The sequence below is a fragment of the Hippopotamus amphibius genome, chromosome 9, assembly GCF_030028045.1.
Source record: "Hippopotamus amphibius kiboko isolate mHipAmp2 chromosome 9, mHipAmp2.hap2, whole genome shotgun sequence".
Classification (NCBI taxonomy): Eukaryota; Metazoa; Chordata; class Mammalia; order Artiodactyla; family Hippopotamidae; genus Hippopotamus; species Hippopotamus amphibius.
This window is the reverse complement of record NC_080194.1, coordinates 139,807,664-139,949,956: the sequence shown is the minus strand read 5'-3', so window position 1 is coordinate 139,949,956 and position 142,293 is coordinate 139,807,664. Positions and strand designations below refer to the sequence as shown.

At 46.8% G+C, this 142,293-nt stretch overlaps 6 protein-coding genes, 1 non-coding gene and 2 pseudogenes across 11 annotated transcripts in view; 2 read left to right on the top strand and 7 right to left on the bottom strand.

Annotated features, from left to right (window-relative positions):
* Positions 1-13,466, bottom strand: part of RBAK (RB associated KRAB zinc finger) — an 18,347-nt gene extending 4,881 nt beyond the window's left edge. Inside the window, exons 1-4 of one of the 2 annotated variants that reach the window (XM_057695590.1) lie at positions 13,267-13,466; positions 12,202-12,259; positions 4,169-4,295; positions 3,804-3,899 (exon numbers count right to left, since the gene is read on the bottom strand). In XM_057695590.1, the coding sequence (XP_057551573.1) occupies positions 3,804-3,899; positions 4,169-4,295; positions 12,202-12,216 (238 nt within the window). In that variant the 5' untranslated portion in view covers positions 12,217-12,259; positions 13,267-13,466. Of the gene's footprint in view, positions 1-1,035; positions 1,111-3,803; positions 3,900-4,168; positions 4,296-12,201; positions 12,260-13,266 lie in introns of those variants that run through there. The other variant, XM_057695592.1, reaches the window with a different exon arrangement.
* Positions 13,467-20,520: 7,054 nt separating this feature from the next.
* LOC130861072 (speedy protein E4-like) lies at positions 20,521-23,278 on the bottom strand. Its single transcript, XM_057749561.1, has 5 exons — positions 23,176-23,278; positions 22,461-22,519; positions 21,876-21,961; positions 20,733-20,901; positions 20,521-20,580 (listed from the first exon to the last, which is right to left on the bottom strand). Exons 1-5 carry the CDS (start codon positions 23,243-23,245, stop codon positions 20,521-20,523), a joined length of 444 nt encoding a protein of 147 aa, XP_057605544.1. The 5' UTR covers positions 23,246-23,278.
* Positions 23,279-32,443: 9,165 nt separating this feature from the next.
* ZNF12 (zinc finger protein 12) lies at positions 32,444-44,137 on the top strand. Of its 2 annotated transcripts, XM_057695594.1 has the most exons (6): positions 32,444-32,887; positions 34,029-34,091; positions 38,868-38,994; positions 39,262-39,357; positions 41,928-42,047; positions 42,457-42,603. In XM_057695594.1, the coding sequence occupies exons 2-6, from the start codon at positions 34,077-34,079 to the stop codon at positions 42,483-42,485; spliced, it is 387 nt and encodes a 128-aa protein (XP_057551577.1). In that variant the 5' UTR covers positions 32,444-32,887; positions 34,029-34,076; the 3' UTR covers positions 42,486-42,603. The 2 variants fall into 2 exon arrangements, with proteins under 2 accessions (XP_057551577.1, XP_057551576.1); XM_057695593.1 differs by having other exon boundaries at positions 32,450-32,887; positions 41,928-44,137.
* Positions 44,138-55,338: 11,201 nt separating this feature from the next.
* On the bottom strand, positions 55,339-56,736 carry LOC130861071 (zinc finger protein 717-like; annotated as a pseudogene).
* Positions 56,584-57,617, bottom strand: LOC130829353 (zinc finger protein 852-like; annotated as a pseudogene).
* A 400-nt stretch (positions 57,618-58,017) lies between these two features.
* Positions 58,018-79,846, bottom strand: LOC130861070 (zinc finger protein 33A-like). Its single transcript, XM_057749560.1, has 7 exons — positions 79,552-79,846; positions 78,980-79,172; positions 78,052-78,110; positions 76,658-76,807; positions 67,241-67,382; positions 66,160-66,255; positions 58,018-58,133 (listed from the first exon to the last, which is right to left on the bottom strand). The coding sequence occupies exons 5-7, from the start codon at positions 67,275-67,277 to the stop codon at positions 58,018-58,020; spliced, it is 249 nt and encodes an 82-aa protein (XP_057605543.1). The 5' UTR covers positions 67,278-67,382; positions 76,658-76,807; positions 78,052-78,110; positions 78,980-79,172; positions 79,552-79,846.
* TRNAK-CUU (transfer RNA lysine (anticodon CUU)) lies at positions 62,579-62,650 on the top strand. The gene has a single exon. It is a non-coding gene; the product is annotated as a tRNA-Lys (tRNA).
* Positions 79,847-99,509: 19,663 nt separating the features above from the next.
* On the bottom strand, positions 99,510-118,260 carry ZNF316 (zinc finger protein 316). The gene is made up of 6 exons (XM_057750451.1): positions 118,123-118,260; positions 113,309-113,679; positions 112,959-113,083; positions 112,046-112,172; positions 111,393-111,506; positions 99,510-104,780 (listed from the first exon to the last, which is right to left on the bottom strand). The coding sequence occupies exons 2-6, from the start codon at positions 113,649-113,651 to the stop codon at positions 102,481-102,483; spliced, it is 3,009 nt and encodes a 1,002-aa protein (XP_057606434.1). The 5' UTR covers positions 113,652-113,679; positions 118,123-118,260; the 3' UTR covers positions 99,510-102,480.
* A 17,807-nt stretch (positions 118,261-136,067) lies between these two features.
* The window catches only part of ZNF853 (zinc finger protein 853), a 7,263-nt gene continuing 1,037 nt past the window's right edge, over positions 136,068-142,293 (bottom strand). Inside the window, exons 2-3 of one of the 3 annotated variants that reach the window (XM_057696014.1) lie at positions 141,967-142,089; positions 136,068-139,392 (exon numbers count right to left, since the gene is read on the bottom strand). In XM_057696014.1, coding sequence (XP_057551997.1) covers positions 137,348-139,392; positions 141,967-142,051 — 2,130 coding nt within the window. In that variant the 5' untranslated portion in view covers positions 142,052-142,089 and the 3' untranslated portion in view covers positions 136,068-137,347. Of the gene's footprint in view, positions 139,398-141,966; positions 142,090-142,293 lie in introns of all 3 variants that reach the window. The other 2 variants (XM_057696012.1, XM_057696013.1) reach the window with 2 other exon arrangements.

Below are 142,293 nucleotides of genomic sequence, written 5' to 3'. Positions count from 1 at the left end.
GAGAGTATAGTCCTCTTTCCCCCTTGATTTGTCACACAAGACAGACAGACAGACATAGGGGGTGGGGGAGGGATGAGAGAAGCACTCAGTGGTAGAAAAAAGAGTAAATTCACAATGAACACAAGTCCCTTTGTTACTTTACAAATAGGTTCAAAACTTTCATGGAAAACGTGAAATTAACCTAAGAAATGATTAGCAAAGGACAAAATCATTGAAAGAGCCCTGGATCCAGGTAGAAATGGGAGGATTCAAAGCAAATGGGATTAGTGGGAGAACAAGAACAATTACTAGATGTATAATCAAAGGAAATACTCAAGTGTGGATTATGTTTGGGAAAAACAAATTACAACATATATTAAACTATACGATATCACGACACACCAAGGTTAGCATGGTAACGTCCTCACTGACCTAGACCCTTCCAAAATCTCTGCTTTTCCATTCTGCACATAAATCCAAATAAACATTCTAAATGCTCCAATTTTCTCATGTTGAGAGACAGTCCCACAACCAGGGCTCCAACTCCCTTGCCCTGACTCACACTGACCTGGAAGGAGAGACCCAGGCACATAAATGTCTGAAAGAAACTTAAGTAGACCAATCTCTCCAGTAAGATCAGCTTTCTGGAGAGTCCTGTGGTCTCATTTAACACTAAGTAACTTGTCCGTACAACAGAGCACAGTGGCTACAAGCACTGGGACCCCAACTCTAACATGTCACAGGCTGGGCAAGTTACTTAACTGTGAGGCAGTTTGCTCACCCAAACTGTGGACAACACCTCTTAAAACACAGGGCTGGGCATATTAATGCTTAGAACAGTGACACAAAACAAATGCTCAATAAGTTTTTCCATGAACTTTCTTTCAATCTGCTGACTTAAATTTAGCAAAACCAGTCATGTGCATGACATGATACTATAACTTAAGTCTGAATACAAACAAGAGTTCCCATACTCTCAGGTTTCATTTGGTGTAAAACCTTCAATATTGGGTTCCTAAAATAGCCTCTACAAAATCAACTTTTATTTCCATGTACCTTACATGTTTTTGGATCTTCTGAACTATGTTTAGTTGCTCTCATTAACATTCAGTGCAATACTGACAGTTCTGGGATCAGAAATCTACAACATCCCTGAGCCCAAACCTGAAATACCAAGAGAAAAAAACAGAAAAGTTATCCTTTACCAGTAAAATTTTCATTACCCAGATTCACAATATACATTTCAACCAGCGCTGCACTCATTTTCCAAAAACACCTTCTGCTCCAGGAACCCTGGGCCCTGCCCTGCCCACTCCCAACTACAAGTGTGCACACTCTCTTCTTCACTCAACCTGACTTCCAGTCTGGCGTGTACTCAAAACCTAGCTATGTTTCAGGGGAAGTCTTGAAATACTTACCAAGTTTCTTCCCAGCTTTCTGAAGCTTTCCCATACATTTTAAAACAGCCTCAAAGTTATATACCATGTATCTGAACATGAATACTCCATTCAAAAGCTGATTGCAAACTAGTTCATGCAGCTGTGTTCTCCTTGCCTAACTCAAACTTCTGCTTGTTGAAAGTATGACCACACTTCCTATTTTCTTTGAATTCGTCCAACAGAAATTAAAGTACTAGTTTCTAACCTGAAACAAATGGGATGCTTTCAGGTTCCACTCTAACCCCCAGCTGTTTTATCAGAATCCATAGTGCAGTATAAATTCTCTTGCAATGAAGCTCCTCAGTGAGCCAGTGAAAAATATACGAGTATCTTCTAGAAGTTGCACAGCAAAGCAGAACAGTAAGATCCTTCCTTTTTGCAGGATTATAATTCAGGTAGAGAAAGAAGCTCAAGCAACAAATGCTTGCCGTTACACAGCAGAGTGTGCAATCCTGTCTGACTTCTCTGGTCACAACCACTAGGTGGAAGGGACATGAAGAGAAGTGAGAGGCTAGATGAGAAACAAGAAACAAAAGAAATTTCAAGGAGGAGCTGAACATTTAAGATCAAATTTAAAGGATAAAGTTCTAGAGATTCTGTTGGACAACAATGTGAATACAGTTAACACCACTGAACTGTTCACTTAAAAATGGTTAAAACGGTAAATTTTATTTATTTGTTTATTTTCAAACTACAATTAAAGGAGGAAAGAAGAAACAACGGAGGGAAAGAAGATGTATCATCTGGGCGAGTAGAGTGCACCCAAAAGAGGGACGATAGTTTGAATGGAAGTCATTTAGAAATCTAGACCAAGTGGTATTTAACAAGAGTTGGGGAAACAGGACATTAATTTTGATACGCAACATCACACCACATTGTGGGGGATTGAGGAGAATTTAAATTCCACTTAAGAAGAAACAGAATAGGACTTCCCTGGTGGCACAGCAGTTAAGAATCTGCCTGCCAGTGCAGGGGACATGGGTTTGATCCCTGGGCTGGGAAGATCCCACATGCCACGGGGCAACTAAGCCTGTGCACCACAACTACTGAGCCTGCGAGCCACAACTACTGAAACCTGAGTGCCTAGAGCCTGTGCTCCACAAGAGAAGCCACTGCAATGAGAAGGCGGCGCACAGCAACGAAAACTAGCCCCCGCTCACTGCAACTAGAGAAAGCCTGTGCACAGCAACAAAGACCCAGTGCAGCCAAAAAAATTAAAATTAATTAATTTTTTTAAAAAAGAAGAAACAATAGTTACAGGCTTATCTTCTGAGCCTAAGGATAAGATCAATTGGATGTTTGAAATGAATATACCTTCCAATTTCCAAATAGGAGTCACTGTATGTATTGTAATCCAGATACATATGAGAAAATGATGTTTGCACTGACTTCAGAAGAAACTGAGAATATGCAGGAAAAATGTCAAGGCATTTCACAAAAGACAAGAACAGCCACCAGACAGAGAAGTACAACGTGATAAATTAAGGGGAGTGGGGAAGATGCCCAGAATTTGTGTTTTGGAAAGCTCATAGTTTATCATCAGATGTTCTAAGGAAGAAGGAAGTGTATGAACCCACCTGTGCTGTTGTTCTGTCAGGTAAGAGTCAGCGAGGCTACAGGTTAAGGACAACAGGTATCAATTCGGAAGAGCAATATAAATAAAAAAATCTTCAAAGCTGAGGCTAGATGAACCCTTTTATGGGATACAAAAAAGACTACAAGAAGTGGAAGACAGGTCCTAGGGGCTCCTGAGGCCAGAGAAGAACAGGAATTCAATGATGAAATAAAAACTTCCTGGACAGCTGCTGCCGACACAGGGATGGGCAGAGAGATGGGACAGGAAGAAGCCCTTGGGAAAGAGGACAGCCCGACTCGTGCTGTGTCACCGAGTCACCAAGGATGGGCTTCAGGGATGGTGACCCACGCACCCATGGCGAGGCTGGGCCGACCCCACGAGCATCGGGAGAGGACCAGGCTGGGGGTCTGAGGGGCTAGAGGGGGAAGTGAAAAGGCAAAACATAAGCTGGAGGTGCTTCACAGCAAGGAAGGAGAGAAAATGGAAGATATAGAGAATGACCAGGAAAGTCTCCAGTTAACTTTTCTGTCAGACTTTTGAGTGCCTGAAAACAAAGGAATTCTGTGAAAACAGTGAGAAGGTTCGTCACGGATGGTCGAGAAGAAGAGGGAGTGAATGCACCCTCAGTCCCAGAAGACACGAACATCCCTCGAAATGTAAGCCTAGTGCAAAATCAGAAAGGGAACATGCGTACACGTGCTTGGAGGGCGTGTGCTATTCGGGTGCCAGGAGGCGTGATTTAGGGCATCTGTGGTCACTCCCAAAGGACGGGAGTGACCATTTACTAATGTCACACTCTACCACCTCACCTGGATGCTGCTGCCGTGGGAATTCACCATCTGCTACCCAAGGCTCTTCTCCCTGCTCCAACTTGACGATCACATTGGGTTTAGCGCTGTCGTACCCTGTGAATGACAAAGAGCCAACTTGGACCCACTGCTCTGCTCTGGGTCTCTGAGTAGAAGGTGCTGCCTCACAGGCCGCAAAATAAAGTGTCTATTTTGCATCTAATCAAAATCAGAACCTTTTGATCGAGAAGCAAATAAACAAATACTTTATCTGGTTCCCCAAAGGAATTAAATAGTTTCACCACTGATTTCTTGAAAGTTGAGCAAAATATCCTTAACCTGGAAGCCCCCATAGAGCAGAAACTCAGAAAGCAGACTCTCCTCACCCACAGAGACCAGGTGGCTGTAGTTCTCCAGCATCACGTCCCTGTAGGTTGTCTTCTCGTCAGGGTCCAGCTGCTGCCACTCCTCCTGGGTGAAGTCCACAGCCACATCCTTGAATGACACTGGTCCCTGCAATGGCAGCATGATGAGAACTGGGTGACATGGAGAAGACTTACGGGGACAAGAGCTTACCCAGCTCACCAGGAAAGTCAACTATGGACCCTGAAAACCTCATTTTTGTTGCAGATCATGGAAGGAAAACAAACCATATTAGAAACACACTGCCTTTGGGTTCCTTAATGTGTCAAACAAACAAACCAAAAAATTCTCAAACCTAAAAAAAAAAAAAAAAAGAGTTCTAATTTTGTGTCTGAAGTATCTGAGTTCTGGGGGATGTGAGATAATGATCCACCACTCCTGCTCCCACTCAAAGCGCTCACAGCGAGATGAGGAGACACCAGGTGAGTGAACACGTGCATTTCACTCCTTGTCAGTCTCTTCAGTGGTCTCTGCTGGCTGGGCCTCTGCCTCCAGCTCTTAATGCTGGCACTGCCCAAGGCCCAGGCCATCCCGGTTCAGCACTTTCATCCTCTGCCCCTCCATTCTCACAGCCGGCTACCTGGAGCCATCCGCCTGGCTAAGTTTTCTAGTACTTCCTTCAAGTGACATCTCAGACATCTCATTCTGGCAGCAATGAAAATGTGTTGCTTGAAAGACCGCCCAAAGTATTAACAGAGTTACACTGGTCTAACACGAGAAAAGCACATTATTCTATGTTGGCAGACTAGGCTTCACAGACTCAGCTGGGTGTTCTACAGGATTCAGAGGAAAGAAGAGGACGCACCACGGTGAAAACTGCAGCAGCACCAGTGCTGAAGAGGTTGGCACAGGGCAGACCAAAAAGGCACTTTCTCAAGGACAGCTTTTTGACAGGAAGAGATGGTTTTAATTCAAGGGAGTAAGTGAACATACGCATGTTTTGGGTTGACCAAAATGTTTGTTCAGGAACATTTTGGCCAACCCAATACTTTCCTGCCTCAAAAACAAGACAAAACCCCAAAAAGCCCAATTTAAAGAAACATGAAAGTAGTGCTCTCATAGAGCATTGGAACACAGAAGTTACCAACAGCAGGAACTTTTCTGAGGAAATTCTTGATTTATTTGTGTAGAGCAGATGAGAAATCAGGGCCATGGAACACACTTAACACAGGGGCAGATGCTGGACTGCAGCAAAAGTGACAGCAGACTCGCCACCAGAGCCCTGGAAAATCTCCAGGCCCATCGAGAGGACCTGGGCTCCTGCAGCAGCAGAGTCACTGGTTGACAGAGAAATGACCCATAGGACCCACTGAACAGCTTGAGAGGCTTCCTGTTCTCAGCACACAGAGAGGACAGATGCACATTGACTGTGCCCACAGCCCTCTGGCAGTGGACACTATGGCCAGAGATGGAGCTGATACCATACTCTTCAGACCCCTGAAATGAGGGTGATCACACACTCACTGTCCAAACGGAAAAGTGCTGTCTGGGACAAAGGATAAACCCAATGGGACACCAGGAATGGAGGTGCAACCCAAAACTATGTCTGGCACATCTCCACAAAGAGCCAACTCTCTCCATGTTGGACATGGATGTTTTCTCTAAAGCAACTCTTAGAAGACTACTCTCACCATAAAGCACCTGAGCAACTTAACCTTGTCTACGAACTTGCCGCTGGTTCAAAGTGCAGCTGTGCCCACAGGTTCTGTGCATTAGAAGACATGGTCGATAAGGAAGAAGGGAAACCATGGAATGGGAGAAAATATCTGCAAATCACACATCTGCTAAAGGATCAGTATCTAGGAAATATAAAAGTAAACCATAAACAAGATGAAAAAACAGCCCTCAAAATGGGAGAAAATATTTGCAAACAAAGCAACTGACAAGGGATTAATCTCCAAAATATACAAACAGCTCATGCCACTCAATACCAAAAAAACAAACAACCCAATCAAAAAATGGGCAGAAGAACACATGAAAAAATGCTCAACATCACTAATTATTAGAGAAATGCAAATCAAAACTACAGTGAGGTATCACCTCACACCAGCTGGAATGGCCATCATCAAAAAATCTATAAACAACAAGCGCTAGAGAGGGTGTAGAGAAAAAACCCTCTTACACTGCTGGTGAGGATGTAAACTGGTGCAGCCACTATGGAGAACAGTATGCAGCTTCCTTAAAAAACTAAAAATAAAACAATCATATTACCCAGCATATACCTGGGCATATACCCTGAAAAAAACCATAATTCAAAAAGATACATGCTCCCCAATGTTCACTGCAGCACTATTTACAATAACCAGGACATGGAAGCAACCTAAATGTCCATGAATAGAGGAAGAGATAAAGAAGATGTGGTACATATATACAATGGAATATTACTCAGCCATAAAAAGGTATGAAACTGTGCCATTTGCAGATTTGTGGCTGGACCTAGAGACTGTCATACGCCATCATCATATCATACCAGGAGCTGGGAGGGGAAATGAGGAGTTAGTATTTACTGGGTGCAGAGTGTCAGTTTTGGAAGATGAGAAACACTCTGGAGATGGATGGTGGTAATCATTGCATAACAATATAAATAGCTTTAATACCACTATACTGTACACTTAAAAATGGTTTAAGATACTAAATTTAATGTTATGTGTATTTTGCCACAATAAAAAAAAGTGCAAGAAAAAATGCAGTGATGCCTCTTCAATTACACATCCTTACCCACTCCCTTCCAGAGCTCTGCAGACACCCCCTCCACAAAAGAAAGAGGAATGAAATGGGGTCATGGGTTGAGCATGTTCACATTAATTTTTAGTAATTATTCTCTCAAAAAACGAAATTAAAAAATTAAGAATCATCAGCTAATTGGGAAAACATAAATAAAGGATAAGCACGACTTATGTTATTTTCTACTGACTTACACTTTTTAATAAATTAAGCAGGATATTGCTTCCAGAAAATGAGAACATTCTTCTCAGAAAAAGCCACTGGAGAATACTTAGAAATTAAAGACTGGATTGTTGAGTTTTTAAAAACACCCTCATGTAAGAATAACAAATGGGACACAGAATATACAACTTAGGAAATCTCTCTGAAAACAAGAAATTGAAATGATGAAAGAAATTTTGAGGTATTAAAGCCAGATACATCAGATTCAACATTTTCAGAAAGAGATTATAGAGAATGAACAAAAAAAATCATCAAAGGCAGAACCAAAAATGATTCTTGAGCTGAGGATCATAAAAATAAACAAACAAACAAAACAAAACACCATCAAAAGAGGCCATATAACCTGCAAAGAAAAGTACTGGGGGAAAAAATAGAGCGATCAAGAAATTTCCTGATAAAATATCCAAAATTTAAAAATTAGAGGGAATTCCCTGGTGGTCCAGTGGTTGGAACTTGGCGCTTTCAGTGCCAGGACCTGGGTTCAATCCCTGGTCAGAGAGCTGGGATCCTGAGAGCTGCATGGCCAAAAAAAAAGGAAAAAAAAGTCCTAAAAAGTTATGCAGGAAAAAAATACACTAGTTACCTTGGCAACTGACATTTTAATTCTGAACTGAGAGAAAATAATGGAGAATCACCCACAACTTTTAAAGAAAAAGGATTCTGAACCTAGAACCATACACCAAACCAAACTATCATTTAAGCCTAAGGACACTATAAAGGTATTTTCAGAAAAGCAAGACAATTTTTATTGAAGAAAAGAGTTTCCCTAAAATGGTCAGTGACATCCTCCACTGAAACCCAAGTGCTCCAACAAAGATGAACATGGGGACGTACAAATACCACTCAAAGACCAGTAAAAAGGGTTTCTGGTTGTTGGAAAGAGCAGCTGTTGAGACTGCAAACATTTAACTCGCATTTTGGAAAAGAAGTGCTAGTAAACATGTTCCATTATCCTATTGTTTTAAAGGGCTTCCACCCACTGGAACAGCCACATCTGTGCAGGTCTACAGCTGAGATTCCCCAAGAAAGCCTAAGATTATCCAAAGGCCAGCCAAATGAGCTTTAACATCACCTACAGGAAGGAATAAACTTATGGGTTTAGGTAATCCAGAAGGCAAGAAGTGACAAGAGTTAGAAGACTGACTGATCAGACAAAATAAATTACATTACATACCAATATCGTTAATATCAACACAAGCATCCGAAATAAAATATTAGCAAACCAAATTCAACACCAGATTGAAAAGAAAATACATAATAGCTAAATGGCACTTATTCCAAGCATATCGACCTGTTTAATATTTGGAAATCCATTAACACAATATGCCATGATAATACAGATAAGAAGAAAAACCTTACATTTCCAAAGATGCTGGAAAGACCTCTGACAATACTGAAATGCATACCTGATTAAAAAAGAAACTCAGCTGAAAGTGATGGATACTTCACCAACATGAATATACCTATGTGTACACATGCTCAAACCCTAACATGCATAGTATGTTCGATACATACACACACAGGTACACATATACACTTTGTTAAGTCTAGACACCCCCCCACCCCCCATGCTTCAGTCCTCTCTGTTCTAAGGTCAGGACCCACTTAATGGGGAAACAACACACACATTCCCACTAAGATTAGAAACAAGGCAAAATGCTCATTATCTCCAATGAGAGAAAACAACTAAAGGCCTAATAATAAGAAAAAGTAAAACTATTTCTATTCAGAGGTGATACACTGTACCTAGAAAACTCACAGAATCAGCAATGGAACTAAATCAATAAAAAGAACTCAGGTTACAGAAGATAATAGTTAACACACATAAAAACAACAGCCCTCAATACATAAAAGGGAATAAGATGTAATCCAAGTGTATACACTGTTTACAATAGCCACAGGAAAAACTCTTAGCAGGAAATGTACAAAATCTACACTAGAAAAACTTTAAAACACTCCTAAAAGACAAAATAGACTTGAACAAATGGAATGATTCTCGTTGTTCTTGGACAGACTGTGAAGCACAATAAAAGGAAGCATGCCTTCACCAAGACATATCGCAATCAAATGGCTAAAAACTAGTGATAAAAAGTTTAAAAGCAGCGGGGCGGGGGTGGGGGGGGGACGACGACTACTTACAGAGGAGCAAAGATGAGGATGACATGGATTTCTCCTGGAAACAATGTAAGCAAGAAGCCGCAGAAGAACAAATTTAAAGGACGGGAGGAAAAAAAAAAAATCCAGCAACGATCTCTAAAAGTGAAGGCAAAATAAAGACATTTTCAGACATACAAGAGCTAAAAGAATTATCAACTAGAAGAAATGTTAAAGAAAGCCCTTCAGGCAGAAGGAAAATGACAGCAAATAAAAATGTGGATCTACACAAAGGAATGAAGCACCAGAAATGGTAACTATGTATTTTCTCTCATTATTTAAATCTCTTTAAAAGATAACTTTAATTAAAAATGACAATGTATCAGGAATTCCCTGGTGGTCCAGTGGTTAGGACTCAGTGCTTTCACTGCAAGGGCCCGGGTTCAATCCCTGGTTGGGGAACTGAGAGTCCCCCAAGCCACACAGTGTGACAAAAACAAACAAAAATCCCCCCCAAAACCCAATGTATTGTGGAATTAGTACTACCTGTTAAAATTAAATGCAACAATAGTGTAAAGACCAAGATGGGAGAAACTGTAGCTTCTTATACTCTAAGTAAAATGGTATATTACTTGAAGATAAACTATAATAAATTAAAGTTACAAACTATAAACACTAAAGCACCCACTAAAATAACAAGTGTTACAAGTAATAACCCAACATAGGATATAAAATGGAATCACAGAAAACAGTTAACCAAAAGGAAGGAAGACAAAGAAGATGGGATGAACAGAAAATAAAGACAACAGACTATAACCTAACCAGTTGTATCAATATTCATATTACAAGTAAATGGTCTAAATACCCCAATTAATAGGCAGAAATTGTCTAATTGGATTAAAAAAAACAAGACCCGACCAAATGCTGTGTACAGCATTGTACTTTACACATAAAGATGCAGAGAGGTTGAAAGTAAAAGGACAGAATGAGACACTGCACAGCAACACTACTCAAAAGAAAGTTGGAGTGGCTTTATAAATAACAGAGATTCCCTTTCACAGCACAGACTATTACCAGGATAAAGGAGGCCATTTCACCATGACAAAGTGGTTAATTAATCAAGAGGACTTAATAATTTTAAATGTTTAGGTATCTTTTCATAAAATTCATGAAGTGAAAACTGACAGAATTTTAAGGAGAAGCAGACAAACCACAATTGCAGGAGATTTCAATTCCCTCTCTCACAACCGATGGGACAAGTCGGCAGAAGGTCATCGAGGACACAGTGCACCTGCCACACACTCCCACCCTGCTGTGACTGCCATTTAGAGAACACACCACCTGCCGAGGGCAGAACAGGCACCCTTCCCAAGCACACGTGGAACTTCTCCAAGAGAGACCCTATTCTGGGTCATACATCTTAAAAGTCATTTTTTACGTAATGTGCCTGCTGAAAAATCACAATCTACATCTAATCATGAAGAAACATCAGGGAAACCTAAATTCAAAGAATTCTACAAAATAACTGGCCTGTATTCTTCAATTATAATGGCATTGAGAAATTATTCCATTTTAAACAGACTTAAAAAGCATGGAAACTAAATGCAATTCATAATCCCAGACTGGATCCTCCATCAGAAATTTAAAAATTGCTACACAGGAAATTACTGGGAAAACTGACAAAATTGGAAGCTGGATGACGGGATGGGCTGTAGATTAAAGTATTACATCAATGTAAAATTTCCTGAATTCAGTACCTGTGCCAAGCTTACATAAAAAGATATTCTTGATCTTAGGAGGTACAAGTGAGACATTACAGGGTAAAGGAGAAGGACACACACTCTCAAATGGTTCAGAAAAAAAAATATGTTGAAGTTAAAACAATGGCAATGCAGTCAACACAATCCAAGACCAACCAACTGCAACATACGGGCTCTATTTGTATCTTCGTTAAAAAAAAAAAAACTGAAAACATATAGAAAATTGTGAAACTTCAAACATCGATATTAAGAAAAAGTGGTATTGTGGGAGAGTCCCACTCACTTTTTAAAAGACTCACTATTTAAAGATACATACAAAAATACAAATGAATTTTTCTAAAAGCCAAGAAAAGGGAGACTCCATGAGACTGGCAGTAGCGGAGTCAAAGGCAGACGGATGCTTAGGAGAGGTAAGAACTGGAAAACGCTCACTGGATTTGACTGTAATTAGGTCGCTGCTAATCTTTACCAACAAATTCAGGAGAGAGGTAAGGACAAAACCAAGACCCCAAAGCACTGAAATAGAATGGGAAGTGAAAACATCTTTACTGGAGAATATTTGTCTGTACTGTTTGCTGTACAATCCCCAAAACACACTAACAGAAATATGTGAAGGAAGAGCAGGGTGTTCCATGGTTTAGGTTTTCTTCTCGGGCTGAACAGTACAAATGGAAAGAGGTCTGCTTGGATCTCGGTATTTTGGAGCCTGGAAAAATCACATGCACCAAGTTCCCATCGGGCAGCAGGCCCTCTGCTTAGATAAGCACGAGGTTTAAATTACATCCTGCAATGATTTAATGGCTGTTATTAGGAAAGCTACCCATAATTATTTCAACTTCAACAAATACATTTTTCCAGGTCCTAGGAAATCTTTGAAACCCACAAGTAACAAAAATGGTTTCCTCTTATAGTCAACACAAATCACATAATGGATGCTATTTCCCTTTTCCTATACCTGTCAATAGCATCAGAAATATTTGCAGGTCGATTCCAGTAACCCTAAAGCATCATACTACCTACACATATGAATTTGACAACATCAAGGTGCTGACCTCACCCTGCAACAACTGTATTTTACATGATAATGTCTCTTACCTATTTCTGCCTTCCCATTTAAAAATGTGAATCTTTATACACCTCCTAAAATGCATTACAAAACAAAGTGGGGGAATACAAACATAGGCAGGAAAACTCACCTGGGATTCATTCATTTTCTGCAGCTCTTGGAAAAAGCGTAGACTGTAAACGGCAGACCTAGAAGAAGGGAAGCAAGTAATTGAAGTCGTGAGTGACGTGACCTGCGCAGGCAGAAACCTCCTGCATCAAGACCATCAAAGAAAGCCCAATAAAATGACACTCTATGAACATTCAGAAGAGGCTAAAAGGATCCTACAGGAGGAACACACACCTGAACCCTTCCAACTCCAACATTATCAGGTTACGCTCATTGATGAATATAAACACTGACTCAAGTAAGTTTGCCGCCGTTAAATAAAAACTGTAAAAAAAAAAAAAATTCCCCTGTGACACTGCTTCAGTATTTTCTTATGCCTCTTCAAATTACTTAAAAGGAAAGCTTCCACAAGAACAGAGAATGTGAGCTCTCATAAGTGGGGTAAACGCGCATCAAGGGTCGGCACTGTTTGTAAACCATCTGACTCAACTTGGTTACCACTGCACATAAAGAGTCTTTCATTAAGCAACTGACTTTACGTGGACAGAACACCGCCCTGGGAGTTTGAGTCCTGTCAGCAAGCCCACCTGCAGGCGCGGTGACCTGGCACAAGCCGCCTCCCTTCTCAGACCCCATCTCCTCCTCCCTCAACCCACGCAGCAGCACAGAAGCCTCGCACACTCATCCTGCACTAACTACACTGTGAGATTCCACACGACACAGCCCAGGCGCTAGGCGGACACTTAAACTAAACAGTCAAGCTGCTGATGAGCCTTGAGAGACACGTGCGGGATCCCCAGACAAGGAGGAGCAGGAAGGCTGTCGGGGTTGGAGAGAGGGGTGGACGCGGCACGTCCCGGCCGAACCTGTGCCCCCTCCCCACCTCAGGACACCCGGAACTCAAGTCCCAGGGAAGCCCCATCCGGGGCAGCGCCCCGGCCTTCCAGCCCGGCCCCTCGACCTCCAGGAAACGGTCAAACTTTCCTGGTCGCTCTCCCGTGGGGCCCGCGGCGGGCTCCTCCAAGCCCCGCTATCCAAGGGCCGCAGGATTCACAACCGCCTGGAGGCCCGCAGACGCACCACCTACCCCGGCGGGACTCGCTGACCGGCCCCGGGCTCCCGAGGCTCCGGGCCGGGGGCTGCTCCTCCGGCGCGCTCCTCTCCCGGGTCCCTCCTCGCCGCCTCCCGAGGCCGCTGGGCCCGAGAAGCCGGCCCTGGGCCTACGGGACAAGCTCCCTTCAGGCCGACGTCCCTCGCGGGGCCTCGCCGTCCCGCGCGCTGTAGACGGCCGGGCCCGGGTCCCGCCGCCCCCAGGCCGCCGCCGCCGCCGCCGCCCGGCCCCTCCGGCCCAGCCCGCGGGTTCCGGGGCTCGCGCTCGGGGGTCCCCGCTCTAGCGTCCGTCCAGCCCGAGAGAACCCTCGCTCTCACAGCCGCGCCCCCGGCGTCCAGCCCCGCAGGCCCCGGATTTCTCGCTCGCCCGCCGGAGGCCAGAGCCTGGGAACGAGGGCGAGCGACGACCTGGGCACAGACAGGAAGAGACAGCGGCGCGGCGGCGGTGCGCGTGCGCGAACACGCACACAGGGCCAGGAGCACCAGCGCAGGGGGATGCCGGAAGTCCGCCTACCGGGGCCCGTCCCGGGCAGCCCGACAAATACAGGACTCTGTTTCCCAGAAGTCTTCGCGCCGTCAAGTTAGGGAACGTCTTAAATGTCTCCAACGTCATCTGGCCGTGAAGGGGTGCTGTGCTGAGAGGATGGGCAGCCTGGACCAGGGAATCAATTTCCCATTTGTCTTCACTCCTGTTTGGGATCAAGGAAAGGTATGGCCTCAGGTAGGGGAATCAAATTCTCCTTTAATTTAAGGGAACGTCTGTAATGTCGCTGCTTCTTGGGGCATCTTGCCTGATTGTGTCCTGTTGCCCTAATCTTTTCCTTACCTTGAGTGTTTAAGTCTTATAATCAGTGTCCACAGACAACTATGATAAATAAGGGAAAGGAATTTATCATGTTCACTTATGATCATAAGTGAAGTATTTAATTAAAATATTAGTGAATAGAGCTTAGCAATAACATAATAAGAGTATTATTAGCCTAGGATACCTTCCTCTCCCTTGTAGGGAAAAAGAAACGTAGCTTTTCCAAACCAGTTTTAATTCATGACAACTGTAGAAAAATCACAAAATACAGAATTGAAAGAAGAAAATTACCTGTAACTTTACCCCCTGAAGAGGATTATGTATGTGGAAAAAGAATTGTCTTTCAATAGAAAATTAAGCATTATTTGAAGGACATCACTCCAGCCCTTTCTTGTCTTCCATCTATTTTACACCTCTTTGAAAGTTGTAGGTAACATGCAAATTCCATCCACTTGGTTGGAAGTTCAGTTGACTCCCCAATTTTGTTTTCATTTCTTTATTTACGTATTCATTTCAATAGTCCTGATCTGTAATATACCTGTTTCTCAGATTCTCTTTTGAACCGGTTATAACAGCTCCAGGTTCCCTCTTGAATGAAATAAAACACTTAGCACGTGCTCATTTTTATATCTGTATGAGAGTCATGATCTTACCCTTATGTTTGAACAGTTTTGTAGGTCTTCACAGAGATCCTGGATGAATTCACCTAACAGTGCCAGGTAAACTGTGTCAAGAGTAGCACACCTCATGCCTTAAAATTTTTTAAGTAGAACTATCATAGGATGCAGAAATTCCACTTCTAGATATTTTTTAATGAAGAAAATAAAAATGCTAGTTGAAAAAGATACATGCGGACTTCCCTGGTGGTGCCGTGGTTAAGAATCCACCTGCCAATGCAGGGGACACGGGTTCCATCCCTCTTCCAGGAAGATTCCACATGCCAAGGAGCAACAAAACCCGTGTGCCACAACTACTGAGCCTGTGCTCTAGGGCCTGGGAGCCACAACTGTTGAGCCCACATGCCACAACTACTGAAGCCTGTGTGCTTAGAGCCCATGCTCCTCAACAAGAGAAGCTACCACAATGAGAAGCCCACGTGTTGCAACGAAGAGTAGCCCCTGCTCACCACAACCAGAGAAAGCCCATGTGCAGCAACGAAGACCCAACACTGACTAAATACATACATGCATACATACATACATAAATATGCTTGAAAAGTATTCTTATAGAAATACTCAGGGAATTCCCTGGTAGTCCAATGGTTAGGACTTGGCACTTTCAACTCCAGGGCCTGGGTTCAATCCCTGGTGGGGGAACTAAGATCCCACAAGCCTCTCAATGTGGCCAAAAACAAAACAAAACAAAACAAAACATCAACTCAGAACTTGTAAGAATTCAAGTTTACATAATTCAGGTAAATCTCTGGCAAATGAAACTAGTTTAATATTTTTGATTTAATAAGTTGTTCCTATCTTATTTAGCAGTATTAGGCATGCATTAAAAAAAATTCTACTTGAGTGTATTCTTCCTAAATTTATATAGGTGTACCCATCAAATAAGCTAATGTTACTTCTACTTAATATTTAAGGTTATAAAAAATGTAAATTTGTGTTTAACCAAATTTAATTATTATTCTGACAAACTCTATTTCAGCTGAACCATGTTTTGTAGTGTGTTAGCTTGGTGATAAGTTCCAAGATCTTTAGTTTACTTAAACCCTTGAACTCATATTAAATTGTGTTAATGGATAATCATTGAATACCTAAGTCATTTCTAAGCATGACAAAAACCTGAAACATTGATTACTAATATAATCTCAAGTTTATATGCTTTTGCTGCATATTTTTGTTTGTCACTGAGAGGTAATATCTCTGGGTCTGTTAATGCATGTGTTTGTCTCTGCCATTTGAGAAGTTGTGTAAGAGATGTTTGTGGCTATATGAAGTTGTGTTATGTGTTCATGAGCTCTGCTAGTCTAAAATGCTGATGTGTGATGGGCAGTTCTTGATTACTCGCCCCCTAGTTTTCTCTGTGAAATAGAAGTAACTTAGGTTAAAAGCTATCATTAATATAACAAGAATGAGATGACCGATAGTAATGTTATCGGCTGAAACAGAACTCAGGTTTAGCTCAAAAGCCAATGTTCCAGAGACAAGCGTTGGTGGAAAAAGAAAGATGCTTTATTTAGGAAGCTGGCAACTCTGGGCAGATGGTGGACTAGCATCCCCAAAACCATCTCCCAGTTGCTAATTAGAGGGAAAAGGGGTTTATAGGGAAAAAACGGGAAGTCTCAGGGCTGTGCAGGGGGGCACGACATGCAGAGTTAGCATAGTCAGCTCTGACCATCATCTTGAAATTGGTCATGCAGTGGTCTGACGAGCATCATCTTGATTGTTTCAAGTGCAGTTAATCTTCAGTTCCAGGGTTGGTTTGTTCCCATTTCCTTGAGGCCAGTTCCTGGAATTGTGCGAGCCATAGGTTCAGGTCTGCTCAAGATGGAGCAGCTTGTGTCATGGCTACAGTTTGGTCATCATACAGTTAGCTTTTCCCTCTGGTGATGGTTTTAGTAACTGCAAAACGACTTAGGAATAGGAATATGTCTCCGACACTGTGACTTATGTCCTTCAGGGAGGAACTAAAGATTCTGTGACTGCTATTGTCCTAATCATTAACTGGTTGAACCTGTTCTTTTGTGACTCAGGGGAGGCCTGGGAGCCTACAGCTTTTTTACAAACAAGAATCAGGGGACATGGAAGGGCCCTGCAGCGTCCTGCTTGGTTCCAGCAACAGAGAGGTGAAACTTTGTATGCAAGATAATGAGATGTATTTTTATTTATTAACGGGAAAAAGTAGTTCAGTGTTAAAGTAAAATGACTGATTGTCCTTCACTATCTTCTTTCCCCAGAACGGGAAAGAAGATAGTGAAGGACAAAGCCTGAATGAATATAGAAAGTTGTAGGAGATTGGTGGAAAGGGAATTTTATTTGTTTCAGCCGAAGGTGTCTCAGTTTTGATGTTTATTCATGAGATTTTTAGAAAAGAGCATATGGTTCTGTTAGTATCAAATATTATACTGATGCAAAACTGAGAGTTTGGTTTGTTCTCTGTTAAAATGATACATCTTTTCATGGAGTATTGGTCTCCTCAGTAAGAGGTTGGAAAAGTTGTTCTCTACGTTCATTGTACGCAATCTGCCTAAACAGCAGAGATTCTGTATCTCACTGGAAGAACATTCTGTACCTAGTTTTGACCTCATCCTACCTTATTATTTTCTTGAAAATAAATGCACAACAAAACTTCTGCATTTCTGAGAAATTTAAGTCTCCTTAAAAATTGTATTCCTTTTTGCCTTTTTTTTTTTTAATAGTGTACTGTCAGGAATTCCCTGGCAGTCCAGTGGTTAGAACTCTGCACCTCCACTGCTAGGGGCCCATTTTTGATCCCTGGTCAGGGAACTAAGATCCTGCAAGCTGCGTGGCACAGCCAAAAAAAACTCCAAAAAAACAAAAACAAAAACAAACAAAAATAATAGTTTAGCCATTAAACAAAGTCGAGGATCTCTAGTTCCTCCACACAGGCTATACATAATATTCTGAGCCATATCCTGTGAGCTGTCCCACAGCATGTGGGATCTGAGTTTCCCGATCAGGGATCAAACCTACGTGCCCTGTGTTGGAAGGTGGATTCTTAACCACTGGACCACCGGGGGAGCCCTTTCAGTATGGGATTCTTGAAAAATGTAAGATCTGCCTCATCTTTTATTGCTTTTTCTGTATGAAAAATAATTCAGGATCATTTTTCAGAGGTAAGAAATGTGGTTGGATAATCCCAACGCCATTAAGCAACACCTCCTTTAACAGCAAACAGGCAAACGAGACTGGTGATGACCACACTCATCATGACTGTGAGAAGACTTCCATCTTTATTATATTTCCCTAAAAGTTGCACTGCACTGTCCTCTTTAATAATCCAAAATAACATACAAACATTTTGAGACAAGCTAAACAATTATAACTGAATTGCCACAATTCATTAATGAGAACTAAAAACATAAAAAATTATGTTTACAGGAATTGGGAGGAATCACCCACCTAGCTATAAGCAGAATGGATGCATTAAATAAGTATAATAGATAAAAACACAAAACCTCTCTTGAAATTGTAAACAAAATTGTATTTACACATATACAATGGCTATAATACTCATCACAAAACTCCGTGGGAGCAACATGTTTTCAAAACGAAGACTATTTCAAAACTATTTAAATAAATATATAAATATAAGATATAAAAATAAATACAGTAATTTTATGGGCGACATTTTCAAAATAAGCCAGTGAAAATGATGCCATACATTGTCATCTATCACGGTCCTATGGCTGTAATTTTATGTTGTAAAGTAATTCCCTCCTATTCTGAGCTCCTACACTCTACCTTCAAATGGTTCTAGACTGGGACAAACAGGTGTATGAAAAACGGGACCTGCAAGGTCTATCTCAGGGGAGATTTGAGTTAAACAATCTGAAAATTGGGGTGGTACCTTCGGAAAGGATGGAACCTGAGAAAACCCCGATGTCTTATTGTCCTGCCATGAACTCCTAGAAGTACGCCCTGCTCCTAGGAGTACGACACAAAAACTCTCTTCAGCTCGTTCTAGAAGATGCTGGGTTCTTCTCGATTATCTGCACAAGCAGCTTCTCCTTTCTTGTTTCCTCATGGCTGTCATCAGTGTGGGGACTGACCTCCTCTTGAAAATCTGCATCTCCCCTGGGCTCCTGATCTGGAAGTGAGAGAAAGAGCAAGGGTGTCAGATTTCAAAGAGGCAACTCTTCAGATATAAAGGTTATTCACATTCGCAGTCAATTCTAAATAGAGTTGAGACTAATTTATAATTCCAGTTTTATCTCAAATTCTCCATTCTAAACTCCAATCCTGAACCTTTGTTTTCATATGGGATTCTTGGACTTTGGTGACCCTGACTCCAAAAACTACTGAATACACCTAAGGTCAGGCCCAGTAATCTGCTTTATAGCGAAGACTCTAGACTTATTAGCGAAGACTCTAATCTGCTTAGGGAGTTGGCACTTGGAGAACGCTGCTTTAGTCTTAACTCACCTTGGTCCTTTTGCACCATTTAAATTTTTAACTTGTAACCGCACTACAAACATCACTAACGAGTCAACATCATGAACCAGGAGACCTGATGCCTCATCCCTGATCCTAATCTTGAATTCTAATGTTTATTTTTTTATTTTTTAAAAATATTTTATTTATTTATTTGGTTGCGCTGGGTCTTAGTTGTGGCATGTGGGATCTAGTTCCCTGATCAGGGATTGAACCCAGGCCCCCTGCATTGGGAGCTTGGAGTCTCAACCGCTGCACCACCAGGGAAGTCCCATGGATCTTCATGTTTAAATGATACTTAGTCCTAAACTTGGTTAGTGTTATGGGCTGAATGTTTGTGTCCCCAAAATTTTTATTGAAATCTTAACCCCTAAGGTGATGGTATTAGTAGGTGGGGTCTTTGGGAGGTTATCAGGTTATGGGGTAGAGACCTCATGAGATCATTGCCCTTATAAAAGAGACTGTGGTCTGTTGTTTATAAGCCACCCCATCTGTTGTATTTTGTTAGAGCAGCTGGAATGGACTAAAAAGCTAGTTTGCAAGATTTAAACCAAATCTTTGCTTAATCTTCTGCCCACATCTAGAACTCTAATGTGTCAATCATAATAAGCCAGGCTGAAGACAGCACTTCCTAACCTTCATGCATTCTGATAAACTCCCTTGACCATAAACTTGAGGGGGAAAGGGTGTAATTGTACAAGGGGAGTGATTGGTCCAGAAGTGGCGAGTCAGGGGAAGTAAAGAATCACTGGTGATCTGGCCATAAGCAATTTGAAAGTAAATTTGGGTGAAAATAAAGCTAGTCACAATTTATCTTTTATTATTGAATGTGTAGGCTGTTCTATCTAATACCTTATCTGTAGACGTTCACTTTATTGTAGATAAATCCTTAGAGTCGGTAAACTCTATATAAGGCCACAAATGAATTAAAAAGAGAAACTTGAAACGCAATGTATGGAAAAAATTGGAAACGAATCCACTTTCCACAAAAATCAACATCTCATCAAATCTAGTTTTGGGACCCACTTGCTTTGGGTGAAATGATTTCAGCCAGACCCATGGTTTCCCTGAGGTCCAGCACCCACGGGCCCCCTGTGGTTGCCAGCCTGTGGCCAGGAGCTGAGTCAGTATCTGGCTGTGTGCCCAGCTGGCCTCCTTCACAGTGTGAGAGGTGATGTGGGTCCAGCAGTTGGATTCCTCAGATTTCCTCAATAAACGACACACCATTCTGCCCACACCTTTGAGAACACAGTCCTACCTTTCCTCAGGCCGATGACCTCAGGCTCGTGTGGTCCTGGGGCCTCTAGTGCAGAAGGGCACGATCTCGCCCCCACACCCAGAGCTCCGGATCAAAAGCCTGGATCTGGAAAGTCAAACAGCCCCTTGAAATGAGGGAGCCCCCTCCCTCCCCTTGTCCAGCTTCCAATTCTTTCTCATCCCTAAATCCCAACCCCAATTCCCCATGATCCTCCACCTCCTCTCTGGCCCTCCCCCGAGCCCCCACAGCCCACCCACCTTCTCGCACTCTTCCCGAGTGACCCTAGTCTTCCAGCCCATGGAACGGATGAACTGCAAACGCAGTTTGTGGAACAAGGGACGCTGGGAGCGGTTCTTTCCATAGAGGAATGAAAAGATGGCCTGTTTGGGGGCCTGGTTGTCCTCTTCCATGTCATTGGCCAGGTAGCTGGGGAAAGACATCAGGTTGCTGTCAGGAACAGGACAGCAAGGACCTCCACCTGAGGTCAGCTTCCCAGAAAAGATGCAGGCTGAGCATCCTCACACAACCTACCCAGCCCTGCCCAGCGTCACTTGTAAAACATCACATTATAATAGGATTTTAAATAAAGTGCTTCTTTATTTAAATAGGATGCAGAAGTTAGGGAGATCAGGCATCATGAAGGTTTAGGGGTCTGAACGCACTTAAAGGATAGGGTCATTTTCTTCAGATAAATGTGTGGGAAAGATAACTGTGCAGAAAGCACAATATAAAAATAGAGGGAAGGGATTTGGAAGGAACAGTGAAACAAAGGAATAACATATCAGGACAGTGTGGTGGAGATTGTAGAGAGAGTTGAATTCCAACCCAGAACTCTGGCCTCGATTTGGCATGTAATTAGCCAAAGAAATTGCGTGAAGCAGTCAGACCTGTGTTTTGGAAAAATATTCAGGCAAATAAAGCCGACTGGCTGGGGAGAGACTTGGAAGAAACATCAGTGGGGAGCGTTTTACACCAGACTCGCGTTGTGTAATAAGGGCCCCCGACTGTGGCATTTGTCGTGGGAACGCAGAAATGGAAGAAAATCACACTTGGTACTGAGGCAGGCAGGCGTGAGACAGAAGGATCAGAACTGGGAACGTCTCAAGTCTGTTTGCTTGGGGGCAGGATGGTGTCAATTCTTTCTTCCTCTCCTCTTAGGAAGGTTTTGCGTTTTGTTTTGTTTCGTTCAGTCTTCTAATTGACATCGGGGTTGTTTATGTTGACAATGAACAGTATGAAAAACACACTTCAATTCAAAAAGAAACCACTCCACCATAAAGCTATCATTTCTACATGCAGAGTAAACAGCACAAATGTGTTTAAAAAAATGGATGAAAGGTCAGAGCCTCTACCCTCCCAGGGTGCTGAACATTGATGGAGGGGATGGAGAAGATACTCACAGAGCGATGAAGAAATGGATTCTCTGGTATTGCCAGCAGAAGAGCCCAGCCCGGCTAAAATAAGCTATCACCATCGACAGGAGATACTGATGGAAAGAGGGGGAAAAACATAGGAGAGAGGTCACATCCTGGAACAGGAAAAACAGTGGGATAAGGGAGCGGGAGGCGGGAAGGGGTGGTGCCCCTTGCAGAAGGGCCCCCCCCCCCACCTCCACCCCGCCGTGTTGGGTGAGCCTGATTATTTGGGGAGGAGGAGAGGACGGAAGGTTGGAGTTTGCGATGCTCCCAGAATGGGAGGCTGGGGGTTCAGGGCGTGGACTTAGGACAGCCGGCACTGGACGGCCTTTGATAAGCTGGACAAAGGCAAGTCCCCAGGAGCTGAGAGGAGAGGGGACTTAGGTGGTAACCACCTAAGGGGCACACCTGAGGCTCAGATCCCAGAGGAGACCTTGAGGGCCCTGGAGAGACGTGTTTACAAGGCATCGGGTTGGCAGGGGAGTGGAAATGTGGGTTTAGAGAGCACCCCCACCCCTGCCACCCCTGGACAGGTGCCGGAGCAGGAATCCATCTCACTGGATGACTTACCTTGTCAGATACCTTCAGGTTTTTGTCCCAGGCCAGGAATCTCTGAATGACAGGATCCTCTGTGAAAAGAGGACAGATATTAGGTTGACAATGGGTACAGGGCTGCCGTAGGAGCATTCCAGAGCCAAGAGGGAGAACCGCGCCTCCCCTGGGGAAATGCCGGGATGTGGCCCAGGGTGAGGCTGATGGGAAAAGGGGAGGGAAGACCATTCATTGGTCGAGGAAAGAGGGTGACTCCCCTTCTAGGGGGGCTGAGTGAGTGATGCCCCTTCATCACGCATTCATGTGCCACTGCAGTGGTCAACAAGTTACAGCCAGTTTCTCAATTGACAGTCACGTCAGGGCATGAGGACAGCTTTTCAGCCCCTCCTGCCACAAGCCCCCGCCCCCACCCCGACATGTGGGCATTTAGATTCAGAAGGCCAGTAAGAGCTAAGGAGCCTCAGGGGATAGTTGATACCAAGCTGACCTAATCCTGTATCATTTCTAAATCTAACCTAATCCTGCATCATTTCTAAGTCTAACCTAATCCTGTATCATTTGTAAGTGTCCTGGAGGAGTGATCCGTACCTGTGTACCTCCAGGGACAGAGGGCACACCAACTAGCAGGGAATTCCTTTCCACTGGAAAAGTGTAGTCATTGGAAGGTTTTGTCTTTTTTTTTTTTTAGTGTAGGATTGGAGGGCGATGGGCTGGGGGCGGGGGCGGTCCCTACCAAGCATCCTGTTGAAGACCTCGTGGTGCTCAGGCAGCACTGAAGACACCCGCTGTCTCTTCAACTTCATCTTGAGCCCACTCAGCGACTCCACGACCCAGGTGTCCTGAGCCTCAGCGGCCGGCGCGTCCTCCACCTCCTCTCCGAACGCCACTGACCACTTCCTCTTAAAGCCGAGACCCTGAGGCAGGGAGCTGGAACCGTCCCAGGAGGCTGAGAAAAGAAAAGAGGCTACAATATGAAGCTTTTGTCTTTGGAATGTAGCCACTGGTTACCCAACCCCCATCCCCACTCTGCTCCCCCCCCCACCTCCTCCTCCATCCTTTCCAGTCTCTTAGACTCTGGGCCTTTTCCCAAGTCCATATCCATCTACCCCTCCCCTCACTCATCTTGCCATTCATACAGCTTCCTGTCCTCAAAGCGCTTTCTCATGGTAGATAATTCCTCCCACTAGGGAAAAAAATAAAGGAAACTTCCCCTTGCTTCCTCTCTTCCCTCTCTCACCCTTCACTCTCAGCTCCTAACCCTCTTTCTTGCTTCCCAGGTTTTCCATGTCCCCAGCCCCTGTCCTCTCCTCCCCCAATCCCTGGCTTTCTGAATCTCTCCTTCCCTTCACACACACCTGCGCAGGTGCTCCTTCCTGACCTCAGTACCCTTTCCTACTTACTGGTCAACCCTCTGAAGTCCCTCTAGTGCCAGCTCTCCCACCTGATGGTCCTGGGCTTTCTTCATTGACAATCACCTCCAGGGGGTACCCTGAGCAGCTGGACTGGGGGCAGTGGTCCACAAACTGGGAACTCGGTTGACAATTTGCCATGATTTCAGTCCCAAACTCTTCCCTTCCACGAAACCTAGACTCTGCTCTGTCCCAACTCTTCTTCTGGACTCTGGCTGAACGCAAGCGTGTTGTCTCTTCTTCCAGCTGAGGAGGAACTGGGAGTGGAGAAGAGCTCCAGGGAGATGTTGTTGTCCACCTCCGCTGCCCAGCACCACTGGGTCCTTCCAATCAGGAAGGTCAGAAGCCTCTGATGTCATTGGTCATTCCAACCTGGCAACCAGTTTGAAGGGAAATGCAGGTAACTGTCAGCCTGATGTGTGCACTTGTCCTGGAGATTGGGGATAAATGGTTCTTCCTGCCACTGACCCAACCTCTGACATCCTTCAAAACCACCCTCAAGGTGTCCAGATCCCTCTTTACCCCCTTCCCAGCAGGTGCGCTGTTCTCTCCCTGTTGGACTCTACCCACCTCCCCTGCCCCCCACTTCCTTTTCAGAGCACAGCCTGGTGGGAGACAAGGTAATTTAGGGGAAGCAGAAACAGTTAAGCCTTATAAGAGTGAGATAAGTATGTAAAAAAGATCCCAGGTACACTGACTGGTCAGATTAAAAAGTTACTTTAAAACACTCTCTTCTGCTCAATGTTTTCTGACACTGCGTTCAGGATTCTGTACTGGGGGAACAAACGTCCACTACCCTCAGGCACCTTTGAGTCCAAGAGACTTTTTGAGAACCTAAAGTCTTAAAAACTACAGGTCAACGGGAGTCTACGATTTCACAAAGTCCTTGGATTGTCTAAAGACTGCCCCCTGATTCCAATTAAACTCTAGTCTACTTATCAACATGTTGAGAATGTGTATCACTCTTGACCCAGAAATTTTACTACCACTTGTGTGTCCTATGCATAAAAATGTCACATATACAAAAAGACTAAATGGAAAAATCTCCAATTCAAGACATTATTTTCCTATGAGGGTAGGAAGTGCACAAGAGCCCAGATGCAGAAAAGAAAATAGCCAACTGAGGGTCATGCAGTATCACGGGAAGCTTCTTCTGAACCTCCTAACTCATATATCTGCTTCTCCCCTAGGTGTCTGAGCCTTGCTTTTCCTTTTTTTCTTCCTTCCTTTTCTTTCTTTCTTTTTTTTTATTGTGATAAAATATACATTACATAAAATTTGCCCTTTTTAGGGGTACAATTGAGTGGCATCAGGAATTCACATTGCTGTGTCACCGTCTGCAACGTCCAGCTCCAGAATGTTTTCATCCTCTCAGACTGAAACCCATGAAACCCTGACTCCCCATCCCCCTCCCCCCAGCCCCTGGCACCCACCCTTCTACTTTCTGTCCCTATGAATTTGACCCCTCTAGGGATCTCATAGGAGTGGAATCGTACAACATTCGTCCACTTGTATTTGGCTTATTCACTTAGCATAACGTCTTCAGGGTTCACCCATGTGGTAGCCTGTATCAAAATTTCCTTCCTAGACCCCAAAGCCAGTATGGATGATACACAGCGAGTGAGAAGGAAATAAAATCCTGGGTCTGAAGACATTCAGCTGTATCCCAAGTGCAATGGGAAACCAGTGAATGAGAAGAGCCATGATCCAATTTGCGTTGAAAGGGAAAAATTTTATTTTGGCTGCTGTATCAATGGATGGGGTGAGGGAATTCCCTGGATGTCCAGTGGTTAGGACACTGCGATTTCACTGTATCATGTTCACTTAACTGAAATACTAGAAGTTTCATTAAACTACTTGGATACAATAAATGCCCAGCCATGATATAAAATAGTATTACCCACGGGCATATGTCTTCTCCAAGGAAGGAAAAGAAAATAGAAATTGTAGCTTTCCTAGACTGCAAAACCAATGCATTAAAAACTGTAGAAAAATCAGAAGGTATGCAGGTACCAGGGTTCAATCCCTGGTCGGGGAACTAAGATCCCACAAGCTGCGTGGCACGGCCAATAAAAAAAACAAAAAAACAAAAAAGAGGATGGGGTGGAGATTCATCAACAGTGAAGCTACGGAGACCAGATGTTGTTAGGAGGTTAGGAGTTTGGCGTCGAAGTCCAGAAAGACGATGTCTGAGGTGATGGAGAGAAGTAAACAGGTTCCATACATTTGGAGGGAGAATCAGGTCTCATGGGGGATCAGATTGGGGAGGGGGAGGCAGGGGGACAGTATTTTTGTTTACTGTGTGCACGTGTGTGCTTATGCCTCTACTGCTGAGACAGTTGTTTCTACAAAGAAATACTAATCATTCCTCTTCAAAGTGGAATTGTTAAAATTTCACTGTTTATACAAAGAAATATCAAACATTCATTTTAAAATAAATGCTCTTTGTATCAATTAAAACGTTTCCTTCCTTTTTATGAATGAATCATATCTATTGTATGAACATACACACTACATTTTGTTTATCCACTCATCTGTCAATGAACCTTAGATTGTTTCCACATTTTGGTTCTGAGTCTTGGTTTTGAATTATTGTTTGGACTTTGATGAGAAGTACCTCTGTTGTTCAGGATGTGCCCAAAGTTTTATTTTGTATTTTGATCACTTACATGTTTCCTATTAGCCCAAGCAATGCACACGTAGAGTCAAATCAGTTCATCCAAGGTGCAGGGACTGTGTTTCTGTGGTTTGCACTCGTGGGCTTTCTGAGATGGACTAGGTCTCAGAGGTCGTGCAAACAGCCTTTGAGGTCCTCCAGGGCTGCCACAGCCTGGCCCTCCTCGGGGTCGCACTGCTGGGAGAAGCACTGCTGCTTGAGGACGCCTGTGCCTCTGCTGTAGATGGTCCGTTTTTAGGAGGCAAATGAGTTCAGATTTGCATTCATCATGCTTTCAACCACCACAGCTGGTTGCGTCCTTTCTAACAGAACAGAAGTTCACTTACCGTCTCAGTTAACAGGTCTTCAAAGATTAGAAGATTGGTATTCTGTCCCCCACTCACCCCCCCCACCCCCCACCCCCCCACCCCCCCCCCACCCCCCGCCATTTCTCTTCTGTACTGTGAAAGGCCCTGATGGCTTTATCTAATCTTCAGATCTTCATTTGCATAATCCCATTTTCCCCCTCCCCCCACCCCCCACTCCTGCCACCTAGTCCAAACGTGCTACAGTTGGGTGCGGCCCATCTTGGGATGTGTTGGTATGTTGTCCAAAAAGGCATAAAAAGCCCAGATTGAATCTGATGTTGTAACTGAGCAGGACCTTATGGTGCCTTCCTGGGATGGATTCTCCCCATGTCCTCTGCCTCCCTCCCGTTTTTAGAAAATTTTTACCTCCTAGGTCTTCCCTGAGTTCCAAAGAATAAATTTAAGCAGAGGAGTGAGAAAATGCAGAAAGAAAGGAAAACAAACAAGACATAATAATAATAGTTTAGCCATTATACAAAGTCAAGGACCTTTAGTTCTTCCTCAAGGGCTATAGATAATATTCTGAGCCATGTCCTTTGATCTGTTTTGCAAAGACTGAAACCCCCACCAGGTGGAAGAAGTTAACTGTATGCTGCCCAGAAACATGTAGACCCCAGACCAGTAGGAACCAGAAGGCTGATGATGTTGACCTCAAATTACCTCACAACCAACCAATCAGAAGAATGTGCATGAGCTGATCACATACCCCACACCCCTCTACTTCACCCCATCGTTTTTTTTAATTCACTTAAATTTTTTTAAAGAAATATTTATATATTTATTTGTTTTCCCCGGATCTTACCTGTGGCAGGCAGGCTCCTTAGCTGCAGTATGCAAACTCTTAGTTGCAGCATGTATATGGGATCTAGTTCCCTGACCAGAGATTGAACCTGGGCCCCCTGCATTGGGAGCGTGGAGTCTTATCCACTGCGCCACCAGGGAAGTCCCCAAAATTGGAGTATAGTTGATTTACAATGTTGTGTTAGTTTCAGGTGTACAGCAAAGTGATTCAGTCATACGTATACATGTATCTATTCTTTTTCAGATTCTTTTCTCATTTAGGTTATTACAGACTTTTTTTTCTGGCTGTGATGTGCGGCTTGTGGGATCTCAGTTCCCCAACTAGGGATTGACCTGGGCCATGGCAGTGAAAGCCCGGAATCCTAACCACTAGACCACCAGGGAACTCCCTAGGTTATTACAGAATATTGAGTAGAGTTCCCTGTGCTATACAGTAGGTCCTTGTTGATTGTCTATTTTATACATAGTAGTGTGTATATGTTAATTCTAAACTCCTAATTTATCTCTCGACCCCCCACCTTTCCCCTTTGTTAACCATAAGTTTGTTTTTGAAGTTTGTGAGTCTATTTCTGTTTTGTAAATAAGTTCATTTGTATCCCTTCTTTTTTAGATTCCCCATACAAGCCATATCATATATTTGTCTTTCTCTGTCTGACTTACTTCACTTAGTATGATAATCTCTAGGTCCATCCATTTTGCTGCAAATGGCATTGTTTCATTCTTTTGTATGGCTGAGTAATATTCCATGTGTATGTGTACCACATCTTTACCCATTCATCTGTCGATGGACACTTATGTCACTTTCATGTTTTGGCTATTGTGAATAGTGCTGCAATGAACATTGGGGTGCATATATCTTTTGGAATTAGAGTTTTCTCCAGATAAATGCCCAGGAGTGGGATTGCTGGATCAATGGCAACTCTATTCTTAGTTTTTCAAGGAAACTCCATACTCTTCTCCATAGTGGCTGCACCAATTCACATTCCCACCAATAGCCTCACCCCGTCTTTAAAAACCTTTCCCTGAAAGCCACTGGGGAGTTGGGGTCTTTTGAGCACTAGATACCTGGACTCCTTGCTTGTCACCTTACAATAAATGCTGCGCTTTCCTTCACCATGACCTGGTGTCAGTAGATTGGCTTTACTACATGCAGACAAGTGGACCCAAGTTTGCTTCAGTAACAGTATGTTCGGGGAAAAGCAAAACTATCACCTCTCCTCTTCTCTCTTCCTCCTATGGAAAATGCAGTTTAATATAACAATGGTTGTAGCTATACTGCAGAAATATCAGCAGAGTGAAACAGAGTTGCTTTGTCAATACAGTCTTTCAGCATGAGAATCATAGATGTCCTGACCCAGTCTCACAGATTCTGATTCCACAGCACTGAGCTAGGGCCTAATTTTAACTTTCTCATTACACACTTCTGATTTGGAAATGGTGACACATGTCCTAAAGAAGGTGTGTCACCATCGAATGAAATAAGCAGGAGGGAGATGAACCATGACCTAGGCCTAACACAGCAGGGCTGTGGCCAGGCTGTGGGTCCACGATGAGCAGACATCTGTGTCAACCTCCAATCTTCCTGCCAACAGGTCCATGACAACCTCTCCAACAGTCTGGTGCTTCTGTGGATAAGCAGACCTGGGATTGGAGTTCAGCCCCAGCACCTACATAGTACATACCTGGTACACCCCTGGTGTATGTGCTAGTGAGGAAACTGGAGCAGACCCTCCCCTACAGCCCTCAGAGGGAACCAATCCTGCTGATACCTTGATCTCAGACTTCCAACCTCCGGAACTCTCAGACAATTCATTTCTGTTGTTTAAACCCACCAGTTTGTCGTACTTTGTGATGCAGCCCAAGCAAACTGCTATGACCTGTATTTTGAATAGGAAGGAATTCACATGTGACGGTCACTTTCTTGCTTCCCCTGCCTTTAACTCAAGACGTGTCCCTGGGCTTCAAAGAAGAACCTGTCTTTTCTATTAGATTAGAAACTTGAGTTTTCTTCTTAACCTTTGTGTTTCCTGGTCGTGGTAGATGTGTTTTGAAAAAAATCGTTGAGAGATTTTAAGAGGAGAATGATTTACAAATTCTGAAGATGGGTGCCAGGTATCTCAGTAAAATAGATACGTTAAGAGATAAAAATAAACAGGAGAGAACACAGGCAACTACTTAGGAAATTAAGATGAGAAAGGCTTCTTCAAGTACAATGTCAAAACAGACGAAAACTATGGAGTAAAAGTGAAAGATCTGAACACAAATTTTTTAAAATGTCTATATGACAGAATATAAAAGTAAAAAATTAGGTTAAAAAGATAAATAACAGGGACTAACAGATACACAATTCTACATGTAAAATAGATAAACAGTAAGGACCTGCTGTATAGCACAGGGAACTATATTCAATATCCTGTAATAACTCATAATGGAAAAGAATCTGAAAAAGAATATATATGTGTACATATATACACATATATGTAACTGAATATATGTAACTGAATCACTTTGCCATACACCTGAAACATTGTAAATCAACTATACTTCAATAAAAATAGAAAACTGACAAAATAGGGAAAACATTTGTATTTAATACAAATGCAAATACAAAAAAATAAGGCTTTATATTTTAAATACCCACATATGAAGAGATCTTAATGAAGCAAAGTAAAAGGTGGCCTTTGCTGCTTCTGGTCAAGATGGAATCACGGGGTCCAGGCTTCTCCTCCTAGCTTAAACAAGTTAAAAAAGGGGGAAATATACGAAATGACAGTTTTTAGCCATTTGGAGAGGGGGTGAGTCCTGAGAGTGACCAACTCACTGCTGGACAGCTCATTTATTTGGATGACTCATTTATTATTCCTGTTTTTACAGCATTTCCTTAAGACAGCTTGTAATAGAAATACTTCCAGGGAGTGTCCAGGCCACAGTACAGGGCAGGGGGCTGGGGAGCCCAGCATGTCTCTGGGCTGAAGGGACAGAGGTGGGTTTTGAGGTGGGCATAGTAGCTGGGGATCACAGGGCACCCCAGTCTTCCACTGAGACCCGGTCAGTGCTCATGGGTGAAGTGAGAACTGGAGGTCTGGTTGCAGGCTGATGGGCACACTGCCCATTGCTGGTGCTTCCAAGGTGCTCAGCGCAGCTGACAGCTTTTACCTGGTGAAAATGGAAAATGCCAGAAATGTGCCTTGGAGGTTTGCCAGGCTCAGGCTCAGAGGAGGTGTGGTCTCTGTCATTCCCACACCAGCAGCATTTCGTCAGGGAGAATTCAGGCCGAAGCCGAATTTAGGCCGAGGCCACACTCAACAGCAGCAAGAACCAGGAAAGACCATCCCTGGCATAAGCAGCCACTTCCAAGAGCAATTTTGGAGCAGCACACATTTTGTGCAGGGTTACTTTAATGTAGCAGTTCAGCAGGGAAATCAGGAATGGGTTAGGTGCTCATTCATTTGGATGAATCATCACTTATTTCCATTTTTAGAGCATTTCCTGGAGACACTTGTAATATAAATACTTCCTCAGTCCCTTTCATAGGTATCTAAATCAGTCTCTTGCCAGCATTACAGCCCAGGAATGTTTTTGTTAAGGAACTCGAGAGCTATCTCTTTATCTCTGTCAGCAGGGGAGTTTAGGCTAGGTGCTAGGCACTTTGCTCTGAGCTGTAACTGGCTGCTTGTCAGAGAAATAGAAGTTTTCTTTTTCCTTTGGATAAAGGGTATTGACTAGCACGATTAGCCACCTGGATTAGCGGTTAAATTTAGGATGGGCTCTGAAAGAATGTATGCCATTTTTATGGTGTTGTCAAGTCCTTTCACGTGAGACAAGTTCCTGTTTATCTTGAGAACACGTATGCAACGGTTTTTATCTGCTGAGCTATGTAAAAAGGTAAGGTTCACTTCATTTCCACAAACATTAGTGATTCACCTGTGATGCACAATGCGGTCTCATTTAATGGTTATTCAACAATAAAACTGTTTTCTTTATTTCTACATTTGTGGAGAGGATTTTCTAGGTTGGCTGGAAATTTTATTTTTAATTTTTCCTGTTTTTTTTTTTTTGGGGGGGCCAGGAACACGGTTATATTATTTCACCCCCAAAAAGTAATAAATTATTGTCCTTATGATTCCATTTTTGAAAAATGGTATTTTTACTTAAACAATATCCTCTTTAGGAGGTAAGATCCCAGGTACATGTTTTCTTTTTTCGGTTTGTGCGTACCTTCTGATTTTTCTACAGTTTTTAACACATTGGTTGTGCAACCTAGAAAAGCTACAATTTCTGTTTTCTTTTCCTCCCTTGGAGAAGACATATGCCTGTGGGTGATATTATTTTATATCATGGCTGGACATTTATTGTATCCAAGTATTTTAATGAAATTTCTAGTATTTCAGTTAAGTGAACATGATACACTCCTTCCCCTCTCCTGGTTTTGGGGGGAATCTCAGATCTAACCCGAAATACCTCAGGGCAAGGAAAGGACCAGGGATCCAGGAGGCAATCACACAGCCCCTACTTGAGGCCACATCTTTCCTTGATCCCAAACAGGAGTGAAGACAAATGGGAAATTGATTCCCTGGTCCAGGCGGCCCATCCTCTCAGCACAGCACCTCTTCACCGCCAGATGAGGTTGGAGACATTTAAGACGTTCCCTAACTTGACGGCGCGAAGACTTCTGGGAAACAGAATCCTGGTATTTGTCCGGCTCCCCGGGACGGGCCCTGGCCGGCGGACTTCCGGCGTCCCTCTGCGCTGGTGCGCCTGGCCCTGTGTGCGTGTTCGCGCACGCGCACCGTCGCCGCGCCGCTCTCGCTTCCTGTGCGTGTCCTGGTCATCGCTCGCCTTCGTTCCCAGGCTCTGGCTTCCGGGGCCTGCGAGGCTGGACCCATCGGGCGCGGGCCGTGTGGAGGCTAGAGCGGGGACCCCCGAGCGCGAGCCCCGGAACCCGCGGGCTAGGCCGGAGGGGCAGGGCGGCGGCGGCAGCGGCCTGGGGGCGGCGGGACCCGGGCCCGACCGTCTACAGCGCGCGGGACGGCGAGGCCCCGCGAGGGACGTCGGCCTGAAGGGAGCTTGTCGTGTAGGCCCAGGGCCGGCTTCTCGGGCCCAGCGGCCTCGGGAGGCGGCGAGGAGGGACCCGGGAGAGGAGCGCGCCGGAGGAGCAGCCCCCGGCCCGGAGCCTCGGGAGCCCGGGGCCGGTCAACGAGTCCCGCCGGGGTAGGTGGTGCGTCTGCGGGCCTCCAGGCGGTTGTGAATCCTGCGGCCCTTGGAGAGCGAGGCTTGGAGGAGCCCGCCCCGGGCCCCAGGGGAGAGCGACCGGGAAAGTTTGACCGTTTCCTGGAGGTCGAGGGGCCGGGCTGGAAGGCAGGGCCGCTGCCCCGGATGGGGCTTCCCTGGGACTTGAGTTCCGGGTGTCCTGAGGTGGGGAGGGGGCACAGGTTCGGCCGGGACGTGCCGCGTCCACTCCTCCCTCCAACCCCGACAGCCCTCCTGCTCCTCCTTGTCTGGGGATCCCGCACGTGTCTCTCAGGGCTCATCAGCAGCTTGACTGTTTAGTTTAAGTGTCTGCTGAGCGCCTGGGCTGTGTCGTGTGGAATCTCACAGTGTAGTTAGTGCAGGATGAGTGTGCGAGGCTTCTGTGCTGCTGCGTGGGTTGAGGGAGGAGGAGATGGAGTCTGAGAAGGGAGGCGGCTTGTGCCAGGTCACCGGGCCTGCAGGTGGGCTTGCTTGACCGGACTCAAACTTATTTGTTTATTGTCTGCATTGGGTATTTGTTGCTGTCCGTGGGCTTTCTCTAGTTGTGGTGAGTGGGGCTACTCTTCGTTGTGTTGCTTGGGATTTTCATAGTGGTGGCTTCTCGTAGCGGAGCTCGGGCTCTAGGCGCGAGGGCTTCAGTGGCTGTGGTGTGTGGGCTCAGCAGTTGTGGCTCTCAGGCTCTGGAGCACAGGCTCAGTAGTTGTGGTGCTCGGGCTTAGTTGCTCCGCGGTATGTGGGATCTTCCCGGACCAGGGATGGAACCCGTGCCCCCTGCATTGGCAGGCAGATTCTTAACCTCTGCACCACCAGGAAAGTTCTCTTGTTTTTTTTTTAAAAAATCTTATATTTGATGAGGAGGTTTATTTAAATAGGATTCGATGTTCACTCACTAATGAAAAAAATGTACCCAGGCAATCACCACAGCCATGTGGGAATTACAGACCTGTGGGTGGGTGCTCCCTAATTGTTCTTCCAGGCCCTTCTGAAGGTGAAAGGGCGGGTCTCCCACAGGTGTCTCTGGTGGAGCATGTGGGGCAGGTGCTCCTGCACTCGAGCACTTCCTGGGCCACTTCAGCTTCACTACCCACGTTTCTTCCACCAGGTCCGCCTCTACTTTCACTCCTGCACGTTTTTCCAAGAGCAGTGGAAAATGAACCAATCTCTGGTGAGTTTTGCTGTTTACGTATGTACTCCCTACTCTGTTTTGTAGTATCACCTTAGGAGGCAAATAGTTCAAAATTTAGAATGGAAAAGTAGGAAGAGGTAAAAGATGTGGTTAAACAAAGCCTAGAGGGGCAGGTCAGCACCAGGCGTTTCTGGCAAGTTCTTTATGTAGATCCCACTATCCTCCAGAGCTCTTAAAGCCACAGTACAAGCCTGTGTTCTTGACATTCGTGGCAAAAATAACAACCACTACCCATTGCTTGACTTACATCGCCCTGCTGAAACACTTGTTCTCGGGTGTTAAAGGTTTTCTTGACCATCCCACTGTAACGTTAGCTAGCCTTCCTGAGTGACAACCCCTAAACTATGGCCCTTGGTGTTGTGCTTGTGTCTCTTGTAAGCGGAGGGCATGCTGTCCAGGGAGCCCTCAGGGGTATAAATGTTCTGGTCACTAGAACGTTGTTGTTGCATAGATACATTGTTCTCACTGCTCAATTCAGGGATAAAATGAGGGTCAGCTGGAAGAACAGCCTTCTCTCCCTTCAAGTAAACTTCCCTGTTTCTCTATTATTGTCTGACAGGGTCATGTTTCATACCATGTAGTGATGTGATATCTTGGGCAGAGATTCCTTATTTCCCATCCACATTTCACCCTGCAGCCTACTGTCTTGGCTCCGCCCTTGCCGCTCCCCAGAACCTAATCCAGTAGAGGTGACCTGTCATCCAGTGTGCAGACCTATGAAGATTGGCCGGTCCTCGCCTTGGACCACTCTAGCCTGCCCATCTGCAGGGTCTCCTCAGTGGGTTTCCGTGACAAATCTCTCCTTGCTCTCTTCCTGACTGATTCTTTCTGCTGCCCTCTTTGTGTGTTGTTTTTTCACTCTTGGTTCATGACTCTCACACCTGTCTGATCTCACCCTCTGGTGCTGTTAACCTCCAGCTCTGTGAGGTCTCCCACCTGGACCAGGTGCCTCTGTCCAGCCACTCGCCAGCGTCTCCATGGAGTTTGTCCAAAGGGCACCTCAAGTTAATAGATGCAGTGGACCCAAAAATGATTCTTCACAGCCCCTCCACCCCACTCCATGCCTTCTCTTGTCCCCACTGGCTCATTGTTCTGTCATCCACCCTGTCTCCCTGTTCAGAAAAATGGGTTCATTCTAAACTTCTTCATCCTCTGTTACCATGTTGTATTATTAGGCTTGTTAATGTCATAGTTTAAATGGGTTTTATTCCTTTCTCTTCATCCCATACTTGCTATCATTAAAATAGCTTATTTTTTCATACGTGTAGTTACATAAACTTTTTTTCTGTGCTGCCGTCTCGTTCCTCCATTAGCTCGAGTGTATTTTCCACGTTGAGTATTTCTCCTAAAATGTTAGTCACAGCATCTTACCTCCATGTGGAAAGCACTGTAGAGGTTTCCTGACTGAGTGGAAAAATGAGGTTGCTATTACACGGAAGTGTTAACCATTGAGCCCAGCACTGGGGGCAGGTCATAACTCCCTGATGATGCATTTGGATGGATTTGTGGGGTGAAATCCTGATTGGAGAGGGTTAGGAGAGAGGGGTGGGAGAACTGGATTTGGTCTGTTCCTAACTTCTTCAAGATGTTTTGCTCTGCTGGGGAAAAGAGAAATTGGACAGTAGCTGGAATAGGAGCCCAGGTCAAGGGAGGATGTTTTGTTGCTTTAATGGGAGAAATAACAGTGCAAGTGACCCAGTATATGCGTGTGGGGGAGGGGAGAGCGGCTGCAGGGGGTCCTGGAGTGGAGAGGGGACTGACGCATGGCAGTCCCTCCAGTGGTTTCTCTTTTCTCAGGGAAGCAGCTCCTCAGCTGAGGGTGAGGTTGGGTGTTTGAGGAAAGAGCAAAGCTCTGGGGCCCAGGTCCATCCTGACCATCAGCACACATGCCTCCGAAGACTGGCATTTCCCTTCTGTCTGAAATGCCACCTCTTTTCTTAAATGTGGGTGTAATTACTCTTTGGGGAGCTTATGTAACTACACAGGTGCTAGTTCAGCCCATGGACACTTTCCGATCTGCTGATGGAAGGATGCCCAGCAGAAGGGCCCTGGTTTGCCTGGCTCTTGGCTTTAGTGACCCTTCACCCCATCTAGTATTGTGTCTTTTTTCTTAGACGTAAACATCATATGTCTTCAGGTTTTGGGTGTGATCTTAAGAAGCTAATTCTTTGCCTCTAGAAGCTTCTGTTCTCCTCAGGGGAGGTAATTCATAGAATTAATTACAGGAGATGATGGGATTTCTCCCCACGTAGGCTCTAGAGCACTGACAAAGCAGAGCCTGGTTTTAAAAGCATTGTCAGAGTAGCAACAGTTGTTAAAGTCCTCTTGGGTCGTTGTTATTTACATTCCTTTGAGGAATACTCCTTTCTCCAATGGCATTCCAGTGCTTAACCTTCCTAGCCACTCATGAAAGGAATCTCAGAAAGGAAAGGAGACCATCTTCCCGTACCCCCACCCCTGCAGGGGAGTGAGCCCACACTGTCCGCATCTAGTGTGACGTTCTGTCCTGTGAAAAATGTGTAACCAGTTCTTAGTTCTGTGATTACAAGGCTGTTCTCCGGAATCTTACTGTACCAAGTGGTCTTTTAAGACACATACATCCTGGATTGTTCCTTTGTCTTTTGAAACTAACCTAAAACCCCTAAATATTTGCAATTCTGATCACTTTCTTAATTTGTTATCCAGATTTTCTGAGATGCATTTTCTTAAAGTTTAAAATGCTTGTAAATTTTGTTTTAAGCCAGAAGAACGATGCAGTTTTCTTCTCTTCCCTTTGCATAAAAATGAATGTAGTCAAGCCACTTAACCCATCATCAAATAGAAAATCAGTTGGAATATTCACAGTAATGCTGTTTTCAAGCAGCAACAGTGCGTGTATTTTATGTACATTACAAAAAACTATAGTTTTCTCTCATTGTGCTGTTTTTTCCTCAAAAGGCAAAATTACAAGCAATTAGAAAACCCCCACAAATTGCACATTTTGTGAAATTACAAATGCAAACCAGAAGTTAGAATAAGGTGTGCATGATTCTGTTTATGCATTAAAATTCGACTAGTTCATGCTCTGATCCCTCACTCTCTTGCATTTGGTAATGACTTTGAACGTGTGGACCCCCAATCTTCATCCGGGCAGCCACAGGTGTGGTTGGTGATGCCTGAATGGGGTGTGGGAAACTTGTTGTTGCTCTCTGAGACAGGCTTCTCGAGGCTGAGCCGGGGGCAGTTTTCACAGACATTTGCCTGCCTTGGGTGGCGACCACTTCCACCAGTGTGTCCCACTAGTAGCTGGGCACCCTCAGCCTTCCCAGGCCAGCAAAGCCTGGGTCCCCGACGTCTCTGCACCTGGAGCTGGAGGCCAGGTGACTCAGCATCTCAGGGGACCTTGCTAACAGGACCCATTCCTGCCTTTTCGATTGTTCCACATAAAGAGCTTTGATTTTCAGTCAACGTCAAGAGTTTGTCATAGTCTCAAACGGATCCTGAGCTTGACGTGGTCTTTTCTTTAACCTCCTCCACACCACTCCTCCCTCCACATTCTGTTGAAATCACCTAAACCTTTTTGTTTTTAACATGCTGTTCCTGTGTTGTAATCCTTTCTTAGCAGTTGCATAAACAGCCACATTACATTTAGTTATTTAAATTTACTTCTTTGTTTTCTGGTTCATTTCTGTCCTAATTTAAAGAATGATGAGATACACATTAGATTATCAACAATAATAGTAGGTGTCATCGAGAAGCATGTTATGTCCAAAGAACTGTTAAATGCTTTCCATAGATGAGCCCATTTGATTCTGGTCTGTATTGTTATGTGATAGGTACTATTATTATCTTTATTTTAGAGGTGGTTGTACAGAAGGAAACAGTTTACAATGACTGGTGTGAGTGTTCGTGAATTTATTCAAAAGATCCACGTTAAAAGATCTGGGGGTGGCAGTTTCCAGTTCTGTTGTGAGCTCCCTGCCCCTCATCAGGCGTGTGCTCCTCCCCTGGAAGGTATTGGTGGGAAAAGGGGATTCTGAGTTCTCAGGAGGGAATTAGGGGCAGCCAAACTAAGCTGTCCCCAACAGCTCATGTGGCAGGCCAGGGTCAGACCGCTGCAGGCTTAGCTTTGTAGTAAATTATGGAACTGGATGTGTGGCGAATGCTGTAGCTCAGCTCCTTCTGTAAGCTGTGGGAGGAGCTTAGGGCAGGAACAGGACACACGTGTCTGGAGTTTAGGAGCGAAGCCTGGGCTGGTGATGTAAATTTGGGAAATGTTGGCATGTAGACAGTGATTAAAGTAATGAGGCCAGATGGGATCACCATCAAAGCAAAGGGTAAAAGAAAGTAACTGAGCCCCAGGGCCCTCTAACTTGATGACTCAGAGGAGAGGAGGAGCCAGCAAAGGAGGCAGAGAAAGAGTGGCTGGGGAGGTTAATGGAGCACCAATGCTGTGAACATTCTGGGAGCAAAATGAAGGAGCATGGTGCATCACGGGTTTGCATGCATGCCCTCAGGCCTGTGTTTCTTGGGACAGGGCTTTGTGTGGTCTAGGTCCCCAGCAGCCAGGATTGTTCCTGGCTCGCAGTGTTAGATGGTATTTTCTTTTTTTGCTCTACACTGAACAAACTCACGGCAGTGTATTATACTTATTTTCCTCCCACAAGATCCACAACATAAAAAAGATATACAGTGTAAACTTCACCAGTGTGCTGGGTAAGCTCTTGTTCCCGTAAATCTTCATGTCACCCAATTCCCATCACGGTGCCATTACAGGGGTCAGTGTCATTCAAGGACGTGGCTGTGGACTTCACCCAGGAGGAGTGGCAGCAGCTGGACCCTGAGCAGAAGACAACCTACAGGGACGTGATGCTGGAGAACTACAGCCACCTGGTCTCCGTGGGTGAGGAGAGCCTGCTTTCTGAGTTGCTGAGATAAACGGGATTTCCCTCTAACTTACTGATTTTAACTTTGAATTTGATGGGACAAATGTGAGTATTCTGGGGTGTCAGGCAGGAGGGCATTTGGTCTTTGCCTCCAGATAGGTTCTAATTTTAGTATAGCACAGATGGCCACTTCTGCTCTGTAGCTCGTAAGGCAGCCCTTTGCTTAGACAGCAGACCTGGAAGCCCAGCAGCCAGGCTCAAGTTCTCTCTCGTTTCTGTCACAGGGTGTCACATTATCAAACCGGAAGTTATCACCAAGTTGGAGCAAGGAGAAGAGCCATGGATAGTGGGAGGGGAGCTCCTGCTTCAGAGTTACCCAGGTGCGTGAGTGAGGCGGTGAGGAGGTTGGTAACTCAGAAGCATTTTTCCCTGGAAGTTTTTAATGATGCCAAGCCTCTGAAGTGACTAAAGAGAGTTGCTTGGGTGCTTTAGCACACGAATCTCACTTCCAAAGACTTCCTCCTTCCCCACAAAAGCCTAGGTTGGTACAGCTTTCCACGCTTGCTTCTGCCCAGAACGAAACCCACTCGCTTCCTTCTTCCTCATAAACTTCAGATCTTCTCATTCTTACAGCATTTCAGTAATGTGTTATCATAGATTCTTTTTGTTTTCATGCATTCGTGGTTTGTTACTAGAGAATAACTCATGTGACTATCCATGTTCTTATCACTTTCCTTTTTTCTTCTTTCCTGTGAAATGCCTCAGACTTGTTTCTGTCCCAGGTTTCACTTCTCACTTTTTTCCTTAAGGTCAGAGGTCAAACCCCCATCCTGTGCATAAACCAGTAAACTCAGTTCGCCTATGCTGTTGTGCACACAGGTGCTGGTCATTCCTGAGACCAGTGCTGCTGGAGTTTGGTGACAGCATAACAGGGTCTCCCTCTTCCCCCAAATGCTCATTTTCATCTTCTCTCTTATTTACTGTTGTGTTGCCAGGGCCTTGCATAATGTCCTGTCAGGGAAGATGCTTGGTAAGTAGGAGACACAGAAAGAAGTCGTGACTTATGTATCCTCCTGCCTCCCCCCCCCCCGCCGCCAAAGGTCTCTGAAGGGTCTGCTTCATGCTTTGGTGGTTGTTTCCCTGAGTTCTTCACAGTGTTCCTCCTGTCTCAGGTCTTCAGGGGTTTTGTCTGTTTAGTGATACAATGTCCACCCTGCTCTCTGGTTCAATGTTTCCCATGAGAGCAGTAGGTGCCCCTTCATTCTGATTGGATTTGCAAGATGCGTTCATCTGCTTTCTAATCCATCTTATCACTAGTCTTAAAGGATAAGCCTACAGTGATTCCTGTTGATTCCTAAAGGGAATTCAAATTCCTCCTCCTTTAAAAATCACACAATATTGGCCCTATGTTGCCTGGAAGTTTTAATTTTATGTTGTTTCCCAAAACTCTGGATAAACTCCATTTGGTCCACACACCTAAATGTCTTCTGTTTCATTGAGGTGTGGGTTAATTGTCCAGATTACACATTCCTTAAGTCTGAACTCAAATATTCAACCCCTCCTTGAAGTTTTTCCTTTCAGCTGTCATCATCACTCCAGTCTCTTCCTTCTCTTGGTTTTGACTCCACCTCAGGTGATGCCTTAAAAGAAAGCTGGGTCTCATCAAGGAGTCTATTTGATTATGTATTTTTTGCTTGAGCTTGTCCACCCCCTCCACCCCCCCATAATCCAGTAAAGGAAAGGGCATGTTCTCCCCACTCATCATTATGTGTAACATATACTGCACATTTACTTTTTTGATTATCTGAGGAGCCAGGTATGTGAAAGAACCTTTTTGTCTATTCATTCAGAAATAATTTATAGGCAGGTACTTCTTTTTGTTTTATTTTTATTTTTTTATTGAAGTATAGTTGATTTACAGTGTTGTGTTAGTTTCAGATGTACAGCAAAGTGATTCAGATACAGACATTTGTTTCTAAATATGCATGCCTAGGTGACATCCCTTATGTTCTTCTGGTAGTTGGAAGATGTCCATATGATTAAGATTAAGAACAACTTCTATGATTTCTGTTGAGGGGGTCAAAGGAAATAGGAAATAGAGCCCTACTTTCTAAGAGAGAGGTTTTGTTTAAGAAAAGAGAACAGAGATGCATGGGTAATTTAAAACTCAGCATTGCACATGGAATGTTCCAATGCAAGGTTGAATCACCTTATGCTAAAATGCTTGTATGGAGAGTAATCATTTTCAACTTTAAGGGGAAACGGAGCTAATTAAATTGAGAAAGAACTTGAGTATTTTTTTTAAAGCATGGAAACCCCCTTAAAAGATAGGTTCTGAGTAGATCAAGGCTGGAAGTCAGGCAAGGTTAGTAAAACAACAGGAGCAGAGACCTGTAGTTGAACGTAAGCTGGGGCGTTGTTGGTACCAGACAGTCTTGGTGTAGGTGACAGTGCCTTAGCCTGTGATGTCTCCACCTGACATGAAGCGTCCTGGTGTAAAGTGCTGATCACCTCTTTCAGATTGATTCCTCCATGTCCTTGTCCAGCAGCCACGCTCCTGTTGCCCCATCAGTTTACCCATTTGCTGTGAGTCCGTTTATATCTACTGTGCCAGTCATTCATCCAGCATCCTTTGTCTTCTGATCATCCTTTGAATTTACCTTCTATACCCAGTTTTGAACAAAATCGCAAAAGTAGCAAAGATCAAAGGCGCTTGTGTTTTGTCAGCTTGTGTTTTCCATACTACTGGAGATTGTGGAGGTTGTGTGTGTGCATGTGCATGTTTATTCCAAACCAAGAGAATAAGGGAAAAAATTGCACTTGGAATTGTTTTCATCTGTCCATGAAGCTAGCTAGCACCTGTGCCACAAAGAAATGCTTGTGTACAAGTCACATTTCATATCTTATATAGGAAGATGTATAAAGATTGGTTAATTTTGCCTCTTTTTAGAGGAAGACTGGAAAGTCCATGATCTGATAGAGGGAGCCCAGGAAAATGAAGACAGACATTCAAGGCAAATTGACTCTGTCAGCAACAAAACCCTGATTGAAGAGACAGGTGACGTCCTTGGTAAGATTTTTAACGTGGAAACAAACCCTGTTCCTCCAAGAAAAATATCCTACAAATGTGACTCATGTGGAAAGAGCTTAAAATCTATTTCAGAATATATTAGTAGTGATGGGAGCTATGCAAGAGTGAAGCCTGATGAATGTAGTGCATGTGGGAAATCACTTCTCCATGTTAAGCTTGAAAAAATTCATCCAGGAGATAAACCTTATGAATTTAATCAAAATGGGGAGGCTTATGTTCTAAACGAAGAAAGTATTTATCAGAATATTCATCTTTTGGAGAAACCCTTTGAATATATTGAATGCCAGAAAGCCTTTCGAAAGGATACAGTGTTTGTTAATCATATGGAGGAGAAGCCCTACAAGTGGAACGAATCTGAAATAGCCTTTCTCCAAATGTCAAACCTTAGTGTGCACCAGAGAGCTCATTTGGAAATGAAGCCCTATGAATGCAATGCATGTGGGAAGTCCTTCTGTAAAAAGTCAAAATTTATTATACACCAGAGGACTCATACAGGAGAGAAACCTTATGAATGTAACCAATGTGGGAAATCCTTCTGCCAGAAGGGAACCCTCACTGTACATCAGCGAACACACACAGGGGAGAAGCCCTATGAATGTACCGAATGCGGGAAAACCTTCTACCAGAAGTTACACCTCATTCAACATCAGAGAACTCACTCAGGAGAGAAGCCTTATGAATGTAGTTATTGTGGAAAATCCTTTTGCCAGAAGACACACCTCACACAACACCAGAGAACACATTCAGGAGAGAGACCCTATGTTTGTCATGACTGTGGAAAAACCTTCTCCCAGAAGTCAGCACTTAATGACCATCAGAAGATTCACACAGGTGTGAAACTCTATAAGTGCAATGAATGTGGGAAATGCTTCTGCCGCAAATCTACTCTTACTACACACCAGAGGACACACACAGGAGAGAAGCCCTATGAGTGCAACGAGTGTGGAAAGTTCTTCTCTCGTTTGTCCTATCTCACTGTGCATTACAGAACTCATTCAGGAGAGAAGCCCTATGAATGTAACGAATGTGGGAAAACCTTCTACCTAAACTCAGCGCTTATGAGACACCAGAGAGTACACACAGGAGAGAAGCCCTATGAATGTAACGAATGTGGAAAGCTGTTCTCCCAGTTATCGTACCTCACCATACATCATAGGACTCACTCTGGAGTGAAACCCTATGAGTGTAACGAATGTGGGAAAACCTTCTACCAGAATTCCGCCCTTTGTAGACATCGGAGAATACATAAAGGAGAGAAGCCCTATGAATGCTACATATGTGGGAAGTTCTTCTCTCAGATGTCATACCTCACTATACATCATAGGATTCATTCAGGAGAGAAGCCCTATGAATGTAATGAATGTGGGAAAACCTTCTGCCAGAATTCAGCCCTTAACAGACATCAGAGGACACACACAGGAGAGAAAGCCTATGAGTGTTATGAATGTGGCAAATTCTTCTCTCAGATGTCATATCTCACTATACACCATCGGATTCATTCAGGAGAGAAGCCTTTTGAATGTAATGAATGTGGAAAAGCCTTCTCTCGGATGTCATACCTCACTGTACATTATAGAACTCATTCAGGAGAGAAGCCCTATGAATGTAATGAGTGTGGGAAAAAATTCTACCACAAATCAGCCTTCAATAGCCATCAGAGAATTCACAGGAGAGGGAATATGAACGTACTCGACGTGGGAAGGCTTCTCTGACGTCACACCTTATTAAATGTCACAGAACTCTCTCAATATAATGAATAAGAAACTGCTACTGTCCTAAGTGAGTGTTCACATGGGTGAGTGTGGACAAGCCTTTGAGGATTAGACTTGGAATCTGGAAGTTTGCAGGGTGGAAACCACAACTGTAACTAGGCCACATGACCTGTTGACAGGAGTAAAAATTTATTGGTATTTAAATTGTACATAATTTCACCATGGATTCAAACTGTTTTACATATCAGGGAATTCAGACCAAGGGAAAATCTCTCAACTTAAGGAATGTTGAAAACATATTCTGTTGGAAATTATGAAAACTGAAAGTTGTGTTTCTGATAAAATATCAAGCTTTTTGTAAAAACAGAAAAAGAAACCACAGAAGATGGCTGTTGTGAATAAACATGCTCCTTATGTAAATAGAAGCTGTAAAGTCGTCAGGTAGCTAATCAAGACAGCAACATGTCAACGTTAAGCTCATATATGAGTGGGTCTGAGAGTGTAGCACTAATGCTTTTGAGGGTGTTTTGGTGTGTCTGCTTTTTCAGGATGCTGTATTACAGGAATCACATGTTCAGTTTGAATCGTGTTTGAAAAGGCACTGTATTCTTAGAACAATTTCTAAGGCATATGGTAACATGATCCATTTTAAGTAGCACCACTGTGTTAGCATCTTAATATGCATCATTATTGAACTAATATTTGAAAAATACGAAGTACGCTTTTTGTATTCTTCCCTAGCATTTATAAATGTATTTTATCATTGTTAATGAACTAAGTCTTCCATAAGGAAGCCAGTGTTTTATTAATGTTTTCAAGTGTATCTGAGTCAGCAAGAGATAGAAATCTATGCATAAAATAGAAAACTGCATAGATAATTTAAATTAATGCCAGAAACCTGTAGTGAGGAACAGCTGTAGGACTCATTACACTTAGTGCAGTTTAAAAAGTGTACTTTAAAATGAGACTATTTTAATCTAATTTTTTTCAGCTACTATTTTTTATTTAGATGCCTACATAAGTGCGCAGAGCACACATTCTATGTAACCTAGGAATTAACTGTACTTTTATTTGACATGATGGTGTTTGTAAACACCATGCTTTGCTCCTTCCTGAATGGATTAAGAGCACGTTTGTACGGGTTTGTAGCTGGCATTGTTGAGTGAACACTCTAGTCACTCATTCCTTAGTGTTGGCTGGCCGAGTTTGGGTATCCATTCCTCCTGATGGAATGGGATAAATCCTGACGAGATTCAGCCAATAATGATAATCCCTTTCTCATGGCCAGCAGTTGGTTTAGAGTGGTCAGAGGACCCAATTCTAGACAAATAAAGGAAACATCTGACAGGTTACTTCTGGAAGAGGTTTCTTCAAAGCTTCAAGGAATCATGTGGGGTGAAGTGGAATCTTCTTGAACATTTCCTTGTCTGGATGTGATGTCTCGCTTGTGCATGGCAGAGCAGAAAGACTGGAAGCACCTGGGACCTGGACAATGCTTTTGAGCCACTGAACCAGCCAGCCGTGTAGCCATTCCACCTCTGGACTGTTTCTTTTGTGAAAGACTAAATTTATTTTTAAGTTGATCGATTTAGGTTGCTTATAGGGATGACTAAAGATAGAGTTTGTAGGAGTTATGCAATTGAGAAGTGGACCTCAGGCAAATCATTTATTTTGAGGTGTTGATATAGAGATTATCTTATTTTCTGTAAATTTTCTTGTAAATAATTTGAGCATTAGAAAATCTGAAACAAACGTGTAAGTTTTCCTCAATTGTTATATTACTAACCTGAGAACCTTTGGAACCTGATATGATATCAGGTATATCTTTATTTTGCTAATGCATGACATAAATTTTGTTTAATTTATATTACTCTTGTATCATTGCAACCATGTTGTTGACAATATATGGTGTGAGGTAAGGACCTACTTTTGTTTTCCAGTGATTCGCCTGATAGCCTGTATTATTTGAGTAATTCACCTTGCCATGGAGATGAAATGCCGTTTCTCATGTTTTTCTATCACTTGTGGCACCTGTTTTTGTTGCTCATTACTTTTCTACCATATTTGTCTAGATGATCTTGAGTCTGCTACATAACAGGAATTAAAATTCTGGTAGAGTGTATAGTTTTGTGTAGGAACTATATATTCATAGTATATTTGTTGAAATGATATCTACAGATGTTTCTCACACTAGTGTGAAGTAGCTTAAATACACAGTATGCATTTTAAGTAAAATATTTGAAAAGTTTAAATGGTTTACGTTCTTTTTCTCTCTACGGAGTGCCTGACGTGAAAAGGTCTTGTACATGTATGTGGTCCTCAACTACCTCTTCAGTAGTGTGATTGTGGGATTTCTTTATTGCTTCAGAGATGTCAGTGTTTTCATATTATTACATCTCTGAAATTAGGATCCAAACCATGTTCTAATTTAATTGGCATTGATTTTTTTTTCCCGTAGAGGTACTCAAAATAATGGTTTGTCTTAGACTTGATGTAATGCAATATTTGAAAAGTTTTTAACTCTTCCTGGCAAGGCCTGAGTTCATGAAAGAAGGCACCACAGGGGACCATTCCATTTACCCACCTGGCGGCAAGGACTGGACATGGAATTGGGGCAGAGCACGAGTACTTGCTCTTTATACACGCTGACCTCATACTGTGAAGTGAGCACATGAGGACCTCCAGGGGATTTCCAAGGGCTGAGCATGAGATCGACCCCTCCTGGCACATAGAGGTGATATTCCCCCCTCCCCCCTCTTTTTCCCCAGTCATCCTGGTGTTAGTGAAATGGTGGTTCATTTGCTGGTTCCATGTCCTCTCAACAGGTCAAAATGAGGCCACAGAGTCACCCTCTCTTCTGTATTCCACCTCAGTGTGGCAGGCTGGACTGCCCAGTTGAGCACCCCAGAGAAGGTTATATAAATAGACATTGGAAAGGATGTATTGGTAATGTCTGTATACTGTAGAAGTATGTAAAATGATATAGGCATCTGGGAAACTGACCTGGAAGTATCTTTTAAATTTAATAAGTGTGCCTTATTGTACAGCAGTACCCCAATTTGTTTTAGATTCCAGGGAAATTCTATACACAGGAGGATGTATATACAGGGAATTTCACCACAGCAAGATTTTTGAGATATCCCAGGTGACTGTCACCAGAAGAGGTAAGTAAAATGTGGACCAAGCAGCAGGGCAGTGTCCTGCAGTTAGGAGTGTGCTATATTTGCATGTAGCACATCTGATTAACTCTTTTAGATATGGATGGAATGAGATTTCATGCAACTAAACAATGTTTGCATCAATTAAAGTTACACACACACCCTTACAGAGGTTACAGTGCTGTGTTACAGCATAAGGTCATACCATGATCAGTGAGTGCCTGTGGGGGAAGGGATGGAATTGGGGTTTGGTGTGAAGAGAGTGGGGTACACACCCCACGCAGAAACCAATGCTGATAATTGTACTACTCAGTTCAAAACATACTTATTAACACTATGCCCAGGATGCCTCCAGAAATATGAAAACATGTAGGAAAATTAACAGCCCCCAGTTAAAACCCTCAGTAATGTTTTACTCTTCCATTTTAGCCAGAATCTTATGGCTCAGGTACCTAAAAGATGCCTCTCCCTTTTCTGGCAACTTCTATCCAAGCCAACTTCCAGTAAAATGGTGCAGCTGCTCCATTTGTTGGTCACTCTGTACTTGTAAATGTCCTTCCTATCATGAAAGTATCCTACCTGTGAGTATCTACATCACTTCATAGAACTCAGTTTAATAAACTGGGCTACTGACTGTACTACAGTGTTACCCTGCTTTATTTATGTAAGAGATTCCACTTTTCCTTCAGTTTCAACTGGGCACCTCACCGGGGATTTGACTTCTCAACTTACCTTTCAGGTGGGTGTGGCCAGGTTAGGGGTCCATTAGGGAAATGTGTCATCTTCTGAATCACATTCTTAAAAGTGTAACATTCTTAAAAGTTTGTTCTTTACTGCCTCTTTCCTCCTTCCCGTAGGGCAGTAATAGAACTTATTCTTTTGATTTTTAAAACAACTACTTAAACATACAAAAACCATTCTTGGTTTATGCTGAACAAAAAGAGGCAGTGGGCTGATTTTGGCCTGTGAATCATATTTTACTAACTCTTGCTTTAGGGGATGGAAAAGTAACAAGATAAAGGGAACTGTTTCTCTGGCTAATACCCTGGAATGGGATTGCAGGGATCGGGGTGCTCTCCTACCTCCCTGGACCCCATTTGGAATTGAACATGAGATTTCAGTCTTCTCTCTTGGTTCAGCTACTTTGCTTAGCAACCAACCTGACAGTGACACAGAATTGTCAACAAAAAATGAATTGCAGTCATTTCTTCTAAAATGCAACATATGCCTCCCTCCAAAACCAAGTAGACAACTAATGACTAAATATAAGAGTGAGTCTTAGAAAGCAGAATTAAGGGCAGCCCACTCAAAATCTTTCTAACATCAGAACAAGACTGTTAGCGGAATTAATGGAATCCTAATAAATACTAGTACAGTATAAAAAATATTAAATTCCTAATAAAATACGCAGTATTTTACCTTTAGGAAAATGTGTGCCCCCCCATCCAAAAAAGAAAAAATTGCACCCAGATCTTGGTTTCTAATTATTCCCCACTAAATGGAACCAGAGCTTTTTAGAGTAAAAGCTTATTACAACACTGATTAGGAAAAGGGTGTGGAACAGTCATTTATACTAGCAAACAGGAAGTGCAAAAACTGATGGGAAGTGATTTCACCAAAAATGGCAGAGTAGGGAAATGTGTCCCCCCAACATGAGCAAGCAATGAGCTGGCAATGTTGGCAAAACTCTAGAATCTAGTCCAGGACTTAGAACCACCAGGGAGGCTTAGTGAAAGGCAAAAGATTCGCAGTGAGAGAGCTGCCCACCCACCATCCCCCACACCTCAAGTCAGTGGCCAAATGGACGACAGCCTGAGTTCCAGGTACAGGTTGCTGGAGCAGGGCAAGAATTAGACCTTATTCCCATAGAACTATGCTCGTGGGTCTCACCTGTGGGCCGCTGTCTGTAAGACGATAACGGGGCTTCCCTTTGTTGTTTCCTTGACTCAGAGCAGTCTTCCCAGAGGACGGGTGCCAAAGGCATTTAAAGGCACAAGTACTGGGGGCAGCAACCTGCGACAGGATGACAGTCAAGGTGAGCAGCAGCAGTACTGAGAAGCCTGGGAAGGAAGAGTTTGGAAAATGGAGTTGTGTGGGAATAAGGGCTTTTAAAGGCTTCCATGTGCACATCATGTGTACCCAGGGTGGGACACAGCTCAGAAAAGACCTGAACAGTCCCTAAGCTCTCACCTGGAATGGCCTGCAGGTTCTTGTAAGCTGGGCGTGAAGGCTAAGGCAGAGTAAAGCCAGCCTGGCTGAGTGCTGAAGGAGTGCCCAACACAGAGCTAGCCTGCAAACTTGGGGAGTGTCCCCCCTTTTGTATCCTTTTTTTGGAGCTATGTGTTTAAGAAAACTGACAAAACATGGTTGACCTCTGGAAGCTAATGGAACAAAGAATTATGTGGCCACAAAGTTTACAGATTCAGTGCAATCCCTATCAAGTCACCAATGGCATTTTTCATAGAAGTAGAACAAAAAACTTTTTAATTTTTAAATCTGTATGGAAACACAAAGACCCTGAATTGCCAAAGCAATCCTGAGAAAGAAAAATGAAACAGGAGGAATCAGGCTCTGTGACTTCAGACTATATCACAAAGCTACAGTAATCAAAACAGTATAGTACTGGCATAAAAACAAATTAGATCAATGGAACAGGATAGAAAACCCAGAAATAAACCCACACACCTATGGTCAATTAGTCTACAACAAAGGAGGCAAGAATAGAGAAAAGACAGGCTCTTCAATAAGTGGTGCTGGGAAAACTGGACAACTTCATGTAAAAGAAATAAGAACATTCTCTAACACCATAAACAAAAATAAACTCAAAATGGATTAAAGACCTAAATGTAAGACTGGATACTATAAAATTCCTAGAGGAGAAGATAGGCAGAACACTTTCTGACATAAATCACAGCAATACCTTTTTGGATCCACCTAGAGTAATGAAAATAAAAACAAAAATATAAATAGGACCTAATTAAACTTAAAAGCTTCTGCACAACAAAGGAAAACATAAACACAATGAAAAAGTATTTGCAAATGAAGCCACCTATAAGGGGTTAATCTCCAAAATATACAAACAGCTCATGCAGCTCAATATCAACCCAATCAAAAAATGGGCAGATCTAAATAGACATTTCTCCAAAGAAGACATACAGATGGCCAAAAAGCACTCTCAGCATTGCTAATTATTAGAGAAATTCAAATCAGAACTACAATGAGGTATCACCTCACAATGGTCAGAATGGCCGTCATCAAAAAGTCTACGAACAGTAAATGCCGGAGAGGGTGTGGAGAAAAGGGAACCCTCCTACACTGTTGGTGGGAATGTAAATTGTTATAACCACTATGCAGAACAGTATGGAGGTTCCTTAAAAACTAAAAATAGAGCTACCATATGATCCAGTAATCCCACTCCTGGGCATATATCTGGACAAAACCATAATTTGAAAAGATACATGCATGCCAATGTTCACTGCAGCACTATTTACAATAGCCAAGACATGCACCTAAATGTCCATCAACAGAGGAATGGATCAATAAGATGTGGTACATATATACAATGGAATATTACTCAGCCATAAAAAAAGAATGAAATAACGCCATTTACAGCAACATGGATGGACCTAGAGATTATCACACTAAGTGAAGTAAGTCAAAGACAAATACCATATTCTGTCACTTATATGTAGAATCTAAAAAGAATGATAAAAATGAACTTACTTACAAAACTGAAACAGACTCACAGACTTCAAAAACAAACTTATGGTTACCAAAGAGGAGAGGTGAGGGAGGGGAGGGATAAATTAGGAGTTTGGGATTAACATATACCCACTACTATATATAAGATAGATAACCAACAAGGACGTACTATAAAGCACAGGGAACTCTACTCAGTATTCTGTAATAACCTATATGGGAAAAGAATGTGAAAAAAATGGATGTATGTACATGTATAACTGAATCACTTTGTTGTACACCTGAAACTAACACAACATTGTGAATCAACTATACTCCAATATAAAATAAAAATTAAAAAGAATTAAGTAGCAACATGTGACAAAGCATATAGACTTACAAAAAGAGTTTAGAAAAGTCAATAAGGAAGCAAACAATAAGAACCCACAACAAGCAATCCCTGGAGCAGAGAGCAGAATCTGATTTCCAGAGCTGCCATGTTACATTTAAAATGTCTGGTTTTCAGCAAAAAATTACAAGCCATACAAAGAAACAAAGTATGGCCACTCACAGGAAAAAGACTAACAGAAGCCCTCTCTGAGCTCTGCCTCTGGTTGGAGGGAGTGGTCCAGCCAGCAGGATTAGGAGTGCCACTCAGTGGGCAGTTACTTGAAACTAAATTTAAATTCAGTCAGAACCCCAAAAGCTTTGGAGATGAGCCTGGTAAATCCATTCTAAAAGTTGCCTCTAAGAACTAATGGGGGGAAGCCAAGAACGTCTTGAAAAATAGAAATGAAGAGGGACTTGGAGAAGTGTTACAAAGCAAGAGCAATTAAAACATCACCATAGTTAGCACAAGTATAAAATACAAACTATATAAATAAAAATAAACAAAAATCCAGAAAGAACCAGAGTACTTACAAGCTGTGAGTCAGGACTGAGACTGCAAATAAGAGAAAACAATATAACCAAGCTGCCAGCAACTCCAAGGTCAAAACAAACCAACCACCGGTCTATGATCATCTGCTGTTACAAACCCCCTGTGAGAACTCCAGTTGACTCTCCCTGGCGTCTCAGATTAAGTGTCCATCCCGGAAATAACTGAACCAGGCCAAAAGGATGGTGCTGTGACTGGCCCAATGGGGGATGTGCCAGCTGTGGGGTCTCAGCTTCTTTCTGGAAGGATGTGGGTATCTGTGCTGAGCAGATAAGAAGCAAAGCCATTACAGATGATAATTTAATCCACAATAAAGACAGTATTTCAAATCAAAGACAAAAAGATTAGTTAAATGGTGTAAGGACAACTAGCAATTCATTAGAAAAATAAATATCAGGCCCTTACATCATGCCACATCTTGTCAAGAAAAAAAATGGATAAAGATCAATGAATAATTCATTTAATTTTTAAAAGCGTGTTTCATATAGATAGAATACTTAATATGTAACTAGGTTCCAAACGGAAATTTCCTGTACTCTGTTTCTCTCAAACAAGAAATAACATTATTTCATGTTACATGGAAATTTACAGACAGCAGCCACTGAATCATTTTCTCAAATCATTCTTGCCCCCAAATTCCTATATCTAACACTTATGAATTACATAATTTTAAAAAATGTATGCCTCTGCAATATAGCCCCAAGCACGCCTTATAGCCCCAAGTGACAGAAAAATCTCAACTCCAACAGGCTTACACATGACCTCAGGTCTTCCAGATACAGAGCAGCTTCTGAGCTGGTTAAGTCCCCACCCTGGGTCATCACTGCCCACTTTCTTCCATGTCTCTGCTCCCCACCCTCAGACGACAGCCCTGAGTCACAAGATGCAACCAACGGGTTGTATCTGGACAAACAATGCCATTCTGCTCACGACTTACCAAATCGCCAGAACCCTTCCCTAAACATCCTATGGGCCATCGCCAGAAAACAGCCCCTGGTGAGGGGAGGAAAAACAGGCCACATCACGCCTCTCCCACCAGGAAGTGGCGAGCAGCCTGCCAACCTGCTGCCACGACACAGGGTAAAGCAGAAAGTGGGAATCAGGGCACAGAACCCACTGCCCCATTAGGCAGATGGTTCCTGGGTTCCTAAAACTTGGGCTACACGCAGTGTCCTCGGTAGGCAGCCCTTAAGAGTCCCATCAGGAGCAGGAAAAGTAAGGGTGTTCTCTACACACAGCACGATTCTCAGCGTAAGAAGCACTGCTCTTCTCAGTACTGCTGAACACAGGCTTGTGCTAGTAACAGTGCCGCATCTGCCTTTGCATATTTCATGGATGTTTTCATTAAACCAGCTAAACCCAAGACAAACACTTTTTTAAGGCATTGTTTGGCTTCTTTACTGAAGAGCAAATCAGTGACAATGGGCACCTTTATCTATGTATGCCAGAAGACAGTAAGAGAGTAGATGAGTGACGTAATACTTTTCCAAAACATTTTACAAAAATTTTCAGAGCTCTTTTAAGAAAAATATAGTTCAACACTTGCTATAACCTTGCTATTTTTGCTTCATCTACTTATGTATGCATTTTTCCCCTGGACCACTTCAGTGCTGCAGACACCATGACAGTTCATCTCTCCATGGTCAGCAAGTGTGTCCTTAGAAACAAACATTAACATTCACAACCACAATTATCACTTAAGAAAATTAACTCTAGTTCCCTAATACCATCTAATTCCTGTCCCACATTCTATTTCCTCCATTTCCTCCAAAGTATCTACATAAATGTCTTCTTGAACCAGATGTGTTTTGGATCCAATCAAGCTTCATGTACTGCATTTGATCATGTCTCTTTAGTTTCTCTGAATCGAAAAGTCTTTCCCTGCCTTTATCTTTTTTAAAAGTGACACTGACTTTGTGAAAAGACCAGGCCAGTTGTCTTGAAAAATACCCCACATTCCGGATTTGTCTGATTGTTTTTTCCAAAAACGCTGTTCTGCTATCTCCTGTGTTTCCTGTAAACCTAAAGACTAATAAACACTTGATTAGATTCACATTAAATATTTTGGAAAGAATACACTGAAGTGTAAGGGATCTGTGGGGACACTCTGACTCTACATGAACACTGCTTCCTTTCCATCCAATGATCGAGAGACACCAGAGGCTGCAGATGAACAGCCATTCCTTCAGCGTTTATAAGCTGCATTTTTCTACAACAGAAGCCTTCCCACAACCGCAGATGAAAAGCTGCTCCTACTAAAAGGACAGGGTGAAAACCTAGTTCTTTCCTTCTAATTGCAGAGTAAGGAGATAAGATTAGCCTCCAATGGTGGAAGTGAACTGAGCTGTGGACTCAGATTTTTGTTTATTCAAATGTGGTAGTTGTTCTGACCACCAAATTACCTCACATGTGACTCACATCTGACCTCTGACACATCCCCATTGATGTTTTCAACCAAGATGTCCAGGCTCACCCTGCACATTCAGGGTCCAGACCAGCTCTTTCTCCAGGGAATCCTGGTTCCTTGGAGGGGGCAATGCTGGGGACTGAATTTGCTCCTCACTCTGGGGGTGACACTCAGTGGACAGAGCTATGAAATATGTAATTTTTAAATGAGCAATATTTGAAGTTTGTGTTTATCATTATAGGGAGTTTTACATAAATCTGATTTTTATGATTGTCTCTTCTCTTAAACTGGAAGTTTTGATTCCTATTAATACTTTATTTTTGCTTTATCTTACAATATACACAAAATAGATTCAAATAAACACTAATATTATCAAGAAGAAAACTGATGAGTGCTTTTATTTTTATTCTTTTGCATGTCTTTTTGTCTTTAAACACATCCCATTAAGGATGTATAGTCATAATGAGTTCAGAATTATTTCTTTTGTGGTCAAGTTGCCAATTTGATATTAATTTGATTTGTTTGTTTTCAATTTCAGAATCTTTTATTTTTACTTTTGAATATGTAAATCATTCACATTTGTTCAAAAGTCAAAATTTTTAAAAAAGGTAAAATCAAAGAAACCTTGCTTCCACCCCTATCTCCACCCTCCTTTTCACTCCTCCCTCCATAGGTATTTACTTTTTAATAGTTTGTAGTTTATCCTTCTAGTGTTTCTCTTTGTAAAAATAAGAAATTTTGTATATGTGTGAGAATCCTCTCAATTCTTACACAAAAGGTAACATGCTGGAAATAGTTTTCCATACTTTGACTTTCTCAATATGTTGTGGTACAGTACTTCATGTGTGTCATGCGTGTCACTTAAAAATGTATACTGTATATCAAAATACAAACACTGGTGGAATTTAGTGTGCGAAATCTGTCATAACAATTATTAAGCTATGGGAAGATATTGCCTACTGACAACCATTTTGACATCCACCATGTAAATCAAACACACAACATAGGTATGTTGCTAACACACCTAAGCCTTCTTACCTCAGGTACACTTCATGTCTAATGCTGTTGGTTTGCTGCTGCAACCTGTGTTTCCAAAGGCTTCATATTAAACGAGTATCATTAGCATTAGATAGATCTTAGGTCACATTTTCAAAAGTTGGTACCATATCAGAATCATGACTTTCAGTGTTACATTATTTCTGGGGGGAAAGATGTATCCATATTTCCTAAATTGATAGATTTCCCCTCAGTATTAACTCATATAATAAATTTTCTTTTCTTGAACACTTTTGTATATAAAACATTTATACAGTTTCACTCCAATACTGATTACCTGCTGTTCAGTAAGTTATAAATGCTTTAATACTTCTGGTGCCTTTCCCTGTGATTTCTCTGAAGCATATAGTGGATATGTAGGTGGATACTAATAATGTTTTGGGGGAATCTCTCTCCTGATGAGTTCTCTGATATAAGAGCTCACAGTTTCGCCCATGAGTTCTCTTAGGTGTGACAAAAATGTGACTTTGCAAGGAGGATTTTTCACATTTGCTGCCCCTTAGGGTATCTCTCTTGTGTGAATTACCTCATGTTTAGAGAGAGTTGACTTCTTGCAGAAGGCTTTCCCACAGTCACGACATTCATAGGGCTTCTCCCCCGTGTGTGTTCACTGGTGCACTGTGAAGGTTGACATCATACAGAAGGATTTGTCACATCTCTTACATTCATAGGGCTTCTCCCCTGTGTGGGTCCTCTGATGATTAATGAGGTTTGACTTCACATAAAACGTTTTCCCACATTCATTACATTCAAAGGGGTTCTTCCCTGTGTGAGTTCTCTGATGTACAGTGAGGTATGATTTCATATAGAAAGATTTCTCACATTCATTACATTTATAAGGTTTCCCTTCTGTGTGAGTTCTCTGATGTATGGTTAGGGCTGACTTAGGAAGATTTCTCACATTTATTACATTCATGGGGCTTTTCTCGTGTGTGTTCTCTGATGTTCAATGAGGTGTGATATCTGGAAGAAATTTTTCCCACATTCTTTACATTCATAAGGCTTCTCCCCTATGTGCGTTTGTTGGTGTTCAGTGAGGTGTGACTTTTGGAAGATTTTCCCACATTCTTTACATTCGAAAGGCTTCTCCCCTGTGTGTGTTCTCTGGTGCTGAGGGCTGACTTCATGTAGAAGGCCTTCCCACATTCATTACATTTATAGGGTTTCTCCCCTGTATGAGTTCTCTGGTGTACAGTTAGGGTTGACTTATGGCAGAAGATCTTCTGACATTCGTTACATTCGTATGGTTTCTCTTCTGAGTGTGTCCTCTGATGATCAGTGAGGTTTGACTTCACAGAAAAGGCTTTCCCACATTCTTCACATACACGGGGTTTCTTTCCTGTGTGATTTCTCTGATGAATATTAAGAAGCAACTTCACATAGAATGACGTTTCACATTCATTGCATTTAAAGGGTTTCTCCCCAGTGTGAATCCTCTGGTGTATAATGAGGGCTGACTTCACATGGAAGGCTTTCCCACATTCAGTACATTTGTGCGGTTTCTCCCGTGTGAGTTTTCTGATGTTTAGTGAGGGCCAACTTTTTGTTGGACTTCTTACATTCATTGCCCCTGTGGGGTTTCTGCCTAGTGTGTGTCTTTGATGTACAGTGAGGATTGAATTCATAGGGAAGGATCTGCCACACTCATAGGGTTTCAACCCTGTGTGAATTTTCTCATGTTTAGTGAGATCTGACTTCACACAGGTTTTCCCACACTCATTACAGTCGTAGTTTCTTTCCTGTATGAGATACCTGATGTATAATCAGGGCTGACTTATAGCAGAAGAATTTCCCACATTCAGTACACCCATAGGGTTTCTCTTCTCTATGCTTCCCCCGATGTACATGTAGGGCTGACTTATAGTAGGATTTTCCACACTCAGTACATTTGTAGGGTTTCTCCCCTGTGTGTGTTCTCTGATGATCAGCAAATTGGAACTTCTGTGAAGAAGTTTTCCCACATTCATTGCATTTGAAAGGTTTCTCTCCTGTATGTATTTTCTGATGTTAGGTTTGATTTCACACAGAAGGATTTCCCATAATCCTTACATTTGTATGGTTTCTCCCCTGTGTGAGTTCTCTGATGATGGTTGCAGTTTGATTTTGCATAGAAGGACTTCCCACAATCCTTACACTGATAGGGCTTCTCTCCTGTGTGAATCCTCTGATGGACCTTCAGGGCTGAGCTATGACAGAAAGATTCCATGCACTCATTACACACATGAAGCTTCTGTCTGTGTTCTCTGCTGGTCAATAATGGCTGACTTCCCAGGGGCTCTGTCACATTCACAGGGTTTCTCTCCTGTGTGAGTTCTTTGAGGGTCAGGGGTTTGTGTGTTCTGGAAGGTTTGTCCACATTTATTACTTTCACATGGTTCCTCTTTTGTGTATGTCTTCTGATGTTGAGTGAGGTGGGACTCCCTGGTAAAAAGATTTTTTGCAGTGACTGCATTCAAATGTTTTCTCTCCCATGTGAGTTTTATGAGGTTGAGTGAGATGGGACTTCTTGTTGAAATTATTCTCATTTTCATTCAATTCGTGGGTTTTCTCCTCCATGTTAACTTCCTGATGTTTAAAGAGGGTTGACTTCTCATGCTCATTAAATTCAGAGTGATTCTCCCTTGTGTGAGTTTCCTGATGGATTTTGATGGTTGACTTGGCACTGGTATTTTCCCCCTATTCCTTATAATCCTGGGGCTTCTCTTCCATTTGCACCCTCTGAGGTGTGATGGTGGCTGCCTCACTAAGGGCAGCTGCTCTGCACTTGTGACCTTCAACAGGTGGTCCCAGAGGCTGAATCTTCTGTTGCCCAGTAGGGTCCTCATTATAACTTAAGAGATTTTCCACCTTGGTTATGTGCATCAGATTTCTTTCCAGGATGAGTATTTTCTTGATTATTATCAAGAAGCAACTTCCCACATGCATTAATTTCATCAGAGTTCTTACTTGAATAACTTTTATCACTAATAACTGATCCTGAAACATTTCTCAAACTCATTCCTCATAAGTCACATTGACAGAGTGTTTTTCTGAAAACCTTCTCTCTCTTCTTAGTCAGTGTTTTTTTGATGAGTGAAACTCGCCACAAATGTTTACCTTGGTTTTCCTGGCTTCTGTCTATAAGGTCATAAATAAGAAAAATTAGAAATAAGAAAAATGCTAGCACATTTCCTATGTAAATATAATTTACTACATCAGTGATTCTCATATTTTAGTCCCAAACTCCTAGGATGAAATTCCAAGCATATATTTCTCTTTGGACCAGAAAAAAAGAAAAATAGAAAACACCTGCTATAGTGGAAAAGGGAGAGTAAAACTACAATGAACACACATATATTTGCTCCTTTAAAAATAAGACCGTCAGAACTAGAAAGAGAAGAAGAAACTAAACACAAGGAACAGTGAACTGAGGGAAACTCACAGATAACTGGGGTATTATCCCAATGAAAACCATGAACAGGAAGTTGAGTGAGGAATGTTAGTGTACATGGATTTCGGGAGAAATATCAGAAGTCTTAGATGTGGGATAAAACAGATTATCTGTATGTTTATGGATTCAGCCCACTATCTATAAGCCAATGGGCAAAATAAGACGTATTAGTTGTTCAAGATATCCTTACAAAAATACACGATAAATATTTTAAAAATATTCATTCCCAATCACAAGCCACGAGTCTGATAAGTTCTTATACTCAGCAGTCTGCTTTTCAGCTTTGGTTCTTCTAAAAACTCAGATGTCCTCCAGGAAATGTGTCTCTCCCCTTCCTTCACCCTATTCTTTCCTCTCTCCCTCCCTCACATAATTTTTTCAAATGATGCTTCTTAAAACTCCATTTTCTCCAACATTGAAATAGTCACTACCTATACTTTTTATTAACACACTATGGAAAGGACTAAATTTACCCAATAGCACTTGATAACACTGAATTTCAATACATATCACACAATTTTGTTTCTCTTTCCCAACTACAGCCTATGCTCCTAGCAGGTTTTGTTTTGTTTTGTTTAATTAATTAATTAATTAATTAATTAATTAATTTTATTGGCTATGTTGGGTCTTTGTTGCTGCACACGGGCTTTCTCTAGTTGCGGTGAGTGGGGGCTACTCTTTGTTGTGGTGCGTGGGTTCCTCATTGTGGTGGCCTCTCTTGTTGTGGAGCACAGGCTCGAGGCACATGGGCTTCAGTAGTTGTGGCACATGGGCTCAACAGTTGTGGCTCACAGGCTCTAGAGCTCAGGCTCAACAGTTGTGGTGCACAGGCTTAGTTGCTCTGCGGCATGTGGTATATTCCTGGGGCAGGGCTCGAACCCATGTCCCCTGCATTGGCAGGTGGATTCTTAACCACTGCACCACCTAGGAAGTCCCTAGCAGGTTTTAATGTATCTCTAATTGCTTTTGAGTCCCTCTGAGTAGATGTATAGTTGCCAGCCTTCAAAAAGCATCAGAATTACCTGGAAATGTTTTTAATTTTTATTTTATATTGGAGTACAGTTGATTTACAATGTTGTGTTAGTTTCAGGTATACAGAAAAGTGATTCAGTTATACATATACACATACCTATTCTTTTTCAGATTCTTTCCCCATGTAGGTTATTAGAAAGTACTCAGTAGAGTTCCCTGTGCTATACAGTAGGTCCTTGTTGATTATCTATTTTATATACAGTAGCATGTATATGTTAATCCCAACCTATTTTATCCCTCCCCTGCCAGAATTACCTAGAAAGTTTTAGTCAAAACATACGGAGTATAGACTGTCATAGCCCCATGTCAACCTGTGTCAGTCTATGAATCAGAATCTACAGGTAAGTGATGTAGTCCTATGTACTTAGAAAATGCTTTCTTAATAAACATATCTGTCAGTATTAACAGATGAGCATATCTATTATATATTACACATCAAATTAAGGAAGAGTAATAAAAGAGGCCCCTCAGATGGGGACAAAAGCTTCAGGCAATAACCAGATGCTCTCAGGTGTCACAGGATATGATGAGGTCTGAGTTCCTTGCAGCTCAGCCACTAAGTGAAATGGGAATTCTAGGAGGGGAGAGAGTAAGAAGCACTTCAAAACAGAGGTGAGAACTTGAGCTCAAACACTAAGTGTAAAATATGCACAATGAGCATTAACTACATGGTAGGCACAGTCCTATGCCCGCCCTTAAGGATCTGGACAAGCAAACCTCAAGAAGAAGCACAGATGTGGGTAAAATGTATGAGCAGTATTTAGGAGGTGGATCAAATGGAACTTACCATGAGTTTTTGAGCAACATCAACAAAAAGGGAAGAATATGGACTGATATGTTTAAGAAGAGGTGTCTTTAAGTAATAGAAGACAACGCTAGGATTACATAAGGCCAGTAACAAGACAAAACAGATGCTTTAGGTTTAAAAATTTACACTTACAATTAGGAATGAAATAAGGCATCAGAGAATAAGGTTCTGGTTTTGAGTGAGGTCACTGGCAGGTAAGAATAAAAGCTATAGGAGACAGTTTTCAAAAGAAAAAAAAATAAGAGGAACTATGGAGAGATCAGTATTCCAGGTGCTTTTCATGGTGTTCAGACATGGGAGAAGAGAAGTGTTAGAACCTAAGTAAGTGCAAATAAGGAATGTGAGAAGATTCACAATTTGGAAGAAATGATTTTAAGGTTAGTTTTTGCCACACTGACAATGAAAGGACTGGAACACCTCAGGTAAAGTGGAGAATAGACAGTGGATGAGGCAGTAATTTTTCAGTCACCGTGTAAAGCAAAAAGCTTAACTCTTAGGAACAGATGAGGTACTAAGGAAGTACTACAGGGAAGGAATATTGTAAGACCTAGTTCCTGACAAATTCTTCCCAGGAGACTGAGTGACTGTGTGATCAAAACTGCTTGCTATTGTAAGATGTCTTAATTTTTGCCAAATTTGAGGACAAGAAATGCTATTTCAGTCATATTTTTTATTTCTCTGATTACCAATGAAGTTGTAGATATTCTCATTTATCATTTGTGTTTTTATTTCCTATTTGTGTCTCCTTTTCATGTATGTCTTTTATCCACTTCTCTGTTGGGCTGACTTTTTCTTATGAATTGTAGGAGTTCGTTTTTCAACCAACTTTTATTAAATGCTAAACTGTGGCTGTCACTATCCTAGACAGTAGGAACAGACATGAAAGGAAAAAAACCCTGTTCTCATGAACTTTACATTCTATTCGGAGGAAGCAGAAATTAAGTAAAATGAATATTGTAAAATGCCTTATTTAAATTTCTATTTGAGAAAAGCCATTAATGTCTTTTGGATATTAAGCCTTTGCTGGTCATGTATGTTACAAATAATTTCTCTCACTCTATGCCATGAAATTTGAATTTTTATGGTGTTTTGTGATGAATCAGTGTTCTTAATATAATCTATCTTTTCTTCTAAAACAGTATTTTTGTGCTGTTTGAGAATCCTTTCATAAGGATTGTACACAGATGATGATACATATATATCAAGATCGTACAAGGAATTCCCTGGTGGCACAGTGGTTAAGAATCTGCCTGCCAATTCCAGGGACATGGTCCCTGGTCCGGGAAGATCCCACATGTCACAGAGCAACTAAGCCCATATGCCACAACTACTGAAGCCTACTGAAGCACCTAAAGCCCATGCTCCTCAACAAGAGAAGCCACCACACTGAGAAGCCCATGCACCACAACCAAGAGTAGCTCCCACTCACCACAACTAGAGAAAGCCTGTTCACAGCAACGAAGACCCAGTTCAGCCAAAAATAAATAATGAATCTTTTTTTAAAATCGATATATATATTACCTCTTTATATAGTTATAAACATATTCCACTATACTTTCTTCTAGAAGTTTTACATGTTACCTTTAAAAATGATTTGTGTATAATGATAAAAAATGTGTTTTCCCCATGTGAATAAATACTTCTCTCAACAGCTCTTATTGAATAACCTCCCCTTTGCCTGTTCTCTTACATATGTGATTTCCATACACGTCGATCTAGTTCTGGAATCTTACTTCTGGTCCGTTTACTTTTACATCAGTATCACACTACAGCCAATAGCTAGCACTGAATTTTAAAGGTAAATCTCCCTGACCTAGTTTTTCTTAGCCTTCTAAAGTGCTTTGTTTATTTTGGGACTTGGCTATTCCACACAAATTAAAAATTTTTTTATCTAATAATCCTAAAATCTTAAGTCCTTTATGTTTTAATTCTATCCTGATACTCAATTCCGACTTCAGTTTTAGACTTAGTTCTCAGTTAAACAAATAGCACTCAAAAAGAACCTTCTGCTATATTATACTTTACTATTTCTTGATTGAAGTTTATGTTCTAGAAAATTCTTTACAAAAGAATTCATGAGAACAATATTTCCCTGCATTCTTACATATTCAAACTTACTGTTGTTACTTTAGCTGAATAACATTTTGTCTACATATATAATTATTGGGATTTACTTTTATTTCTTAAGGATTTTGTAATTCTTTCTCCACTGCTTTTAAAAGCACTGGATGTTATTATGGGTGTTTGAGATCAGCTTGATTTTTTTCTCCCCCTTAAAAATGACTTAGGAGTTCCCTGGTGGTCCAGTGGTTAGGACTTGGAGCTCTTACTACCATGGCCCAGGTTCAATCCCTGGTTGGGGAACTGAGATCCCAAAAGCCAAGCAGCATAGCCGTTTAAAAAAAAGAAAAGAAGAAAAAAAAGAAAAGACTTAATTCAAGTTCTGGGGATCTAATGGTGACTATAGTTAATAATACGGTATCGTATCCTTGAAAGCTGTTGCAAGCATATCCGTATCATCCTCACCCACTATGACACACACAAATTACCTATGTTAACCATGTAAGGTGATGGCTGTGTTAATTATCTTAATCTTGGTAACCATTCTACAACATATGTACATCAAATCATGTTGTACACTTTAAATACATACAATTGTATTTGTTAATATTCCTCAACAAAGTTTTAAATGACTTAATTCCTTGGTTTTGCAGGCCAAAAAGGATCTTTCTTTAAAAATCTAGTAACTTCCCTACGATACATCATGGTGGTGACAATTCTGAGTTAGTTTCCATAAGTTACTCTGTCCTTTTCATGTAGACTCGTCTTCTTCCATACCAGGAAGTTTTCCTTGGAATGTATCTCTAAATATTTGTTCTATTCAGTTATTTCTGGCTTTCCACGCTGGGGACTGGATGGTGTACATGAACCTCCTCTCCCAGTCTTCCACATGTGACCCCTTAACTGTGCCCCAATTCCCGTTCCCTCTGATCACATCCTGTGCTTCTCTCTTCCAGGCCCCTCACTGTATTTTCAGTTCCTTGTATGCCTTCCAATTTTACACATTTTATTGTCAGGATGTTTCTTCTTCCAGTTCACTGCTGAGCACTGGAAGCTTTCAGACAGTCTCCTGTGGTCTCTCCATCTCTTCCAGCTCTCCGCTTAGTGCTTATATATGGTACCTTGTGCTTTCGCATCATACAGACAATTGCTTCATTAAGTTGTGAAATATTCATAGTGCGATACTTGGTCACAATATTTCTCTCTTCTATGACAGTATTTTTCAGGTGAATGTTCTTCATTTATTAATTTTTTTTTGTCTTTTCTTTCTTCTTTTTCCCTTTCTTTTTCTTATGAAAACTTCCAGGCACCCTGCACTGGCTGCTTAGGACCAAGGACTTAACACTGACTTTATCTTTTATTTCTCTCAGAAACCCTCTGGGCGTTTTCACACGCAAAGTCTCTTTTATCCCTCAAATGCTACAAAGACCAATACCTTACACAGCTAAGGGTAAAGTGTGTGATTCCACCCCACATCACACTCCTCTGCTTCTCAGAACCATAGCAGATGCAGGTAACAGGGATGTTCCTGCCACAACCCTGTTCAATCTTTCCTGATGTTTTACCAAGGGTTATTCACCTCGCATTTCCTTCTGAGGTCAGCAGCCCTGAGAGTCTCTGGTTCCAACTCCAGGTGCATGTACACAGCTTGATTTTTTTATTGCTTTCAATAATTCTTCCCCTTATGTCATGGTTTCAATTTAGCTATTTCTCAGATTTATAGAAAATACCAGTCTGCAACGCATCTCTCAATCTTCTAGTTGGTTTTAGATGGTTTATAGGAAGGAAGGGGGGAAATGCTGACTTCCTATTTCCATTTTCAAGCCAGAAATTCATTGTTTCCTTCTTGACAAGCACCGTTCTTGGCCTCCAGACATACTCTCTGGGTTTTCTTCTCTCTTACGCATGTGACTCCTACATGTTGTAAGGCCATGGATTGCAGCCTCTTTTCCTGTCTATCCACCTCCACACCCCAAGGTTCTGTTGTCATGTCTGCAGACCACCTTTCAACTCACGACTTCCAAACTTAATCTGCATGCCTGTCTGTTCTCCAACTCCAGATCTACATGTCCAAGTGCCTCATCAACATCTAAACTTGAATAATTATCTCAAATCACTGATGCTTCTCAAAGTCACTTCTTAAAAAATTTGCTCCGAACTGCTCCTCCTCACTTTTCCCATCTCAGTGAACACCTCCCGCCCCAGAAGGCTGCTCAGACTAAATACTGAGGTGGTCCTTGTCTCTCCCCACACCCCATTCTCTCACTCCACATCCTACCCAACAGCAAATCCTACTCTGCAAACATGGAGCCACACTTCATTACCTCCACCCCCTCACTCTGCATCTGAGCCACTGCACACATCTCCTCACTGTCAAGAGCTGAAACCATCAACACCACACAGCTTTCTCTCTGCATTACCATGACTACTATTCTACCATGTTCACCAGCAGACTTTCCTGCTCCTGGAAACTCGTGCCCAAGAAGATAAGTAAAAGTTGCAAATGATTTTATTGTTCATTTCAGAAGCTCCCTCAAAACCCTTTTAAACAAACTTCTCACTTTTCCAATAGATACAATACTGCTTATTCTCCAGGACTATTCAACCCTTGCTGTGTCCACAAATCCTAAACTATTAAATCATGATTCTTACCCAGTGGTTATCAAGCCCCTGCATTAAAAAATACACCTTCAAACATACCCTCAAACCTCATAAGTGATCTGACTTTGTTCACACCCCTCCAAGATGCTACCAAGACTGTCAGGGTGAATAAATTCAGATTTGCCCTAACAGGGGTGTGGTGGGTATTTCACGGGCCAGCAGTTCACACTGTCTTTATGCTTTAACTTGTGTCCACCACCCCTGCCCCCATCCTCAATTTTCTCTGCACAATAGCAAAGAAATTCTTTTAAAACATGCTCTTTTGCAGAAATCTATAAACAGCTACCCATCTCACCCCAAATGAAGTCAAGCCCTCACCGTGTCCTGTGAGATGTCATTCGGCCCCTGGCTACTTGTCTTATGTCATCTCCTACCAGCATCCCTCTCAGGTGCTACCCCACCGCCACACTGGCCTCCCCGTTTTTCTCAGAGCACTTACAACAAACTCCTGCTGCAGGAATTTGTCCCTGTAGCTATTTCTTCCACCTGGAACCTCCAGAATCCACATGCCTCACTTTCCTACTTCATTATCTGCTCGAACGCTGACTTCATCAGAAAGGCATTCTCTGCCCACCTTTTACAAGAGCATAACCCACTCTCTATCTCCTGCTTTAATTCTTTTCACCATTCTCGTCAGCACTGGACATGTAAACTTATTTATTCACACCTCCTCCTCCTGCTAGCTTGTAAGCTCTAGGAGCTCAGGGACAGTGTTTGTTCACTGGCGTATGCCCGACACCAGGAGTGTGGGTGGCACAGAGTAAGAATATTTGCAAAATGAATGAATGAATGCCTGGGGAGGAAACTGAAAATAGTCCATGAAAATAGAGGGAAAATGAATACTAGAAAAGGAGAAATCAAGAGCAAAGGTCTAAGATGAGGCAGGCAGGGGGTCAACACTGGGTACAAGAATGGTCACTTTCCCTAAAAGTCAGGCAGGAAAGGAAAGTGTTGGTATGTAAGAGTGGTGGACGGAAGTGCAGTTCAGGTTACTTGAGGCAGGCTGCCTTGCCGTTCAGTTACTTCCAAAGGTCTCAGGCCCCTAAACAGAATTACTGAGACAGAGACCAAAGGTCCCAACTTCTGAACCAATCCACCTGGGTCCAAATTTCCACTGGCTCCTTTTTTTCACCTGATAATGACTAACTCACCTGGACCACTCCAGCATGGAAATTTTCTCTCTAATGGCCACGGCTCTTCTCCTTGCTCCAGCTTGAAGATCATCTCTGGTTTGGTGATGCAGTAACCTGTGAGTGAGATAAGACATCTGACAAGCTGCTTGGACATTGGGGCACCTGAAGGACAAGGAAGATGCAGGTTCAGGAGTCATGTGATAAAGGTGCCCATTTGAACCTCCCTTTAAGGAGGTGAGAACAGAAACATTCTTTCTGTGCCCAATGGGAGCAATCATTCCTGATCCATGAGGCGTACACGCAAATATCACAAAGCTCCACCAAAGGTTTATAAGTTTTGGCAGCTAAGAAAAGACATGCATCCTGTGAGGCATTGCCGAGACCAGCTCGGAGACTTGAGGTGAGTGACGGGTGCCGCAAGCTTGAAGAAGACACAGACACAGACTGAAGAGAAAAGTGGGACCGGGGGGCTCAAGACCTCTCGGATCAAGAGCCCTGCTGACTCATCCCAGGTTGCTTTTATTGAGTTCTTCCGCTAACATTCTCAGGTTACACCCATAAACAATCAAAGGCCTCACATGACTGAGGCAATGATCTTTGTTTGCTTCCTGGGTCTGAGTTGAGCAGGTGTGGATTTGAGCTGGGGGTGGAGAGCAAAACAGCCCTGGGGGCAGGAGACCTCTCTCAGATATTGGGGGTCTGTGCCCCACCCCTGTTGGCCTCTCTGCGACTGTGCCTGTCTTAGGTTGTTCCTCCCTTGAGGAATCTTACCCGTCTTTGGCTAACCAGCCATCCTTCAGGGCCAAACAGGGTGATATAAGGAAGGCTCTATGCACCACCCCTGTTGGCCCCTCTGCGGCTGTGCCTGTCCTAGGTTGTTCCTCCTCTGAGGAATCTTACCCGTCTTTGGCTAACCAGCCATCCTTCAGGGCCAAACAGGGTGATATTAGTCTCCACGCCCCGCACCCTCAGTTCCTCCACTGCTCAAGCAGGACATTCTGAATCCCATCGCTCGGCCCACATACTTTAACATTTTCAAGGTTTCAGAAAGGCTCCTGAATGTCTTCCCACAAGGCATTACACAGGGAAGACTCCTCACCCACTGAGACCAGGTGGCTGTAGTTCTCCAACATCATGCCCCGGTACAGAGTCCTCTGCGTACCGGTCAGCTATAGCCACTCATCCCTGGTGAAGTCCACAGTCACATCCTTGAACGACACGGACCACTGGCCAACACACTTCTGTTCAAAGAAGAGAGATCAGTATTGGGCGACACGAGAGAAAGATATGGGAAATAATTCTTAACGTGTATTTTGAGAGTTTACCATAAATATTACATAAACTATCTACACATTGTTTTGTGGTTTACTTTGTGGGATAAAGTGATATCATGATAGGAAAATCTAGATGGTGTATTAATTTATTAATTCAAACAAAAAAAAAACTGAAGTTACTACCGTGTGTCTGAAACTGTCCTAGCTTGCCAAGAATATTGAGCTAAATTTCTTTATTTTGCCCTTAAGGAGCTTAAATCTTGGTAAGGAGACAAATCATACCTATGAACACTTATCCTGTAACAAGATATTATTAGAGCTATGCTGGAATCAGTGTTATATAATGTAGGAAATATGTCTCTATTTTGTATTGTCAGGTTGGGACTCACTGAATAGCAGATCTTCATTAATGCGTCAAGAGCATACACAAAGTCAAAGAGGCATGAAAAACACACAGCAGTATGATAAGAACAGGGGAACAGGGCAGGGCTATGAGAAGATGTACAACTGCAAAGGTGTTGAGGAACACACTGTGAAGTAATTCTGGACTCATCCATGTAGCTGTGTGGTCTCCAAAATACTTCATCACCGTCCTGGCAGTAAAGTTCTGAGTACCGCCAATTTATTTATTAGTAAGTAATATATATGTTCTGCTAATCCACATGATAATGATAAGCTTAACTTATCTTTTTTTTTTCTTGTTAAAAGTTTAAATGTAAACAACCTATTGTTTTCTTCCCAGTGGAGAAGAAAGCACTGGGGTATCTTGTCCCTCCACAGGTGGGAGATGTGACTACTGAAGACAATGAGGAGCCAACGAAGACACACACACAATTGCTGTTGCAGCCATAACATTTACAATAAACAGCAACAAGGAAGATCTCAAATCAACAATGTCAAAAAGAAGCACAGACATATATATATTACCAACTGTAAAATAGATAGCCAGTGGGAAGTTGTTGTATAACAAAGGGTGTTCAACTCGAGGACAGAAGATGCCTTAGAGGACTGGGAGGGGGAGGATGGGGGGACTCAAGGGATGGTGGGGGGGGGAGTCAAGGGAGGGAGGGAATATGGGGATATGTGTATAAAAACTGATGATTGAACTTGGTGTACCCCCCAAAAAAAAATAATAAATTAATTAAAAAAAAAAAAGAACAAATTAAACCCAAACATTACAATTTAAGGAATTAAAAAAGAACAAATTAAATCCAAACCTAGCAGAAGGAAGGAAATAATAAAGATTAGAAGTAAACAAAATAGAAAATAGAAAAACAGAGAAAATGAAACCAAAAACTGATTTTTAAAAACGATGAACAAGGACTTCCTAGGTGGCACAGTGGTAAAGAATCCGCCTGCCAATGCAGGGGACATGGGTTCAAGCCCTGCTCCGGGAAGATTCCACATGCCACGGAGCAACTAAGCCTGTGCACCACAACTATTGAGCCCATGTGCTGCAACTACTGAAGCCCACGCGCCTAGGGCCCGTGCTCCACAACAAGAGAAGCCACTACAATGAGGAGCCTGTGCACCACAATGAAGAGCAGGCCCTGCTCTCAGCAACTAGAGAAAGCCCGTGTGCAGCAACGAAGACCCAATGCAGCCAATAAATAAAATAAATTAATTAATTTAAAAAAAAGATGAACAAAACTGACAAACTTTTACCTAGATGGACTGAGAAAAAAGAGGAAAGACTTAAATTACTAAAATCAGAAATGAAAATATGAACATTACTACCAATTCTGCTGAAATAAAAATGATTATAGGAAAGTATTATGAACACCAATAAATTGGATTAGCAAGATGAAATGGAACAATTTTTAGAAACATAACACCTACCAAGACTAAATCATGAAGAAAACAGGCACTCTGAATACACCTACCACTAGTATGGAAACTGGATCAGTAATCAAAAATATCCCAACAAATAAACATCCTGGACCTGATGGCTTCACTGGTTCATTTTACAAAAGACTTAAAGAAGAGCTAACACAAATCCTTCTCAAACTTTTCCAAAAAATCGAAGAGAAGCAAACACTTCCTAACTCATCCTATGATGCCAGCATCACCCTTCTAACCAAGCCAGACAAACATGCTGCAAGAAAACTACAGACCAATATCTCTGATGATACTACAAAGCTACAGTACTCAAAACAGCATGGTATTGGCAGAAACACAAAGAGACCAATGGAATAAAATAGAGAGCCCAGAAATAAACCGTCACATTCATGGTCAAATGGTTTTTGACAAGGATGTCAAGACCATTCAATGGGGAAAAAATAGTCTTTTCAGCAAATGGTATTGGGAATATTGAATAGCCACATGCAAAAGAATAAAGTTGGATCTTTGCTTAACCCCCCCCCCCAAAAGTAACTCAAAATGAATCAAAGACCTAAATGTAAGACTTAAAACTATAAAACATTTAGAATAAAATAGGGCAAAAGGTTCATAACATAATCTGGCTATGATTTCTTGGATGTGACACCAAAGGCACAGGTGACAAAAGAAAAAATAGACAAACGGGACTCCCTGAAAATTAGAAATGTTGTGCATCAAAAGACAATATCAATAGAGTAAAATGCAATCCACAGAATGGTAGACAGTATCTTCCAATCATATGTCTGGTAAGGGATTAATATCCAAAATATATAAAGAACCCCTAAAACTAAACACCAAGAACTCCCCAAACATTCAATTCAAAATAAGCAAGGCACTTGAACAGACATTGCTCCAAAGAAAATACACAAATGGCCAATAAGCACATGAAAAGATGCTCGATATCATTAGGGGAATGCAAATTAAAACTACAATGAAATACCACCTCACACGCATTAGGATGGCTACTATGAACACAAAACAAAACCACCACTACAAAATAACATGTGTTGTAGAGGTGTGGAGAAATGGGAACTCTTGTGCACTGTTTATGGGGATGTGAAATGGTACAGCTGCTATGGAAAAGGGTGTGGCAATTCCTTAAAAAGTTAGAAACAGAATTACCATATGACTAAGCAATTCTACTTCTGGGTATATGCCCAAAAGAACTGAAAGCAGGGTCTTGAAGAGATATTTGTATACCCATGTTCATAGTAGCATTATTCCCATTAGCTAAAACATATAAGCAACTCAAGTGTTCATCGACAGATGAATGAATAAGCAAACTGTTATATGTATATACAACAGAAAGGGAGGAAATTTTCACATGCTACAACATGGATGAACCTTGAGGACATTATGCTCAGTGAAATAAGACAAGCACAAAAGCACAAATACTACATAAAACCACTTATATGAGGTACTCAGAATAGTCAAAATCATAGAGACAGAGAATATAATGATGTTGTCAGGGGCTGAGGGAGGAAGAAATGAGGAGTTATTGTTTAATGGGTACAGAGCTTCAGTTTTACAAGATACAGAGTTATGTGGATTGATGATAGTGATGGCTGCACAACATTATAAACGTACTTATTTAATACCCTGAATGCTTAAAATGGCTAAAGTGATAAATTTTACTTTTTAAAAATTTTTATTGGAGTATAGTTGATTTACAATGTTATGTTAGTTTCAGGTGTACAGCAAAGTGAATCAGTATACATATAACCACTCTTTTTCAGATTGTTTTCCCATATAGGCCATTACAGAGTACTGAGTAGAGTTGCTTCTGCTATACACTAGGTCCTTATTAGTTACCTAAAAATGATAAATTTTATATGTGTATTTTACCACAATAAAAAAAATGGGGGGAAAACTGCATTAAAGATAAGAGTGTGAACACCCCTCACCATGTACAAGGATGGAGAAAGACACACTATGCTAATACTAATCAAAAGAAAGCAGGAGTGGAGTGACTATATTATTTTCAGACATAGCAGACTTCAAAGTAAGAAAAGTTATCAAGGATAAAGAAACTCATTCATCATGAGAAAAGGGTTAAATCTCCAAGAAGGTAACAATCCTTAACAAGTATTCACCTAACAGCAAAGTGTCAAATACATTGGGCAGAAAGTGACAGAACTACCAGCAGAAACAGACGAATGCACTGTTGGAGACATCACCAAAGCTCTATCACAAACAGCTGGCAGAAAATCGGTAAGGACATAAAGGCAAACCTCGTTTTATTGTGCTTCACAGATACTGAATTTTTTTTTTGTTTTTTGTTTCTTTTATTTGTTCTTTTTAATAAACTGAAGGTTTGTGGCAACTCTGCATCAAGAAAGTCTATTGGCACCATTTTTGTTACAGCATCATTTTTTTTTTCTGTTTTTTTTTAAGCTCTTTATTGGAATATAATTGCATTACACTCTTGTACCAGTTTTTGAGGCACACCAAAGTGAATTAGCTGTATTTATACATATATCCCCATATCCCCTCCCTCCCGTGACTCCCTCCCACCCTCCCTGTCCTGGCCCTCTAAAGCATCACCCATTATCAAGTTGATCTCCCTTTGTTATACAGCAACTTCCCCCTAGCTATCTATTTTACAGTTGGTAGTGTATCTATCTCTATGCTACTCTCTCACTTCATCCCAGCTTCCCCTTCACCCCCACCCCCACCCCCACCCCAGCCTCATGTCCTCAAGTCCATTCTCTACATCTGCATCTCCACTCTTGCCCTGTCACTGGGTTCATCAGTACAATTTCTTCAGATTCCATATATATGAGTTAGCATACGGTATTTGTTTTTCTCTTTCTGGCTTACTTTGCTCCGTATGACAGTCTCTAGGTCATCCTAGAGACTGAGTAATCCACCTCATTACATATAGTTCAATTTTGTTCCTTTTTATGTCTGAGTAATATTCCATTGTATATATGTACCACATCTTTATCCATTCATCTATTGATGGGCATTTAGGTTGCTTCCATGTCATGGCTATTGTAAATAGTGCTGCAATGAACATTATGGTATGTGTTTCTTTTTGGATTATAGTTTTCTCTGGGTATATGCCCAGTAGTGGGATTACTGGGTCATATGGTAGTTCCATTTTTAGTTTTTTAAGGAACCTCCAAACTGTTTCCCATAGTGGCGGTACCAGCTTATATTCCCACCAACAGAGCAGAAGAGTTCCCTTTTCTCCACACCCTCTCCAACATTCACTGTTTCTAGATTTTTTGATGATGGCTATTCTGTTACAGCATCATTTTTAAAATTAAGGTATGTCCATTTTTTAGGCATAATGCTATTGCACAGTTAATAGACTACAGCATAGTGTAAACATAACCGCCATATGCATTAGAAAATGAAAAAATTTGTGTGATCCATTTTATCGTGATATTTGCTTTCCTAGGGTGGTCTGGAACCAAACCCACACTATCTCAGCCTGTAGCTGAACTTGGCAACACCATCAATCAATTGGCTCTAATTGATATGTATAGGCTGCTTCATCCAACAACAGCACAATACACATTCTTCTCAAATTCACAAGGAACATTCACCAAGATGGACCACATTCTGGGCCATAAAACATACCTTAAATTTAAAAGAATAGAAATCATACAACATCTAACTGCTCAGACCACTTTGGAAGTAAACTATAAATCAGTAACAGAAAGGTAACTGAAAAAACCTAAAATGCATGAAGATTAAACAATATATTTCTAAATAACACGTGGGTGAAAGAAGAAATCTCAAAAGAAATTTTAAAATATTGTGAACTAAATGAAAAATAAAACACAATTAACTGTGTGATGCAGCAAAAGCAATACTTAGAAATTTGTAGCACTGAAAGCATACATTATGAAAAAAAAATCCTGAAATCAATCATCTAAGATTCCACCTTAGGAAACTAGATGAACAAATTAAATCAAAAGTAATAGAAGAAAAGAAATCATAAAAATTGGAGTAGAATCAAAATGAAATTTCAAAAGAAACTGAAAATAGGAAATCAACAGAGAAAAATCAATGAAAGCAAAGGCTGATTCTTTGAAAAGATCAATAAAATTAATAAACCTCTAGCTACACTAAGAAAAAGAGAGAACACAAATTACTAATATCAGAAATGAAAGTGGGGCTATAACTACAGATCCCCTTAACATAAAAGAATAATAAAGAAATACAACAAATAACTCTCTGCCCACGAATTTGACAATGATGAAGTGGACCAACCTGTTCAAAGTCACAATCTGCCCAACTTACACAAAAACAAATACACAATGTAAATAAGTCTATATTTTAAAATTGAGTCAATAATTTATAACCTTCCAAAACAACAAAAAAAAGAACCAAACCTAGATAGATTTACTCATAAATTCTACCAAACAATTACGGAAGAAACTACACTAATTCTCTACAACCTCTTTCAGAAAACAGAAACAGGGAATAGTTCCCACCTCTTTGTCTCAAGACAAAGACATTACAAGATAAGAAAACTACAGATGAATATCTCTCATGAATATAGATGCAAAAATCCTCAACAAAATATTAGCAAATCAAATCCAACAACGTATATGAAAAAATATATACCACAAACAAGTGGGATTTATTTCAGATATCAAAGCTCGCTCAACATTCAAAAATCAATTAATGTAATCCACCACATCAACAGGCTAAAGAAGAAAAGTCACATGATCATATCAATAGACACAAAAAAGCATTTGACAAATGATTAAAAAAAAAACTCTCAGTAAACTAGGAACAAAGAGGAACTTCCTCAACTTGATAAAGAATATCTACAGAAACCTACAGATAACATCATACTTAACAGTGAGAAACTAGCAGCTTTCACACTAATATAAAGAACAAGGCAAGGATGTCCCCTTTCAACCACTCCTTTTTAACACTGTACTGGAAGTCCTAACTAACACAATAAGACAAGAAAAGGAAACAAAAGGTATACTGATTAGGAAGGAAGAAATAAAACGGTCTTTGCTGTCAGATGACAAAATTGTCTATGTAGAAAATCTGAAAGAATCAACAGAAAAAGTCCTGAAACTATTATGCAATCATAGCAATTCTGCAGGATACAAGGTTAATATACAAAGGTCAATCATTTTTCTATATAATAGCAATGAACAAGTGGAATTTGAAGTTAAAAACAGTATCATTTACATTCACTCACCCCTCAAATGAAATACTTCTGTATTCAATCTAACAAAATATGTACAAGATGTATATGAGGAAAACTATAAAACTGATGAAAGAAATAGAAGAACTAAATAAATGGGGAGATATTCCATGTTTGTGGACAAGAGGACCCAATGTTGCCAAGATGTCAGTTCTTCCCAACCTGATCTACAGATTGAATGAAATCTTAATCAAAATCCCAGTTAGTTATTTTGTGGATATCAACAAACTGGTTCTAAACTTTATATAAAAAGGCAAAAGACCCAGAATAGCCAACACAATACTGAAAGAGAGGAACAAAGTTGGAGGACTGACATTACCTGACTTAAAGACTTACTATAAAGCTACAGTAATCAAGACAGTGAAAGAATAGACAAAATAGATCAAACTGGAGATCCAAGAAACAGACCCACATACACACAGTCAACTGATCTCTGACAAAGGAGCAAAGGCAATACAATGGAGCAAAGATAGTCTTTTCAGAAAATGGTACTGGAATAACTGGACATCCACATGCAAAAAACATTAATTTAAACACAGACTTTACACCCACCACAAACGTTAACTAAAAATGGATCACAAACTTAACTGTAAAATACAAAATTACGGAAGTCCTAGAAGATAACACAGGAGAAAACCTAGGTGACCTTGGGTTTAGCAATGACTTTTTAGACACGGCACCAAGGGCACGATCCATGAAAGAAATAACCAATAAGCCGTACTTCATTAAAGTGAAATTTCCACTCTGTCAGGAGAATGAAAACACAAGCCACAAACTGGGAGAAAATATTTGCAATAGACACATCTGATAAAGGACTATTATCCAAAATATACAAAGAACTCTTAACACTCAACAATAAGAAAACAAACAACCCAAGACTTTAAGGGACCACTTACCAAACAAGATACATAGATGACAAACAATAAGCATATGAAAAGATGCTCCACATCATGTCATTAGGGAGTTGCAAATGAAATCAGTGAGATTCCACCACACACCTATTAGAATGCCCAAGGCCCAGAACACTGACAACACCAGACACTGGAGGACGTGGAGTAAGAGGAATTCTCATTCATTGCTGGTAGGAACGCAAAATGGTACAGCTACTTTGGAAGATAGCTTGATGGTTTCTTACAAAGATAAACATGCTTTCACCATATGACCCAGCAATCATACTCCTTGGTATTCACTCAATGAAGTTAAAAACATGTCCATACAAAAACCTGCACACGGGCAGGGAGGGTGGGGGGGACTCGAGGGGGGGGAGTCAAGGAAGGGAGGGAATACGGGGATATGTGTATAAAAACAGATGATTGAACCTGGTGTACCCCCAAAAAAATAAAAAAAATAAAAAAATATAAAAAACCTGCACACAGATGCTTGTGCTAGCTTTATTCTCAACTGCCAAAACTTGGAAGTGACCAAGATGTTCTTCAGTAGGTGAATGGATAAACTTTGGTACATCCAGACAATGGAATACTATTCAGCACTAACATGAAATGAGCTATCAAGCCATGAAAAGACATGAAGGAATCTTAAATGAATATTACTAAGTAAAAAAAAAAAAAAAGCCAATCTGAAAAAGCTACATACTGTATGATTCCAACTATATGACATGCTGGAAAAGGCAAAGCAATGGAGACAATGAAGGGGTGGGGCAGGGTGGAGGGATGAATAGGCAGCACACAGAGGATTTTTAAGTGCAGTGAAACTACCCTGTACGATACTATAATGGTGCATACATGTGGTACACTCATCAGAACCCACAGAATGTACACCACCAAGAGTGAGCCCTAATGTAAACTACAGACTTGAGGTGACAATCATGTGTCTGTGTAAGTTCCTCCACTTTAACACGTGCCCCATCTGGTGGGGGGTGCTGACAACAGGGAAGGCTGTGGGTGTCCGGGGACAGGTGGTACACGGGAAATCTGTACCTTCGGCTCCATTTTGCTGTAAACCTAACACTGCTCAAACAAAAACAAATTCTTACAAAAGCAACAACAACAAAAAACTCTATTTTGCATGACCCAAGGTAGCACTCAGAGAAGGGAAAGGAAACTCAGACTCTCTGGATGGCCCTGCTCTGTGTTCAGGTAGGATGGTTATCCAGTCAGGGCAGGGTTTGCTTCCCAAACCTACCATTTGCTTATTCAGCCGCAAACACGTAACGAGCACCTACCAGGAGCGAGGCACAGGGTGAGGAACGGGAAGTATGAAGATGAACACGGCACGCGTCCTGCCTTGAAGGGCTAATGGTCTGTGAGCACGGACACAAACAGGTGATTTCCACACAATGGACAAAGTGCAGTGACAGGAACAGCACGGGGCACTGTGGGAGCACAGAGGGGAAGGGCAATTAATCCAGAGGAGGACAAAGAGAGGAGAAGGGCTTGCTGGATGAGATCTCCCCCAAGTTAGCTCCTGAGAGATGAACTGGAGACTCAGGAGAGGAAGTGGAGCAGGGCTCCCGGGTCAGCCTGCAGGACAGAGACATGACTGAGATGCACAGGCAGGCGGTAACAGGATGTGTTCAGGAAGCTACATCAGGTCTGGAGTCACTGGGGAACACTGTTACATGTTTACTCTTTTTTTTTTTTATAAATTTATTTATTTCTTTTATTGGTTGTATTGGGTCTTCTTTGCTGTGCGTGGGCTTTCTTTTTAGTTGCAGGTGAGTGGGGGCTACTCTCTGTTGTGGTGCGCGGGCTCCTCATTGCCGTGGCTTCTCTTGTTGCGGAGCAGGGGCTCTAGGCGTGTGGGCTTCAGTAGTTGCAGCACATGGGCTCAATAGTTGTGACTCACAGGCTCTAAAGCGCAGGCTCAATAGTTGTGGCGTACAGGCTTAGTTGCCCCGCGGCGTGTGGGATCTTCCTGGAGCAGGGATCGAACCCGTGTCCCCTGCATTGGCAGGCGGATTCTCAACCACTGCACCACCTAGGAAGCCCCTACATGTTTACTCTTTAAAGGTCACCTTCTCCCCTAAACTGTGAACTCCATTAGAAACGGACCAGGTCTCTACGTCGTTTTAAGCGGAATCTGTGGCACACAGTTCACACTAATCAATCACTGTTGAATAAAATGTAGAATATGAGAATTTTTTAAATTTTTTAATAAAACAAAGGAAAATAGAAAGTGGTCCTGTTCTCAACAGCCTTAATTTCATGATAAGGAGCTCAGCCTTGCCCCTCAAGGGCCGGAAGCTATTCAAGTAGTTTCCTTACTGAAGTGGCATCATCTGAAGAGCGTTTCAGATTAATTATTCAGGAGGACAGACTTAACCTCGGGGAGAAAGAAGCAAAAAACTGTTCCAACAGTGCAGGGGAGAGAAGATGAAGCTCTGATAAGAGGAGAAGGAACTGAGTAGAAAAAACAGGTTTAAGAAATAACATCTTGAAGGCAGTAGAGCCTAGATGTCATCCAGGATGAGGTAAGGGGTCGGAAGGATAGGATGAATCCCATTTTGGTGGCTTTTTATCTATTTGTACTTTTCCATCTTAATATATGAAAACACTAATAAAATCCATGAAATCCACTGGAAAACAAAATAGGGAATAGAGAAGAGAAACACTTCACCTGGGATTTGTTCATTTTCTGTTGTTCTTGGAAGACTGTCAAAACCTGGGAAGGCATTCCTGGAAGAGAAGGAAAGAGGAACAGGATGATGAGAATGCCACGACGCTTCTCCTAAAAACCTTCACACGCCAACTGGGTAATCTTTAATCCTGGAGGATACGAAGGTTAACACCTGCCCCTTTGTGACTCAAACCTTCAATGTTCCCTGCGGCTTTAACTACTTATGTCTCCCTCTCACTAACTCAGAAACATTTAAAGCAAAATTATTAAGCAAATGATAGCATCTCAAAATAGGAAATATGATGCCTTCATTAAAACTGACGTAGCAGGTGGGAAGACCTTAAAGGCTATTTTGTGTATCTGTTTTACTACCAAGATGATTAACCCCTTGAGTCCGAAATCCTCATACAGTATTGAATAAAAGGATACATGCCTTAAACTTAGCTGCTTTAAAAAAAAAAAAAAACCTTTCTTCTAATTTTCTGTTTTTCAAAAGAATCTTTTTTTTAAGAGGAAACGTGTTTCCGTGCGATCGTGTGACTTCTATGTGCCTCTTACTGATTCTTCACAAGTCATTTCCACTTTCAGGTTTTTTTCCCTTCTGCCAAATGAGAAAACTGGATAATCCTGGCAAACCCTCCAGGAACTACTACTACTCTTGACTCTAAGAACAGGAACGAAAGAAAAGCACAACTCCAGATGCTGGACAGGGTGATGGACATGTTTTAGAAAGCTGCCCAGCTTCTGGAAAGAATTAGTGGAGAATGAAGGGAGGGGAGGGTGCCATTTGGGGGTGGGGGTTAAAGATAAAAGCTTCCCAGTTGCGGAATCCCCCAGCACCCCACCACTCCAGCCACATTTCTCACGCAGTCCGTCTCCTGCCACCACCCTCAGCCCCAGCTCCCTTCTCTCTTCCAAAGTGACTCACAGCTGATTGTGGTGAAATCACTCAAGCCTCGGTCCTCCGGGCGATACGCTCCTTTTTCTGGGTTTCTTCCGCTTCTCTTCTGAAGCTCCGATGGGTCAGAGGCTGTTAGGAGGGGGGTTCTTCCCGGTGAGATTCCCGTTCCTGGAGTCCCCCTCCTTCTGGCTTCTCTAGAGATGCTTTGTTCCAGCAGAGCCTAGGGGACAAATTCACTTCAGCTGGAGCCTTCAAGGGGGCCCCAGACTTGCCTCTCTCAGAACACACAGCTCCAGAGATCTCAGGCCGCACTTCTACGACCTCAGAGGAGGCTGAGGACAAAGGCAGGCCGGCCGCGCCTGAAGTGCCCTCGGCCCCTGGACGGCGCAGCGGCGGGGCGTCTCCATCGCGGCCGGAGACTGTGCCGGGCAGCGCTGGGCCAGATGGGCACAAGTCCAAGGAAACTAAGGACACCCGGGATTCAAACCGCCGCCGCAAGCCTCGGGCACACATGTTTCGGTTACCTTTTTGGGCCTGAGGAACGCGCGCCACACCACGCCCCTAGTCCCGCTCCGGGCAGCACCGCGGACTCGTCTTACCTCCCCGGGCTGCGGCGCCCGATGGGGTCTCTCGCCCCGTCCTCTGGACCGCGTTCAGGCAGCCTCGGCGGTGAGAAGGAGGATGGAGACCCCGCAGCCACTCCCACAAACGCGGCCCTTCCTGCGCGTTCACCCGGGACCCCCAGTCTCCCCCCACCCAGTGTGGACACGGCCCAGGTGGCGGCGCCTCTACCCCCGCCCCGCGCCCCTCTCCGCAGCCTCAGGAGACCCCGGCTGGCCAGGGCGCCAAACTCCAGGGCTCAGCGCCCGCCCCACGCCCGTCCGCGCCCAGACAAGCCCGAGACTACCAAGACGCCCAGCCGAGGACCGACGCGCGCCTGCGCACGGAGCTCCACGCCGCGCTCCGACGGCTCTCGGGGAGGCCCACCCCGCCCTCAAGCCGCATCACCCCCACTCTCTCACAACCCCATCGCTCCTCACTTCACCCCCACCTCTCCTCACCCCACTTCACCTGCCCCTCCCCCTCCACGCCCCCGCCCCTACATCACCCCCAATCCCTACTCCTCTGCGTCACTTGTCACCCCCGCCTGGAGATGAGGGGCCTCCTCGTAGCTGCCAGCGCAGCCGCCAGCAAGAGCGAGATTTAAGAACACAGATGAAAAAGTTAACCAAATTAGTCCAGCCGAGCGATTATTATTATTATTTTTGGGGGGCTGCGCCCCTCGGTTTGTGGGATCTTAGTTACCCAGCCGGGAATCGAACTGGGACTCTCACTGCAGGAGAGCACAGTTCTAACCACTGGACCACCAGGGAATTCCCCAAGCAATTTTTAAAAATGTGAACGAAAAAGAAGCGGGGCGGGGCGGGGGTGCAAAATTTAAGATTCAATACACAAAAATTGAAGGTAAGTCAAAATGCAAACAAGTGAAGACGGGCAAAAAAGTATCTCACACGTTCTCCCAGAAATGACTGTAGTGAACTGTTAGGCACGCATCTTTCTGACATTTTTACCATAAAGAAAAAATTCGAAAAAGATTATGAGGACCCAGAGAACAGGCCTAGGACAAAGGGTATTTAGCCCTTTACCAAATGGCAATGCGGCCTTTGGGATTGGTGGGAAATATTCGATATACTATGTTAGGTCAACCAGTGACTGCACTCAAATACAATTAGGGTTAAATCCATAGCTCACACATTAGAGTAAATGAGTTTCACCTGCATTCAAGATTTTAAAATTCAAAAGAAAATTCTTAAAGCACAGAGAATTTTAGAAATATAAAATCAATAGGGAAAACATATGACGACAAACGGACAAGCCATTAAGCTAAAAACTAATTTCATTTTAGAAAGTTACACATTTCTGTTTCAGATTAAAAATTAGAACTAAGTTTAAAGACTAAGAAAAGGTCTTTATAACACATGCGAAACAAAGACTATCATTGTAATTTATTAGCAGCTCTTATAAATCATTGAACATGTCAACAGTATCATCACTTCTTTAAGATATGAAAAGCGAATTAATAAAACACAAGATGTAAATGAACAATAAATATATGAGAAAGTCCCTCACGACAAATAAGATACATCAAAATTTATTTTTTGACAGTAAAATTTGAAAAGAATAAAATAATAGGAATATCCAGAGTAGGTACAGATTTAGAAAAATGTTCTTTTTTCTCATGTTTAGTATAAGGGTACTTGATACAAATCTTCTGGAAGCTACTCTGTATAGAAAATAAAAATACCCTTTAATCTAGTAATTCCACTTCTAGCAGTGGATATTAATGAGATAATCATCCAAAAACGTATGTACACAAATCTTGGTCACAGTTTAGTTGTAACATTAAAAAAAAGAAAGGAAACTATATAAATTTAGACAATTTAAGTGTCTAACCAAATTGTGGAAGGTGGTAACCATCCCAAAATGATAATGTAAGGTATACGAACTCACATGTAAGAATGTTCATGATCTATTTTGGAATCAAAATTTGCAGTTTATATTCCAAGATATAAGATAGGGTCCCTTTTTAAAAATTGCACATGTACCCTATAGAATATAAACAGATATGCATTTTTTAAAATGCACAAAGCAAACCCCACAAACATAACAATACAGAACCGTGGGGACATGGTTCATTTACAGGAGTCTAAAGAAGAATGGAATTAACATCTGAACATCAATTACCCTAGAGGGAGGGATGCTTCCCTGGAGCAATGGCAAAGCATGTCAGCTTTACTATTCTACAGTTCCAGACAATTTCAAATTTGGGGTTTACCATAAGATTAGTAATATTTTATTAGCATTCCTTTGAATCTGCATAATTCAAAGACCCATAAGAATGTGACAGCACTCCACTGTCTTTATGCTGTGGCTACTGTATTTATATATAAATTTGTGGGAAAGCTCAGCACAGCTGCACAACTGATAACAGTAACTTCCTCTGAGGAGGGGACCTATAAAACATTTACTTTTTTCACAGGGAAAAGATATTCCCTCATTTGTGGAATTTTAAAGCTCAAGGAAGCAAAAGGGGATCAGCTCACATTTGCAAAGATTATTCTAAGCAGAGGCAGCCTGGTCCTAGCTGTGGGTCAAGGTCTTTCATCTGTCCAGACTTCAGCGCCTCCACCCATGAAAGACAATGGGATGGACTGCGTAGTGAGTTCCCAGCTCCCGGATTTCATAAGTCTGTGATTTTACAATTCCAGCACTGCGCGGTGGAACACACTCTTGGAAATCTGGGAACTGCCGCCTCCTAACACAGACATAAAGGACACTGACACCAGGTGCCCTGCTGTTCAGGTGCAGAGTCGGCTGTGTGACATCATGTTGATGGAAATAGGACTGTACACAAAAACACGTCTGTGTGTTTTTGCTCAAGTATTTTCTTAGAGACAAGAGTATCTGAGAGGCAGGTGAGCAGAGGGGTTGGAGTCTGGGCTCCAGGATCAGAGTTCCTGGGCTCAAACCCCAACTCTCCAGTTTACCAGACCTCGAGAAGTTGGGGTGGCTCTCTGTGCAACAGTTTCCTCCTGTAAAACTGGGATGAACACACTTACTGGAGGCTTGTGATTGTAGGTAAGTGCTTGCAGCAGTGCCTGGCAGACAGCACTCACCCGGAGAGCACGGTGTGGTGTTCAAGGCATTGGTGGCTTTTAGGTGTGTTTTTAAGGGAGTCGTGAATGTACACTGTATCTTGTCTGAGTGCATTTACAGGCACTGTGGTGGTGGTGGGGTGCCTCAAAGCCTTTTTGAAATAAGGATTGTTATAAATAGACAAACTGAAGACTAAGAAAGTAATAACTTTATTTACATGTGTGTGTTCCCCCAAAATTCATATGTTGAAACCCTAATCCCAATGTGTTGGTATTCAGAGGTGGGGCCTTTGGGAAGTAATTAGGGTTTGAGGGTGGAGCCCTCATGAATGAGATTGCTACCCTCATAAGAAGTGGTCAGGGAGATGGCTGTGACAATACAATGAGACATCAGTCATCTGCAGCCCAGAAAAGGGCTCTCACCAGAACCCAACCATGCTGGCGCCCAGATGTCAGGCTTCCAGCCTCCCAACTGTGAGAAACAAATGTGATGTTTGAGCCATCCAGCCTATGGTAATTTGTTACAGCAGCCTACACTAACACAGACACCATGGGACCTCACACTCTCTCCATCCTTTCTGCTCCACAGCAGCAACCCCTCAGGCCATATGTGTTCCAGATGGTAGAGAGGGCAGAGCCTCCTGCCTCGAGCCATCTGCCTCGTGTCTGAGTGACTGGGTGGAGCAGGGTCCCTCTCCAACACACAGGATAGGTGTTATCAAGGACAGAATTTAATACCTGTTGGGTTGAGCTATGGAAAATCTGGGGTCAGTGATTTGTCACCACAGCAAAGCCTAAAAGACTGTACCGAGCTCTTCCTACATGTAACTCACAGCAACCCTATCATGTAGATACGCTGCTCTATATATGTGGAGAAACTGAGGCTTTTAGAGATTGAGTCACCTTCAGAGCTCATAAAACTGACCATTTCCCTCAAATTCAGCTCTTAGGCATAAGGCCAGATTCGTACCACTAACAAAAGTACCGGTTCCGCCATGTTGCCAGCCAACTTTATGGGAGCTCCATCCAAGGGGCCACACCTTTCTTTGACCATGAGGAAGGAGAGACATCCAGAATGGAGGGGCCAATTGAGCCAGGTGAAGAAACACGAGCCTGTACTTTCAAGATGTCTTCTTCCCTCCTCTTACACCTAAAAAGTGAGAACGGAAGCTCGTAAGGACACAGTTGCATCTGTATCACTTTCCTTCCTTCACCTTTAAAGAGGAGAGGAAGAAAAGCACTCATTCCATGAGGAAATGCCCTTGGACCCTCCCAGAGCTCCTTCTCTGCCCTCCCCCTTGGGGACTACAGCAACCTGGTAACGCTCGTTCTCCACATTTACTGAATAAGCTGGATCTCAGCCCAAACGCTCTGTATCTGTGAGGGACACTGACCCTACTTCTCAGGAAAGTCTTGAGGAACCTAGAAAGAGCAGAAATTCAAAACCACAAGAAAAGCATCCACGTCCCAGGACACTTGGTTAAGGGGGAAACATTCAACCTTGTTTTCAAAAGAAAAGCATACACATGGAGTCACGGATAAATTCAGGCGTCCAGGCTGGACTGGAACCTAACAGAGACCAGGCTCCTCCGTCACCCTAGGTGGGAATCCCACTGATGTCCAAGGTCAAGAGTCAGAGGCAGAGTTGAGGCTCCTCCTGACCTGACTTGGGCCCGCAGGAAAGATGGGAGGGGTCAAGGCCTCAGTCCGGTTCGGGGGACCTCTGCGCTCGGTGAGCAGGCCAAGGAGAGGACACAAGCCCCAACTCAGGCGCAAGAGAAGTCGGGAAAACTGCCGGGACCCAAGGGGAGGCACACATGGAGTCACCCACAGGCTCCTGCCAGCCTCTTCAGGGAGCTTCGCCTCCTGCCGGCCTCTGGGGTCCACTGCAGGCTGACTGGTAAGGGCCAGGGGGAAAGGGGCAAGATGGCGGCCCAGGAGAAGGCGGGAAGAACTTCAGCGACTCAGCCAATCCAGAGGGAGAATCACAGGGCTTGAAGAGCCTGCTTCAGCCAATCCCGGGAGAGCAGAATGGAGCATGGAAACTCTGCCTCAGCCAATCCTGAGGGAGCAGAAGTGAGTGTGGAGAGCTCTCCTTAGCCAATCCCGAGGGAGCAGCATGGCATGGAGAACCTGACTCAGCCAATCTTGAGGGACCAGTCCAGTGAAGGGCCTGCCTCAGCCAATCCCAAGGGTGCATGGGGCATACTGGGCAAGTTCTTCAACCAATTAGAGAACATTGTTCATCCCTCCAAGGTCTCTTTGTGAAAACCACTGTAGGCTGCCGAAGTTTTTTCTGGGGTTGCAGGAATTGGGTTATCGCTCAGACACGAGCTTGTCTTAGGAAATATAAGTTCTCAGTTATTAATATTTAACAGTAATGTCTGCGCCAAGAAAGACTAGTTACTTGGTTCTTTCTCTTCCACAAACCTGTATTCCTGGGAAAATCTACCAGGATTCTCCCCAGGATTAAAACCGCCACAGAATAGGAACTATAGGGAGTTTGGGGAAAATTCTCATGCAACCACAAAAAAGCACTTTTTAAAGAAAGCACCACAAACGGATTTCGGAAAAACTAATAAACCAATTTGACTTTTACTTGCAAGTCATTTGATTCCTGTGCCATTTTGTTTTCTATGTGGGTGGTAATATTGCCTGCTTACTAAGAAATAAATTCCTTTCTTAAAACTTTCCCCTAAGCCTCCGTGTTTGTAACAACGGTAAGAAACAACACTTGTTGAGTCTTCACCACTAACAGGCCAAGAGCTGATCTAAACGTTTCTACTCATTTGATTCTAACGACAAAGCTGGGAGGTAGCCATTGTGTTGAGGCAACAGAGGCACAGTTTTATTGAGGTAGAAGTCACATACAGTGAATTGAACTTGTATGAAGTATACAATTTCATAAGTTTGGGCGCATGTATATATCTATAAAACCATCACCACATCAAGTTATGAATAGATCAGACTCCAAAAAGTTTCCTCATGCGCCTTTATAATCCCCCACCTATCACTTCTCTCGGCCCCCACCACCACTTCCCAGGCAATCACATCACTGATCTTTCTGTCGCTATAAATGATTTTGCAATTTCTAGAATTTTTGAATTTTATATAAACAGAATTATACGCCTTTTTGAATGGCTTCTTGAAGACAACATAATTATTTTGAGGTTCATCAATGTTGTTAAGTGTATCCATACTGTATTCCTTTTTATTGCCAAGGTGTATTCCACTGTAGGAACAAACCATTCCTTGTTTACCCATCCATCTGTTACTGGACATTTGGGTGGGTTTCAGTTCATTCATCTTGTGTAAATACCTAGGAGCTGAAGAGCTCAGTCATATGGTAGATGTATATTTAACATTTTAAGAAGCTGCCAGGCAGATCGTTTTACATTCCCACGAACGATGTATGAGGGTTTAAGAAGCTCCACATGCTTGCCAGCATTGGCTATGGTCAGTTTATTTAGTTATAGCCATTTTCACACGTGTGTAGTAGTGTCCTATCATGGTTTAAATTTGCATTTTCCTAATGATTGATAATGCTGAGCTTCCTTTCACACGCCTAATTGCCACCCATATAGCTACTTTAGTGAATTGTCCAAATCTTTTGCCCATTAAAAAACAAATTGGGGTCCTTTGTTTTCTTATTATTGAACATTTAGAGTTCTTTTTTAAAAAGTGGAAATGCATAATTTAATTATTAGAGATAATCAGTAAATCTTTATATCCACTAATGGAATAAAATACAAATTTAAATAGCACAATTCAGTGCTTACATGCTATGAGGATAATACAAAACAATAAAGACCAGCTGCTAAGTTAATCAACCATTTCCATTTTTGTTAATTGGAGAACTGTATGGTAATCATTTAAATTCAAAAGAACTGTGTTTGGTGGCTAATGCATGTAACCGTTCCAGAGACTTTCTTCAGTGAAATATTTATATTCATCCTGTAATCAGATTATTTAAATGTTGTGACTTTTTAAAAATTGAAGTATAGTTAATTTACAATTTTATAAGTTTCTGGATACAACCTCTGTATCAGATATGTGACTTGTAAATATTTTCTCCCAGTTTTATCATTCACTTAACAGTCTTTCAAAATTCTTGATTTTAATAAAGTCCAATTTATCTTTTTTTTTATCGATCTTGAATCTAAAAAATCCTTTGCCTAACCTTTCTAAATGTTCAGAAAATTTTCTCCTATGTTTCATCAGAAGCTTCATGGTTTTAGGTTTTACATTAGGTCTATGATCTAATTTGAGCTGACTTTGGTACCTTGAGAGAGGTGTGGATCAAAATACAGTTTAATCCAGTATTCCAAAAGGAATTGAGAAGAACAAAATACAATGATAGAAAAGCAATATTATAAGGTACTGTCCAAGAACTTTCCAGGTTTATGAAATATGTTCATACATCAATTCAGAAAATAAAATAGGTTCTGTGCAGGACAAAATTTAAAAATACATACCTCCCCATTAGACTGCTGTCTTCTTTTATTTATAGGAATTCCTTGAGTAGTTTAGACATTGCAAATATTTTCCCCCTCTGATATCTATTTATTGAGTTTATCTCTGGAATCCTTTATAGTACAGATTCACAAATCTTGAAGTAATCAAAGTCATCTGTTTTTTGCCTCATGATTATGATATTGGAGTTTTGTTGAGTTCTTTCCTACCCTGAAGTCACAAAGATATCACCTACATTTTGTTTTGACAATATTATGGCTTTACTTTTACATTTAGGTCTTTAACGTATCTGGCATCCGCTTCTTTATATGAGGTTAGGTAGGGATCCAATATTATCAGCCAGTTGCCCTAACACCATCTGCTGTGCTTTCCTCCTATTGGCAGGGTAAGTTACTCCCTCTTTACACTTATTCTTCCACAGACGTTTATCAAGGCCCTCAAAAAGCTCAACTGAAAATTTTATTGAAATTGCATTGAATTTGTAGGTGAATTTAGGGGAGAATTGACATCATTCCTTTCAAGTTATTCCTTCCAAGCATGTGGAATACCATTTAATAGGGTTGCTGGATTGCAATTACAAATGCTATTGCAGTGAAACTGCTGATATTTGCAGGTTGATCTTGTATGAACACTTCTATAAGTTCTAGTATTTTGGCAATGGATTCTTATGTTTTTCTAGATCATGTTTTCCGAGAAGAATGACACTTTGATTTCTTCCACTGCAATTCTTACACCACCTCTGCCCTTGCATGGAAACTCCAGCACTATGTTAAACAGTAGTAGGATGGTGGATACGCTTGTTTCCAGTTTTAAATGAAATCCATCTAATGTTTTCCTAATAAGTAAAGTTTATGTAAGTTGTTACATACCCGTTGCAAAGCTAAGAAAGCTTCCCTCCATTTCTAATTTGTTGAGCTTAATCTAATGTTCTTTCTGTATCAATTGTAATATATGAAGTTGATGACTAATATATACAGTTTAAATAGTTATATACAACTGTAATATATGATTAGTACATATTATTCATAGTAACATGTATATATACACATATTATGCATAGTGATATATACAATTTTATATATACACTGAACTTGGTGACTAATACATACAGTTTAATAACATTCAAAAATACTGTGTTAGAGACGTAACTATGTATAACTCTAAAAGCAGACACAGGAGTGATGAACACCAAATTACGGATAATAATCACTTCCATAGAAGAAAGGAAGAGAATGAAACTAGAGAGGGAAACATAGATGGGTTCTGCTTCACCTGCAATGTTTATTTCTAACAAAGTAAAAATGCTGAAACAACATAGGAAAACATTAAGTCTGGATATGGATGGAAGGTTCATGGTTGTTCATTATAGTATATTCTCTATGCCGCTTATTTTTACATTTTTAGTTAAAACAATTGCATTCTGTTTTACCCATCAGGAGGTTTGATGATATGTAATGTGTGTGGGAATGGTGTGGGAAAACAGGAGCCTGTGTGTTGCTGATGAGAGTGTACACTGTTATAGTTCAAAACTTGGGCAAAACTTGGCATGAATGTACCCTTTGACACAGCAATCCCATCCCTAGGAACTTATCCTACCAATCACATTAACAGGTGTGGGCAAAGGACATATATGCCTCCCAGCATCAGCTGTGGTAGCAAAAGACAGGAAGCATCCAAGGTGTCTATTAAAAGGGAGCTGAGTGAAAAAAAAAATACAACATTCATACAATGCAACTATGTAGCATTAAAATAAAGAGGTAAATCTCACTGTGCTAATATGGAACTAACTTTGGGATATACAGTTAAGAGAATAAAAGCATTGTGTTTACTATTCCACCATTTGTTTAAAAAGAAGGGAGGGATATACATGCATTAATTTTTCAAAAATATAAAAACATTTGTATTAATGGTATTTTAATGTCCATGTTATCCTTTTAACCTGCCTTCATCAGTAGCAGTTTCTAAAAAGATAGTCTGTCTTTGCTTCCTTTGGGCTGGGGAGGTCATGGGGCTTTGAAGATTAAGACGGGCTGAGAGGTTCCCCAACTCAATAGAGAATTGTCACTAGCTGGGGACCACCCCAAACCTGGCATCTCTAGGTCTACATGTCACCCATTCAATGATTCATTCATTCAAGCACATTTATTGTACAGGTGATTTTTACCAAAAGGCACTGCACTGGTCAGTGGGGAGAGATCCAGACAAACTCTGTCCCTGCCTTGTTGGCTCATACCATCTCATGAAGGAGACATCATTAAACCAGTAACACAGTTAATAATGTAACTTGTGATAAGAACTGTCAAAGTTAGAACCCACGCAGTGCTCTAAGAGTATAGATAAATGGAGCAGAGATGACCTGTTCTAGAAACAGATGTCTAAACAGAAATCTGAAGGATGCCTTGCCATTTAGGACTCTTTCTGCTGCAAGTACAGAAATCCAACCCAATGAGCTTACATCAAAAAAGGTAAATGCTTGTCTTTAAGTAACTAAAAAGTCTAGGATGGGTCTTACTAGCTTCAGACACAGTCAGATCTTTGAGCCCGAACAGTCACATCGGGGTCATGTTTGTTTCTGTCTGTCATTGGCCATGTTTGCCACTTTCCCTGAGTTACAGGCTGAATTGTGTCCCGCCCACCCCACCCCCCAACCCAAGAAAAAAGATATGTCAAAGTCTTAACCCCTAGGATCTCAGAATGTGACCTTATTTGGAAATAGAGTCATTGAAGGTATAATTAGCTAAGATGAGGTTATAGTGGAGTAGGGTGTGTCTTTAATCCAGTGTAACTGGTGTCCTTATAAGAAGAGGAGACACATAAGGAGAAAGATGCTGAGGGAAGATGGCCACATGACCACGAAGCATAGTTTGAAGTGATGCATCTATAAAGCCAAGCAACATCAAGAATTGACAGCACACACCAGAAGCTAGAAGAGACAAGGAAGAATGCTCCACGACAGGTTTCAGGCAGAGTGTGGCCCTGTCCACACCTTGATTTTGGACTTCTAACCTCTGACCTGTGGGACAAAAAATTCTATTGTTTTAAGTTGCCTAGTGTGTGGTGCTTTGTTACACAGCTCTAGCTAACTAATACATTTTGTTTTTGTTCTCAGGAAACTCTCTGCTTGTAAAGCCAAAATCAGCCATGGAAGCTGCAGGCTTTTCTCATTCTTAGTCCCCACAATCTTAAATGTTCTATTTGCCCTGGTAGATTTTATTGTCAGTTCTCATGGGACTGCTTGAGTCTATGAGGATTTATTCTTGGTCATAGTTAAATGAGATTTGAACCTAAGAAGCAGTGTCAGGAAGACAGAGCACCATTTGAAAGTCAAGTTCCAGGTTTGTATACCCAAATCAAATGGCTTCCTATCTTGGAGAAATAATTTGTCACACAAGTCAACAAGCACCAGGGAAGCCTTCCTGAACCAGAAAATTCTTAAACCCTCTGGTCTGAGTGACAGGCTTCAGCCCTTGCCAAGGCAAGGTCCTGCCTGGTCAGAACTAGGGTGGGAAAAATCAAATCTTTACTTCCCTAAGTTGCAAACCTATTAGTTCACTGAGCATTTCATCCAAAATGTGTTCCATTTTCTTCCTTGTTACAGTGGCATCAAGGCAGAGATGGGTCTTAGGTAATAATTTTCTCCTTCAGATCACTGGGATAAAATTTAGTCCCATGGAGAAAAGTGTCAAAAGAATGCTGACTGGTTTGTTATCCTGGTCAAATTTTCCTCATCCATTTTGGTTTGTGGACGGGAAGTTCTTATGCCTATGCCCTGCTCATCAGTGCTTATTAAGAATCTGCCCACACCCACTAGGATGGCTATAATTTTTTTAAAGGAAAATAATGAGTGTTAGTGAGGATGTGGAGAAATTGGAAGCTGCATACATTGCCGGTGGGAATGTAAAATGGTGCAGCTGTGTTGGAATATTGTTTGGTGGTTCTTCAACAAAGTCAACAAAATTACCATGTGACCCAGCAATTCCACTCCTAGACCTATACCAAAAGATCTGAAACAGGGACTCAAACAAATACCTGTACATGAGTGTCCACAGCAGCACCATTCACAATAGTCAAAAGGTGGAAACAGTCCACATCAATGGATGAATGGATAACTAAAGTGTGGTCTATATACCCAATGGAATATTACTCAGCCTCTAAAAGGGAGAAGGTATTGATAACATATCACAGGATGGATGAGTTTGAGAACACTGTGCTAAGTGACATGACTAGGTGACTGTAGTCACATATTGTATGATTCCATTTATATGAATTATCCAAAATAGGCTAATCTACTGAGAGAGAGTAGATTCGTGGTTGCCAGGCATTGGGAGGGGGAATCAGGAATGACAGCTGAATGGGTATGGGGTTTCCTTTCCAGGTGACGAAAGTGTTTTGGAACTAGATAGAGGTAGTGGTGGCACAATATTGTGAATGTACTGAATGCCACTAAACTGTACACTTCAAAATGGTTAATGTTATGTAACTTTCATCTTCGTTTAAAAAAAGAAGGAAAAAAAAAAAAAAGAATCTGGGTGTGATTCTACTGCAAGTGTCCAGAACATTAGGAAGGGTGTCTGAATGAAGCAGTTAATATTGTCCAGTGGAAGAAGAATAGATGTGTTTTCACCTCTCTAAGGTTCCTTAGTTCTCCTATGACACTCCCAGAAGAGATATTCCAAGTCTCTAAGATACACAAACAGATCCAGAACCTTCTGTGTATGGAAATTGCAGTGTTTGCTCTGGTCTTAGGCATGGAGCTTCATCCATGGTCTGGGAAGGGCATTTCGACATTGGGGACCAGGTAGCCACACCCCACAAATTCTGGGGTCCACAAGCAGCCTCCTATGGGCTTCCCTATTGACAGCAGGGGGTAAGGATCTGATGAGTAGGCACACATACCCTGTCTAGTGTGTCTTCCTGTACTACCGAGGCTGGAAAGCTAAATACTGCATTTCCCTTGCTGCCAGGGTTCTCGATTCAAGTTAGGCTGTGCCAGTTACACGTGCTTGTGTGCGATTTGGCAGGTGGAGGAAAGGAGAGTGTATCCTCCTGCTGCTTTGAGCACTGCACTGGCAAACACACTCAAGGTGGAAGCAAGACCCTGGTTCCTCCCTGATCCAATTTGTGCCTGAAGAGAGTTCACTTAATGGCCCTGAGATGCCCCACCTTGTCTGTTCCCAGCCAAGGTTCATTTTTACACACTGACCTGCCTTTCATCACAGCTCTGCTCTTCCATGACCAACCACTCAGTCATGTTTTCTACTCTGTCAGTTTCCCCCTGTTTCACACATACCTACTCCCTGAAGTTGCCCATCCTCTAGCTCAAATTGGATTGATGTATTGTGTTGGTCTGGCCAGCTATTTCTCCTGGACTGGCTCCACTGTTTCCTACATTTCAAATCTTCCTCTTTCTTGGTTGATTCTCTCCATTTCTGACATGCTTCCTAACCATGGTTAATGGATGGTTAAACTTCTGAATTCTTGCCTGTCTAAAAATATTATTATCTGTCCTCATAACCAGAATAGCTTGGCTGGATATAGAATTCCAGATGGAAAATTCTTTTTTCCTTAGGGAAAAAAATCTACCTAGCAGCATTGAGCACCCCAGCACCCAAACTGTGGTTCTTAAATATCATTTCCCTCTAAAGAAATCAGGGCTTTTGGAGAATTGGCTGATTGTGGGTTCTGGGTAGGAAATTTTCAAGGTAAGCCTGGGACTTCTTGTCATACCAGGAAGTAAGGAAGCTATTACAGATTATTAGTGTTGAGTAAAAGGACATAAGAACCACCTTCAAGAGGCTCCAATTAGCTATAGATGGAACAATATGACCATTAATAAGAGTAGTAACTGCAATGGGTTAAAATGATCCTCAAAAAATCAACTATTTGAAATCTGTGGAGGATGTCAGAGAACCCAGTTTTTGGAAACTGATAAAGAAAAAGCACCAACTCAGAAACAGTAGAACAGTGGGGGAAATGGGGAGATGTCAGTCAAGGGTAAAAACTTCCAGTTATAAGTTCTAGGAAGCTAACATAAAGCATGGTGAGTATAGTTAACAACACTGTATGGTATACTTGAAAGTTGCTAAGAGAGTAGACCTTAAATGTTGTCATCACAAAATATAATACTGGTAATTACAAGAGGTGACTGATGTGTTAACTAACCTTATTGTGATAATTTTGAAATATATGTGTATATCAAATCATCATATTGTATACCTTAAACTTACACAGTGTTATATGTCAATTATATCTCAATAGAGCTGGAAAAAATCAAAATGCATTAACATTTTAAAAAGAAGAAAAAGACTCAAGCATTTTTTTCTGCCTTTCCTACACAAACTGTACCTCATGGTATGAAATAGTTGATGAGGCAAAGCTTCTATTTTGGGAAGTAATCAGCTAATACATGAGAAAGAAGTGATAGATTACAGTCATTTTGTAACCCCTAGTGAATTATCATATCTGTGCAATAATCATCAATAGTGCTAATGTCACAACAGGAGAGACATCCAGACACGTATGTGCCTCCTGATGGAAGTACAAACCACCATCAATGAAGTAGTCTTGTGGGGGCGGGGGATAGAGGAACCTGAATTTGATTAATTTTCAAAAATGTAGGGTAAACATGTTAATAACATGTCACGTCCACACTCAGCAAAGTTAAGACTGTGGGAAGCTCTATAGGACAAAGGACTTAGTTTCTCCAACAAATAAATTTCAAGGGGAAGAAATAGGATTTGGGGACCCTAAAGATTATGAGAGACGTAAGAGACATATCAACAAATGGTAATTACATTGGACCTTATCTTGATCCTGATTCAAACAAACTATTAAAACACACACATTTATGAAACAACTAGCAACACCTGAACACTGAATACTTGATAGTACTAAACAATTATTGTCAGTAATTTTAGGCATGAAAATGGTATTGTGGTTTGTGTTTCTTTAAGAATCCTTACCTTTTAGAGACACACACTCAAATCGTTACAGATGAAATAAGATGTCTGGAATTTGCCTCAAAATAATCAAGGCACTGGAAGACAGAGTAGTCAGTAAGAGTGAAGGTGAAGCAAATTTGGCCATAAGTTGACAATTTTTGAAGGTAGGTGATGGACATGATGCATTTGGTATACTATTCTTTCAAGTTTTGTATATACCTGAAATTTCCCAGAATAAATCTCAAAATTCAAAGAAAACTTCCATAAGAAGTTTGCAGGCTTCGCTCCAGTTATGCTAATAAGAAATCTGATGTCAGTTGTATCTCTTCTTCTACAGGTGGTTGATTTTTTCTTCTCTAGAAACTTTTAAAATCTTCTCTATATTTGTTGTCCTGGATTTTCACAAGACTGCATCTAGTAATGGAATTTCATTCATTCTGCTCACTACCTGGTGGACCCTTACATTATGGAGACCTGGGTCCATGATCTCTAGGAAATTATTGCCTGTTATTTTTGTTAATTTCTGCAATCACCATTTTGTTTTTTCTTTCCTCCTGGAAATCCTACTAGTTCGGTGTGGAGACTTGAATTCATCTCTTGTGTCACTATTTCTGTCTCTTCCTTCTGCTCTATATTCTGAGAGATAAACTTTACCTTCCAATTTTTCTTTTGTTTTTCTTTGGGACCATTATTTTTAATTTCCAGATTTTTATCTTGTTCTCTGATGTTCCTTTTCCCTAACATCCAGTTCTTATTTTATACATGCAATGTCTTCATGAATCTGTGAAGATACTATTTTTGAGCGGAACTTAAACAACAGAAATTAATTTTCTCTGAGTTCTGGATCCTAGAGTTCCCAGATCAAAGTCCAGCAGGATTGGTTTCTGATGAGAGCTGTATTAGTCAGAGTTCTCCACAGAAACAGAACCAATAGGATCTATATATGGGAAGAGATCCTTATAAGGAATTGGTCATACAATTAAGGAGGCTGAGAAGCCCCAAGATATGCAGTTGACATGCTGGAGACTCGGGAGAGCCAATGGTATAATTCCAGTCCAGGTCCAAAGGCAGGAGAATGCCAATGTCCCAGTTCAAAGGGGGAATTCTCCCTTACTCAGTCTTGTTCAATTCAGGCTGCCAGCATATTGAGTGACACAGCCAACATCTGAACTATTGATTCAGATGTTAATCTCATCTAGAAACATTTTCACCAACACACCCAGAATATTGTTTGACCATATACCTGGGCACCCCATGGCTCAGTCAAGTTGAAAAATAAAATTAATTATAAGGGTGGTGTTTCTGGCTTGCAAAAGGCCACCTTCTTGCTGTGTCCTCAGGGGGCACAGACAGAGAGAGAGACAGAGAGACAAGAGGAGAGAGAAAGACTCTGGTATCTCCTTTTGCAAGGACAAACACCTTACTGAACCGGGCCCCACCCTTATGACCTAATTTAACTTTGCTTCCTCACTCCAAATACAGCCACACGGGGAAGTTAGGACTTTAACACATGGATTTGGGGAGTACACATACATTCAGTCCATAATGCTGCCTGACAAGTTATCACAATTTTGCAGCTTAAAACATATCCATTTATTATCTCAAGGTTCTTTAGGTAAGAAGTATAGGTAGGCTCTGTTGGATTCTCTGCTCAGGTCTTCACAATGCCAAAGTCAAGGTGTTGTCCAGGCTGGGCCGTTACCTGGAGGCTCTTGGGAAGAATACGTTTCCGAGCTCATGCAGGCTGTTGGCAGTTTTCAGATCCCTGTGGGTGTAGAACTGGAGCATCACTTTCTTTCTGACTGTGGCATAAGAGCTTTCATCACCTCCTGGAGAAAAATTCCTTGGCAAGTGGCCCCCTCTGTATTCAAAGCCAGCAAGCACTGTTGGGCTTCAAATCTCCATCTTCCTCTTCTGCTACCAGTCAGAGAAAACTCATTGCTTTCAAAGGTCTCATGTGTTTAGATCAGGCCCACCCAGGCCATCTCCCCTTTGCCATATAAGTAAACATTATCATTAGAATGATATCTCTTCCCATTCATAGTTTCCCCCTGCCCTGCCCAACCTCAAAAGGGAGGTAATCATATAAGGATGAAGGTTAGGGGGGGGGGCGGGGGGGGGGAGTCACTTAGAATTTTGCCTTCCACACTCTCACAGAATAAATTCTACCCGTGGATGACAGTATTGGCCCATACCCATGAAATTTCTTCCTGCTTGTGATCTTCCTGAAAATATGAATTTATAAACCTTAAAGAAGTCCTCTTGTCTCTGTAATTTTCTGTTTCCTCTCATGCCATTGTTTTCCTGTTTATTTTGGTGGTTTGCTTTCATCTAGCAGGATTTCTTCAAATGTCTGGTGGTCCTTGGTTGACTCTTCTTGGTTGAGTAATAGCTATGCAGGAATCTCTCTCTGCATATCTAAGGATTCCTGGAGATACACACATGTTTCACATGCGGCAAGTTTTCCTTTAGGAAGAGCAGTAGGAGGTGCGGGGAGCCACTCTGCTGAGGGTCTCCTAAAAATCGAAATAAGATGACTTTATTCTAGGGGGCTACACCCATATGAGGAATGATAGATGTGGCCGTTAAAAAAAATGACCATGAAATTCTCTGACATTCCTACCACTGAGAATTGCGGTTCCATGTCCCTCCCCTTGAAATAGCTTCGGCCAATGGAATATGGTAGAAGTGACACAATGTACCTTCTCAGGTGAGGTCATAAAAGGCCATGCAGCTTCTGCCTCACGGATCCCTGGTACCCAATCACCCTGAGACCACCACGCCACACGGGGAGGCCCATCGGGGGGCATGCTAGCCCAAGTCCAGGTGTATGATTCCAGCTGCCAAGTCTCCCGCAGCCGGAGAGGTCTCAGACATCATGAAGCAGAGAAAAGCCAGGCCCACTGTGCTCACCTGAACTCCTGACCCACAGAATCCATGCATATCATCAAATGGTGACTGTGTTAAACCACTCTCTTTGGGGGTTGTTTTTGACACAGAATTAGTCATCAAAACAACAGACAGGAGATAGCTTCTGACTCCTCTCCTCCACGACCCCCCACACATCTGTAGCAAATACATTCCGGTTGCACAGCGCCCTGTGACCATCACACGTGCAGTAAGCTGGTCTCTGCACAGCCACCTCTGAGGGCACCTTCAGAAGGGCACATAAGCCCCCTGGGATCACACACCACACCGGCCAGGCTAGATATCCTGGTCTGGTCAGGGCCCCGTGCTTCCCTGAGAGCTTGAGACTTCCAAATGTGGGAAGACAGGAAGGGGGGCATCTAATCTCTGGGTAACCTCCGCTGTCATTTTGAAAGCTTCCAGACTCCCCTATACTGGTCAGGCCTCTACCTGCTGCAGGTGATGGAAACCCAACTCCAACTGGTTTTAGAGCAAGACGTTATCCCTGTAGGGCTTGGGCAACAGCTCCATCCAAGGACAGGAGGAATAGCATCAGCCTTCTCTCTCTGCAAATCCAAGACAGGCTTTCTCCATATGACATAAGCAGCACCTGCTGGCAAAGCAAAGCATGTCCCACCAACCTAGTGACCCCCCGGAGAGAGGATTTCCCCTTCACATTGAAGGGAACAACCTAACTGCTTGCTTAGGTCCTGTGCTCTCCCCTGGGCCATCATCAGGGGGTCAGCCCACCCAACGTGAGTGGGATAGGTTGCCCCCAAGAGAAACGTGTTCCATTAAAGGAATTCACTATCCTGCCCATCAACTTCAATTTCTGAGGTCAGGCACACACCGGAGAACCACATCTACCCCTCTCAGAGAACTGAAAGGAAGGGGAAGAAGCCAAAAGGGAGAAAAGACAGCCACCCCACTCCCCTACTACTCAGTCCCTGAAGAAAAGGGTTCTGGGCTTCCAGAAAGGTACACTGTCCTGGCTCCCCACCCCTCGCTCAGGTCACCAAGGTCCCACCCTAGTCCCCTCATGGCCTTAGATGCAGCAGCTCAGACAGAGGTGCATCTGAACAGAAGTCTTGAAGGGTCCCAGCCAAGCCTCTTGTCTTTGCTTCCCTGGACACTGGAAAGCCCCCCTCCCATAGCTGGAGGAGGTTCTCACTCAGCAGGGGCCTGGAGTGTAGGGGAATTCAAACCCTGGTTTCCACACTGCAGGTCATGACTCATCATGGGTTGAGCTTTTGTTTGTTTTAATGAACTAGATAAAATAGGGTGAGATTAAAAAATGCAGTAACAGTTAAGTACTGGTTCATGAAAGTGTGTGTGTGTATGTGTGTTTGCATGTACACTGGATTCCTCGCTGTGGACTACAAGCTAGTTTTCAAAGCACTGAGTTAGAGGGTTAGAATTTTTAATGGGCTTGAGCACTGAGGCCACTGAACATGCCCCCAGTATTGCCAGAGGGAGCCCACACAGTAGGGTGCTCTGCTCAGGGATTCTGATGAATGAATGAATGAAGAGAAAGAAAGGGGACCTCCTACTGGCCCACTGGAACCCTGAGAAAGGCTGCAGCAGAAAGCACAGGACACACACAAACAGTGAGGGAGCTGTAATCTGAGAGAAGCCAACTCAGACTGTGTGGGAATACTTTCTATCCACAGCCACAGAAATACCTCAGCAAAGGCCACGGATTTTTAAAAATAACCTATTTATACTTTAAAGAAATAGAGGAATTTCTCTGGTGGTCCAGTGATTGGGACTCCGAGCTTCCACTGTGGGGAGTGTGGGTTCTATCCCTGGCCAGGGAACTGGAATCCCACATGCCATATGGCGTGGCAAAAAAAGAAAAAAAGAAAAAAGAGAGAGAGAGATGCAAGCCATTCACCTCTGTAAAATGAAGAACCAAGATTAAACTGAATGCTGATGCCCTGTGTTGAGGTGGCCACGGACTGCCAGCACTTCCTCACTTCACAGCGCTGGGAATACATGGCACAGGGCTGGAGCTAGCCATACTCACAGCAATTTAGCTATATCCCCCAATTTAAATACGCATGCCCCTTGACCCAGTTACAGCACTTCTAGGACTCTGCCTCATGTGAACAGATATATTAAAAATCTACACGACTGCACAGATATCTGTACAATAATCTATGTTGTGGTACTGTTTGCAACAGTGAGAAGTTGAAAAGAACCAAATAGCCATCGATGGAGGAGTTACATAGATGATGGTACATCCACAAAATGGAAATAACTATGATGGAACAGATAAAATGGATGAGGTAGCTCTGTTAGGTAACAAAGAATGTCACATGGTTAAATGAAAAAAGCAAGTTGTAAGAGAGCATGTAAAACACGTCCCAAATTTTAAAACATTTCCACATACATAGAAGCAATGTGCTTCCACAGCTCCTGAAGCAACCATCGTGGTGCCTGATGGCTGCATGTGGTGTGACTCTTTAGGAAATGAAAAGTGTGTACTTAACACATTTTTGCACTGTTGGAATTTTTACAACTAGCATGAATTTTATAATCAGGAAAAATTAAATAATGAACAAGGATCATAAAGCTTTATTTAATAAATATAACCAAAAATTCCAAAATACTTTATTCCATATGTAGCCAATGAGGGAAAGAAAAAAAGTTAGAAGGAAATGTTTGAAGAGATTACGTGAAAGGGTCAGGTGAGAGGGAGGAGGATGGGGAAATTCAAGCAATAAAAGTTAAGTGGAGACCAGAGGGTGCTCAGGGCCTTGAGACTCTCCTCCAAGCACCACCTTTCATGGGTCACATCTCACAGGGCACTGAGGGTTTTCATTCCTCCTTGGAAATGATGGGAGATGCTGGATTGACATTTGCTGAATGAATGAGGACTCCAGGAATTTGGAAATCCTCTCAAAACCAGGGTGTCTCCTTTTTTTTCTATGCCCATCAGAATTGCCTTATTTCCCCCCTAAAATAAAGTATCTGGCTGGACAACCGTAAGCTATGTCAGTGAATAACATAACTTTTCTGAATAGACCTTAAGATCCTCAAGGTCACTCATATTAAACTAGGTCTAAATGTCCACCTGCCACTGAAATACTAGGTTCTGTTCCGATGCCTCCAAATCACACTTGAAAAGAGAATTTACTTCATAGTTCATATTTTTCAAATTCATGGGGAAAGGACAGGAGGGTCAGATCTGGTCGTGGGGACACCATGTGGTGAGAAGCCAATAAATCAAAAAAAGGAAGGTGTCTGGGCCCCCGGCAGGGGGAGGGTGTGCTCTGCCCTGGCACAGACCAGTTAAGCCTGGATAAACCCACACGGTGTTGGACCACCAGGAAAGGGGACCTGGCCAAGACAATCCTACACACAATGGTGTCCTGAGACAGGTGTGCATGTTACAAAGTAGGTGGCAGCATGGGGGCCCACTGGGGACTCCCAGAAAGACTTAGTGGACACGGCTGCCAGGGGCCAAAGCTCTCTTGGGCTGACTCCTCACAGGCCAATTCTAGTTTCTGAGAAGAGAAACTGCTAAAGATCTTTTGCAGAAGCAAGGGGGGCCTGAAGCCTTGCAGGGCCTCCCTGAAGGCTCCAAGGAGCGGCAACAACACGGAATCCAGTCACAAAGCTCGTTCATCCACTCTTTATTAAAGCTAGGTCCTCCTGCCGACAGCTGTGGGCCGGCAAGGGGCGGCTGGGGCCCAGGAGGGGTATCGAAGGTCTGTACTCAAGGGCTGTGTGCCAGGCAGGACGGGCATGGACCAGGGCCTGGCCACGCAGGGCCGGCCCACCTTGCCCTTGGCTCTTCCTGAGGCTCCTTCCCACAGCAGGGAGAGAGAAACCAGCGACAGAGCGCACCACCCAGCACCACCGGCACTTCCTTGGGAGCCCGTCCTGCTCACCACCCCAGCCCACCCCACCCTCACCTGGCCAGGCTGATTCTCACCACCACCATCCAGGTCTTCCTTCCACCCCAACTCCTGTGCCTCCTACCCGCCCAGCCTCTAGCAGCCTGGCTGCTGGCCCTCAGGCCCCAAGGCCATGCCTACACTAAAACAGAAAGAACTAGGTCTAAAAGGGAATGTGGTGGGTTCAAAATTTCAGTTTCCTGGCCCCATTCACACTGGCCCAAAAGGCATTAAGGGGGAGGGGGGTGTCTTGCAGGTCACCTGGTGGCTTGAAACAGCCCAGCCTGGAAGGCCGGGTGCTGGCCAGTTGCGTGCTTTGCATAGTTGGATACTTGGTCAGTCACTGAGCCACGGGCTGAGGTCTGAACCCCCAGAGGTGGACCACCACCCAGACGGCCCGGCCCGCGGTGCCTCCACCCACTGCCCACTCTGTGAGATGGCAATCTAACCAGAAACACTACTCACTTCTAGTGTAGGATAATAACAGAAGCAGTTAAATGAACCCGCGGAGGTCATAGGGCCCTAATCATGGGATGTCAGAAATGATCCTGCTACCAACCTCTTATCAGTTTACACTCAGCTATTAAATCTAGATGAGCAACGGGCTCAGAAGAGCAGGGCCCCGTGTGTCCACCCGCTCAGGGAGAGGTGGCAGCCAGGGAGCCCAAGGTTGGGCCCTGGGCTGCGGGGCTCCCCAAGAATCTCTGAGTATGCCGCCTCCAGCAGCCCGAGGTGGAAGTACCAAAGGACTCAGAGAGGAGGCTGAGACTAAAACCCACATGGCCTGGCTGCTCTGGGAGCTCAAGCCGGGTGAGGTGAGTGAGCCACTCTGGAGAATAAGGCTTCAAACTCCCTGGGGACCCTGCAAACACCTGCAACCCATCTGCCTGGGGCCACAATTTGGTTTCTGGCTTTTTCTCCTCCCTCCAGATTCTTCGGGCCACGCAAGTGATAGAAATAAATATCCACAGTCACAGAATAAAAGCTTTCCCAGCTGCATCTCCGCTTCCCCCCGCCCCGAATTAGGGAGGAACATCGTCCTTTGAAAACCCACGATGCTTTCCCTCGCCACGTACACAGTCCTGAAAACTTTCTGGACATACTCGAAAAGTCCCTGAAGTCTCCCGCTAAGGAATGGGAAGCAGTGGTCAACCAAACCCACTGGAGTAGCCATATGCTCTGCCCTCGACCACCCCACCCTCCCTTGATGCAAGGGCTTCCCCTTCCCCGCTGTAATACCCAATTTCTAACTCACAAGCCACCTTTCCCCCGGGCCACCCAAATCGGAATCCGAGTAAAATAAATAACATCGCCTGCCATTCCTACCGCTTGGCCTCACCGCATCGATCCAGGAATGTCGCAGTCTCTTGCCGGGGTGGCCGCCCCCTGCCCCCATCTGCTCCGCGTGCAGCTCTCCTCTCCCCCTGCGCCCCCCGCACGGCCATCCGAGCTCGGCGGCCGATTCTCTAGGGCCGGGCAGGAGGGAAGCCCGAGGCCGGGGGGCGGTGCACCGGGGCTGAGGGGAAGGCACCGCACCAGAACTGGGACCCTCAGCCCCCGGAGGCCAGAGGAGGAAGGGGCCGGCGCCCGAGCCGCCCTGGGGAGGGGCCGGTGGCCTAGCGGGCTGCGCCTCCGTCGGCCTGGGGCCCTCACATGATGCTCTCCTCGTAGGCGCCTGAGGGCCCCGCGAACGCGGCCGTCGGCTCGGAGCCGAAGCTCGTTCCGCCAGCGAACTCCAGCAGAGTGCTGCCGCGCTCCGCGGGCCCGGTCCCCGCGCCCGGCGGCCCCTTAGCGGGCGCCTCGGCCTTGGGTGCGGGGACCGCCGGCGCCTGGCCGGGCGCGCCCGCCGCGCCGCGGTGCGTCTTCATGTGGGTGAGCAGGTGCGAGCTCTGCGAGAAGCGGCGGCCGCAGTTGGCGCAGGCGTAGGGCCGCTCGCCCGTGTGCGTGCGCTGGTGCGTCACGAGCACCGAGCGCTGCGAGAAGCGCTTGCCGCACTCCGGGCACGGGAAGGGCCGCTCGCCCGTGTGGCCGCGCCGGTGCTTGGCCAGGTTGGAGCGCTGGGCGAAGCCGCGGCCGCAGTCGGTGCAGCGGAAGGGCTTCTCGCCCGTGTGCGTGCGCCGATGCCGCTTGAAGTCCGAGCTGTGGCCGAAGCCCTTGCCGCAGTCGGGGCAGCGGTGCGGCTTCTCCTCGGCGTGCGCCCACTGGTGCCGCGTCAGCGCCGCGCTCTGCCCGAAGCGGCGGCCGCACTCGCCGCAGGCGTAGGGCCGCTCGCCCGTGTGCGCGCGCCCGTGCGCCGTCAGGTGCGCGCGCCGGCTGAAGCCCGCACCGCACACGCCGCACACGAAGGGCTTCTCGCCCGTGTGGCCGCGCACGTGCGCCGCCAGGTGCGAGCCGCGGGCGAAGCGCGCGCCGCACTCGGGGCACGGGAAGGGCCGCTCGCCCGTGTGCGTGCGGCGGTGGCGCGCCAGGTGCGAGCCGTACACGAAGCTCTTGCCGCAGTCTGCGCAGCGGTGCGGCCGCTCGCCCGCGTGGTAGCGCTGGTGCTTGGCCAGCGCCGCGCGGCGCCCGAACGTCTTGCCGCAGTCCGAGCAGATCCACGGGCTCTCCTCCTCGGCCAGCGCGGCGGGCGCGGGCTCCGCCAGCAGCCCTCCGACTGCAGGCCCGAACGCACGCAGGCCGCCGCCGCCCCCAGGCCCGGCACCGCCGCCGAAAGGGTCGCAGGCCAGCCCCGCGCCCTCCACCAGAGAGAGCCGGCCCCCCAGGGGCCCGGACAGGGGGCGCCCGTCGGTCGGCAGCCGCTCCCCGAAGTCCGGGAGGCCCAGGATCGGGAAGCCATCCGGGTGGAGCCAAGACTTGGGGTGCATGGGGAAGTGGAAGCCGAGCGGGTGCGAGGAAGGGCCTTCGCCCTCCCCCAGGCCGTTGCCTAGCCCCAGAAACCGCCGGTCCGGCTCGGGGTCGTCTTTGCTCCTGGGGTTGGGCGCCTCCACCGCCGCCTCTCTCGCCTCGGCCTCTCCGTCTGCTTCGTCGACCTCAGGCCCCTCAGGCCCGGCCTCGGCCTCCTCGGACCCCGCCGTGGGCGCTGTCTCGCAGGGCTCCCGCCGAGGACCGCCGTCGCCGCCAGGCTCCGCGCAGCCGCCGCCCCGTCGATGGCGCTGGAAGTCGGCGCGGAGGCGGAAGGCCTGGCCGCAGTCGGGGCAGCAGTGGGGCCGGTCCGCCGTGTGCACGGCCTGGTGCCGCGCGAGCGCCGAGCTCTGGCTGAAGCTGCGGCCGCAGTGCGGGCAGGGGTAGGGCCGCTCGCCCGTGTGCGTGCGCTGGTGCGTGACCAGGTAGGAGCGGCGCCCGAAGCCCGCGCCGCAGAAGGCGCAGCGGTAGGGCCGCTCGCCCGTGTGGATGCGCCGGTGGGTGACCAGGTGCGACTTGTACACGAAGCGCTTGCCGCAGTCCGGGCACGGGAACGGCTTCTCGCCGGTGTGCGTGCGCTGGTGGATGGCTAGGTGCGAGCGGTACACGAAGCCCTTGCCGCACTCGTCGCAGCCGAAGGGCTTGACGGCCGCGTGGTAGCGCTGGTGCTTGGCCAGCCGCGACCGGTGCGGGAACACTTTGCCGCACACGTCGCACGTCGTCTCTGGCCGCCCGGCCGGAGCGGCCACCGCGGCCGGAAACGCCCAGGGCGCCAGTAGGCTCCCGCCCGGCTCCCGGCCCGGCAGAAAGGGCTTCACCTCAGACCCCTCGGCCAGGACTCCGAGGCCACCGGGGTCGAGACCCCACCCCTCCGGAGTCTGCGCGGAATCCGAGTCGTCGGGGCCCCAGGTCCCCGGCACATCCCCCACGCCGTAGGCCGCCGACCACAGCCCGGGGGGCTCGTTCTCCTCCTCCGCCACCTCTGCCAGGAAGTCCTCGTCGTCCTCCTCCTCGTGGTCCTCTATGTCTTCGGTCCAGAACCAGGCCCCTGAAGGCGACAAAGGAAGGCCAGGAGAGAGAAGTGAGAAGAGGCCTTGACATGAGCAGCTTACAGGCTCCGGCTCCTGTCAGGTGCGGGTTTCCACGCGAGCCAGGCTCTCCGAGCACGCAGCCCGGGGTCAGGGCGCCTCCATTCCATTGGGAGCAAGAGAGGTGGTGCTCGCCTACTCCCCCAGTTAGGAGGAACTCTGCAGACAGCAGAAATGCACACACAGGTGTCCCGCTGAGGAAGGCTGGGGTTCCTTCACCTCTTGGACTCTCCTCAAATGGCCTCAACTAATCCCTTTTCTAGACCTCCAACTCCTTCCAGGGCTTGCCACCCTGCTGAGGAATAGGGACACCAACAAAGTGGGTGACCTTGCCTGTGGATTCCTGTAAGACCCAGTGCCAAGCCCAAAACAGGGGTCCAGGGCTCAGAGAAATGAAGAGATGCCAGATCTGTTTTCCCCAAAGCCCCTTGTCTCCCAGCACCAGCCTGGCCCAGCCCGGCCACTGAGGTTGTGCCTTGTAATACCTAAGCTTTGCTCAGTATCCCTCCCCTTCTGGGTCCCCTCTCCACCAGCTTCAGGCTGGCCAGCGGCCAGGGGTCTCCCTCCCACCCCCAGAGCAGAACCAGGAAAGGCTCTCCTGGGCCAAGGAGAGAGGGGCCTGTAGGCCCCAGATCTCTGCACGCCCCTTGACAGGCTCCAGTTAACTGTGCAGGCACAGACCAGCCTCCCCACTAAGCCTCCCTGAAGCTTGGCTTTTTCTGAGCAGTTATGCACTTGGGAAACAGTCCCAAATTGACTAAAACTGGGTGAACTGCAAACATCTTCCCATCACAGAAGGTCAAGGACCTGCCTGGGGGTCCTGCAATTCCATCCCTCCTCCACCAAGCAGCACTCTGACCTCTCCCTTCAGTGCGGAGTGTGGACAGGGAATCGGTTTATAAACAGAGTGATGTGCCTGCCATCGTGATACACCTAGGAGGGAACCGGTATTTACAAAGCGGGCACTAAGTCACACGACGAACAGAAAGAAAACGGTGTGGCCCCCGGCACACACACAGCTGTTCCAGAGCACCTGCGTGCCGACCTCCTCAGGTACACTGTGCCCTGCGTGTGTCTACTGTAGCCACGTACCGTGTAGTCCCCCTCAGAATCCCAGCCCCTGGAAGGTTCAAGCTCCCACACGGGGTAAGAATCCCGTCTCCCACCCCTCCTGGGTCCACCACCAAGGCTGTGGCTGGTGTCAGCTATCACCTGACAGAGTGAGCCTGGATCACTAAGTCCTGTCCCCGAGGAAAGGTCGGGGCCCAGGAGGGCCACCCATCCCTGCTCAGTGCTGGTCCTGTGTTCTGTATGGCATCCCACACATCCGGTGATAAGTCACGTGGGAAAACACAGCACAGTGCTGAGTGACGTAAAGCCAGACACAGAACTGCATGGACATGATTTCTGCTGTGAAAAAAACATGAAAAAAGGGATACAAAAATGGGTTATTTTATTTTTTCATGCTTTGCAATACTTTCTAAGTTTTCTGTAGTTAGCAATAATATACTATTATAGTAAAAATAAACTAAATAAAGGACAGTGGTTTCCTGTTACTAAGCTGAATTTACCTCCAAATGCCACCTACGGCGAGTGAGTGATGATAAGTGGTTAAACAGCAGGGAAAAGGCCCAGCTCCTCACTGTGAAGGCTGGTGCACCCCCAAGCAGGGCTGGTGGAGGGACTGGCAGTTTGGGCGCATGGTCAGATTAGCTGGAAGTTCTTCCAGTGAGTCTCAAAGAGGCTTTTCCCTCAGACTCTGGTGAGAGTCTTGAGTAGTTTTAATTGGAGACTCCCTAAGGCACGGGGGATTCAAGCTGGGGAACAAGTACAATGTCTTGGTGGGAGGACGCACCCCAGGACCCAGCCAAGGGTCAGTGAGCACTTGCTGGATAGAAGCGGACACCCGGGCCACACAAGGGTCTGCCAGCTGGCAGCCTCAGCGACTCAGAGCCTGGGGACAGGCCAGGTCCCAACACCTCACCCACAACACCTCTTCCTTGGGGTCTGAGAGCAGCAGAAAGCCCCCCACTTGGGGAAGTGATCCTCTGCCCTGCCCCACCCCCAGCGTCAAACAACGGTGACCTCTGCAGAGGCGGCCGATCCTGGGGAGGGGGCCTAGGGACTTCATCACTGGCTCTGGAACTGGTATGGCCACTTGTCCAAGAATGAGAAAATACTAAACATACAGCAAGTTGGTGGAGGCCACCACTGACACCGAGTGATGGACATAAGGGCGTCCAGGTCCCGGGCAGTCAGAGCTGGCTGTACCCCGAGACAGGATCACTGGGAGTAGCAGGGCCACCAGAGGGGACTCGGGGACAGCAGTCTGCCTCAAGGCCAGGCTCTGTTCTCATCTTCTGCCACCAAAGTGGCCCAGGGTCTGGAGGTCTGGGCACAGGGTGGGGGTGTCCGGTGTCAGGGTTACTCCTGGCGGCCGTGGGGACAGGGTTCCCAGGGGGCTTGCTAGCTCCCGGGTGCAAGCCTGTTTTGGATCCAAGTGAGGCCCCATCAGCAGGTCTACTCGTGAGACTGGAGGCGGGGCAGAGGAGGCGTGCGACAAAGGGGTGGCAGGGCTCCCTCAACAGTGGCTCAGAAGGTCAAACACAGCTGCCTCTTCCAGAACCCATGGCAGCGAATGGACAAGCGGACCCTGGGGTTGGGGGGCTTGCATTTCCTCTCCCTGAGACACCCACCCCTAAGGACTCCGACACTGGGTGAGGATCAGCCAGGTCAGGGCCAGTGCTCTGAGCCTGATGACACTCCTGGGGGCCGGCCAGTGGCCTTGTGAGCAGACACCCGAGGCACCTCTGGTAAGTGCCCTATTCAGGCAGGAAAGAAAGGCCTCACCTGGGGAGGATGAGGCTCTGCGGCCACACGCCTGGCGCACCTGCTCCCTGAGCTGCTGGGAGGCCAACTGAGGGCTGCTCGGCGGCCCAACACACTCTGCCCAGAGAACCGAGCCACAGGTTTCTGACTCCCACCCCAGAGCACCCTCTGCCCTTGTCCTGTCCTGTCCCAGGCCTGGCCCCACGGGGAGTCAGCTGTGGGTCTGCTCTGAAGAACCCCTCCCTGAAGGGCCCGGCCACAGCACAGGGCCTGGAAGGTGGTCGTGTATGGGAAGCTGGCACTTGCTTCTTACCCTCCGGCCAGACCCTGAGACTCAGGGTGGGCTTAGGGAGAGCCCCGCCCCCAGGGACAAAGGCAGGACGTGGACAACAGGCTGCCCAAAGCTGCAGGAGGGCTCCTTCCTCCTGGTCGGGCTGCCATCAGCAGCCCCGCCTTCCCCCTGAGCAGGAATTCAGTCCCCCGGGAGGTGGTGGCTCCCAGCAGAGCAAGGTTTCTGCAATGGATCTATCCTCCCTGCTGCAGGGTCCCCAGGCTGACACATCTTCCAGGAGGGGTCCTGCCCTGAGCTCCTCTCCGCAAGCGCTGACCGTGCTCACCAACCACTGGATCCTCTCGCTTTGGTGTGCCTTCCCCTCTGATTGCGTTTTAAACGTTCTCTTTCTCCTTTCCTGTGTAATGTCCAAGGCGGTTCAGTCCTGCCTGTCGCACCTCTCTTCCACGCTTCACTGTCAGGGGCAGGAACAACAGTCAAGGAGGGGGACCGTCGGCGAGCACCGTGCAGACGGCACAGGTGTGAGCAACACACAGCGCTGCTCTCACAGCGTCTGCTGGAGGAGGCGGGCCGGAAATGGGGGAGTCGAGCACCTAGGCAGGATCGCTCCAGACCTCGCTGAGGGTTATGGATGCAGGGACGGGCTGGAGTGACGTGGGAGACTCCCAACGTCCAGGTGGTCAGAGGACACGCACGCGTCAAGTGGGACATAACAGCTGAGCCAGCCACATGAAGGTCACGCCAGGCAGAGAACACAGCAGGTACAAAGCCCTGAGGCCAGTGAGAGCTTGAAGAGAAAGGCTGTCGGTGGAGTTGAGCCTGAAGAGCTCAGGGTGTGTGAGGGGCACGGGCCCCCAGGCCACAGAGGGTCCCAGATACTGTGCTGAGTGCCCAGGGAAGCCTGGGGGTTGGGGGCAGCCAGCAGCTCAGGGACGCCTGTGGCCGCATGCCTGACAGCCTCGTGCCTGCCTAGGCCAGGGGAGGGGCGAGGAAGGCAGAGAGACAAGGACCACTCGGGCCCCGGCTAGGCCCACCGCGTGCCAGGGACGCTGCAGGAGGGGCCCCAGGTACGAAACATGGTACCACTTCAGGTTCAGTTCACTCTGAGATGCCCTCAGATACCCAGGTGGAGACGTCAAGCAGACGGTGGGACAGACAAGCTCAGGGCTGGAGAGAGAGGCTGAGAACAGGCAGGTGAGTACGTATGGCACTGAAGGCCCTGGCCCCAGCCCGGGTCACCTGGAGAGAGGACAGAAGAGGACACAGGGATGTTCTGGGGCTTGCAGACATGTGCAGGCAGCTGGAGAAGCAGCTGGGAAGGCAGCAGAAAAACCAGGGGCACATGGGGTCCATCGTGCAGAGCAGAAGAGCCACCGCAATGAGGGACCAGGGCCAGAGGACCAGGCCGAGGTGGCGAGGGCGTCCTCAGGGGTCTGTCGTCAGCCCCAGGAAATAGGGCTCAGCCACGCACAGGCATCTGCCAGGGAGTGGGGAGCCTGCCACCTCAGCCAGGTGAGGAGAAAGGGGGTGGGAAATGGGGGGAGGGTCCGCAGAGGCGAGGCGCAGGAGGACCAGAGAGCAGGAGGTGGTGGCCGGGCCGCAGCAAGGAGGCGCCGGGGCAGCTGAGTGGGTGGGCGCACTGGGCCACCGTCCAAACCTTAGATGCGGCCCAACTTGTTAAGAAGCAGAAGAGAATATGCGTGTGTTCTGCAAGACTATGATCCAGAAATACAGAAATTCTGCCTGACTCAGAACAGCATCCGTCCTGCCCAGACCTGGCAAGTCTCATTTCTCACCTGGCTCAGCGGTACAGAAGTGAACGCAGGGAGAAAAGGGGAGGGGGGCATCTGGCAGACAGGCTGCAGTGCCAGTGAAGAAGGAAGACCTTGGGTGGGTGCGCTCTGCCCGAGCAGACCCCAGCCTGTGCTGCCACGGCCCCTCCTGGCAGACGGGCGACGTGGAGACTGTGCCTGGACCCTGCACCCGCCTGGGCTCCGCAGGTGGGGTGGGGGTGGGGAGCACTCCAGGCTCACCAGCCCCGGCAGGTGACAACCACAGGGGAAGCGGGGGTGCTGGCTCAGCTAGCCAGCCCCTTCCGTGAGCTGGGTGCATTATGAGGACCACCCAGGCTCGCGCCTGCAAAAGAATCCACCCCAGCAGCCTCCAAGCAGCATGGAGAATGGGCGCACATCCAGACCGTGTGTGGAGGGACTGGCCAGTGGAGCCCCTTCATCTCCAGGCAGCTTTTCAGAGCTGTGCCCATAAACAGAGCACACCTCCCACTAGACCCTCTGAGAAACATCACCCACATGCCAGTCTCAGCCTGCAGGCAGCAGCAACATTGCTTGCCAGCCAGAGCCCTCCCAATAATGAAGGCCAGAAGACATTCCAAGAGGGTCCCAGAGAATGCGGAGACCTAGGGCAGGAAGGCCGCCCTGCGCACAGGGGAAAGGAAGGCCTGCGGCCTGCGCCCACAGTGGGCAAGTGACTTGGTCACTACTTCAGAAGTGGATCTCCACCACCGTGAAGTGAGGCCAGCAATCCCTCCCTGCTACTTCATGGAGCTGTTATGAGCACGGAACGTACACGGGAAAATACCCTGAAGAGTCCATGTGTAGGTACAGCACTGTCTGTGTTTTCCTGTATGTTATTTTAAAGCCTCTACAAGCTGCTCCCAGTCTATCCAGGCACACGCGTGGCACGAGACATCCAGGATCCCACACTAGGCTGGCATCAGCCCAGACGAAAGCCAAACACGTGCACTGTGCAAGGGCCTTCACTGAACCTTCTGACACACGGGAAACAGCTCACAGACACCCACAGAACCAGTGATCCGACGGCCTCAGATGGGAAACTACAGGTTTTGTTCAAACTCTTTATTCTCCAGAGGAATAAAAATGAGGCCCAGAGAGCGGGAGGAACAGGGCCAGAACCAGTCAAAGGTCTCAGGAGAAATCCGCCACCCTGAACGCTTCCCGTATGGATCTCTCCAAAATCTCCTCTCCGGAAGGTCCAGGGCTGCCTGTCCAGGCCCTGACCCTGGACCTCCAGGGAGAAGAGACGGCCAAATGGACAGGGAAGCCGTTCAAGTCCCGGGAGCCGGAAGGCCAGCTCCAGCACTGCAGGGCGACGGTCTGCCCCTCCGCTGCCTCTGAGCTGGCAACGTGACAACTGACTCTCACACACACCTGACCAGAGACTCAAGGCAGGGGGAGGACATCATTTTTAAAAACTCGTAACAGGAAGCTTTAGGTTCTCTAAAGACTCCCCAGCCCTTGGACCTCCGCAGACTGGAGCCAAGAGGAGCCAACCCACACAGGCAGAAGTGAGCCCTCAGTGCCACTCTGTCCCTACAGAGCCCCCAAAAGCACAGGCCAGCAGCGCCGCGGCCGCAGTGGAGAGCGGAGGCACAGTGTGGCAGAAACCCCCCGAGACGTCACGTCACGCTCACCTGTGTAGACGCCAGTGACGATGTCTCCCTCCTCGGGACGGGGGCTATCCGGGACCCAAGGTTCCTCTCCTTGCTCCAGCCGGAAGATCAGATCCGGCTTGGGGATTGGGTATCCTGCCCCGGAACAAACAGATGGCAGCTGCAGGGCTGTGCCTGCAGGCCCCACCCTCACCCGCACAGCATGGCCACCACCAGCTCCTCTCTCTGTCCTTTCCAGTACCAGCGTTCTCCCATCCCCACCTCCACTGGGAAATCCCACGCTCCTTTCTCTCTGGGGCCCCGCCCCCAACCCCCAGCTCCCCGCCAAGACCCCTCCACACACTGCCATCAGCAGGTTGCCCACCCCTCTCCTCCATCACCTGACTCCTCACCCCTTTAGGCCTCTGAGGAGCGCAGAGCACAGAGACCAGAGCTGGGCTGGCAGATGCCCAGAACATGTCCGCTGGGTCACGGAGCTGCTGGGCCATCGCGGGGCCCCCAGGACACACCCTAGCCCAGAAGCCAGGTTGGTCCCTAGGGCTTCCGGGGAGGTGGGCTGGCTCCAGCACCCCCTCTCCAAGGCCCTGGGACTCCAGAAACCACCCTCAGAGACAGCTAAGCCCCCGGCAGCCACGGCGCCAGAATGCCTTTTGGGGACGAAAGGCTCTGCTCACCCAAGGACACCAGGATCCCATAGTTCTCCTGCATGACCTCCTTGTAAAGCCCCTGCTGGCCCACATCCAGCCTTTCCCACTCCTCCAGGGAGAAGTACACAGCCACATCTTCAAAGGTCACCAGCCCCTGGAAAACAAAGAACCCTGGCCATTGCCCTACACTGCCCTGGGCAAGGGGTGGGGCGTCCCACGAAGAGAGGACAGGAGGTGACTTCAGTGGGAACTGAGCTGGCCCTGCCATGTGGTGCTCACAGGGACACAGCCCAGCACCCCAGCACCTGCAAGCCTAAAAACCCCTGATGGAACGCGCTGCTTCCAAGCCTTGCCACAGCCCCGGGAGGCAAGGGCTCCATTCCCACCCAGAGATGAGGAAGGCAGGCTCAGAGAGGGAGAACGCTCAGCTCCGACAGAGCAGCTGTGCTGCATGGCCACCTTGCCCCCTCCTGCTCCAACGTCTGCCTCAAGCCCGCAGTCACATCAGTGGTGTGAGGGTCCACACCGGGGTGGGCACGTGGCACCGAGTGTGGGCACTGGTGCCTGATCTGACGGGGCTCAACAGGACACCAGAGCCTGGACAGGTGACAGGCACTCCAGGTAAGGGCACAGCCTGACCTCGGGGGAAAGCCAGGGCTGACGGAGCTGTGCAGGCCGCAGGTGAGCGGGTGGCAGGCAACACGACAAGACATTCCAATGGCCTGGGAAGGGTCGGGCCCCAGGAGAGCAGAACCACATCCCATGGGCTTTGCGCTGGAGATGCCCAGCAGATTCCCACAGCCGCATCCTGGCTCATAGCCTGGGCTCGGCTGGAGGACCCCAGCTGCCCGGCCAACAGGGGCCTCCAGACAGCAGGTGCCAGCCCCCTGGGGAAACCCTGCTTGGTTAACTGAGCCCCAATACGGTCTGGGTCTCTCACCTGAGACCCAGATGTCAGGGAATCGTCCTCCTCCTCTTCCTCCTCCTCTCCCTCCTCGTCCTCGTCCTCTTCCTGATCGAGATCCTCACCCCTCGGCATGGCTGGAGCCCGGGAGGCCTGCAGGGCTGAGAGGAGAGACCTCTTAGGGGCCAGCCTTTAGCATCGGGCCTCACTGCCCTGGCCGATGTCTGTCCATCCAGCTACCAGGGTGAGCAGCCCCTGGCCACTCCTCCTTTTCAAAACCTGAGCCCGGACCCTCCAGCTCCACCCTGTTGGGTCAAAGAGCTCTTCCCGGCCTGCCCACCCAATCCCCCTAACTTCCTCCCCAAAGACTAGCTCCTTTTTCTTACTCTTTTCCTGGAGACCTGCGTCCCCACCACAGCTAAGGTGCTCCGGGGTCTCCGACGCTGGACTCCGCTCTTCCGCCACCACCTCCTGCACGTCGTTGTCGTCCTCCTCCTCCTCCACCTGCCGCACCGGCCCTGCCTGCACTCCGTCCGCCTGCAGCTCCTCTGCCACGGCCTCGTCCTCCTCCTCCTCCACCACCATCACCTCCTCCTCCTCCGGCTCCTCCACCCTGTCCCCCTTTTCTTCCTCCTCTTCTTCCTCCTGACTAGGATCACATTCCGATCCGTCCTCCACCCTCTCCAGCTGGGCGGGTGGGGAGTCCGGAGCCGTGTGCAGGGCCGCCATCGTCTCTGGAAGGGAGCCTCAGCTCGCCCTGAAACACAGACAGGCGACGATGGGGATAAGCCGCCCCCGCGCTCTACCCTCCGCCAGCAGCCCTCCGGGGGAGGCGGGCTGCTTTGCCCCTCGATACAGTAATGGCACCAGAGCTGAGGCAGGAATGGAGCTCCTTCCACAGATCTCACGTGGCACAACCTAGATTCCGCACCCAGAAAAGCTGCCGAAGAGCCCCTCACCGTGACCCCCATTATGCGGCCTCAGCTCCTTCATGAGAGCGACAGGCCTGGTGTGAACTGCCATGCTTTCTTGGATTAAGTCAGAGGTTAATCCCAGGTTTTTATCCTCAAGGATGTGCAAGAAGCAAGTATAGGCCACACGCCCGAGGGTGAGGGTGGCCCGTGTAGCTGAAAGGCACAGCTGTAAGGAACAGCCCACCTGATACACGGGCGGGGCGGAGGAGATGCTCGTCCAGTTCTGAACATGCACAAACTCGGAGGCAGCGAGCGTGGGAGCCGAGGTCTAAGCATAGGTGGGCCAGGGAACTGGTGCAGCACGAGGGGTAGGGGAAGGTGAGACCACCCTGCTGGCAGGGCCCGCTCTGCCAAGCCAGCAGCTCAGGCTCCTTCCAGCGGGAAGTGGCCCTGAGCAGGCACTACCCCTGTGCCTCCTCACCCCTCGCTCCGTCCAGAGCATCTGGAAAAATCTCCGCTGATCACAGAGATCTGGTTCATCGCTAGGCCAGCAAAGGTAAAATAAAATGTCCTGTGACAGCTCTTCACGTGTGGGGATCAGAGAACCCTAAGGGTTGACGTGTCAAAGCCCCAGAGGCTCACACTGTCCTACTCTCATGTCGATGTCTGAGACAGCTCAGCCCAGGCACTCAGGGGAGACACAGCCAAACCGCCCCATAAGCGCCCAAGGCTGCGGACCCAACGGGGGCGAGATGCTGCAGGTCCTGGGGCCACTCTTCCCTCCCAGCTGCGCATCCTTCACCAGCCCCAGTGGAGTCCCAAGAACAAGACAGAGCCATGGGTTTTGACGAGGCAGTTTCTGTGGCTCCTTTTTGAGTGCAAACCTAAGAACAGACCCATCAGCCAGCATGGCCCCATCAGTCTCTGGGACCTGAATGTGGCCACTTTCAAAGGAAGCCAAACCTACTACAAATACAGCAACCCCAGAACCCCAGGAAGAGAGCACAAACCCCAGAGGATCCTGAGATGTCAGGCCACACAGGACCACAGGCCCATCCCAGCTCATCCAGCTCTACCAGCAGACAGCATCTGCCACAGAACCCCTAAAACAGGATGGGGCCCCCACGGAAAGAGGCCCCAAGTCAGGAGAACAGTTCAGACCACAGGGCACCTGTGAGAACTGCTCAGTGGTTAGCTCTTACTCCACAACTCATTTTCTGAACTGTTTTGAGCCGCTGCTTTAAAATCACCGTTTTGAGTAGCACAGACATATATATACTACCAACTGTAAAACAGATAGCCAGTGGGAAGTTGTTGTATAACAAAGGGAGTTCAACTTGAGGATGTAAGATGCCTTAGAGGACTGGGATGGGGAGGATGGGGGGGAGTCAAGGGAGGGAGGGAATACGGGGATATGTGTATAAAAATAGATGATTGAACTTGGTGTACCCCCCAAAAAATAATAAATAAATAAATTTTTTAAAAAATTAAAAAAAAATAAAATAAAATCACCATTTTACCAGTGAGGGAACTCAGAGCATTCACGTGGCTCCTCCCAGAGACCAGGGCCTGAGTCCAGGGGCAGGGGCGCATTGGCACCCAGAAGCCACCTCTGTCCCGACTCTCACGCTGACCCCATTCTAGATCCGGAATCACTGACCCGAAGGTTCAGGACACAGAACTACGCCCAGAAGGACCACCCCTGCCTCGAGCCTCTCCCAGAGCCTGCTTCCTCAGTCTCCACAGCTCTCTGGGCATGTGAAGGTGCCTGAGCTGTAAAAACATGTGTGCCACATGTCACCTTAGCCACCTGCAGCAGGATGTAGCCCAACCCAGCACTTGGGGCGTCGAAAATGCTCAGCAAAGGTTTCCCAATCGCCACCCACCTCAGGCCCAGAGGGAGGCTTTTCTCACCCAGGCCTCAGGCTGCAAATTCAGGCTGAGCCCAGACACCACGCAAAGCCCAGCAGAGCCCCTCCTGCCTGGCGCCCTCCCAGAGCAGACTCCGGCAGGCCAGGCCTGCTTCCGCAGCCCCGTGGCTTTGGAATAAAGTGGCCCCATGCTCGTTCCACCTCAGGACCTTTGCACGTGCCATTCCTGCTCTCTGGCACTCTCCTCCCCTCTTCCTCACTGATCTTTTGGAGGCAGCCCCGGGCCCGTATGACACACAGAGCTCCCTGGACTCTGCCCTCGTCAGCACCACACTTTAGCACACATACGGAATTGCCTGCCTGTGTCCCCAGCACACAGCCAACTCCAGGAAAGAGGCGTTCCCTGTGCTCATCTCTGGATCTCCTGCGCCAGACATGCAGCGGGCACCCCAACAGTTACTGAAGACATGACTCTAAAGTCTGCGGCCAATGCAATTTATTGTATGTCAATTATATCTCAGTAAAAGTTCTTAGAAAGAAAGGAAAGAAGGAAGGGAAGGAGGGAGGGAGGAAGTCTGTGGTCAACGTGATGAACGTGAGATTTTTAAAACAGTATTTTGGCCCTACTGTCAATTCCAGAACAGACTGACTGCTGTTGACGGTCCTTCTGACTGGAACCCACTGGAGAGTCTGCCTCTAAACAGCTTAGGACCTGAGGTCCCCTATCCCAAGAGGTGCACCTGCTGGTGACTTGAGGAGGGAAAGACCCAGCAGCCGTGGAGGTGGGTGGGCAGTCACCCTGCAGATGGGATGGGGCCTAGCACAGCCAGACACCCCATACACCCTGACCCAGCATGCAGAACAGAATGGTTCTGAAAAACAGGCTTCAGTAACTTGGGCACCAGGTTCCTTCTGCCTCCCCAGGCCAGGTGCGTGCTGGGCATGCAAACCCCACCCAGACCTGCACACTCTCCTTTCTTCTCTTTCCAGCCTGCCAGCCCACCTGCAACTCACCTCCTGCCATCCAGCTCAGGATGCCACAGAAAGTCATGCAAACAACCCGACCAACATAACCCCGCAGGTCATCCCAGACCATTATTTCCACGGTGGGTGGGGCAGGGATGCACCCTAGGATACAGTGCTGCAGAATTTACATGGTGGGGGGGGAATGACAAGATGCCTGCCTCGCGAAGAAGGAAGGACCACGCAGACACAAAGCAGCAAACTTAGAAAACTTTCAGCAACTCTCCACTGAAGTCCCATATCCAGGGAACCTACATAGAGAAGTAAGAGAAATGTGTGGGCGCAGGTGGATCTATGCCCCTTCCTTCCCTCCGATGACCTCACTGACCACACCCGTTATTCAAGGCTTTCCAGGCTTTCATCTCCTCCCAGAAACCTTCCTTTCCTAACTACCAGGATCTTCACTGTTTGTCCACGGATTTGGGCTCCCCTGCTCTCCTGGGTTTACTCCTGGTGCCTGTGGCCACGGGGCCAACCCTGCTGCCCAAGGGCAGCCCCTCGCCTTGCTGGTCAGCTCCCCAGGCCTCCCAACACTTGTTCAACCAAACCCAGTACCAAGATCTCCCCACACAGGCACAGCTAGGGGCCTGACCCTGCGCGCGCGCGCGCGCACACACACACACACACACACACACACACACACACACACACACACACCACCCCCCCCCCCCCCCCCCCCCCCCCGCCAATGGGTCCTCCACCAAAGGCCAGCCTCTCTCCCACCTCTGTGGCCACATGAGGCAGCCCAGACCCCATCCAACCCCAGGAATGAGTTCCCCAACCTGCCTATGGCAGTAGAAGACTCAGCATAGCAACCCACCGGGGCCTCCATTTGCAGACGGAGGACCCAGGCAAGGCCCCCAAGGTCACTAAGCAAGCTCGAGGGGGCGCCAAGCCAAGCCATCTCCATCCCTCCAGGGGTCCTATCGGGCTTCCACCTCCCGCAGAAGCCAGGGCCGGGCCGTGACAGCCCCTGGGGATGGGTGTGTCCCCGGGGGCGGCCGCGGCCCAACCCCCGCCCCTCCGGCCTAGACGGCGGCGGGCACCTCCCAGAAGTCGCGGGTGTGCGTCCTCCCAGCCCGCCTACTCCGCGCTGCCCGCCCGGACTGGCTCTGGGGGTCAGAGCCCGCCCCCATCGCTCAGGCCAGGGCGGGGGTCCACGGGCCGTGCAGAGCGTGGGCGCGGCTGCCGAAGGCCCGGCCAGCGCGCCGCTCAGGCCCCCGCAGACCCAGGCCCGGCCCGCCGCGCGCCCCTGCCTCCCCGCGGCCTCCCGCGCCGGCGTCGAGGGGCGGCGCGACCCCGACCCCACGCCCGCGCCCGGCCCGCCCGCACCTGCCGCCCGCGCCCGCCTCCCGCCGGCCCCGCCGCCCACTCTCCGCGCCGCCCACTCACCGCGCGCGCCCGCCGCCGAGCCGCCGCCGGACACCGGGGCCGGGCCGGGGCCTGCGCGCCCCGCGCTACACAAAGTGACGGCCCCAGAGCTGCGCGGCGGCGGCGCGTGGGCACCGGAAGTGCCGCCGCCGGGCTCCGCCCCGCCGGTGCCCACGGGGGGGCACTTCCGGTCACGCGGGGTCCAGCGCGGCCCCCGAGGGGGCGTGCGTGGGGGGAAAGGAAGCTCCCGGGGTGCGAGGGTGCCCTGGGCCCGCGCGCTCCTGTGCACCGCGACCCCGGCCTTGGGCACAGTGCGCCCCGCCACGCCGCCCCAGGACCCGAGCCCCCCTCTGGGGGCCCCGCCCTGCCCCCGGAGACGCCCGCGAGGTCCCGCGGCTGGAGCGCCCCCGCTCCCCAAACCCCGCCTGGCCTCCTCAGGCAACCATGATTCAGGGAGCGCTAGACCCGGCCCGGCCCACCCGGGCCTCGGGACCGCCCCCCCAGGCCCCGCGACGGTGGAGGGAGGCGATGATCCCTATGGGGGGGTCTCGTGGAGGCGTCCGGCAGGCCCGCGTGCCCTCAGGTGTGGGCGGGGGCAGGGTGCGATCCCTGCTGGTGATGGGCCCGCAGGACTGGAGCAGGTGAGCCGGACGCCCACGGCTGGTGCAGGGCCCACGGGGTAGCTGGGTGAATGCAATAAAGGCCTCCGATCTGGAGGTTTTAGGAGTCATCTATGGGAAGGGCCCGTCTCAGGGAAGGGAAGCGTTCCCCCAGCAGAGGGAGGCAGGAAGGATAGATGGAGGAGGTGTGAGAATGTGAGGTTGGTGGACGTAGGGGACATCCGCAGCCGTCCCTGAAGCCTGCCTGCGCCCCACCCCCATCCACCACCCTGCAGGGGCCGCAGCTGGGGTCTGATGGTGAGCTCTTGCTCCCACGGAGGTTGGGCCCTGCTTCTTCCCCAGCTCCCACCCCTTGGGTACCATTATTCTTATGTTTTCACTAGTGCCCCCAGCCTCAGGACAGGGCATCAGCATCCCAGCCTGACTGGGCTCCCGGAGGGGTCACACCTGCGTGAATTAACAGCTTCTCTGTTCCAGAACCTCAGCACCTGGCTGGGGAGCTTCTCAGGCCCACAGGGAACTCAAACCTGCCCGCAGAGGAGTGCTGTCCCCGCCCCAAGCCTTGCCTTCCACAGCCCAAAGCACCTGTTGTGCGCCCTGCAGCTGAATCTAACTCCTCACAATGATTGTGTGGCTCTTGGTGTTTTTAGAATGGTTTAAAATGAATAACTAACACTTAGGGACTTCCCTCGTGGTCCAGTGGCTGAGTCCAAGCTCCCAATGCCGGGCACCCGGGTTCCATCCCTGATCAGGGAACTAGATCCCACATGCCGTGACTTTTTAAAAAAATCCCACATACTGCAGCTAAAGACCCCACATGCCACAGCATGCCACAGCGAAAATCCCACATGGGGCAATGAAGACCGGGTGCAGCCGAATAAATAAATATTTTAAAGTATATATAAAACTAACACTTAAAAATTGAGGGTCTCTCATTAAAAGATGGAAAAAAAAAATCAGAAGTTCTGCCAGCGTAGAGCCTGTGGTTTGCAGGGCCCTGGTCGGGAATCTGAGACATGACCAGCCCCTGTGGATGAGCCTGGGCTTTGCGGTGCTGCGTGCTCCCCCCATTCCCCCACCTTTCTGCAGGTCCACTTCTCCATGGCACCCCCTCTCTGGTCCTGTGAGCCTCTGTGCTTTGGAACCCTGGACCTCTCCCCACCCTTCCCCCCAGATGGTTCCAATGAGAAGATCCGAAGGTGAGATAACTCACAAGAGAGGCAGAGGCCAGGTAAAGGGGAGCAACAGGAATGGAAGCACCAGAGACTGGCACCTGGACCTGAAGTGGGGGGTCAGGGAAGGATGCTGTGGGGCCTGCAGAGAGCTGGAGGCATGGAGATGGCATCACCTGGTGGGAGCTGGGATTGTGGGGGACGGGTGAGACTCCTCCAGCCCTGTCCTCCCCTCTCCAGCCCTGCCTGTGCTGCCCACTGGTCAAATCCTCACCAAATGTTGGGGGCAGGGGAGACCAGGCGATGCAGTCAGAGTCGGGGCCCAGAGCCAGGTAGAAAACACATAGGGGAGGAGGCAGATAACACAGAGAACCAATGGCTCATGCCTGCCTTAGGACCCTCCACCTTGTTAGGCAGGGATCCCACAGCACCCCAGCATCTGCTGAGATGTCCTCTTGACCTGTTCCCACCTGATCCTTAACCTAAGACCTGATTTCTTCCCCTTGGGTCTCTGCGGATTTTCACAGGCGTGGAGTCCACCAGATCCTGCCTACTCAGCAGGCCCGGCCCTCCTGGTCCCTGCCCGAGTCTCCACCCTGAGCTGACCGCCATCCCCTACAGGCCGAGCAGAGGCGGCCACCCCAGGCCCTTTGGTTTCCTCCCCTCTCTGAGGGTCTTCTCCCCACAGCCCCCCGGGGCCTCTCCGTCCTCCTGCCCTGTGACAGGCAGAGTCCCCAAAGTTTGCCCCATCCAGGACACTGAGTGATATGGCCACACAGCCCACCGTGTGCAGTGTGTCCCAGGGCAGAGCTCGGCTTCCACCCCTTCCCGGCCCCAGGCCTGTGACTGCAGGAGCCAGGTGTGCTCAGGTAGCCTGCCCACTATTCTTTGAGACAAAAACCTAAGCCATCTGATAGGATCCTAGGGTCTGTGTTTATTTTAAAATCAAATAAATATAATTCCCCACTCTTGTGACCCCACCTGACCCTGTTCCTTCCAGGCCTACCCTCCACGGGACCTGGATTGGATGCATGGGCCTTGCCAGCTGCCTCGGACTGGCTGAGCCTCTGCAGATCCACCCCCCACCCCACCCCCCACCCCGTCCCAGGCCCTACATCACCTTTGTGGCTACTCAGGGAGTACTAGGCTGTCCCAAATGGGCCACACTTGGGCCTCTCATGAAGTCACCTGGCCTTGACCCTTCCAGCCACTAAGTCCAGAGCTGCCAGGGGGCAGGGCTGGCTGCCCCCAGGTGCCTGCCAGGGGAGCCTGTCTTCACAGGGCTGCTGGAGAGCAGAAGAGCCAGGCTCCAGCCTTGACGCTCCTCCTCCCCAGCCCCCTCCACTCCCTCTTGCAGTGATGCTCCTGAAAGCACCGTGTGGCCCCGCTGCGTGGGTGTCATGAATCTCACCAGGTCCCAGCCACTGGTCCTCTCTGGCTACCCCTTCCTGTGGGTTCTCAGGTCCTCAAGAGCATCCTTCACTCCCGCTAAGGCCCGCAGCTCTATCCCTGCTTCTTCTTCATTCTCAATGGGAATTCTTAACCTGGGAATTCACAGCTTTACACTCAGCCTGTATGCGTTGCACACCCGAAGAGCTTCGGACCCTGGGCTCACTCCAGTTGGTGGGGAGGTTGGGGGAGATGGGCGCCCCGTGGCTCACCAGGCCCTAAGGATCATGTGTAGAAGCGTGTGAGAACCTGATGGGGGCAGAAGGGCTTCAGGTTGAGGCGTGAAAGCTGATGGGGGAGAGAGGTTAGCAGGGGTGGGACCCGCAGGAGAGAAATCTTGAGACGGTCTGCAGGACTCACTGCATTCCCAGGAGACCCTGGTGACCAAACTCGTGCGTCCAGACCCAGCTAAGGCTCCAGCCCCACCACAGGGAGGTGCCACTTAGGGCCATGCGACTTTACCATGGGGGCTCTCAGAACTCAGAATTGCAACCCTGCCCGGCAGCGGCAGAGAGCCCTTTCATAGCAACTGTAAATGAATACCAGGCGCCAGTATTCCATGTCGTGGAGGATTGGAAATGGAGAAGGGGTTTGATATCACTTTTAGGCATGCTGGGCTGAGATCTAGATGTGCCCTAGTCCTGCCAATCGCCTGGCTCTGCGAGGGGCAGCTGATGGACCAGAAGCACAAGGACCATCCGAGGCAAGGACCCAGTCCCACTTGAGACTTTTGCCAACAAGTGGCTGTCTGGGGAGAAAGGGAGGGTGACTGGGCCTGTGTCGAGGCTGGTCCACCCTGCACCCAGCTTCTTCTGAGCCAGAAGGAGAAAGGAGAGGGGTGGTTGGCAGTGTGTCCCAGAGACAGGGCCTGCCTGGGCCTGTGCAGCCCAAGATAGCAGGAAGCAGCAAGAACAAGAAAAGCAGAGACCCAAACTGGACGTTGCCGCTTGGCCCGGCCAGCACTCACCTGTTAGTCAGAATTCTGGGAAAGGGGCTGGTGGAGGTGGGCTAGGCAGAGGGGAAGTGGCAGGGGGAAGGGCTGGCCTCAGCCTGAGCTCCTCCTGCACCTGCCATATGGGCTGGTTGGGGAAGGAGGATGGACGCAGCAGTGAGGGGTGCAGGGCCTCCATGCCCAGAGGAGAGCAAGTTCTGAAGTCCCAGTGGTGAGAACCATGGGCTGGGAATCGAGGGGAGCCACAGTGAGGAGGTTCCCAGACCTTCATGAGAGAGGTGGCACTTCCGCCACGCCTGAAGGATGGCCAGAGACTGGGATGCAGTGGGCAGGGGAGACCTGGCCTGAGCAAGAGCCTGTAGATGAGGAGCTTGGGGCAAGTCTGGGGACGGGGCGGCCCATCCCGTGGCTGGAGCCTCACGTCTCAGTGGGGGCCCCACGGCAGCAGGCAGCCAGCAAAGGCATCAGGCAGGGGTCGGTCATCATTGACCAAGATGGATGGTGGGGGTGGGGAGGAATAGCAGGGTTCTGGGTGGGTGGCAGGGTGCTGTCCAAAGGCTGTTGAGGTAACTCAGGTGGAAAGTGACAAGGCTTCAAGGTGACAAAATGTCTTAGTCCATTCGGGCTGCTGTAACAAAGTTACCATAGACTGGGTGGCTTAAACATTTACTTCTCGCAGTTCTGGGTGGTGGGAAATCCAAGATCAAGGTGTTAGCACATTGAGTCTGGTGAGACCCCTCTTCCTGGTTCATAACAGGAGAGTCCTCACGTGGTGCAAAGGGCGAGGGATCTTTAGAGGTCCCTTTTATAAAGGCACTAATATCCTTCATGACGGCTCCACCTTCATGACCTCATCACCTCCCACAGTATGAATTCGGGGGGTGGGGGGCAGGAGGCAGACACAAACATTCAGCCTGTAGCACAAGGTAACAGAGACAAGCTGTGGACGTGGGAATTGCTGACGGGGGGAACCAGATCACTTTGAGAACACCTCCTGGTTCTGTGGTCCTTGACACTATTGTGAAGGACTCTGCCCACCGTCCTTCCAGAGAGAGCCCCTCCTGCCCCAGTCCCTCCCTCAGATGCCTGCACCTGCCCGGCCCTGAGTCCATCCCAGCCTCCCACCCAGCAGTGCAGGGCAGGCTGGGACAGAGTGGCTGTGCTGGGTCTGGGCACAGGGCAGGCGGGGGATGGCCAGAGGGCAGAAAGGAAGAGCAGAAGGCTCCCTCCCAGCCGGGTGCAGACAGAAATGACAAAAATGTCCAGCCAACAGGAGCAGAGGTTCAATTCCAGGCAGAAAGGAACAGGCAGGGTGGGGTCTGGACTGCAGACAGAAGAGGCACGAGCCGGGTGTGACAAAGACTCTCTCCTCCACCAAACGTTTCATCTGAGCCTCATCTCAGTTAGGCCTCCACTTTGGGGCTCCCATGTCTGTCTTCGCATTGCCCAGTGTTAGCGGAAGTCCTGTCAAGTCAGTTTAGCCAGAGTCCCCAGCCTGGATATCTGATCAGAATCCTCACCCCACCATTCCCTAGGTGATGTCTGAACACCCTGGCCTGCCTTCAGCAAGAATCCTGTCGGGTCTGTCTAACCAGAATCCCCCCACCCCTGCTGGTTCTTTCCTCCCCTGGCAGCTTCCTCCTGCTCTGCTCCTTGGCTGTAAATCTCCACTTGTCCTTGCTGTACTCAGAATTGAGTCCACTTCTGTTCTGAGGCTTCCTTTCTCCTACGGCCTTAGGTCTTGAATAAACTTTATTGCTTCGACTACTGTCCAGCTCTGGTTCTGTCCGACAATGGCACTACTGCCCTCTCCCTACGCAGGGCATGCTTTGGCTGGGCAGGGACATTGGTCAGCACTCCTCTGTGCCAGACTGTTTGCCAGCCCACAGCAGGAGAACCCAGGAGGAGCCCAGCCAGGGCTTCCTGCAGGACGTGACCGCTGAGCAAGTCCTAAGAGCCTAGTGGGAGGGAGGCCTGCCCAGTTGGGAAGGCCAGTCCCCAAAGGCAGTGCACACCTGCCGCTGAGTCTGTGCAAAGGTGGGGCAGCTCAAAGCCGATATGCCCTGACGGAGACATGCTGGGTCTCACAAATTCCAAACGCACCCAGATGCCTCGTACCTCCCCCACCCCGTGTCCCTGCTGCAGAGCCACAGAAAGGCTGACACAGAATGAACTTCATAACAGTCACTGATGGCTGACAGCCTCCTGACCACCAGCATCCCCCGTGGAGGGCACCGCAGGAACTAGGTAGATGACACTCCCCACTCCTGCCTCGAACTCTATTCCATGGATACATTTTTATATGCATCCACCAAACTGTTCATAGATATATAAGAAAGGAAATTTTATTAATGCAAAACTGTATGATTTATTTTTTGGAGACCAATCAATTTCTTACATCTTATTTCAATGTGTTTAAATTTACTTGGGATTTCCCTGGCAGTCCAGTGGTTAGGACTCCACACTTCCGCTGCAGGGGGCACGGGGTTGGATTCCTGGTCGGGGAACTAAGATCCCCGCAAGCCGTGCAGTGCAGCCAAAAATAAGTAAACAAAGTTACCGCTTTTCCAGGTGAATTTAGGAAATCCTTCAGGATTGAGTTCAGCACTGAGTAATAGGAAAGGTCATCTAAGCAACAGTCTATGCACAGCAAGGATGGGATTGTCCTCAGGTCAGAGGAGAAGGGTGGTCCGGGGCCGGTCCAGCAGCTCCTCAAGGCCACGGACAACCTAGCCCCACTCCACTTCTCCCCCTCCCTCCCCTGAGTCAGTTGCTCAGCAGCCTCGTAAGCCATGCTTCTGGGAGCTAGAGGCAGGCATGACTGGTGGGCAGTTTAAATGGCATTATTCAAATTTGGTTCGTGTTTATATACTTACTACATCACTGTTTACTTATTCCTAAAACAGATAAATAACCTGAGAGTAAACTGGCAGGGTAAAACAATTTATGGCCAGAGTTTTTAGTGCCTGGCAGAATGTAGTAGGAAAGAGCTGAGTGGACAAAAAGGGGCCTGACAGAGTCTGAAATGCCTTTTATTCTGAGGTAAGGAATTTAGATTTTCTCCTGTGGGTCACATGGGACAGAGATTGTTTTAGGAGGTGCTGGGAAAGGACTTTCAATAACACTGAATTCCATTAGGAAGCAGTTGTTACCTTTTCTCTTCTCCTTCTTCTGATAGCATCAAAGAGTAAGTAAAGTCTCTGTGTGGGACTCCCTGGTCTCTAACCCCTTTCAGACACTTGCTCATCTCCCATTTAAACAAAGATAATTTAACATCATTTTGTTTCCATTGTATTTTTTTTTTACAGCTACCTTCTATTTGTGTCAAGTGCCACTGGTTTTCCGTTTACAGTAAATAAATTTAGCTTTTAAAATAAATTTAGCTGGAATTCCATTTTCTGGAAGGCCAACGTTTAAGAAGCTTGAAAGTCACTACTCCATCATCACAATAAGAAAAAAATTGAAAATCAACAACTCAGCCTAGATGCATCAGAGAATTCAAATCACAGGGCAAACCACTGCCCCCCAAATTGGAGAGACAGACAGCAGATACAGGGAATCACAGCTTACAGAGCAGTGGCACCTGCACCAGCAGCAACTGCGCTGGAGCCAGTGCTGGGCAGCAAGAAAAAGTCTACTTGACAAATTGTTAGGAGCTCAGTGTGGATAAATCTGAGACACGGAAACCCCAGGGGTTCCAGGCTTAGGTAGGCCCTGCAGTTGTGTGAGCTTTACCTCCAGGATCACCAAAGGGAGAAGTGACATGAAGGAGTGTGATGTTATAAGGGAGAAGGAGCAGGAATTGGGAATACCCTGTTATAAGAGAGAGCTATGTATACACCCCATGAAACAGTGTAACGCACAGCTCCACTGAGCTCCCCGGTGAACGCCAGTATCAACTACCTGCCTCGTGATGAGCCCTTGGGATGCCTCAGCCCCACTGAGTCCTCAGATGATACAGTCACATGGAGCAGAAGAACCACCCAGCTGAGCTGAAAGTAGTTGTAAACGTATACTGCAAACTCAGGACAATCACTAAAAAAAATTAAGTATAACTAACACACTTAGGAGAAACAATGAAATCATATAAATGCTCAATTGACACCAGAGAATGCAGAAAAAGAATAGAAGGCAGAAAAAGATTCAAAGGACAAAGGCAAAACATAGAAAACAGTAACAAGGATAGTATCCATTAATCCAACTATATCAATCATCACTTTTTTTAAATTAATTTATTTGTATTTTTTAATTTATTGGCTGCGTTGGGTCTTCCTTGCTGGGCACGGGCTTCCTCTAGCTGTGGCGAGCAGGGGCTACTCTGTTGCGGTGCTCGGGCTTCTCAGTGCGGTGGCTTCTCTGGTTGCAGAGCCTGGGCTCTAGGCTTGCAGGCTTCAGTAGTTGCAGCACGTGGACTCATTAGTTGTGGCTCACAGGCTCTAGAGCACAGGCTCAGTAGTTGTGGCGCATGGGCTTAGTTGCTCTGCGGCACGTGGGATCTTCACGGACCAGGGATCAAACCCGTGTCCCCTGCACTGGCTGGCGGATTTTTAACCACTGTGTAAGGGAAGCCCTCAATCATCGCTTTAAAATAAATTAACTTCAGCTGCAAAGTGACCAGATTTAAAGCACATTGCTAAGTAAATGACCACTGTACAAGTGGTAGGTTCATATGGCAAAAATGAGTAAAGTCACAAACATTGGTCCAGAGAAAAGGGGGCCACAGAAGAAGTTTAGCCAGAGGAGGGAACATCAGTGGATTGGCGTTTTAGAATCACTGTCCTGATAATGCTGGGGCGGCTGGATGAAAACGGGCTGGAAAAGGAAGACATTTTAAAAAAGGAGCGGGCGGGGGCGGGGGGAGCGATGGCAGAAACTGAAGGCAGGTATTTCTGATTAAACATGGAGCACTGACCTCATGCATTTATAACATTTCCTTCCCAAAATATCACTAAAAGTACAGTAAAGGAGGAAAAGGGGGTATGAGTCCACAAGGACAAAGAACAGGAAGGGATCATCAGTGGTTGAGAAATTCAGCCTGTGTTGAAAGGGGAGAGGCGGGAAGGAGTATGGCCTGGTCTAAAGGAGTGGCGGCGAGATGGGGACCTGGGGTTATTCCTTTCAGCACAACTATCGAGTGATTTTTTTTTTTTTTTTTTTTTTTTACTATTTAATTCTCACTATTGCACTATTTTGGAAAATGTGACCTGCATATTTTCAACCTTAGGGATTTATTGAGATTTTCTTTAGCACCTAATACTGATCAAAGTTCCCAGAGTGATTCTTGAGTATTGGAGAAATAACAATCCAAAAGGGAGGTGGGATGAAACTTTTGGGCTTCATTTCAAGGCAAAACTTGAAACATACTGCATGTGCATGGGGTGTGTGCTAGATAAAAGATGCCTGAAAATTGTTTGCAACTCCTCCCATCAAGAAGTAGACTCTGGGTCTTCCCTGGTGGTGCAGTGGTTAAGAATCTGCCTGCCAAGGCAGGGGACATGGGTTCAAGCCCTGGTCCAGGTAGATCCCACATGCTGCTGAGCAACTAAGCCCATGTGCCACAACTACTGAGCCTGGGCTCTAGAGCCCTAGAGCCACAACTACTGAGCCCGTGTGCCCGTGCACCTAGAGCCCAAGCTCCACAACAAGAGAAGACACCGCAGTGAGAGGCCTGCACGCCACAACGAAGAGTAGCCCCTGCTCGCCGCAACTAGAGAAAGCCCAAGCACAGCAACAAAGACCCAACGCAGCCAATTAATTAATTAATTAATTAATTAATTAGAAAAAAGAAGACGTAGACTCTTTTCCCTCCCCTTCTTCTGGGCTGGACCTGTGACTTAGTTCAGTGAATAATATGTGGCATCAGTGACACTGTACAACTTCTAAGGCTAGATCCTAAGAAGTCTTGCAGATTCCAAGCCCAGGTCTCTTGAGACCCAGCCACTCTGCTGAGAGACGGCCAGCCCCGTGGAGAGGTTACGTGTAGGTGCCCAGGGCACAGCCCCGCTGGGATTCCAGCTGAACACCAGTGTCAACTACCAGCCCCATGATGAACCCTTCTGGATGTCTCAGCCCCGCTGAGCCCTCAGATGATACAGCCCCAGCTAACATCACACTGAGCAGAGGAACCACCCAGCTGAGCCCAGGGAGCCAGCACAACCATGAGAAATGATATAGTATTTGTTGGATTATTGCACAGCAATAGTTAACTGAAACAGAGGGCCTTAGGAGAAACAGGGGACATGTAGAGGGACTCCTGGGTTTGTGTCTCAATGTCCCCACGTGGATGGTGCTGCCAGCACTGAAGGGAGAAATCAGGAGGTACAGGCTTGGCCAAGGATTGAGAGCTCCGTGTGACCTCATTGAGCTTTAGATCTTTAGAACATCCAAGTCTGGGAGATCAGTGAGTCCTCAGGTTCAGGGCTTTGGGGAGATGCCTGGGTGGTGGCTGATGTCACAGTCTTGGATAGAGTCACCTGGGAACTCTACCAGACCCTACCTGCAAGGGAGGATGCTAAGGGCATCACTATACCTTTCTACCACCTGGGGGCCTCACAAAGTCTTCATTTCTACAATGTCTAAACTTTTAAAACTTGGAATAGTACAAAGCCTTATCTCATAGAAAATCTAACCAGGGGTATGTGTTGGTCTCTTGCTGCAGATGCAACAAATGTATTCCAAGTGCCTACTGTATGCCAAGTTTGTTTGCACATATGATTTTACCTGTTTGACACACAATAACCTGGAACAATAGACCCTCTTGCTCCCATTTTGCAGGCAAGGAAAGCTGTCATGTAGTAATCGGTGGCTGGAATTCCAATCCTCAAGTCCTCACTGGAGGACCATCACTAGTTTCTAAAAGACGCCAGGCTGACTCAAAAGAAGTAAAGACCAATACTAAATGTTAATCTCTTTTCTGTTTTATAGATTTGACTTTATCTTATTCCCTGCAGGGGAATAAGTCTCTGTTTTACCAGAGACTTCCGGGCTTAGCCAGCCTGCCTCTGATATGGCACAAGTACAGCCCAAGGGTCAACCCAGAGACATATTCACCTGATTGCTAAGAAGCAGAATGACATCCTGCCCCACTGCCTTTATTGTGACTAACACATTCCAAAGGGACAGGAAGGACTTCATACCTGGTCCCTCTGTTTCACACTAGTGCCTGAAATAGGTAAAACCTTGAACCCTTTCCCAACCCCCTCATAGAAGCAACCTTTTCCCTACCTTTTGCAAACCCTTGCAGATATGATCATTATATGAAAAACTGAGACTAATATTTGGGGGGTTAAAACTTTTTCCCCACTGTATTTTTTCACTTGATGAGCCAGTCTTGTAAGGTGTGGAATCCTTTACAAAACTCCCCAAGGAAAACTCTTTTTCTTAATGTTCTTGTCTCTCCATTTTCCTTTGATGTCTCCCAACACATATGAATTAGTCAAGTCTATCTGGCTGCCAGCACAGAACGGCCAAAGTGTGATATAAACCCAGAAAAGCAGAGTTCCTCTGCAACTTAGGGTTAGGCTTAGGGCTCAGGGGGGAAACTGACAAAGGTTGACTCAAGACAAAGAACCACTTGATTTGGTAGCTGAAAATTCAGGGAGGAGGTGGGGTGGAGCCCTTGCCAGGGCAGAGAGGATGAGGGAAACTACTCCCCCCTACAAAGCCCTGGACCCAGGAGTGAGCTTTCCATTGGGAAGAGGGACACATTTTAAAATTTGTACCAAGGCACAATTCACACGGCTTTGGTCCTGGATGTCACCTGCTTCACCTCTGGAAGAGTTTGTCAGCAAGTCAGAACTGTGAGGCAAATTCCCTTGTGGCTCCTGCTCAGGCCCAAGCAGACCGTGGAGATGTGGCTCCTGTCCGAGTGGCCACACATCTGGGTCAGAAAGATACCCAGAGAGTTCCGGGGCTGCTTTCGCAGGCAGAGAACTTCCAGGGATTAGAGGATGCTACAAGATCCCGCGATGCCCATGGCAGTAAAACTTGGAAATACTAGAAGGAAAACAAACACAAAAGATGAAACTAGAGTTCAAATGGCAATGACTTTATGTGACCCACATAACATTGGCAACAACACCATATGACCCAGTGATACTTGATCTTGTGTCTGTGTCCCACCTAACGCTGCCTGGTGTCCCCTGGCCCCGTGAGTCACACCCTGGGGAGCCGCTGTTGCCATGGTGAGAAGGTAGGGGGTCTGGAGTGGGAGGCCTGTGCTAGCCCTTCCCCCTTCCACTCCCTACCTCCATCTCCCGCCTTCAGGCCCTGGGATTTTGGCATCACAACCCAGGTCTCCTTCAGGTTCTTGGTCATTCCCTGCTGTCCCTGCCCACCCTCCCTTCAGTCCTGTCTCCCTTTGATTTACATTCCAGGGCTTGCAGTGGGAGGAGGCGGGTTTATGTCTCCCCAACCTGGGATTTCTCCACTCCTGACACAAGAATCCAAGTCCGGGATTCATTGGGCTGGGGAGCTGTGGATGGAGGACGACCTGAGGGTGGGTTCTCGGCTGCCCGGACAGGGGCTCAGGATGCAGGGAAGCTGGGTTGGGGGCAGCAGATGGGGATTCTGGCTAAGGTAGGTGGGTGGGCAGCCCAGCTGCTGGAGGGGGCTCACCCCATACTCCTCACCAAGGATCTGCCCATGGCATTCATTCTACACAAAATTGCAGGGGTGAGAGAAGGCTCAGGGGAGGTGGCTCTTGCCCCTCAAGGGGGTGGAGGAGGGTACCTATTCCTGTAGCGGTGGCTGGGCTTCCTGGTGGAGTTTTGTGCATATAAGTAAGGATACTTTCCATTTCAACCCTGCAGTCATTTTCACAGATGCTGCTGGAAACTCATGGGTTCTGGGAGAGAAGATGGGGAGAGGACACCTGTGCAAAGGACCCAGGACTAGGGGAAAAGGCTCCCCTGGTGGAGACTCTATGATCTCTGCAGGTGGCCATCCCAGGGAGCCGGGATGCACTGCAGAACTTGTATGAACTTCCCAGCTCAGCATCACATGTCTCCTCTCAGTGATAAATGGAAATGCTACCTCCTGAAGATGATTGCTTAGATGTGAGATAAATATATACATTTATTGTTATATTGTTGGGAATTAAAGTCAGGAGTGTGCTCCCTATTCTTAAGTGTGACTAGTTGGTTGTTTTTCCTGTGAAGCCCATCACAGATCAGTGGTTCAATAGGGAATTTTTGCAGCATAAGGGAGAAGACTGTGATGAAAACGGATCACAAGGCAATCACTAACATGGCCTCAGATGTGTGTGAAACCAAAACCACAAACCACACTTAACCTGCAAACACAACAGTCCACCTACGATGGTGCAACCACTCCTGTGCCACGAAAGCACACCAACACTTTACCCCAGAAGACACAAAGGCCCTTTATCCATCTTTGGGTGACATCATTTCCCTTCTACCTTTAATTCTCTGTAACTTAAATACTGAGCTATAAAGTTAACTACCGTGACTGTATTTTATGTGAGATGGTAGAGAAATGGGAAAGGGAAAGGGAAAAGATGGTTAGTATGTAAGTAAACAGATTCACATCAAAATAAGGGCAGCCCTGGTTTCTGCAGCGGGTCACGTGGTCATAGCTGTATTTAGAACCGCTTTCTTGCACAGCCGGTATGCATTCTCTTTGGCCCCAGCAGGCCCCTGAGTGTGGCCTCCTTAACCAGAGATAGAAAAGAGGATTCTGGGAAACGTGGTTGGCTCAGCCCAGCTGACACTCAGAGCTGTCCCACTGGCCTTCTGTTGGAACCGGCGAAACCCAGTTCCCGTTTTACATATACCTGTTTAAGAACAAAATCACTCATTTAAGACAAATATTAAGACAATGGTAGTACAGGCAGGTATAAGAGATATGATATGCCAGTGTCCAAAGTGTGGGAGACACTGAGCCATAGGATTAAATATAAGCTTCTTGGCTCAAAAATCCTGTGATTCCATAAACTCTATCCGCTGCGCAGCCCGGCCCCTCAGCCCAACGCCTGTCTCCGGTAGCAGCTCCTCTGGCCCTTGGGAAACTCTGTGTTCCTAATTCTGAACCACGTCCAGAGCTTCTCTGGCTCCCCGAAGTCCCTCCAGTCCACACCTTGCAAACACCTTCTGGGACTTCCCTGGCCATCCAGTGGTTAAGACTCTGAGCTTCCACAGCAGGGAGTGTGGGTTCGATCCCTGGTCAGGGAAATAAAATCCCACATGGCACGGCCAAAAAACAATCAAACAAAAAACCACCTACTGACCCAGGAAGACTTCTCCCATGAGGCCACTTGGGTCCCTATGGCAGAGCTCATGGCTCTGTCCCCATCCCTTCATGTGCCTCTGTCCCACTGGGCTCTGAGCTCTTCAGCAATGCCTGTCTACCCCTGGGACCTGCCCCTGGAACAACTTTCACCCACCCACTGGCTTTGCCTCCCCACCCGTCTTGGCACTTGTCTGAGGTTTCCCAGGACCAGACCGTGGATGGTTATTTGTGTGCCAGTGGTTACTCCAGGAAATGCAGCAGGGGAGGCTGGTGAGAGAGGGGAACGCAGCACAGGAAAGTGGAGGAGGGGAAGGGCTCAGGCACAGCCCCACAGAGGAAAGGAAGCTTCCACAGCATCCCAGGGCTCCTGAGGAGCAGAGTGGCCCCGATTCGTTTGGACCTAAGGAGGGAGCCGGGCTTTCACACTCCCACGCTCTTTAGAGTTGGGTTAGGGGCTGCGTTCCCTTTTCTGAGAGGGTGGAGGAGCTGCGGGTGCTGCTGTGGGAGGTTGGCAGGGTGGGGCGTGGGGGACCCAACCAAGGAGAGGTAGGCAGAGGATCAACCTCTGTCCCGGGCTCTCCTTCTCCCACCCAGATCCACTCACTTCCCTTATGAATTCCACTCTGGATGGAGAACGCTGACCAGGGACGGGCTGGTGGGGTCACCTACAGCCCCCGAGGCCCCAGCGGAGGCTTCTCATCTTCCCCATCCTCCTGGAATCCCCTTGCCTAGAGCATCTCTGCTGGTCTAGGGGGCTTGTCTGAAGGGGTGGCTCAGACATTTACCCCTGAGGGGCCAGAGCCCCTGCTGGAAAGATCTGGATACCCCTTTCCCCTTAGCGAACGGTTACTCAGGGAAACGAATCCAGGTCTATTTGGGAGAAGGACTAAGGAAACACTATTGTATGGTGAATACTGGGAACTGTGACATCGTAAAGTGCTTCCCCAGGGGACCAGCTTCTCTTGTGGTCAGTGGGCTCTGGCTCAGAACTGGCTCAGATCTAGAAACTGGGAAAGAGATTGTGACTTTCCATTGAGGAAGCTGACATTGGCCCTCAAGGTCACCGCTTGACTTTTTTTTTTTTTTTGGATATAGATTTCAAACAATAGCCTAGCTGGCTGCCCATCCAGCTTGTCCATGGGAACGCTATGGTCTGTTCCCCATCATCGTGGCCTGGGCCTCCTGGTCGCCATCCCAAGGTTACTGCCATTTCAGTAACTATGTCCACCTTGCCCTGGAGGGTAAGTGACACATCTGGCCGCTGCTACTCCAAGGATGCTGCCACCCCGTTGACACGGGGGAGTCCAGTTCCACGACAGCACTTCTAATGTCAGCCTGGGTCTACGGAGAGCAGCACCTGCTCAGCTCCTGAATGGGGCCAAGATGTGCTAACCTGCACGCTGCTTATCTCCCTTGGGGAGGGAAGGTCCTCCGGGTTCTCCAGGGCATAGTCAGCAACAGGTTCTTTGGGATAAAACATCTGCTTTCTCCAGACCTCTGACGCCTCCCTCAACACTCTGCCCAGGTAGTCCTGGCAACCCCGGCTCACTCAATGTGGGCCATTGTCACGTCCAAGCTTCCAGGGTCATCTCAGCACAGCAGTAGGACCAGTTCCAGGAGCCCTTGCCAGAACACTACTGGGCAGGGGGTGGGGGGGGGTGAGTAGGGACAGAGAGGCATGTCTCAATCTCCAGGCTACTATGTCACCCACTCCCAGCCCCTCACTCTCCAGATCTACTCCTGGGCGTACTTCCCTGGTTCCTGCTGGTGCGTATCAGCCAGGACTTGAAACTCCTTTGGTGAATAATTCCTTCCCTCCCTTGGCAGAGCCAGCGTTGCCCCAGCCAGGCTGTGCCGGGCCTAGAACCTCGTTATAGGAGAGCAAGTATTGTCTTGAAAGATATCTGCCTCAAGCAGACCTCTGCATGGTCTCTAGACAAGGTAAGAGGCACAGCTGGTGTTTTTAGTAAGGGAAATTGGCCACACAGGCCCAGAGAGTTGGGGGAATGTGGGGGCTTGGTGTTCTCAAGGACGCTGCCCAGATATCCCCAATCCAAGCCAGAAGTTTCACTACTCTTGCGTCAAGCCTTGTGTCTGGTCTTTGGTAGTTGACCCTTGGCAGAAAGAACCGACTGCCTTTAAATACTACATGGAGGCCTTCTGACTGTCCCTCTGTGCCTTAAGTTGATAATCGCGGTCCTGAGCCTCTCTTTTACCCTCATCATGACTTTAATGCTGCTCAGCAAAACCAACCAATTCCACAGTCCCTATAGTAACCATTTCTCACATCTCTGAAATGCTCAAGATACCGCATGAGCTGGGGCATCCCCTCTCACCTGGTATCCTGTCCTGTCCATCAGTATAGCAGCCAGGGGTCGCCACCCACAAGAGCGACCCTGTTGCTACGATGGGCGAGTGGCCCAAGCCTAGGGTCCCCACTTTAGACTCCACTTCCTAAGACCACTGTCAGTACCATCAGTCTGAAGGTAGGCTCCCAAGGAGCAGATCTTGAAACATGATTTACATGTGAGAGATTTATTAAGGCCGTGCTCTCAGGGGGTGTGTCTGAGTAAGGGAAATGAGACAAGAAAGGAGAGGAAGCAAAGCAAGGGTAAGTCTCAAGCCAAATTCTGCAGAGATGTCCAGATGGGATCCCACAGGCAAACATGGGTGTGATTCACGCCTCTGAGCTATGCTGGCTGGAAGGAGTAAGGCTTGGCTTGCAGCCTCCTCCCACACCTGTCTCTCATCCACCATGGGGGAGGTGACCCTCAGGTACATCTGGCTCTCTGCACAAGTGGGTCAAGGGTCATCCAGCAAAGGTGAGTTGAGGGCGGGACTGTTGGAAGCAAAAGCTGGGTGACAGGGGGACATGAGAATGGTAAAAAGGGGGACTTTCCTGTGGTCCAGTGGTTAAGTCTTCACCTTCCAATGCAAGGGGTGTGGGTTCCATCCCTGGTCAGGGATCTGGGATCCCACAGGCCTCAGGGCCAAAAAAACAAAACATAAAAACAGAAGCAATATGGTAACAAACCTGATAAAGACTTTAAAAATGGTCCACATCAAAAAATCTTTAAAAAAAAAATGGTAAAAAGGGATTTGAGAGCATTTGACTGGTTGAGTCTCAGAACCAGGGACTCCCAGGGCTGGGTGAGGCCTCCAGGCCTCATGACTCCCCTCTAAGTGGCCATCTGCCCCTGCACTCCCCTCTAAGTGGCCACCATCACAGCCTTCCACACTACACTTGGACTGGACTGCTTCAGAGCTTGTCCGGAGGAGTCGCCAAAACTGGCTTCCTCCAGTGTCCACTCTCTGGTCCCCATCCCTCCCGGGAGGTTTTTACTGAATAAGCTCATCCCCGGTGGAGAATCTCAGGCTAGAAGGAAGGGTCTTGGGTGAGGAGCTGGGCATGGGCCTGAATAGTAAGTTCCTTGCGTCCAGAGAAACAAGCAAAATATGCCAGAGAAGTGAAGCCCCGTAAAACCCAGAGGTGAAAACACAAAGACAGGACAGTGTATTTCCTCATTTTTATTTATTTTTCATTGTTTGTTTCTCACTTACCAACACATTTGTAAAACGCAGCAGGCTGTGTTAGTAAAGGAGAAGCAGGAAGCAGAGCGGGGCGGCATCTGAGGAGCCACTCGGGGGAGTCGGGGTCAGGAAGGGCTTGGGGGCCAGAGGTGGCAGGTGGCCCCCATCATCCTGCCTTCCCACAAGGCATCACGACTGCTGTTGCCCCAACTGACCCCCAGAGGTTTACAAAACTGTCGTAAAGAGCATTTCTGTTGCCTCTAATCCTGGTCCCCGACATTCTCGGCCCAACCCTCTGCATAGCCTGGCCCAGGAGAACATGCCCCTGCATCTCAAGGCCCAGACATAGTCTCAGTCCCTGAACAGGCATCTGAGAAGGGGGACCAGTGTGGGGCTACCCGGAGCTCTTTGGGAGGGATGGAGGGACCACCGCTTAGGACCTTGGACAGCACTCCCACAATGCGCTCTGCTTCAGCCCCAGGCTTCTACTCAAAAGGACATTAGGGAGCGGCTGTGGGCAAGGAAAGGCCGCAGTAGAGAGGCCTAGAGCCGGCCTGAGGCTTGCCTGGGTGGCCCCGGAGGGAAGGTTTCACCTTCGCCCAGAGTGGACTTCCTGGCATTTGCACATTGACCCAGCGGACACTCGGACCCTGTGTTTATGAACACACACATTTTAATCAGGACTTTATCCATCCTGATGAATTCTCATTCTAGGAACTATTTTTAAGGCAAATGCCATTGAGGACAATTTAATGCCTTGATCAGTTTTCTACGTAGTGCAGACAAATTTCCTTTTTCTTCCCATGAAATGATTTTCACCAGGACCAAATCCTCTTCGTGTGCGTTTTACCACGTATATCGGATTCCCTGGTCGGCGTTCGAGCTCTGTCGAATGTCACCCACTCTCTCGTCTTGTCATTGGAATTTATGCCCTGCGGCTCTCATTTCCAGTAAGTCCAATTTTCCCGGGGAGAAACCCGGGCGGACTTCTCACCCATGGGTACCCGATGACGCATCTGAACCCCGTGCTGTTCGTACTGACGCGCAACGTCCGTGCTGGTTTAGCCTCGTCGACTTTCTCCGGCGGAGTGTTTCCGAGGGTGAATCCGTCCGACCACCCGGCCGACCCGGGAGAAGGATGGCCGCCTGTTCGCAGCGATACCCGGGATGTCCGGAGACCGCGGAACCGGGTCAAGACGTCCCAGCGGGCGCGGTGATTCCCGGGCGCGGGGAGGGGGAGCGGCGCCCTCGCGGACCTCGGCCCCCGCCCCGGGTCACGGCGCCTTGTCGGCCGCGGGCTCGGCGCGCGGGGCCCCGCCGGAGGCCGCGCGCGCGCCGCGGAGCAGGCCCAGGCCCCGGGAGCGGCCGGCGCCGTGCAGCTGGCGCTCGTGGCGGCGGATCTGCACCTTGTGGCGGAAGCGCTCGCCGCAGTCCTCGCACACGTAGGGCCGCTCGCCCGAGTGCGTGCGGCGGTGGCGCAGCAGGTTGGACGAGACGCTGAAGCGCTTGCCGCAGTCGCCGCAGGCGTAGGGCCGCTCGCCCGTGTGCGTGCGCTGGTGCTGCACGAGCGCCGAGCTCTCGCTGAAGCGCTTGGCGCAGTACGGGCACGCGTAGGGCTTCTCGCCCGTGTGGATGCGCTGGTGCGTCACCAGGTTCGAGTGCTGCGAGAAGCTCTTGCCGCACTCGCCGCAGCGGTGGGGCCGCTCGCCCGTGTGCGTGGCCTGGTGCCGCACCAGGTCCGTGCTGCGGCTGAAGCCCTTGCCGCACTCCCCGCAGATGGTCGGCCGGTCCCGGGCGCGCCGCCGCCGCCGCTGCCGGGCCGGCGTCAGGGCCGCGCTGCCCGCCGGGCCCGGGATGGCCACCACCGAGGGCGCCGACACGGCCGCCGGCAGCACCATGAGCTCCTGCAGCACCACGTAGCCCGGCGGGGCCACCACGACCGCGGCGGGCGTCCCCGGCCCCGCGGCCGCGCCGCCCCCCGCGGCGGGCACCAGCTCCAGCTGCAGCTCCGGCGGCACGGGGGTCAGCTCCAGCTGCACCTCCGGCGGCTGGGCCCCCAGCTCCACGGGCGTCAGCTCCAGCTGCACCTCCTGCTGCCCCTCCAGCTGCTGCTGCTGCTCCAGCTGCTTCTCCAGCTGCTGCAGCTGCTCCTGCAGTTTGAGCTGCAGCTGCCGCTGTTCCTGCTGTCGCTCCAGCTCCTGCTGTCGCTCCAGCTCCTGCCGCTGCTGCTCCAGCTCCTGCTCCGACCCCAGGTCCACCGGCATGAGCTCCAGCTCCACCTCTTCCTCCTCCTCCTCTGGCTCCAGTGGCTGCGGCTGCAGCTGCTGCTGTTGCAACTGTTCTTGCTGCTGCTGCTGCAGCAGCTGCTGCTGCTGTAACTGTTGCTGCTGTAACAGCTGCTGCTGTAACTGTTCTTGCTGCTGCTGCAACAGCTGCAACTGTTCTTGCTGCTGCAGCAACAGCTGTTGCTGTAACTGTTCTTGCTGCTGCTGCAACAGCCGCTGCTGCAGCAACTGTTGCTGCTGCAGCTGCTGCAGCTGCTCCTGCTGCTGCACCTGTAACTGTTGCTGCTGCAGCTGCTGCTGCTGCTGTAACTGTTGCTGCTGCAGCTGTAACTGTTCCCGCTGTGGCTGTGACTCTTCCTGCTGCTGCACCTGCGACGCTTCCTGCTGTGACCGCTCTTTCTGCTGCTGCAACTGCTGCTGCTGTTGTGGCAGCTGCTGTGATTGTAACTGCTCCGGCTGGTGCTGTGACAGTTGCTGTTCTTGCACGTGCTGCTCCTGGGACTGTTCCTGCTGTTGCAGCAGCTGCGGCTGTGGTTCCCGCGGCTCCTGTTGCGCAGACTGGGGATCTTCCCGTCGTTCTTGCTGCTGTCGAGGGAGCTCCCGTTGCCCATCTTGCTGCTGCTGCTGCGGTAACTGTTCCCATTGTGGCTCTGACAACTGTTGCTCTTGCACGTGCTGCTCCTGGGACTGTTGCAGCTGCTGCAGCTGCAGTCGCAGTGGCTCCTGCTGCCCAGCCTGGGGGTTTTCCTGCAGTTTCGGCTGTGGTCGAGGCAGCTGCTCTGGCCCATCTTGCTGCTGCTGCTGCTGCGACTCCGGCTGATGTGCTGGCACCTGGTTTTGTGGTTGCGGCTGTTGCAGCTGCTCCTGCTGTGGCTGCTGTTCTAACTGTTGGGGCTGCAACTCCTGCTGTTCTGGCGGGGCTTCCTCCGCAACCGGCCTGGCCCCCTTCGGGGCTGAGACCGCTGGCTGCGGCGGGCTGTTGCTCCCCTCCTGAGCCTCTTCTTCCTCCTGACCCTCACTCCCACCGCTGCCACCTGTAGTGGAAATGGCAGGAAACCAGGAGAGAAAGATCTACAGGTAGCTCTCCGGTTCAGACCCCCAGGATCTTCCCCCCACCCTGCCCTGTGTACAGTCACCCAATGATACACTCCTGAGCCATCAGCAGGGACCCCAAAACACCGGGCCAAGTGACAACGGCAGCCCAGTAGAAACGGAAACGCCTAGAGGTGCCTGCCGAGTTGGTTTAGAAATGTGCCCAAGGCATGGCTGGTCACATCGCTCTGAACCCCAGCCCCCTGACCTCTCCTCTGCGCCTTCTTCCACACGGGCTCCACGCTTAGACCTTGGCAGTGACACCACCGTGGGTGCCTGGGGCTCCCTAACACCACTCCCTGAGAAGTCCTTTGGGCCTAACCGCCATCCAGTAGGAATCAGTGAACCAGCCATTCCCATGGCTAAGTCACAAGCCCATGCTGAACTCTGACCTCAGTTAGGGTTACACCTTAAATAAACAAAACTCACCTTCTCTGAACATAATAAAGAATTTCTGTAAGGCTGCCTGGAAGTGTTTCCATGGCAGTTCCTAAAAGCCACCAAAGTGTCAGAGAGCACATGAGGTTTCCAGGTGGGAAGTCCTCAGTTCAGAATAACTTTACCAGTTAGCAGCTGTCTAAGCTCCTGCAGGTCAGGGCCCTCCTTGTCTGCAGCATAGCTTAGTGACACCCACACTGCCAGCTTAACGAGTGAAGCAGGAAGGGCCCTGGCATTACCCCTAGTAGATGCTTGAAAAATCCCTCTCCCTTTCGGTTTGGCATGAGTTTGAAAATGAACGAACAGTTTGGAAATACTGAGGATATAACTAACTCCATCTGAAATAGCCTCTAGGCTGGAAGTGTTTTTAGATTGTCATTCTGGAATGGAAAGGACCAACTCACAGCCCCAAGTCAACATGGCAACTGGCCAATTATTTAACCTCTGGGACGCTGTATTTCCCCATCTGCTAAAGGAAATAAATCCCCTCCAGGGAATTTGTGAGAATTAGAGGGGATAAATGTGCAGCCCCAGCATGGTGCACGATGTAATGTAAGCTCGGCTCAACAGGATTCACTCTGTTGCTGTGTTTCATAAAATCCATATGCAGTTTCTCACTTTGAGCATTACTGCTGTGTTATCCAAAAATCCAAAGAGGCTTTCTTCATTCCCAAGTCTGATTTTAGCATCTGTTCTTCCTACAGCATCATCTTTTCAATTTTGTAATGGAAAGTAGAGGCTGATTTTAAAAATTTTGCTTTCTGGTTGCTTTTCCAGGAATATATTGATTTAATAAAACCAAGGGATATCTATGTGTAAATAATTCCCTTTTAGGAAACTATTCCCAATAACCTTCGCTTAGGCTAATGGATCAGTGAATGCCCTTCTCCCATACACTCACACCAGGTGGGAGTACGGGGGAAGGGAGGGAAGGCAGCTGTGAAAACCTGTTTCCACTGCAAATCGAAGGTCACATGGACACTCCCTTCTCCCACCACCTCAGGGGCCGGCAGGGACGCATCACGCCTCTGTGTGGGTCCTCTCATTTCCAGGACACTGCTTGGCCATATGGCCACTCCTGATTTCTTATGGTATCTCAAACATTGTTAACAGCGATGTTTTAGTAAATGTATACTTAAGTGTCATCTGATGTGTCTGCTCTCGCAAGATTTTTGTCAGGTAAATATTTAAACCAAAAGAGTCCTAGGAATTCTCTGGCCGTCCAGTGGTTAGGACTCTTCACTTTCACTGCCGAGGGCACTGTTTCAAACCCTGGTCAGGGAACTAAGAGCTCAAAAGCCGGGCAGCACAGAAGGGGATAAAAAAAATCCAGAAAAGTCCTAGTTAACTCCACACAACCCCATGCAACCCCTCCAGTTCCCTTGGTCATTTTCACACTCTGTTCAACCCTGACCCAGCCCCTCACTCAGCATCCTCAAAACACAGAGTGGGGAGCTGACTCCCACAAGTGTGGCCACCATGGAAGATTTGGCCAGAGTGGGTCCCAGAGTGGGGGATGGGTGTCTTGGAAGGTTCTGCAGGGCCACAATTGCCTCTGGGCAAAAGGGGAGAAAGATGGACAGAAGCAAAGGTCAAGGAAAAGTGGACAAGGTCAGAGGCCACAGGGAAGAGAAAAGCCACGTGGCAATGACCAGAGGGCCGCTCTGCCCCTGAATTCAATCTAGGACTCTTGAGTCTGGAGCAAAGGACAAGTGAGAGGAAAACGGAGGCTGTGTTGAACCCTGTAGAAACCGCAGCGGGTCCCAGCCAGCACGCATCCAGGTCGTGGCAGGGGCTGAGAACGTCTGCACTGCCAGGCAGCCCTCACCAGCAAGACTGCAGCTTGAGAGAGCCACATCAGAAAACCCCGAGGTGAACCTGCCCACGTGAGTGTGTGCAGGCCTGCCCTCCACATCCATCACCAGGTGGGCACCCCTCCAGACAGCAGGCTGGCCCGCCACCCTTCAGGGCTCCCTCCCAGCTGTGGCAGGCCTGGGGCTCTGCCAAAGGATCCTCGCTGGGGACCTGAGGACCATCTCCCGGTTAAGGAGGTCAGAGGCCCCCCCTCAGCCCCTCACCTGAGAGAGTGTCAGGCCCTGGGCCCCCATCTTCACGACACCGAAGCTCCAGCATGAAGGTCTTGGTCGCCGGCCCCACCTCCATCCTGGCGATCAGACCGAGATCCCGGGGAGCCAGCTGTGCTGAGAGGAAGGAAGGAAGCTGTTCAGATGCGTGGGTGCTATGAACCCCGGGCCCAGGGCCACTGGCTGCCTCGACGCCCCCCAGAGCCGGAAGCTCACCCCTGCTGGATAGGAGGACAGTGTGGTCCATAGCCAGGAAAGGGACGAGCAGGGGAAGCTTTGATCTCCGGCCCTTTCCCCTGCACAAGGAGTCCTGCCTCTCCT

Bases quoted from the DNA above. Each gene is read 5' to 3' on its own strand.
- ZNF12 (XM_057695593.1), top strand. The intron at 38,995-39,261 runs GTGAGGAGAGCC...TTTCTGTCACAG, and splicing joins CAGCCACCTGGTCTCCGTGG to GGTGTCACATTATCAAACCG. The intron at 39,358-41,927 runs GTGCGTGAGTGA...GCCTCTTTTTAG, and splicing joins CCTGCTTCAGAGTTACCCAG to AGGAAGACTGGAAAGTCCAT.
- ZNF316 (XM_057750451.1), bottom strand. From the start codon at position 113,651: ATGGCGGCCCTGCACACGGCTCCGGACTCCCCACCCGCCCAGCTGGAG. The intron at 112,173-112,958 runs GTGAGAGACCCA...TTTGTTTTCCAG, and splicing joins CCCTGACATCTGGGTCTCAG to GGGCTGGTGACCTTTGAAGA. The intron at 104,781-111,392 runs GTGAGCGTGACG...TGTCGCCTTCAG, and splicing joins CGTCACTGGCGTCTACACAG to GGGCCTGGTTCTGGACCGAA.
- LOC130861070 (XM_057749560.1), bottom strand. From the start codon at position 67,277: ATGATGTTGGAGAACTACAGCCACCTGGTCTCAGTGG. The intron at 66,256-67,240 runs GTGAGGAGTCTT...TCTCACTCACAG, and splicing joins CAGCCACCTGGTCTCAGTGG to GTTACTGCATCACCAAACCA. The intron at 58,134-66,159 runs GTGAGTTAGTCA...ATGACCTTATAG, and splicing joins TCCATGCTGGAGTGGTCCAG to ACAGAAGCCAGGAAAACCAA.
- LOC130861072 (XM_057749561.1), bottom strand. From the start codon at position 23,245: ATGAAGTTGAAGAGACAGCGGGTGTCTTCAGTGCTGCCTGAGCACCAC. The intron at 22,520-23,175 runs GTAGGGACCGCC...CTCTTTTCACAG, and splicing joins GGTCTTCAACAGGATGCTTG to AGGATCCTGTCATTCAGAGA. The intron at 21,962-22,460 runs GTAAGTCATCCA...TCTTTCCATCAG, and splicing joins ACCTGAAGGTATCTGACAAG to TATCTCCTGTCGATGGTGAT.